The sequence below is a fragment of the Antechinus flavipes genome, chromosome X (genome assembly GCF_016432865.1).
Source record: "Antechinus flavipes isolate AdamAnt ecotype Samford, QLD, Australia chromosome X, AdamAnt_v2, whole genome shotgun sequence".
In the NCBI taxonomy this organism is placed as follows: Eukaryota; Metazoa; Chordata; class Mammalia; order Dasyuromorphia; family Dasyuridae; genus Antechinus; species Antechinus flavipes.
In genome coordinates, this window is record NC_067404.1 from 11,364,386 (window position 1) to 11,508,564 (window position 144,179).

Below are 144,179 nucleotides of genomic sequence, written 5' to 3' on the forward strand. Positions count from 1 at the left end.
GGGGCTTCTGAGTCTCATTTTACTCAGCTGGAGCCTAATGTTCCCTCAGCCAAATAACTGAGGAGGTGGTGGGTACAGAGGAGGGAGGGAGGAGGAGGAGGAGGACTGGAGTGAGAAGTAGTCCACAGTAAATGCAAATAGGATCATAGGCACTTAGAATTTAGAGCTGGGGTGGAACATCTGATACCAATAGTTGGGGCTCATGTAAATCACATAGTGAAAGTTCCTGCCAGCCTGGAGAGTCTCTATATTTGGCTCTTGGAGTTTAATTTCATATTGAAATTTCCTGTACCCAAGTGCAAGACTTTACATTGATCCCTATCGAATTTCATCTTCAGCCTTTGGATCCTGACACTGTCATTCACTGTGTTAGCTTGTCCCTTCCTGTCTTGTGTCCTTGGCAAATTTGATGAGTGTACCATTTGTCTTTATCAAAATCATTAATAAAATTGTGAAATAGCCCAGGGCCAAGCACAGAACCCTAAGATACTTCTATTGGAAACTGCCTGCTACATTGACATTGAACTACTGATGACTCTTGGGCATCCCAGTCATTTCAAATCCATCTGATCATATTATTGCCTAATTTACATCTCTACTCCTCTTCTTGACAAGAATACCATCTGATATGTTATCAAGTCCCTTGCTAAAATCTAGGTGATAACCTATATCTACAGCATTTCCCTTAACCTGTCAGAAAAGGAAATGTGTGCTCTGAAGAGCTAAGACACCAATAGACTTGGGATGGAAAATGCCATCTGCATCCAGAGAGAGAACTATGGAGACTGAATGCAGATCAAAGCATACTATTTTCACCTTTTTGCTGTTTTTTTTCCTCATGTTTTTCCTTTTGGAATTATGTTTTAAATGATTGTACATGAATAACGTATGTCAACTTGCTGTGTTGGGGAGGAGGAAAATAAAAGAGAGAAGGAGAAAACAAAGTCTTACAAAAATGAATGTTGAAAACCATCTTTACATGTATTTGGAAAATAAAAATACTCTTGAAAATATTTAAAAAGAGAGAAAAAATGAATGTTGAAAGCTATCTTTACATGTAAATGGAAAAATAAAATGCTATTAAAAAAAAGGAAATGAGCCCAGGACCTCTTCTTGAAAACACTTGAAAGCACAGGTATAAATGGACTTTTCCTTAAAATGATAAGCAGTATCTATCTAAAACCGTCAGCAAGCATTATCTGTAATGGGGATAACCATTAAGGTGAAGCAAAGATGCCCTTTATCACTACTATTATTCAGTATTGTACTAGAAATGCTAGTTATAGCAATAAGGGAAGAAAAAGAAATTGAAGGAATCAAAATGGGCAATGAGGTAATAAACTCTATTTTTGTAGACAATATGATGGCATACTTGGAAAATCCTAGAAATTCAACTAAAAAGTTCACTGAAATAATTCATAATTTTAGCAAAGTAGCAGGATATAAAATAGACTGACATAAATCATCAGTATTTTTATTTATCACCAGCAAAGATCTGTAAGACAAGATAATAAAAGAGAATTCATTTTACAGACAATACAAAATATGTGGTAGTATACTGCTACCAGGAATTATATGAATATAATTATAAAACATTTTTATATAGTTAAAATCAGATTTAAATAATTGGGAAAATATTACATGTTCATGGGTGGCCTGAGCTGTTATGAATAAAATTGTAATTGTACCTAATCTACTTATTTCATGCTATGCCAATTAAAATATCAAAAATTATTTTACTGAACTAGAAAAATAATAACAAAATTTATTTGGAAGAATGAAAGATCAAAATTATCAAAGGACTCAATTTTAAAAATATAAAGGAAGGAGGTCCAGCAATACTAGATCTTAAAATATACCAAAGGCAAGAATTATCAAAACTATCTGGTATCAATTAAGAAACAGAAAGGTGGATCTGTGGAACAAAGTAGACTTATAATACATAGTAGGAAATAACCATAATAACCTCATGTATGATTAATGCAAAGATCTAAGATTTTAGGATAAGGGACAGCTAGATGGTGCAGACACTTAATACCTACTAGCTGTGTGATCCTTGGCAAGTCACTTAACCCCAAACAAACAATAAGCTTTTTGGATAAGAGCTTACTATTTTGTAAAAAATTGCTGGGAAAACTAGAAAGTAATCTGGCAGAAACCAGGCATAGACCAGTATCTTACACCATTTACTAAGATAAGGTCAAAATGGAAACAAGATCTAGGTATAAAGGGAAATTTCATAAGTAAATTAGAAAAGTATGGAATATATTTCATCAGATTTATGGATAAGAGAAGAGTTTATGAATAAACAAGAAATAAAGATCCTTGTGGAACATAAAATGGATAATTTTGATCATATTAAATTTGAAATGTTTTATACAGATAAAACCAATGTAGAAAAAATTAGAAAGAAAGTAGAAAATTGGGGGGAGATTTGTATAGCCAATTTCTCAAATAAAGGTCATATTTCAAATATATAGCGAATTCAGTTAACTTTATAAGAATTTTAGTCATTCTCCAATTAATGAAAAGCAAAGGATATGAACAGGCAGTCTTTGGAAGAAGAAATCAATTCTATCTGAAAAAAAAATGCTCTAAATCATTATTTATTAGAGAAACGAAAATTAAAATAACTCAGAAATGCTGTTTCACATCTAGCAGATTGGCCAAAATGTTAGAAGGGGAAAATAACAATTCTGGAGAAGACATGGAAAAATTGGGACATTAATGCATTGTTGGTGGAATTTAACCATTCTTGAGATCAATTTGGAAGTATGCCCAAAGAGTTATAAACTGTGTATATACCCTTTATCCCAGCAATACCACAATTAGATCTGTTTCCTAAAGTGATGAGGTAAAAAGGAAAAAAAAACTATGTTCTAAAATATCTACAGCAGTTCTCTTTGTGGTGGCAAAGAACTTGAGAGCAAGGGGATCCCCCATCAATTTGGGGAATGACTGAATAAGTTGTGATTTATGACTATGATGGAATACTACTATACTGTAAGAAATTATGAGCAGGTTGGTTTTAGAAAAAATATACATAGACTTTCATGAAATAATGCAAAATGAAATGAGCAGAACTAAGAGAATATTATATACAGTAACAGCAATATTGTTTGAAGAGTAACTCTGAATGACTAAGCTGTTCTGACTAATATGAACATTCAAATCAGTTATAAAATACTTATGATGGAAAATGCTCTCCAACCCTGAGAAAGAGTTGTTATGTGGAAGTATATATGTATTATGGTGTGTATATATATATATATATATATATATATATATATATATATATATATAGCCATATCAAATATTGGCCTTTTCTAATGCAGAGTTAAGAGAGGAGAGAAAAAGATAACTCAGAATTCAAAGTGTAACAAAAAAAGAAAAACTGAAAAAAGAAAAGTAAATTAGGTCTAGAATGACTTGTTCTAGATGAAGACTGGCTGGCTCTTTGTGATCATGGCTTTCCTCTCTACGTGTTCACCACCTCTCTCTTTAATGATCCATTCTAGAATTTTTCCAGCAATAAATTGGGAAAATATTTTTACATTTAAGGGTTCTGATAAAGGCCTCATTTCTAAAGTATATAGAGAATTTATTCAAATTTATAAGAATCCAAGCCATTCTCCAACTGATAAATGGTCAAAAGTTATGAACAATTTTCAGATGAAGAAATTAAAATCACTCTAATCATATGAAAAGATGCTCTAAATCACTATTGATCAGAGAAATGCAAATTAAGCTGAGACACCACTATACACCTCTGAGATTGGGTAAGATGACAGGAAAAGATAATGATGAGTGTCACTAATACGAATGAACACTAATACATTATTGGTGGAATTGTGAATGAATCCAACCACTCTTTTTTTTTCACTTTCTTTTTCTTTTCTTTTTTTTTCTTTTCTTTTATTTTATAATAACTTTTTATTGACAGAACCCATGCCAGGATAATTTTTTTACAACATTATCCCTTGCACTCGCTTCTGTTCCAATTTTTCCCCTCTCTCCCTCCACCCCCTCCCCTAGATGGCAAGCAGTTCTATATATGTTAAATATGTTGCAGTATATCCTAGATACAATATATGTGTGCAGAACCGAACAGTTCTCTTGTTGCACAGGGAGAATTGGAATCCAACCATTCTTGAGAGCAATTTGGAACTATTCTCAAAAAGCTATCAAACTTTGCATACTCTTTGATCCAGCAGTGTTCCTACTGGGCTTGTATTCTAGAGAGATCTTAAAAGAGGGAAAGGGACCCCCCATTTGCAAAAATATTTGTGGCAACCCTTTTTGTAATAGCAAGAAGCTGGAAATTTAAGTAAGTGGATGCCCATTAATTGGAGAATGGCTGAATAAGTTATGGTATATGAATATTGCGGAATGTTATTGTTCTATAAGAAACGATCAGCATTATATACTTTAACAATGATACTATATGAGGATGTATTCTGACAGAAGTGGATTTCTTCAACAAAGAGAAGATCTAACTCAGTTTCAATTGATCAATGATGGACAGAAGCAGCTACACCCAAAGAAAGAACACTGGGAAATGAATGTAAACTGTTTGCATTTTTGTTTTTCTTCCCAGGTTATTTTTACCCTCTGAATCCAATTCTTCCTGTGCAACAAGAGAACTGTTTGGTTCTGCACACACATATTGTATCTAGGATATACTGTGACATGTATAGGACTGCTTGCCATCTGGGGGAGGGGGTGGAGGGAGGGAGGGAGGGGAAAAGTCGGAACAGAAGTGAGTGCAAGATAATGTTTTAAAGAAATTTTTTTCAAAAAAAAAGTTTATTAAGAAAGAAACGATCAGGAGGATGATTTTAGAGAGGTTTGGAGAGATTTGCATGAACTAATGCTAAGTGAAGTGAGCAGAACCAGGAGATCATTGTACACGGCAACAAGATTATATAATGATCAATTCTGATGGACGTGACTCTTTCCAACAATGAGATGATTCAGATCAGTTCCAATAATCTTGTGATGAAAAGAGCCATCTACCCTCAGATAGAGGACTGTGGGAACTGAGTGTGGACCACCACATAGCATTTTCACTCTTTCTGGTGTTTGTTTGCATTTTATTTTCTTTCTCAGCTTTTTTTCCTTCTTGATTGTATTTTTCCTGTGCAGCAAGATAACTGTATAAATATGTATACATATATGTATACAAAATATACAACATATATTTTAACATATTAACGTGTATTGGATTATCTGCCATCTGGGGAGGAAGTGGGAGAAAGAAGGGAAAATTTTGGAACACAAGGGTAAGTGTTGAAAAATTACACATGCATATGTTTTATAAATAAAAAGCCTTAATTTAAAAAAAGAATTTTTCCAGGAATCAAGGTCAAGCTCACCGACACTGGCCGATGCTTGCATACTCTATTTCCTTTTTTGGGAAGATAGCACGATATTTGTCCTTCAATTTTATGGTACCTCCCGGCTGATTTATGATCTTTCAGATATCTAGTCTGATTAGATTGTTCCTTCAGAATTGAGAAAGTGGTTCCCAGTGACCATTCTAATTCATCAAAATTCTCTCATTATCTCCTCATTTATTTGGGGTATTAACTCCCTGTCAGACACTTCAGTGACAATGTTTTCCTTTCTCCTCCACAGAGGTTCTATCTTCTCTCATCATTTGTCTTTGTCAGTTATCTACTTCATCGATTTTCTTATTATCTCAAACATACACTGAAATTAAAGCAAAACAAAAACCATTTGCATTGCCTTTAGCTTATGCTGCCAATCTCAGCTCACTCTGAAATTCACTCAGCCCTTCTGAAACTTCTTAAAGAACAATGGCAGGCAAACTTCTGGCTTCTGTTACCTGCTTTGCAGGTACATAGCTATACCTGCACATAGTTCTTTAGAATCTAGATGTTATGTTAAATCTTATGTTTCCTGTGCGAGCACACTGGGGTCTTCAGACAAACTCCTGTTTTTCCTTCTCAGGGGAATTATTTTGCTTTAAAATTTCATTCTTGAGCGTTTTCCATCCTTCATGAACACATTTTTTCTGTCAAATGGAATTCTCCCCCCTCCTTTATATTAATAGCAAGTAAACTCATTGATTCAAGCAAACAGCAAACAGAAATTGAAGACACTATGTGGATTAGAATATATCAGAAGTGCATGAGAATGAAGACCTTTAGATGAGAAAGAAATGAGAGCTCCATTCAAACCAAGAGAGAAGTTTTCTCTGTAAATTTTGGCAAGTTTGAAGTTAAGAGCAGACTTCCCCTATATGTCTGCAGCTTCCACAGTTGTTCTTTCTCTCTATTTCTCTCTTGAAATCTCTGTCACTATCTGTGTCTTTGCCAAGAAGCTCTAGAACCACTTAACTGCGTAGACAAGTACGTAGCATCTCCTCAGCCTTCTCTCCAGGCTTCTCTCCGAAGCCACATAAACAGCTACATTCAAACACCTCACGTTTCCTTGGAAACTGATTACATCAAGTTTGTCCATTTTATCTGCTGTGATGTGCATTACATATTTGGCCATGAACTCTTCTCCTATCCATAGATACACAAGGTATTTTCTTCCTTGCTCTAATTTTTTAAAGAGATATTATCTTTAAAAAATGGTATTTTATTTTTTCAAATACATGCAAAGATAGTTTTCAACATTCACCTTTTCAAAGTGTTTTTTTTTTGTGTGTGTGTATGTGTGTTCCAAATTTTTCTCCCTTTTTCCTTCCTTCCCCCAAGAAGGCAAGCAATCTGATATAGGCTAAACATGTGCAATTCTTCTAAACATATTTTCATATTCATCATGCTTTGCAAGAAAAATCAGGTCAAAAAAGGAAAAAAACAAGTAAACAAACCACTTCCTTTCCTCCTTCTTTTCCTCCCTTCTTTCTTCCTTCCCTCTTTCCCTCCTTCCCTCCTTATCCATTCCTGCCTTCCTTTTTCTCCCTCTGTCCACATAGGATATCTAGCATACCTTCAAAAGTTCTTAAAAGCTTGTTTTTCTTCTTTTTTTGGATCTTGGAATCCCCCCCCCCCAAGATATCTTGGGGTTTAGTGGCTAGAATTCTTTCTTAAGGACCACACCTTAAACCCAAACCACCCTGATTCTTATTGTTAAGCCACCTGTAGGTCCCAGACCATGCCCCATTTAGTCAATGGGTCCTGATTGACTCAGGGTCTTTCCCTCCCAGATGTATTTATTTAGATTTTTTGACTAAATGAAAGGGGAGATTTGCCTCCCTTTTTTCCTCCTTTTGATTTTTTGATAGCCTCAATTGCTTTAATCACTGAATGGATACAGCCTCATGTTACTTTAGCTTAAAAGGGCCAAGGTCTCCTACTTCATCCAAGGTCATCTCCAGTCATCCTGAATTATATCTGGCCACTGGACCCAGATGTCTCTGGAGGGGAAAGAGACACAGTGACCTTTCACAGCCCTCCCTCTCCATCTCACTTGCATGTCATGGCATCACCTCCCTGATGTCATGGTCCTCTTTGAGAATGAAGGACAAACAACAACAATTTTGGTAGATGGTATAAAATATTGTTTTAAACCTAATTTCTGCCAGATTGCTTCCCACTTTTCTTAGAAATTTTTGTGGAATAGTGCCAAGTGGGGAGATTTTTCCCTTTCCATGACATCTTTCCTCTCCTTTTTCTGAATCCTTTGAAATATACTTTCCCTCAGTTTTGGGTGTATCTCAGCTTATGTATCCAATTTTTCTTCAACCTCTAAGAGGGAATGGTCACTTCCCCTCAAAGTTCCCTGTGTTTTCATCCTGGGACCAGCTCCTCCAAGGTGATATGAATTGTATCTACCATAGAATTTCCCCTTGGTGGTTTCACCTTTTGAAGGATAAAATTATCACGGAAGACTAACAATCAAATTATCAGAGAACAAGCATTTATTCTAGGATTCACTGTGTGCCAGGTTTGGGGATAAAACTCTAAAAGTGAGAGAGAGCAACTCTCTATGAGGCTCTTACATTTTAGTGGGGGTGGAGATAAGTAGATAGGTGCAAAAGCAAAATATACTGATTGGAGCCATAACAACTGGGGCAATGGAATCAGAAAAGGTCTCACAAAAGAAGTTTACTTAAGCTATGAGACTTGAGGATTCCAGAAGTCAGAGGCGAGGAGGGAGAGTAATGTAGACAATAGACAATCTGTGCAAAGGAAAGGAGACAGTATATGACGTGTTGAATGTAGGGAATTGCAAGCAGACAAGTTTGGTTGAAATCTGGACATGAAAGAAAGCAAAATATAATTATCTTAAGAGTTAGGATGGAACCAGATTGTGAAGGGCTTTAAGTGTCAATTCAAGGAGATTTGTATTTTATTCTAGAGACAAGAGGGAATCACTGACACTTCTTGAACAGGTGACGTGGTCAGACCTGTGCATTACAAATGTCAGTTTGATAGCTCTATGGTGGATATATTAGAAAGGGAAAGACACTGAAAGATGAGACCAATTAGGGGAAAACAGTTAAGTATACTGATGAGAGTCTGAACTAGAATGACTGTGAAGAATGAAAAGGTGATTTATATGAGAAAGGTTGAGGAGAGAGGATTGGCAATAGATTCAATATCGGGATAAGTAAGAGGAAGAATTCAAGGATGACCCCAAACTTGTGAACTTGAGTTCCTGGAAGAATGGTGGTATCACAAACAAAATCTATGCCAGCAAGATTAGAAGGACGAAAGAAGAAAGCTGGGAAACAAATTTTATATCCAGTGTTTCTGATAAAGGTCTAATTTCTAAAATATGTAGAGAACTGAGTCAAATTCGTAAGAATACAAGTCATTCCCTAAATGATAATGGTCAAAAGATATGAACAGACAGTTTTCAGATGAAGAAATTAAATCTAACTATAGACATATGAAAAAATGATCTAAATCTGTATTGAATAGAGCAATACGAATTAAAATAACTCCAAGGTACCATCTCACTCACACCTATAAGATTGACTAAGACGACAGAAAAAAAGAAAATGATAAATGTTGGAGAGGATGTGGGAACATTGGGATACTAGTGCATTGTTGGTGGAGTTGTAGACTGATTCAAACATTCTGGAGAGCAATCTGGAATTAGGCACAAAGGGCTATAAAATTGTGCATATTCTTTGATCCAGCAATACTACTACTAGTTCTGTGTTCCAAGGAGATCATAAAAAAGAGAAAAGGACCCACATGTACCAAAAATGTTTATAGCAGCTTTCTTTGTAGTGGCAAAGAATTGGAAATCAAGGGGATGCCCTTCAATTGGGGACTGGCTGAACAAGTTGTGCAATATGAATGTAATGGAATATTATTTTTCTGTAAGAAATAGATTTCAGAAAAACTTGGAAAGACTTAACATGAACTGATACTGAATGAAATGAGCATAACCAGGAGAGCAATGTACACAATAACAGGAACATTATACAATGATCAACTTTGCTAGACTTCACTCCTTTCAGCAAAACAATGATCTAAGACAATTTCAAAAGACTCAGGATGGAAAATGCTATCCACATTCAGAGAAATAGCTATGGAGTCTGAATGCAGATTGAAGCAGCATTTTCACTTTTTTGGTTGTTTATTCTTTCTTGTGATTTTTCCCTTTTGTTCTGATTTTTCTTTCACGACATGATTAATGTGGAACTATGTTTTTTTCTTTTTAAAATAGCATTTTATTTTTGCAAATACATATATAGTTTTCAAAATTCATTTTTGTAAGACTTTGTGTTCCAAGTTTTCTCCTTCCCTCCCTCCCTTATCTTCCAGCTCCCCAAGATAGCAAGCAATCCTCTTAAATATGGTGCAAATATGATTAATAGAACTGTACGTGTAAAACTATATCAGATTGATTGCTGTCTTGGGAAGGTGTGTGGGGGAAGGAGGGAGGGATAAAAAAAAAAGGAAATCAAAATCTTATAAAGGAAATGTCAAAAACTAATAAAATTTTATTTTAAATGGTGATACACTCAGAAAGAGGCGGTGGTTAGGGAAAAAGTTGCTTTACATACAATAGCTGTATGTCCTAGAGCAACTTGAATAATCAAAGTCCCCCATCACTTTGTCATGCATGTGCATCAGGAGTGCTTTGTATTTCCCTTTAGGATGATAGAATCATTTCTGCTTCTCCTTCCAATAAATAGAAAACGTACAGCATTAGAACTGGAAGGAATTTTAGAACATATGACCACTATGATACATTCTTTCCTCTCAAGTTTTTTTCTTCTTCTCAGGGTTAAACACAGGTAGTTTCTTCAAATCGTTTATTACATGAACTCAAACTCCTGCCCCAATTTTAGTTGTCCACCTCTAGATGTTTTCTGCTGTGCCAGTTTTCTTCCTAAGATATGGATCCCAACACAGAATAAATAAGTCAGAGAACAGCTGGACTCTCACCTCCCTAGCCTGAAAGCTATACCTCTCATGAGAAGATTAAATGAACTAGTATGGTTGCCATTTTGTACCGCTGACTCATCACAAACTTTCAGAACATTTAAATGCCATGATCTTTTTTCAGATGAACTGCTTTCTAATCACGCCTGTCCTTCATCCTGTCCTGTGGCTATCTTGTTGCCTCATGGAATCATTGCTTTCTCTTTAGCCTATTCTCATTTTTAGGGAGTTTAATTCTCAATTGAGGTTTAGCACTATATTATGAGCTATTAATTTTTCTTACCATTCTTCCCCCAACCCCAACCCTCATTTCTTTTAAAGGAACATTTTGTTTAATTTCTTTCAGATATGCTTATAGTTTCTGTGGTCAGTATTCTTTTCTCTGAGACTATTCCTCAATTGTAAAGTCCCTCTCTTCTGAGCTTAGCTATTGGGATTCTCTGAGCGTAGAGTATTGCTTCATTGTGTTTGATATCTTCTTCTGTCTAATATCTGCAGCCTCTGTCTCTGGATTTTGGCTTTGTGGTTGAGTTCTTGCTTATTCCTGTATGTTGTGACTGACAGGTCTGGCCTCCTGCAGGTATTTCTGGCTTTTGACTCAGTCTCCTGCTGCTTGTCTTCATTTTGAGCCTTAGTGATTTCTCTAAATGTCTTCCTGCCCAGGCCTAATCCTGGAGTTGGCTACGTTCCTTTCTGTGGGGATGGCCCTCAATCAGATGTCTCTGATTTTACTGTGATAAGCCTCTCCTGTGAGATCCCAGATGCTGTCTTGGGTCTTTCTGCTGCAACGACTCTAGCGTGGGCTGTCTGGATGCTGCAATGTCTACACACTGATCTGCATTTCTTGCTTTCTGCTTACCCAACCTTGTCTTTGCTCCAAGCTTCCACAGGATTCTTTCCATGCAGTTTTGGACTCCAGAGAGGAGTGAATTTTATTTGTTTTTTTCTTAGAGATTTACTGGAATGGAGGTGAGGGGGAGGAAATACAGACTCCTCTATGTCCTAGGACTCCACTATCTTTTTATAATACCCTATCTTATTCATGTGCAGTTGATTTTTTTGGTCTCAAAGGAAAGACTTTCCATTTATCCCTATCGAATTTCATTCTCTTCTCTTCAGCCCATTGCTTGAGTCTGTTAAGATCTTTTTGGCTGGTGGCTCTGTGAGTTAGCTATCTCTCCCATCTGGGTGTCAGATGCAAATTTGATGAGCACACCATCAGTCTGAATGTTCGTTCCACTGGGAAAGACCAAATATTCTTTAATAGAATGGCTCCAAAGAGCTGCTGTGGCCTACAGCATTCCTTACCTAGTGACCAACCCTCTGGTGAGGATTCTCTCCAGGCTTAGTCAGATTGGTATTTGAACAAGAACCGGGAATGTTTCACCTGGAGAAAAGCAGCCAACTGCCAGTCCCCGGAGCTGTCTTCAGATGTATAAAGTGCTGCCTCTTAGAAAGGGGCTTCCTTTGACCCCGTTTGGCCCCAGAGGCCAGTGTCAGGGGTTCTTGGAGGACCAATTTGGCCAATTTGGGATTAGGCCAGGAAAACTTTCTTAACAACTTTGGGGCACTGCCCCAAGAGGCTCTCCCTCACCAGAAGGATCCAGGCAAGGCTGAACGACTCCTTTTTAGGTACTTTGTGAATAAGATTCCTTTCTAGGTACAGATTAGACAACATGGCCCCTAAGTCCCTTCTAACTCAATGATTTATACTCAATGATTTAATAATTTTCTTATTGACAATCTGTCCCCAAGGCCAATCTCGATGGATTTCCACTTTGGTGGGACACGCCAGGATTTTACAACCACTGGTAACTTCTCTGGGGACCAAACTGCTGCCATGATTCATCAGGGGAGGATTTACATGGAAGAATAATAATTTGTCACGTGTCTGGAGCATGTTTCAATGTACAGACCTCTTTCCAGACAGCCAGGGAAGGCTAATATCACAGGGGTGATTTTGAACTTCCATTTTACAATAAAATTAATAGGTAAAATTAGCAGCAAACCAGACTGCCCCAGGCCTGAAAGTTAGCTCCCCTGATCTCAAAACTGGAGGTGCCTTATGAAGGAAGGCCCAGCATACAGAATCTTCATTTCTAGATCATATATCCTTGGAAATAGTGTCCTCAAAAGGGTCTTCCTCAGCCCCATGGTGAGTTTCCATTTGGAGGGAAGGGAAATGTATCTAAAGAGGCTAGAATAAAGATCCATTAGTCTTGAATGAATCAGTAAATGAATGAAAAAAACACTTATACAATAGTGTATAAACCACACACTGCTAAGTTTTGGTGATATAAACAACAATAATATAGTATCATACATTATAGCAAATTTGAAGATTTGCAACCTATGTTCATTTGATCCTCAACAACCCTAGAAGGTAGGTACTATATTATTATCCCGAGATGAGGTAACTGAGGTGCCTTGTTTAGAGTCACACAACTAACAAGTCTCTGAGGCAGGACTAGAATTCAAGTCTTGCTGACTAGGCTTTTCTATCCACTTTTAGCTGAATATCAAACTAGTTCATGCCCTGAAGGAACTTATATTTTAATAAGAGAAGATAGCACAGAAGGGGAAGAGAACAAAGGGGTAATTTGGTTAGAGAAATCTCTTACTGTTCTCAGCACAATAATGATGGGAAGAAAAGTAGGGGAGAAGAGTGTGGCCGTGGAAACTTGAATGTGGACAGGAAGGTGTTGGCAAGGCTGGGTTGGCCCTAGAAATGGGGTCTGCTTCTCTGGGTTCTGGGGTAGAACCTTCAGTGGGTAAAACCCAACCCAAACCTGGAAATCTCCAAGCATGGCTTGCTTAGCCAGCTAGCTAACCCCATACTCTGCCATGGAGTATCTGGAGCAGGAAGAGAATCTGTAGTCCACTCAGGGAATCATGCTAATTTGTGCCAGCATCTTGGGCATGCCCAGTAGAATGGCTGGCTCTGACACTCTATCCATCCTGCATCAAATCCAAGTCCAATGTGGGAAGACTTCTGCTCAGCAGTCAGAGCTGATCAGCCCAGTGTAAGCAACCAACAACCCTGGCTCTGAAAAAATGGAGAATGAAACAAATGTCTTCCTGAGGAGCAAAACATTTCATGCATTGTTTAGACCTGTCCATTAGTTTGATTTTTAACTGTTTTTCTTTGTTTCAAGAGGGCGGGAGTTATGTTGTTAAAACAAAAAAGGAAATGAATATAAACTGCTTGCATTTTAGTTTTTCTTCCCGGGTTATTTCTACCTTCTGAATCCAATTTTCCCTGTGCAACAAGAGAACTGTTCGGTTCTGCACACATAGATTGTATCTAGGATATACTGTAACCTATTTAACATGTATAGGACTGCTTGCCATCTGAGGGAGGGGATGGAGGAAGGGAGGGGAAAAATCAGAACAGAAGTGAGTGCAAGGGATAATGCTGTAAAAAATTACTCTGGTATGGGTTCTGTCAATAAAAAGTTATTTAAAAAAATTTGCAACACCTGGAAACATGTTGTTTAATCATATTTAATTTAGCTGCATGTAATAAATGCTATCTTAAAAAAAAGCTTAATAGAACTCATGGGAATCTTTCAAAAAAACAACAACAACAACAACAAAAAAGATAGCAGTAAAAACATATTTGTTTTAAAGAGAATATTTAGCATGGGGTGATAGAAAAGTAGACATGAATTGACACTGCAATTCTTTCTCCCCAGTGCTGGATAGTTGTGCTGACTAAACTTACCCCTGAAGATGAGAATGTCTCTTGGAAGAAGTAGAGGGTTTTGTATGTGGAACGTGGATACACTGGCAGACCTGCAAGAGATGTTGACTCTTCTTTCTTATTATTTTTGGCTCTTTGAACGGAGGGGGATATATTCCGAAATTAGGATATGTTGAAACAAAAGATAGCTTTTAAAATCTTGACGTATAGTCACAGACACATCTAGATAATAAGTCTTGCCCCTGCTCTGTCTCGGGGGATGATGTGGCAAGAATATGGAGGGAAATGGGAAATCATTGAGACAAGCATTAGTCTTTTTGCAACTGTATTCTCCAGGGGCTTGACTCATAGTAGGAAAGAAAGAAACAAGCATTTATTAGATACCTACTATGTGCCTGGTACTGGACTAAATAGTTATAAATATTTATCTCGTTTGATTATCACAACAACCATGAGGATTAGATGCTGTTACTATCCCCATTTTCCAATTAAGGGAAAATGAGGAAAACAAGAGATTACATTACCTGACTCGCCCAGGGTCATACGTCAATAAATAGTTGAGGTTGAATTTGAACTCAGGTCCTCCTGACACCAGGATCAATGTATTCACTGCACAACTTTATAAATGGTAGGTGTTTTTTAAATGTTTGTTGACTGAAGGAGAGGGAAAGTCTATTTAAATGTCAACAATTCAGATTTGCAAGGCACTTGATATATAATATCTCATCTGATGAAGTCAAGGTAGAGGAGAAGAAAGGGAGCCCGAGAGTGCTGGGTGTGGGCTCTGACTCTACTTTCCTGTTTTGTAAAATACTCTTCTTAGCTCTGAATCTCTGGAACCTATGGCCAAAATGGCCGGCCCCAGGAAATTCTGACTTCCCTGGGGTCCAGCAAGGGCTCACTGATCACATGCAACTAAGGCCTCTTGGGTCACAGAACTAGATGCCTTTTGAGGTTCGAGCCAAGAATGATGGAAACCTTAGCTGGCATACCATTTGAGAGCTGGTGGGCAGAAACCTGCTGGGAACAGGGATCTACAGAAGCCTCGAGTGCATTGGTGTCAGCTCTTAGAGGTCTCAAGAAGGGAAATGAATCTTGGGCCAGAACATAAAATAACTTGTAGGAGGTGGGGCTGAGGATAGTGGGGAGGGCAGGGAATGGCATCCCAAGAAATGAGAGAAGCTTCAATAAATGGAACTAGGGATGATGAGGGGAGGGGAGGCAGGGCTGATTGCTTTAGGCAAAGCCCTCAAAGGCATTTGCCCCCTTTGCTAGCCAGCTCCTCTGCCGTTTGTAGGACATAACCTATATCACGTTTCTCTGGAGAACTTTGAACTAGAGCACAAGCTGTTTGGGCCAAGCCCACCTGGATCCATCCTTACCTCCTGCCTGTTGTCCTGAAGTTGGTGAGAAATCAGTGCTGGCGGCTGCCAGAGCAGCTGAGAAATAGAAAGCTTGGTTCCTGCAAAGGAAAGGAAATCTGCCTTTGGACTGGTGGCAGCTGGATAGAGGCATTTTTACCCACCCCAGCCCCTTGCTTACCTTCTTCCTCTTAAAGCAAGCTCAGGAGAGGGCAGAACCTGCTGGGATGACCCTGACACCCACCTGCAGCTGAGTTCCCAGACCCCCTAGTGCCCTACGGGAGAACCCCAAGAGTTTCATGAAAGACCAAATGGTGTTTAGCCGGGCTTGCTCCAGAGGGCTGGTTTGATGGCACTGTTTGCTCCTTGGGAGATTCTGGAGGGAATCCGTCTGGGTTGTGGGACTGTCGGCCAAGCAACAGTTGGCAGAAAAGGTGCAGGTGCTGAGTTGGTGCCAGAGACTGGGCAAGTGGGCTGTGGAGGGAGTGGGAGGGGACACAGGGCTCTGGGACTGAATGAGGGAGCTAGGGCTAGGGGTGGCTGAAGCTGGAGAGAAGGCAGCTTCAGCTTGAGGAAAGAGCCCAGATCCAGGAGCCAGGAGATTGGGTTGGATCCTGATTCAGACACTATTTCTTGAGTGACCTGGAGCAGTTTACTTTTGCTCTCACACTGCTTCCTCTTCTATAAAACTAAGGGACTGACCTAAATGGGCTTGAGTCTCTTCTAGCTCCAAAATCCCCTTTAATTTGGAGGGTTTGAAATGATTCTCTTCAAATTATTGAAGATTCCCCAAGAGCTGTTGTTTAGGTGAGTTATGTCTATTGATATCTACCAGATTTGAATTTAAGACACCTTGGTGTTTTATTATGAAAATAGTAATGACACTGAGGACCACCTGAAAGGGCCGAAACTTTGAAGACCACTCTTCCCTGGTGGCTAGGAGCTTTGACTTTTCATGTTCTAAGATTGCTCCCTGTGCTAACATTCTAAGTCCTAAGGCTTCTTCCACCTCTAACATTCTGTTTTCCAAGACCCCTCTGAGTTCTGACTGGTCTCTGTTTTATTTTTTGAGGCAATCGGGATCACAAGACTTGCCCAGTGTCACACAGCTAGTAAATGTCTGACAACAGACTCTGGGTGTCCACTGCTCCACCTAGCTGCCCCTGAAATTCTTTGTTCTAAAATCCCTCCCAGCTCTGATACTCTGTTCTCTAAAGTTTTTTCTAGCTCTGACAGTCTCTGTTCTAAGGCCCTTCCCCACTCAGATGTTCTCAGTTCTAAGGGCCTTCCCCACTCAGATGTTCTCAGTTCTAAGGGCCTTCCCAGCTCAGACGTTCTCAGTTCTAAGGCCCTTCCCAGCTAGGACATTTGCCGATTGTCCAATCGAGCTTTGGCTAGAAAGATAAAGAAGGGACATTCAGAGCTCAGGAGCAGGCCCCGCCCCTCAAGGTCTGCTCAGAGTCTCTGTGGCTATGGGGGAGGAGAGAAGGGTTGATACACTAGAAGTTACTGCAAGGTGGGGATGCCTGGGTGGGCTTGCCCTTCATTTGAATGCAAATGGGGGGGTGAGGCCCAAAGTTGCCTTGTCTTCAGGCCTGTTGGGAATGCACCGTTAGCCTTGCTCCCAGGCCTCTGGAGGCAGAGGCTGCTTGGTCATGTTGGGCAAAGGAGGCACTTGAAGGTTGGCTGACAACCTCCAGAGCTAGGGGGCAGTTTACTATATTTCTGGGTGTTGGGGAGGCTGGTCACAAGGAGGCACCAGGATGGTGTAGGAAGAACCTCTCTATTCCCCAAGCCACCATATACAGACGCTGCCTTGTGAAGAAGGAGGGCAAGATGCACCCGGGATCCCAGAGGGCCACCAACCTGGGCAGCAGTGGCATAGGTACCAGCATGGGAAGCGGTGGGGGCAGCATAGGCGGGGGCAGTGGCCACCTGCCCGGCCAGGCCTTCAGCTCAACCCCTGCCTATTCACACAGCATGAGCTATTCTCCTATGGCCAACCTGGATGGCCATGGCCAGTGGCTTGGATCCTGGGGGTCCGCATATGCTCCCCCAAAGGAAGATTGGGCTCCCTATGGGGAGGGACCCTCCAGCTCTGTGGTGGAATCTTCTTCAGTCCAAACCCTGGCCCAGGTCTTGGCCCTGGCGCCAACCCCAGCCCCATATGGAGCTACCGACTACAGCAACTTGGTCCGTCCTGAGTCCAGCGGGGTCATCCCTCCTGAGAATATGGAATTCACAGAGCCCACCTCCAATCCCCCCAACATAGGAGGTCCCTATGCTTGGATGAGCAAAACACTTCATGTTTCAGGTAAGCACGGGAACTCTCTTCCCCTCCTCTTTCCCCTAGCTGGATGGAATGGGTTTGTTACCTTTTACCCCTAATGTTTTCTGTGTTTTCTCAAACTGCCTACAATGGACAGACTATACCTTTTGGACTGATTTTATTTAGCTAGAGGCTAAAATGATTCCCCAAATCCACTCAGTAAAACTCTCTGAGACATTCCCTTATAGAACTGGAGTTCTTGTCTTTTTTTTATGTTATGGATTTTCTGCTGGCCCCTTCCCCCCACCCCTTAGCACTTTGGTAGACCTCTTCCCAGAATGGTTTGGGTTTTTAAACCATTATTTTTAAAGGGATTCCCCCCCAATTACATGTAAAGATACTTTTCAACATTCATTTCTTTAAGATTTTGTATTCCAAATTTAAATCATCATTTAAGAAAATGCTAAATTTCAGAGATAAGTGAAAACCAAGCTATTATTATTTTCTTATTCAAGTTCACAGACCCCTGGAAATCCCTCCATGGACCCCTGGGGGTCTAAGAATCCCAGATTAGGAACCCCTGATTTGGAAGAATAGACATGTTAATGACCAATGCCTGTAATTCATGGGAATATCAAAGCTGGGAAGGGCCTTAGTACAAAAATATCAGAACTGGGAAATCCCTTTGAACAAAGAATGTTAAATCTGGGAGAACTTTAGGATTATGCTAAACTCCTTTGCTTTAAAAAACAAAAACAAACAAAAAACAACAAAACTCCACCCGAAAAAATGGGGGAGGGGAGGGAGGAAGAAAGATGCTTTTATATCTGACTTTTCCTGGGATCCAGTTCTATGGTTGCCGCTATGGCAGACAACAATCGTTGTTTAAAAGGAATACCTAGGTGTGGATGAGACATCTGTTCTCAAATTCATGGATTTAATATGATTTAGAGTTGGTCTGCTCAAGATATTGTCAGGGAGGAAGAATCAAGTAGTAGGAGAAAGACCTCTTAGAGAAGACCTCTTAAATTTTTCCACTCTTGATCCTTTTTTACCAGTAAAATTTTTGCACGACCCCAGGTGTATAGGTCTATAAAATAGGTATACGATTCAAATATTTATTGATCATAAATCATGAAGAAATTTATTTTAAAACACTTCTTTGATACACATATAATTTTATAATTTATTAATGATGAAAGCAAATTTGCATATGAATGAGATGGATGTGCTTATTTATTTTTGCATAGAAATCTATCTTGGAAGAATATTTGATAATTTTTACTGTAACCCAATTTTTACTACCCCCACATTCAGTTACATAATCCATGTGGGATTGTGACCCACAGTTTAAGAAGTTTTGCTATGGAATTTAGTCTTCCTTTTTTAATGACTATATTTAGCAGTATGGGAAGACCCCATGGGCATCCCTTTACCCATTTTCTAAACAAGGTTACTTTTTGGGAACTATTTGATTTTTGTTATTGGGATTGCTTTCTTTTGTCTTACATCTTTCCTTTCTATCTCTCCCCTCCACTAACCTGAAAGCTATCCTTTGTCCCAAACAGCCTATCCTCTCTCCAAAGCCACAAATATATTTTCTCAGTTTTTATCTGGGCTAAGCTTGTTCAGGATAATTGATAATCCTGAAGCATTGAACCGTTTTAGAAGTCAGAAAAGGGGAATTCTATAGGTCCACTTCCTCCTAGATTTATTGCCTAGATTATCTTGGGAAAGTAACTTCCTATCTCTTTCCTCCTTTAAAATGAAACTTGAAAACGTCAGTTGGAAAAGTTGAGTTCCGTAGTTGCAAGTGCCTCTCGCTTGTGATCCTAAATTCTTGCCTATCTCTGGGTCTTGGTTTTCTCTAAAATCCTCAGATTGTACTAACTCATCTCCCATGTGCCTTTCTTCTCCAGTGTTCTAGGTTTTCTGTTTTAAGGCCCCTCCTAGCTCCAGCAAAATAGGTTTTCTATTCTAAGCTTCTTTCCAGTTTTCTTGTATACTCCTAGAAAGGTTTAGTTTTCTTTCCAGCTCTAACATCCATCATTCTTATGTTCTAAAAGTCCTTCCTGCTATGGCATTCTATGTTTCATTTAACTGACATTCTCTCTTCTTGACATTTTGTGGCTGATAAGAACATATGGGTTCTCATCTCAACCCAATAGAGAGATAAAAGGATTCCAGGATTCTGCAGTGGAAGTAACCCCAAAGGTTCTCTAATCTCATCCCTCATTTTCCAGAGAAAGAAACTGAGTACCATTCAAGGGAAGGGACTTATCCAAAGCCACAGATAGACAGCATAACCAAGATTTGAACTCAGGTGCCCAAATTGAGTTCTCTTGTTACTACTATATCATGCTTCCTCCCATAACACCCTCTTAAAAAAAAACCACATTTTTAAAATGAGTTCGAAACTTAGTGAGACTGAACTATAACTTTTTGACTTGTAGGATCATCTTCATTCATGTGAATATTCCTATTTCTTCAGTACCTATTATGGGTAAAGGACTTGGGAAGAGGGTGTCTTGCAGAGATAATTAAGGCATGAACCTTATTCATAAAGTTTGTAATTTAGCAAGAAGGAGGAAGAAAGGACTCACAAATATATAATAATTAGATGCATCAGTGATGTTATAGTGTAAGCCCTTTCTTTGCCAAGGCAGAGGGTTCACATCCTGCCTTTGATAATTAGCTATAGGCCTCTCTTTGGACCTCAGTTTTCCCCTCTGTTTAATGAAGAAGTTGGCCTTAATGTCTTCTGAGATCGCTCCCAACTCTATATCTAAGTTCCTTTGGCGATCCTTGGACTTTCACATTCTGGGTGGTTTTTATCCATGTAAATCCTCACTAGTGGACCCTCTCAGCAGCCTAGGAGCCTTGCCCAATTTTTTTTTTTAAACCATCTGAGGGCCTCTAATCCGTGCTTCTGTGGAGGCTTTTGTGCTTGATATACAATTGATCCACCTCCAATCCCACTCTTCCTTGGTGATAATCTTCTTGCCATATTTATTGTCCAACTTAAATACTTTAAAAGTTGGGATGTCTCCTGGGTAGAATCAATTTCTACCAATACAGGTTGTTATTCCTTTGTAATTTAAGGGCTAGAGTCTGAAAATTGTTGTGTCCAAGAAATCCTTTGGTCCAGATGTAACTGAGATTCATGTTTTAGTAGGATGGCGTATGGATGAAAGACATTTGGTCCTCCCTGAAAGTCCTCCCAGTGTGACACAGTTCTCCCCAGGGTCTGGTCCACTAGCATAATGTTTGATAAGGCAGCATCATCCATAAATCACAATATGCATTGGCAGACAAAGTTGACACATGAGGAGTTCCTAAAATGCCAGAATCACTTATCTGTATCTTCCTCTTCCCAGAAATTCTAGCATAAGCAACATAGCTGCTCCCACTGGGATACTGAGGCTGGTGGACTGCTTGAGCTTAAAAGTTTAGCGCTGCAGGGGGCCAGCTGTCCATACTAAGTTTCACTAAGTTGACCACCAATAGGGTGAGCCCTTGGGAGGACAAGGTGGGTGGGAAGCTGCCTAAGGGATCTCAGAAAGCAACCAGAGCAGGAACGGGCTTAGAAGTGGTCCCTGAACTTTTGGCCTGGATGAAATAGCCCCAAACAGCCCCCAAACGAAATCAATAAATCGGAGGAAGAAAATGTTCATTGAGGTCCCAGTGAGGAAAGAGTTTATATTGAGTTGACCTGTTTTGATTCTCTGAGATCAAAGGACATTTGGTCATGATAGCATATCCCAATTCTGTGTATATGGGAAGGACACTGATTTTTGAATCAGATCTGTGTTTGAAACCTGGAGTTACTTAGTCACCTAATAGTTCTGTGTCCCCGTAATCAAGTCTCTTCCACTTTTCTAGTCCTCAGTTTCCTCATCCTGAAATCCTGAAAATGACTTCATTTCCCTATTTTCTCCCTTTCCTAGGACATTACTCAACTAATTTCTTCTCTGATTCCTTTGATTTATTTATTTTGGTTTGGGGCTGGGTCTCTTTATCTCAGGCAGAAAGTGCAAACTTACAAGCTTGGTCTTGGAGAACAGTTGAGAAAATGCAGAGGTGAGGGAGTTTGGGTGTGTCACTTTATATATGCTGTTAGACTAGTGTGAGATGGCTGAATTGCTTTTCTTCCCTATTTTTTTTTTAAACCTTTGTTACAAGGAATGGCTCATGGAATATGACAGGATGAAGGGTTTCTATTGGGAAATGATGAACTAAAAGCACAAGATCAATAAAAATAAGATTAAAAATGTAAACCTGAAGATTGGACTTAAATCAGTAAACCCTTTTTTGTAAACCCTTTTGCCTAGGGCGTTATACCAAAAATCCTTAAATTAAGTAACATCATGAGTAAGGATTTTAAATTAAATCACACATTTTCTTATTGAAAGGAATTTGTGGAACAAAATCCACTGGGAACCACTGGATTCTCTTGATCTCTAAGGTTGCTTCACGTTCTGAATCTTATAACCAGGCCATGAGCAACTTTATTTAATAGGTTGCCAAATGGGCACTTAGGTAGAATGCCTCCCTTCTCTCCAGCAGTTCATATCTATAGAAAAGAATTGGTGGATGGACTGCTTATCTAAGCCTTTTTCCTGATTAGAAGGCTTTCCAGTGAAAGCACCTCAGGTTACTCAGAATAGTCAGAGGGGCTTCCAGATAGAAGAAACAAAGAGACTCAGCCAATAGTTTTCAGAGAAATGATTCTAGCTTTTATCACTTTAAATCGAGGAAGAGGATGAAAGTCAGAGACCTAAACCTTAGTAGCACCGAGATGAGAGCCGTAAATGGAACCAGAAAGAGCTGGCTCCTCTCCATTACCTCTGAGGACTAATGGTTTGCTATTCCTTGAGACCTCAGAGAAGGTCACTCTATTTGCAGAAATCAAACCATTGAAAAGGTAAAAGGGGGAAACTGTTCACTGACTCAGGGCCATCCATTACAACAACCGATGTTTCTTCCAGCCTTTCACCCGTACCCTATCCCCATTTTATGGAACAGGGAAATTCAGGTCCTTGACTTCACTTAGAGTAGCCCTAGCAAATAGAGAGCTCATTTCTGCTATCTGAGGAGTGATTTTATTTTTTACCTTTAAGCCCCCCCCTCAAAAAAATTATAGGGCATATAGAATGCTTTCAAAGTTGTAAACTGATTTATTTCCATGTTATCTTGCTTGAACTTCCCAAGAACCCTTGAAGGTAGTTTTACTACTGCTACTGCTAAGTAGGAAAACTGAGGCTGAAATAGGTTAAGCTTCTTGAACTGTGATTTGTATGAAGTCTTGTGACTGAATGTGGGGATCATGAAATTCTGATTTATTATCAGGAAATATTTGACTTCTATATCTATTTTATAGACTTATGTACCCAGGTTCACATAAAAATTTCTTGGGTAAAAAGGATCTCGAGTGGAAAAAAGTTTAAGAAGCCCTCAGTCACACAGATTTTTAGTTGTCTGAGTCAAGATTGGAACTCAGGGTTTCCACCACCTGATCAAGTATGCCAGCCACTTTGCTGCCTCCAGTGCTTCTACATGGGCAGAAATGGGATGGTATCATAGAAGCCGGACGCTCAGACCCATGGAATGGTACAGTTGGAAAGGGCCTCGGAACACAGAATGTCAGCACTAGGTGTGGCCTTAAAACATAAATTGTGGAATGTCAGAGCAAGATGGGCCTTGGATGAACACAGAATGGAAGAGAAGGACCTTAGAGATCACTAAACCCAATCCCTCTCATTTTACAGAAAGGAAAGTTATCCAGTAGTTAAGGAAAGTGTAGAGTAATCAATCAGTTTTGACAACCCATTTTAACAGAACATGCCTTAAATAAGCATCATTTGTTCAGCCTTTTTAGGCAAGGAGTCTTGAGAACTAGATGCCACTGGGTTGGGCTGGATTCTTTAGCAGAATGATAAAAAAAAATCACCTATAGATATCTAGTGCTCCCTAGAAATGGCTAACAGGACATCACTGAGGGGAAAAGGAAGTAATAATCCATCCAGAAACATTTGCTGAGAGATGCTATGGATCCTGCCTCCCATGTGTAATAGGAAGCATATACTGCAGTGGAAGGGGTGGAAGGTAGATGGTCTTCAATCCTTGGGGTTTGACTTAAGGCAGACCACTTCCATTTCCTGGGCCTTAATTTCCTCCTCTGTAAAATGACCAATTTGACATCAGCCATCTCTAATATCTTTCCTAGCTCTGGATTCTGTGACTTGGGTCCAAGTCCTGACTCTGCCACTTACTTGGTTGTGTGACTTTGGACAAGTCCCTTCTACAGGTCTCGGTTTGTTCATCCGAAAAATTAAGGAGATGAACTAGGTCTCTTAGGGCTCTTCCCACCCTTTCATTGGATGAATTGTCTCTCAAGCTATGAGAACTTCCCTCGGCTTCTTAGCATTCCCAGAATCTTCTCAGTAGTGGTACAGGATGGGGGCGGGGGGCAGAGGAAATGGAGGTTCTCCCCACCCTGATCTGTGACATTAAACCAGGTCTACACCAGAGGGACCAGAACAGCTGTTAAAACATATCTGCCTTGGACTCTGAGGCATCGTTCCCAAATTAACTTGGAATAGGCAGCTGAGAGTGGGTTGTCTAGCTCCTTGGCCAAGAACATGGTTCAGATGACAGAGAATGCCAACAGATATCAGCATGGCTGGAGACTGGGTGGTGGGCATGGGTGTTGGAGAGGGGTGGCCAGGGATGGAGCCGGGAGATTGTCCCAATGGCTCTCCATGTCACCTTTAGAATGGGACAGAGGAGGCAGCGGACAGCAGTTCCCCTCCTTTGTCAACATAGTATTGTGGTCTGGTTTTTTTCCCCCCACTTTGTTTTGGGTTCTAAGACCTTATCTGCCAGATTGGGGCAACAGACCTTTTTAACACTTCCCTGGCCTTTGATATGCAGCCTGGCTCTGGCTAGTCCGAAGTCCCTCCTGTCTTGGGGGCTTATATTGCCCAGCCGGAAAGAGTGAGCGTTCTCACTGCCTGCTCTACTCTTTATTATCCTCCAAAGAAGCTGCTGGAGCTTGGAGAGGGATGGGAGGAGCGCTCTAGCTTTCCCTGGGGCTGGAAACTTGGCTATGTTTACTCTTTATTGAGTGGCGGGGGGGGGGGGGGGGGGAAGGGGGGGGGAAGGGAAAGAAAGAGAGCAGGGGAGTGTGGGTGGAAGGAGGGAGTAGAAGGGAGACAGACATTATGTTTCCTGGTGATTTCTGTCCTCCCAGCCTTCTGGGGAATTGGGACCCAGCGTTTTTCTGGTGCCATAACAGGAGGGTATACTGAACTGAAAAGACTTCCAGTGAGGTGACCGGTGTGTCTGTCCTTGAAGAATGGACCAACTGATAGTGCATTCTCTAAGGGGAGGATGGTATCACTCTTTTGCATTCAGTAGACACTTTATAAATGCTTGTTGATTGATCGTCGGTTAAATATTTAGCTGGAATCCCAACTTTGCTCCTTACTTCTAGAGTGAATTACTTTGGGCAAAATCACTTTTGTTCTCAGTCTCAGTTTTGTCTTCTGTGAAATCTGGGGCTTGGACCCTGAAGTCTCTTCTAGCTCTTACGTCTATGATCCCGTGTAGGTGGGAAGCGGAGGGGGGGGGGGGAGGGAATAGCTGTATTGACTATCAATTTCAAAGTATCATCCTTTCCGACTCTCAAGGTTGTGAGCCTGCCAAGCATCAGGATGCCTTAAATGACTGTTTAAACAGCCAACAATGGATTGGGAACCTGCTTAGCACCTACTTTGCCTAAGCAGGGATTTCAATTCTCCAGTAGCAACCTGGGCAGTGGAATGATCTGGAGTCAGGGAAGGGAGTTTGAATTGAAATCCAGCCTTCATCCACTCAGCAGCTGCATAATCTTATGCATTAAATAATAGAAAGATGATGATGATGATGATGATATAGTGATAACTTGGATATGGTGCTTTCCAATTCCCAGCCTTACCTTTGTATGTTTCAGCTCCTTTGAGGCTCACAACAATCTTTTGGTGAAGATGATACAGATACCATGATCATGTCTGGCTCAGAAGCCAAGAGATAAGTTCAAGAAAAGAAATACAATTTAAAGTTTGATTTTTATCTGCAACAACCATTATGATTTTGTAAACTACTTACACATACACTTGAGCATTCTTGTTTCTTTCAGAGTCTGTTCATTGCTCTGACTCTTGTTCAGAGTTTTCCAGTTTTTAGCAAAACACACACACACACACACACACAAACCCTTGAGGCTCTTGGGGAAGTTGTGTCACTTCAACAAAAGAAAATGACAAACCCCAGAACCATCCTCAGAGGACTCCTCTTCCTCTGCTTTCCTGTTCCTAGACATAAAAAGGGCATGGGGACATTTGTTTAGGGCTTGTAAATTCCCCATCCATTGTTTGTGCTCCCCAATGGACAAAGGGTTTGGCTTTCTGGGTTGTTAGGCAGGCCTCCATCTTAACACCTCAATGGAGGTCAGGGACTCACTTGAAAGGGGTCTTTGTCCTTACAGTTTGTCCCCCAAACCAGTTACATCAAAAAGGACCAGAAAGATCTGAAGAATCCCATTAACAAAAAGTTGAAGGGAGGGGCGAGGGGGCAGGAGTCTGACTGCCCTTACTGTTCCCCTTCCTCCACCCACCCCCACCCCCACACTCCTGGGGTCAAGAGATAGGGAAATGGCCTAATTGCCTTTAGAAAAGACTAAAGGAAAGGAGGAAAAGGTATCTGTCCTCAGAGATGCCATTCTGAGGGGAAGGACAATTAGTTCCCTATTGAGAAGCAAAGGAAATGTTTGGCTAGAAGGTGCTACTCACGCCTCCTCTCCATACTCCCCAACCCCCATACACATCCACACAAAGCTGCTTACACCCAGATCCTAGTTAGCCCCAGAGCTTCCTGGGAGCGAGGGGACTTAGGCTAGAGAACCTTGGCCAGCCAAGAGAGAGACAAAGAGAGAGAGTGAGAGAGACAGACACACAGAGACAGAGAGAGACAAGAGACAGGGGGAGAGGGAGAGAGGAGATAGAAAGAGACAGAGACAGACAGACAAAGAGAGGCAGAGAGACACACGGGGGTGGGGAGGAGGCAAAGAGAGAGAAAGGAGAGAGAGAGAGAGACAGAGACACAGAGACACAGATTAAAAGTGTGAGTGAGTTAGGGACCCACCCAATGATCTCAGGGGAAATGCTCTGGAAGAAAGGCATTCGATGCACCCGAGCACTTCTGCTGCACCTTGTGTTCTTAGGAATTTGCCTGGGGCCATTTAGTGGGAGTTAAGAGGTGAAAAAAAAAATTCCTGACTCAAGCAAAACCGGGTCTTTATCCTCTTTATACTGGCTGCCTGACTTTGGACAAGTCATTTTCCTAGTGTGATAGTCATTTTTCTCATCTGTAAAAAGCTTATAATGCTTTCACTCTTTCCTCCTGGACTTGTCAGAACCCTTCAGGGGTCCTCAAACTTTTTAAATAGGGGCCAGTTCACTGTCCCTCAGACTGTGGGAGGGCCGGACTAGAGTCAAAACAAAAACTTGGTTTTGTGGGCCTTTAAATAAAGAAACTTCCTAGCCCTGGGTGAGGGGGACAATTGTCCTCAGCTGGCCCGCGGGCCGTAGTTTGAGGACCCCTGCAAAAATGCTGAGAGTCTTTTAATCACCGGCTCAAGTCAATTGAGAGAGGGTCACAAACCTCCAATATGAAAATATTGAAGAATAAATGTGTCCTAACTAGGGTGATGTGGGCTATTCTAGAGCAGAAGCTCCTTAAATGAAAGAATTATAACTTCGGAGAGGCTGGCCACTTCTGCATTTGAGCCTAACCTAGAAAGTAGACAGTAAGGAAGACTATAAACGATTATAAAAGGAAAGTAAAAATATGCCCTGTTTTTCAAATTGGGGGGAGTTGTCCCACTAGTAATCCCAAAATATCAGTAAAAGATGAAATTCAAATAATTCTCACTCAAGTCCAATGCTAGTTCTTCTACTCAGTCCTGAAGTGACCTAGCTTTCATGAGCCTCAGTTTCCCCATCTGAAGAGTAGAGACTCAAACCTTTCGACAACATGGAAACCCCCTTACCAGCCTTAAGAAACCAAATCACCGCTTCTGTTCCTCGCCCCCCTCCCCATCTCAGTATGTATGCAGCAGAAATCAGTTCTTCCTCTTGCTGGTTTGTATAAGGACCTCATCTAGTGTTGTTGAGGCGAAGTCCTGTTAAAGGGTCTAATGGGCTGTCCTGTACAGGAAGAATGAAGCTTGGTTGACTGGGTCCAAGAGGGCAGAGCAAAGGACAGTTACCTAGTGGGAGGGTTATGTTGAGGTGAACCCTATATTTGGTGGAAGAAGTCTTTCCCATGTTCTGTCACTTAACTGTGTGACCTCGGCCAATCCCAGATCCCCTGTGGGTCCCAGTTTCTATAAAATGGAGATTAGATAGTCAGTTAGATCCCTTCTGGATCCAAACCCATATGCCTCTACACTGTACCTGTGGCATCAAAACGTGAATTGGGAAGAGAGACACGGTTTTAAAAGCCAATTAGCATGGAGAAAATGGCTTGAGTCTTGAGTCAGAAAGATCGGTAGAGTCATTCCTTTGTTGAACAAACATGAATTAAGCACTTAATGTTTGCAGAGCCTGAGCTGGGGAAGAAGTGGAGAGAAGATCCCAGCCCAGGCCCTAGCTGAGCACGTTTTCGATGCAGCTTTGGAAGATGGGAGAGAAGACACAAACACAAACAACAACAAACCAAATGCTTGTCCCATAGTTCCTAACACTAACCCAGTCAAGTAGGCGGTGCAACGTGGAAGCTTGCACGATTTGAAGTCAAGAAAGTGCAAGTTCCAATCTTGCCTTACACACTCATTAGCTGTGTGATTTTGAGCTAGACACTTAACTCCGAGTTTCCATTTCCCCAATTGGAAAACGGGAGTGACAATAACATTTGCCTACTGGGGCTACCGGGTTATCATTATTTTCTAGGCACCGAAGTCCAGAGAGGAAGACACAAAAGCTGGCCTTCAGCTGTAGTCTTTTACAGTGTCTAGCTCTTAAGGTAAAACCATTTTGCAGATAAGGAAATTGAAAAGTTTAGTGACTTGCCTAGGGTCATACAGCTTGTGGGAAATGCTCCTAGTCAACATCAGAGGGAAGATTCAAACTAAACAAGATCTCTCTTGATTCCAAATACACGTCTTTCCCCTCTCTTACATCGCTTATTTTGCAGATGAGGAAACTGAGGTTCAAAAAAATTCAATGGCTTGCCCAAGCTAGTAAGTCACCCAGAACCAAATTGAAACCCCGATCTCTGGTTTCCCAGAACCCCAGTGTGTCTTCTGTGTCACAGGGACTCTGAAATGCCTGTCCTTCAGTTCTTGGGTCTCCCCATAGGGCATTAGAAAAATTCAAGTGAAAGTGCTAAGTGATTTCTGAATGAGAAGGTTCCTACCTAAGGAAAAGCAGAAGGAGCTGTCAAGGCTTTCTGCAGGAAATGGTAATTGAGTTAGGCTTTAAGTTATGACTGAGTGAAAGTTGCTGCAGGCAGGAACGAGCATCTTTGATCTTTCTCCTCAGCACCAAACAAGGTATTTACATTCCGAGTGGGCACTTACTAAATCTGTGGAATTGAGTAGAATTGAATGGGTGAAAGTTCAACAGGTGAAGAAGGTCATCCCAGGCCTTTCCCCGAGCCTGAAGGCAGGAGAGTGGAGGATATATTCTGGGGTTTGATTGGAGGCTCCCAGAGGTCGTGATTCAACCCTACATCGATTGCTTTTCTCTTAAGCAGGGAAGACCAGGACCAAGGAAAAGTACCGAGTGGTTTATTCAGAGCATCAGAGACTGGAGCTGGAGAAGGAATTCCATTGCAACAGATACATCAGCATTCGGAAGAAGACGGAGCTAGCGGTCCAGTTGGGCCTTTCGGAGAGACAGGTACCCCGGAGCATCATGGTATTGCTGGGCATTCGTTTCTCCAGGCTGAAGAGGGGGTGATCCATGTCTTTATGCAGGCTCTCCGACTGGATTATGAGAATCCAACAAGCAAACTCTTTTGAGTTCCCCTAAAACTGCTGGCTTAGATTCATCCCATTCATCCCCAAAGTGCAGTCTTACCAAAAAGCCAACTTTCAAAGTGGAAATAGTAAAAATAAGAAATAGTAGAAATAGTAAAAATGGAATAATGCCAGGATTCTGCTAAAATTTCAGGTCTCTTGCCTAGTTGCGTGGGTTCCGACATCGAGTTGAAATCCCAAGGTACTGAGAGAAATGAATATATTTCTCTCTTGAATTTAGTAATTAATTATTGATACCCTGAGACCCTCATTTTAATATAGTTCGTACCTCCCATTTGGTGTTAACCAATCAGAGTCCATCAGACAGCTCTCAGGAACACCTGAGGACATAGAAATCGTGTCCTTTATATGTCCAAGGACATATTTACTGTGGGCCCATTGCCATGAGGGGGTCTTTAGTTTAAGAGATGGCCAAGTGACCAGCCTTTTATTAATAATAAGCTAGTCTTATTAACAAAATGATTAAATCACCCAGAAATGATGTCTCTCAAACCTTTTGAACTGTCACCGTTAATAGAGTTCAGGTCAAGAGTATTAGCAGAAAGGCAGCTGGCCATGGTGACTGGAGCCCTGAATGTGGAAACAAAGAGACTGCGTTTGAATACTGACTTTACTGTTTCTAGGCTGTGTGACCGTGGATAAGTGTCTTCTCCTCTCTGAACCTCAGTTCTCTGTTCTGTAAAATAAAGGGTTTGGACTAGGCAAAATCCTTTCCAACTTGAAATCCTCTCACTAAGGTTCTTGTAGGCAGCCGATCTGGACAAATGACATTCAGTATTATTCAGTGTATATCCCTCAGGGCAGAAAAGTTGGTCCCTTTAGTTTCCACTAAAGTCTTCATCATGGCTTGAAGCTTATTCCTACTTTCAAAGACTGTGCCCCAGCAGCCTTTGCCCATGGGCCCGAGGATGCATTACGGGGCTGACATTTTGAGGACCAGTCTGGCTGTGTGCAGAGAGTCCAGCCCTCAAGGAATAATCTGGACTTTGGTCACAATAACTCTTTAAACTCCAGTGTAGAGGTAAGGGGCTGAACCATACATGGTCTCTCGGGTTCTATCCAACTCTGCCATTTTCACTCTAGTCTCTAAAATACCCCCCTCCCCAATTCCTTGTCGTCCCAGCCCTGCCATCCCTTGTTCTAAGGCACTTTCCAGTTATGGCAGTGAATAGAGCACCAGCCCTGGAGTTAGGAGGACTTGAATTCAAATCCAGCCTCAGACAATCAGTCACTGGGCTGTGACTCTGGGCCAGTCTCTTGGTTTAAGGCCTCTTCCGGCTGTGATGTTCTCTGTTCTAAAGGTCCTCCCAGCTCTGACATGCCCTCCCTGGGGCCCTTCTAATTCTAAATCCTAGATTCTTTGAAATCATGCCAACGATGGGTGCTTCTATCACAACTGAGTTTTCAAATTAGTTATACATTCACTCAATATGCAATTATCGAGCCCCTATTCTTCTTAATGCAATACAGTAGAGAGAACATTAGACACACCATCAGGAAGGTCTAAGTTCAAATCTTGCTGGAACACAAGATATTTACTCTCTTTGAGCCTCGGTTTCCTCTAATGTAAATAAGGGAGTGGACATCCTTTCTAGCTCTTAAATGTATGATCCTATTACATGCCAGACACTAGGGATAAAAACCTAGAAGTTCATCCTCCATCTTAGGATTATAGAACCGAAGAGTAATTTTTAAAGGTCATTCATTCCAGTCCCCTGCCTTTAATCGGGTGTCCCAAAGGGCCAGTGATCAGAGATCTCCAGTGAACACAATCCTATTAGTGCTTGCCTGTTTCACTGCTCCACCCTGCCTTTGGCTCTCTGGGCATTCTCAAATACCGGCTTAAATCCTGCCCATTTTCTTGCCATTAAGCCCCTTCACTCTAGTCTGCTCGCTATGGTACATCTCATAAAAAGCCCATTAGACTGACAACACCTGAAGAGACTGAGCTTCAAAGATGGAGTCATTTACCTGGAGTGAGATAGCTTTAAATAGCGGTGATAAGAAGCCAGCTGTCCTTGCCTCCAAGTCCACCACTTGCTAACTACTGGGCCAGAGGTCTTCACATGGTTTTGACGATTCGTTTCTATTCAGAAACTTTTTTTTTCTCACTGGGGGAGGGAAAAAACACCCAGCTGCTGCTCTGGGTGTTTCGTCCTCAGGAGGGGCCAACTCCTGTCTAAGAATGGAGAAAGTTGAGGGCCAAGGGGGGTGGGGTAGAGCTTGGGGAATGTTGAGCTCTAATGGGTGAAGAGTGGTGTGAATATTTTGAAGTCAAGTTCCATAGTTGGCAGGGGTGTGTTGGGGGCAGGGATGAGACCTAGTTTCCTACTCTCTCCTTGGTTTATCACATGGTACCATGGTTGCAAATATACTCAGAGGCCACTTGGGCAATAAGGCCTAGTGCAAGTGGTCTCCAAAATGAGGGCCAAGTGTGAACCCAAGTGATATGTCAACTGTCTTTGCAAAGGTAGCCCTGGGGTTTGAGCCCTTCTGGTAACATGTGAGTGACTTTGAGGTAAGATGCACCGCCTTGCTAAGTTCTAGTTTCATCTTCTATAAAATGGGAGGGATTGGCCGCATGTGGATGAAAGGGTGTTTGAGATACTCCCGTGGCTGTTGCCTTATCCACTCTAAATCCAGAACCATTGTATGTTGCAGGTGAAAATCTGGTTTCAGAATCGCCGGGCCAAGGAGCGGAAGCTACTGAAGAAGAAAATCTCAGAGTCCCAGGCCAACGCAAGCAGCACAGCCCACAGTGACTCCAGCTCTGTGAGCCCGGGGGAGCCACCAAAGTTGTACTTTCCCCCACCTCCACCTATGGGGGAATTCCAGCCAATTGATATTCACCAGATCCTGGTCTCAGAATAAGAGGGGGATCTGGGGCAAGTGGCCTAGCTTCTCAGCCAAGGCCTATATGCCAGAACCTGTGATGTTTGCAGGGGGCAGAGGAAGGTTTCATTGTATGATAGTATTCAAAACAAATTGATGGGGTAAGGGAAGAAAGCTGCTAGTATTCACCACCCCCACCCCCACCCCCACCCCCACCTCCCAACCTCCTGCTCAATTGCATGGTGTCAATTACCAAAGGAGTTAATTACCAGCCGGAAGTCAGAGTCATCCTGAGCCTGTTCCTAACAGACATGTGACAGAAATCTATGACAAGGAGGGGGTGAGGGGGATGGGGAGTGGGGTGGGGAAGCTAGAGATGGTGTTCACATGCTTCTCTCATGTCACCCAGTTTTCTCGGGTTATTGTGAAGAGTGTATAGTTTCTTGAGGAATACTCGAGGAAACATTAGCGATCGGTACGTTGGCCAGAGTTTGAGTTTCTAAATTTCATTCCGATGATTAAAGTTCACTAAGGGCTTGTCCAAACTGTCTCAGTGAATTTAATATCAGAGACAAGAGAAGGGTGGATAGGGGTTATTGCCCCACTTACACATGCAAAAACGGAGGGTGTGTATATTTGTGATATGTGTCTATGTTCGTGGGGCGGGGTATGGAGGGAAAGTAAATGACACAAGATCACACAGAAAATGGCAAAAGAAGAGGGTGGGGCACAGCTCAGGAATTGTTTTTGGTCTTCAGGTTCTTCATTCTAGACATCACATTGGGCTCGCACCCTAGAGAACACCTTGAAAACCCTGCTCAAATATTATAGTGAATATTTCGTTGTTTAAAGAAAGAAAAAAGCATAAGAAATAAAAATAAAGACGATCTCTTTGTTCTTCATTTATCCTTGTCCTGTGTCCATTTTCTGGGCATAATTAAACTACCGATCTGCCTCGCCATGAATGGCTAGAACCAGCAAAAGAACTCAAGGAGAATAGGCCATTCTACATCGGGATCAACCCTGCAGAAAAACAGAGCGGGCGGCACAAGCAGAGGAGACCTTCCTTTGGCCATTGTTTCCAAGAAACCAGAGTCACACCCCCTCGGCCTGCATCAGCTCTTGGGGCATCAAGACCATTTCTAACGGTCCTCACTTTGTTACTACTCCCCTTCATAATGTTTCTAGGCTGCAGCTGCAAAGCTGTCTTACAAATGAACCACAAGAATCTTTCGGGCTTGGACCCAGTTTGCTATTGGCATGCCATTGAAGCCCCTTCTTTCTTGTCTGCTCAGCATGGTACATTTTTTTCCCTTAATATTAGTTTATTTTTCCAAATACACATAAAAATAATTTTCAACATTCATTTTTGTAAGCCCTTGTGTTCCCCAATTTTGCCCTCCCTCTTTTACCTCTCCCCTCTCCGAGACAGCAAGTAATCTAACATAAGTTAGATATGTGCAGTCCTTTTAAACATATTTCCATATTTGTCATGTTGTACAAGAAAAATCATACCAAAAGGGAAAAAAAACCATGAGAAGGAAAAAGTGAACAAATAAACAAAAAAAGGTGAAAATACTATGCTTCGATCCACATTCAGTCCCCATAGTTCTCTCTCTGGATGCAGATGGCATTTTCCATCCCAAGTCTATCGGAATTGCCTTAAATCACTACATTGCTGAGAAAAGCTAAGTCCGTCAGAGTTGATCATCACACAATGTTGTTACTCTGTACAATGTTCTCTTGGTTCTGCTTACCTCACTTAGCATCAGTTCATGTAAGTCTTTCCAAGCTTCTGTGAAATCAGTCTGCTCATCATTTCTTACAGGACAATAGTATTACATTACATATGTGTGTGTGTGTGTGTGTGTGTGTGTGTGTGTGTGTGATATATATATATATATATATATATATATATATATATATATATATATATATATATATATATATATAGTATATCTTATAAAAAGACCATTAGACTGACATCTGAGGAAACCGAGGTTTAGGGTAATTGAATGATTTATTTAGGGTGAAAGGTAAGAACCCAGCTGTTCCTGCCTCCAAATTCATTGTTTGTTATCCACTAGGCCAGTGGTTTCCATATAGTTTTGATCACTCATCTCTTTCATAAACTTTTTTCCTGGTGAGGACAGGGGGGAGGTGAAATAGTTGGGGGAAGAGGTACTAGATCCTCTTAGGAGTGAAAAGAAAAGGTTGATTAAGTTGAAAAATAATAATTAATTTCTACATGGCTTTGACTCTTATAAAGCTCTTCCGCCTACTAATCCTAAGTCAGTAGCTGAGACACTGGTATTTCCATTTGACAATTAAACAAGCCCACAGAAAGGAGGTTATCAGCCCTTGATCACGCTGTTCCTGTCAGTCGAGACCTGTACACAAGCATGATGGTTGAGCTCAAAATCTGGGTTCTTTATTATTTCCTTGGAGGTGGACCATTATAGTCCGAAAAAAAGATAGGGATCTAGCTTAAGAGCTGGAAGAAACATTAGAAGAAAACTAGCTAGTCCAAATGCTTCAGTTTATTGATAAAGGAGAGTCCCATGATTATTACTTGGCTGGTCAAATGTCAAGCCATGTAAGAGGCAGAATTAGACCCCAGACTCAGACCCTAGGAATTCTGGGATCACTCTAGAGCACTGTCTCTTCAGGGAGAGAAACGGGCCAAAAACAAAAAAAAATCCTTTGCACTGCAGAGAGTTAGAAGGGTCTTGGGAAGTATCATGAAAATTCTTCAATGAGAATCCGAGTCAAGTGAACATCTGATCTTTGCTAGGAGAACAAAGTATTGTCTATTGAATCACTGGTCACGCACCCAATATTCCCATTTCTGCACCCTCTTTTCAGTTTGATAAGTGAGTATGTTTAGTAGTACAGGGTCAGAGACTTCCAGCTTTCAGGATCCAGGATAATTCCTACATTTGGAAGATGGGCAAAGGAAGGTCCAAAGAAATCCAGTGTTTTCCTAAGACTATTCAGGTGGCTTTCTGTCAAAGGAAAAAATCTTTTTTGGTGCATGTTGCTGAAATATTATTACTACTAAACATACCAGCAAGCCGTTCCTTGCAACAAGGAATTTTGAAAAGATAATTTGAGCAAGTTTATGAAATTGAACTGACGCATCCATAAAAGCTGATGATACTATCCCACACCGATAGTCCCCCACCTCTGCAAAGAGGGTGGACCTCAAAAAAATTTCCATAAAGAATCATGTTCCCATCCCAGAGTCTATTCCTATTTCTCTCCAAACCACCTGGAGCTGCATTTTGCAACCCTCCCAGCCCTGGAAGAAGTCCTTGCAACACACTCAACTGTTCCAACCTGCTAGGACCTCAGGGCCCCTAGACCCTGTGTGGCTGGGAAAATTATTCCTGGGAAGTCACTGGGAATGGGCCTTGGGAGGGGCCCTTGCTTGTGCCCTCCTTTATTTTTCGGGGAAGAAGGGCGGAGAGAAGCCAGAGGGGCTTTTTGTCCCAAAAGTGGGAGCAGTTAAACTCTCTCTCCCGTTGCTAAAGCAAAGCAGAGGGTGGAGCAAGCCACCTGGTAGATGGGGCTGGTCATATAGGCAGGCCTTCCAAGGCTTCACTTACCTTTCCATTTGTGGTTTTTTGGGGCCAGATTACTGGTTTGCTCTGTTGGGATTCATGGACCTGGAGTTCCCAGAAGGGACCTTAGAAATCATCTTGTCCATTTTCTTGAGAGGAAAACTGAGGCCCAGAGAAATTGAGACACAATTAACGAGGAGTGGGATTTGAACTTGGGTCTTCTTGACTTCAAGACTAGAATTCTCACGCATATAAAGCTTGAAGTTTCCAATCCCATGATCTCATTTACTCCTTACAGCAACTCTGGGAGATCACCGGGGCAAGCCCTGAGGGACCTTAGGGGTGATATAGCCCATACTCTCTCATAGAGAAAGAAACTCTGGCGCAGAAAGGATTAACTTCATAAATTTGGGGCTGAAAGAGAACTCAGCACCAATCCCCTTATCTCACTAAAGAGGAAACTGAGGTATGGAGCGATGGAGACACTTGTTCCCATCACACAACCAGTAAGCAGTCATGTACCCAGTCTTTCCCCTGTCCTGTGCTGCCCCCTAGAAGTGACTTGCCCTATGTTACGAGGTCACACAGTAAGTGGGATAGGCAGCTTAAGGAATCAAGCCATAGGGACCTAGATCCATAGATTTAAAAGCTGGAAGAGGCCTGGGAGCTTGCTAGTCCAAGGGGTCATAGGTGAGTGAAGACAAAGATGCACTTTTCCTCATCTAAGTTCACCAACCTCCAGAAACCTGCTTGGGGACCTCAGGTTCTTTATTTCATACATTTAAAAATATTACCCTGAGGAGTTCATAGGCTTCAGCAGCCTGCCAAATGGGTCCATAATACAAGAAAGGTTTGGAACCCCTGCTCTAATCAAACCTCCTCATTTTACAGAGGGGGAAACTGAGGTCCAGAGTGGAGAAGGGACCGATCCAAGATTACATATCTAGAACTAGAAGGAACTTCAAAGGCCAGATGTACAAGGGGAAACTGAGGAAAGGAACTTATCTAAGGTGTGTAGTCCCAAGATTAGAACTTAAGTCTAAATCCCATGATTTAGTTGATCAAACACCTGGGTCATAATTCAGTCTGTATCGGGAAAGCTTAATAAAATAACCAACCTAGCCCTGTTTCAAGGATAACAGTGGATAGAGCACCAGACCTGGAGTCAGGAGAACCTGAATTCCAATTTGGCCTCAGACACTCACCAAAAGTAGGACCCCGGACAAGTCATTTCATCCCGTCTGCCTCAATTTCATCATCTGTGAAATGAGCTAGAGAAGAAAATAGCAAACTGTTGTAGTATTTCTGTTAAGAAAACCTCAAAATGGGATCACAGAGAGTCAGACATTACTGAAATAATTGAACAACAAAGCCTCGTTTATACTATTACTTTCACCTCTCCTCCTCTCCATCTATACCCCCTAAATCTAGTATGCATCGTCTCTTCACCTCCAGTTTTAAGAGTCCTTAGTTTGTTCCAAAACTCAGCTCCTCCATGAAGTCTTCCCTGCTCTCCCCCATGCTAATACTTCCTCCCAATCATTTTGCATCAATGGATGTATGTATATGAGTGCGTATGTACATATGTATAAATGCATGCATATGCTTACACAGATCACATTGTGACCCTTGAAAGAGTATAAACTTCTTGAGGACTGGGAGGGTTTCATTTTTGTCTTTTTCTCTCCAGTGCTTGTTGACTGTTTCTCCTTATCCAAGGTCACTCAAGAGGCAGCGGAGTATAGTACAGAACACAGAGTACCTTTCTGGCAAGGTTGTTGTGGCCATCAAATGAGAGAATATTCCATAAAGCACTTAGCATAGAAGATAGGAGGTGCTTCATAAATGCTTATTCCCTTCCCTTCCCCTCCTCTTCTCTCCCTAGTATAGTGCAATGGCTGAAGAATAACTGAGTATAATAGAGAGGCCCGGGTTTGAATTCTGGCATAAACAATGAAGCTCCGTGGGCCTCAGTTTTCTCCTCTGCACATTGAAGAAGTTGGAGCTGATGGCCTCTGAGGGCCTTCCACATGGAAATCTGTTATCCTCAACAAAGGCCCTGTTGTCAAGGAGCTTACTTATCCCCCAGTTGGAGATTTTGGTTCTCCTCTGGCACTGGGTACACAGGTCTTGCTCTAGAGCAAATAAAAGATGTCTGGGTGATCAAGCAGGAGCTCTTAAGGCCACTACCAGCTTGGGAAACCTGGGAGCAAGTCAGCTCAGTGTTCTGGAATCTGGAATCCTCTCTCTGTATAAAACAAAGGAATCAATCTAGGTGATTCCTAAGCTTCTTTCAAGCTCAGATATTCTCTACCTAATTCATCCTCTGGTGTGAAGGTGACTCTCTAAGTCTGTGCCAACAGAGTACAAAATGGGATGGGTCCTGCCAAATTAGAAAGGCTTTGAATGGCTGCCCAGAAGGGGAAAGTGTTGTCTGAGCCAGTTGAGCTCAAGGCTGAGGCCCATAAGCAATCTAGCTTAAGAAGCCTGTTTACCAAGGGACCAGAGGGCAAAGGGAAGAGAGAAAGAGAGGGGGAAGGGGAGGGGAAGAGACAGAGACAGAGACAGAAACACAGAGACAGAGACAGAGAGACAGAGGAATAGAGAGAGTGACAGAAACACAGAGGGAGACACAGAAAAATAGAGAGACAGAGAAATAGACAGAAATAGAGAGACAGAAACAGAGACAGAAAGAGACAGAGAGAGACAGAGAGACCCGAAAAGAGCATGAGAAGATGATCTTGGGCTGTCATTTGAGGAAAGACGATAGGGAGCTATTCAGGAAAAACTTTATGAGGGACATGGGATTGCTAAAAGTTGGGCCTTAAGGGAAAAATGGATTTGTAAAGGTCGAGACAAAGAAGTAACTCTTTGCAGACTTGAGGCGTGGCCTACACAAGCAGCCCACAAAGAGGTAAGAAAGAGATGGCAGGACAATAGCAGGGCACTTGGCCCTGCTGAGGGGACTTGGTATGGGCCAGAACTCTGAACTTGAAACAAGGATGCTTACAAGGTACTGAGTGGAATTGAGGAGACAATGGTTATCTAGTTTAGCATGGTGATTAATAGTTCTCTAAGTTCAGTATGATTGATTTAATCCTATAACAAATAATGGTTTCCTAGTGATATAATGATTGGTTTATACTCAGTATAGAGCATATAAGCTGGGAGTCTTAGCCAGGATTGACTTGGAGAGCTAGAGATTCAGAGGCAGAGAAGACAAGTGCACAAGAAGCTCTCAGAAGCAAGGGGAGACATTCAATTCGATCTTCGATTTTCCTGGTGGCTGGCCTCCTGCATTCCCCCACTAAGACCAAGGCCAGACTGAAAGGCTCTCCAGAAAGCTGCCCAGCATCAGGCAGAGATAATAAAGGATTTGGACTTTAACCCCTGGCTACTCTTCTGGTGATTACTGAATTGAAATGAAGGCTGCTCCCAGAGACCTCCAAGAAAACCGAAACAAGAGAACATTACGGGGCCATTTTGACATGAACATAAAATACAAAAAGAGAAGTGAAGCAAAACAGGGTTGAAAAGATAGAGTGAAGTCAGATCGTTGTTCAGTTATTTTTTTCAGTAATGTCCAACTCTCCATGACCCCAGTTGGGGTTTCCTCCACAGAGACAATGGAGTATTTTGCCATTTCCTTCTCCCACTCATTTTATAGATGAGGAAACTGAGGTAAACAGGATGAAGTGACTTGCCCAGAGTCACATATTTAGGAAGTGTCAGAGCCTGCATTTGAACTCGGGAAGAAGAGTCTTCCTCACCCCAATCTTAGTGCTCTATATGCTTTGCTACCAGGCCAAGGAATTCATACTTTAACCTGAAGTCAATAGAAAGCTATTGATGATTTCTGAGCAGGAGAGTCTCATGATCAGAACAGCACCTTTATGAAGTGATTTTTGGGTCTCGGTGTGAAATAAGAACTGGAGAGGGGGCAAGAAATTAGGAAACTGTTATGATTCAGGAAAGAGACGATGTATGCCTGGAATTGGACAGCAACTCTGGGCTGATAAAAACTGTGGATGTGAGTGACTGTGAAAGTCAAATGACCGAGACTCGTCCATTAATTTTATAACAAATAGACCCATGTTTCAAGGTGACGCTGTTCATGAAGTAAAATAAAGTCAGGTAAAAGAAAGCAGATGCTGTGATATGCCACCACCACCAACCTGAACTGAATAGCTTCAAGTTAAAGATGAAAAAGATGGTGGCTTAAAAAAGATGGTGGCCCAAGGGTGACCCAAGGGGTTCTCTTTGCCTCGGTCTGTCATTAAGCCCCTTGCTTTTGTTTCACAAGCTTTGTACTGGCCATTGTGAGTCCATGGCAGAAGAAAGGCCTCCAAGCAGCACCAGGTCCTGAGTCTGTGTTCTGTGACACAGTGAATCAAGGCCTAAATCAAGCGTTTCTGAGGTTTCAGCATCCAGTTTGTGTAGCTCGTTTATTCAGTCTCAGGAGGAACTAAGCAAGCCCAGTGATAGAATCCTTACAGCTCATAGAGCTCAATTCTTTTCTTTCTTATCTCAGTCACTTCAAGATTGATCCAGATGTGCACATAGACAAAACCCCAATCCTCATCTCTGTCCTGAGCTATGATCCCCCATCTTCTCTTGGGTGTCTTTTAGGAGGTTCACACTAAACAGGCCTAAAGCTAAGTGCATTCTCTTCCCTACCTTCACCCCAAGCATCCCTTCTTCTGCTAATTCCCTTCTTTCTGTAGAGGGTACACCATATTGCCATTCATCCAAGCCCCAGCCTGGATGCTTCCCTCTCCCTCGATTGTCAGGTCTTGTCAATTTCACCTTCTTAACATTGCTCACATCTCATATTATCCTTTTTTTCTATTCATCTCACAGTCCCCACTGGTGCAGGCCCTCATTGCAGAGCCAACTGCTGCAGACTTCTAATTAGACTCTGCAGTCCCCCTGTCCAATTCATCTTCTAAACTATTGCCAAATTTTTATTACTAAATTACTAAAGTGCTGCTCTGTGGTGAAATCACAAATGAAGACATTTAAAAAAATGATCAGAACTATGCTAGCATAAACCAAGATGCTGAAAAAAAAAGAGATGATTACCTAGCAAAATATAAAATATTCAAAATAACAGAATATGAAAGATACCATAAACTCCCCAAGTTTGGAAAATAAAACTGAGTAAACCAGAGGTGTGTGTTAGGGGGAACAAACCCTTGTCCAGGAGAATCTATTGGTGGATTCTATCAAATGTTAAAGAGTAATTAATACTAAGGTTATGGTTGTTATTCTCAAAAGTTGAGAAAGAAAATGCACTTTTTATCATATAAAATAAAGCTTCTTAAACTGTTGGTTGAGACCCCATATGGGATCACATAACAATGTGGGAATCATGAAATTATTATTTATTATCAGTAAATGTTTGATTTGTATATCTATTTTATATACCTATGCACCCAGGGTCTTGTCAAAATTTCTCCAGCAAAAAGGATTCACTAGTGGAAAAAGTTTAAGTAAGCCCTCACATAAAAAAGATCCCTCTATACTTACACTTTATAGCATTTTAGGGTATGTGACTGTATACTTTGTCAATAACTTTTTATTAATCTATTGATACAATAATATGATTGTGGGTATTTTTAAAATAATTATAACTTTTTATTGACAGAACCCATGCTAGGGTAATTTTTTACAACATTATCCCTTGCACTCACTTCTGTTCCGACTTTTCCCCTCCCACCCTCCACCCCCTCCCCCAGATGGCAAGCAGTCCTATACATGTTAAGTATGTCACAGTTATCCTAGATACAATATATGTGTGCAGAACCGAACAGTTCTCTTGTTGCATAGGAAGAATTAGATTCAGAAGGTAAAAATAATCCAAGAAGAAAAACAAAAATGCAAACAGTTTACATTCATTTCCCAGTGTTCTTTCTTTGGATGTAGCTGCTTCTGTCCATCACTGATCAATTGAAACTGAGTTAGATCTTCTCTTTGTGGAAGAAATCCACTTCCATCAGAATACATCCTCATACAGTATTGTTGTTGGAGTATATAATAATCTCCTGGTTCTACTCATTTCACTCAGCATCAGTTTATGAAAGTCTCTCCAAGCCTCTCTGTATTCATCCTGCTGGTCATTTCTTACAGAACAATAATATTCCATAACATTTATATGCCACAATTTACCCAGCTATTCTCCAAATGATGGGCATCCTTTCATTTTCCAGCTTCTAGCCACTACAAACAGGGCTGCCACAAACATTTTGGCACATACAGGTCCCTTTCCCTTCTTTAGTATTTCTTTGGGGTATAAGCCCAGTAGTAGCACTGCTGGATCAAAGGGTATGCACAGTTTGATAACTTTTTGGGCAGAATTCCAGGTTGCTCTCCAGAATGGTTAGATTCGTTCACAACTCCACCAACAATGCATCAGTGTCCCGGTTTTCCCACATCCCCTCCAACATTCATCATTATTTTTTCCTGTCATCTTAGCCAATCTGACAAGTGTGGAGTGGTATTTCAGAGTTGTCTTAATTTGCATTTCTTTGATCAATAATGATTTGGAACACTCTTTCATATGAGTGGAAATAGTTTCAATTTCATCATCTGAAAATTGTGTGTTCCTATCTTTGATCATTTATCAATTGGAGAAGGCTTGCTTTCTTATAAATTAGAGTCAGTTCTCTATATATTTTGGAAATGAGGCCTTTATCAGAACCTTTAACTGTGAAAATGTTTTCCCAGTTTCTTGTTTCCCTTCTAATCTTGTTTGCATTCAGATTTTGTTTGTACAAAGGCTTCTTAATTTGATATAATCAAAATTATCTATTTTGTGATCAATAATGATCTCTAGTTCTTCTTTGGTCATAAATTCCTTCCTCCTCCACAAGTCTGAGAGGTAAACTATCTTATGTTCCTCTGATTTATTTATGCCTAAATCATGGGCCCATTTTGATTTTATCTTGGTGTACTGTGTAAAGTGTGGGTCCATGACTAATTTCTGCCATACTAATTTCCAGTTTTCCCAGCAGTTTTTGTCAAACAATGAATTCTTATGCCAAAAGTTGGGATCTTTGGGTTTGTCAAACACTAGATTGCTATAGTTATTGACTATTTTGTCCTGTGAACCTAACCTATTCCACTGATCAACTAATCTATTTCTTAGCCAATATCAAATGGTTTTGCTAATCACTGCTTTATAATATAGTTTTAGATGAGGCCACCTTCATTTGATTTTTTTTTCATTAATTCTCTTGAGATTCTCGACCTTTTGTTCTTCCATATGAATTTTGTTGTTATTTTTTCTAGATCATTAAAATATTTTCTTGGGAGTCTGATTGGTATAGCACTAAATAAATAGATTCATTTAGGGAGTATTGTCATCTTTATTATATTCACTTGGCCTATCCAAGAGCACTTAATATTTTTCCAGTTATTTAAATCTGACTTTATTTGTGTGAGAAGTGTTTTATAATTTTGCCCCTATAATTCCTGACTTTCCTTTGGTAGATAGATTCCCAAATATTTTATGCTATTGACAATTATTTTGAATGGAATTTCTCTTTGTATCTCTTGCTATTGGATTTTGTTGGTGATGTATAAAAATGCTGAGGATTTATGTGGATTTATTTTGTATCCTGCAACTTTGCTAAAGTTGCAAATTATTTCTAATAGCTTTTTAGTAGAATCTCTGGGGTTCTCTAGGTATACCATCATATCATCTGCAAAGAGTGATAGTTTGGTTTCCTCATCATCTACTCTAATTCCTTTAATCTCTTTCTCAACTCTTATTGCCGAGGCTAGCATTTTTAATACAATATTGAATAATAACAGTGATAGTGGGTAACCTTGTTTCACTCCTGATCTTATTGGGAAAGGTTCCACTTTCTCCCCATTGCATATGATGCTTACTGACGGTTTTAAATAGATGCTCCTGACTATTTTAAGGAAAAGTCCATTTATTCCTATCCTCTCAAGTATTTTTATTAGGAATGGATGTTGGATTTTATCAAATGCTTTTTATGCATCTATTGAGATGATCATATGGTTTTTGTTAATTTGGTTATTGATATAGTCAATTATGCTAATAATTTTCCTAATATTAAACCAGCCCTGCATTCCTGGTATAAAATCTACTTGGTCATAGTGTATTATCCTGGGGATGATTTTCTGTAACCTTTTTGCTAATATTTTATTTAATATTTTTGCATCAATATTCATTAGGGAGATTGGTCTATAATTTTCTTTCTCTTTCTGTTTCTTTCTGTTTTCAACCTACTTGGTTTAGGTATCAGTACCATGTCTGTGTCATAAAAGGAATTTGATGGTACTCCTTCATTCCCTATTTTTTCAAATAGTTTATATAGCATTGGAGTTAATTGTTCTTTAAATGTTTGGTAGAATTCACATGTAAATCCATGTGGTCCTGGGGATTTTTTCTTAGAGAGTTGATTAATAGCTTGCTCTATTTCTTTTTCTAAAATGGGACCGTTTAACCAATTTACTTCTTCTTCTGTTAATCTGGGGAAGCTATATTTTTGAAGGTATTCTTCCATTTCATTTAAGTTGTCGAATTTATTGGCATAAAGTTGGGCAAAGTAACTCCTAATTATTGCTCTAATTTCCTCTTCATTCCTGGAAAATTCTCCTTTTTCATTTTTAAGACTAACAATTTGATTTTCCTCTTTCCTTTTTTTAATCAGATTTACTAAGGCCTTGCTTGTCATTTTGTTGGTTTTTTCATAAAACCAACTCTTAGTTTTACTAATTAATTCAATAGTTTTTTTACTTTCAATTTTATTGATCTCTCCTTTTATTTTTAGAATTTCAAGTTTCGTGTTTGACTGGGGGGTTTTAATTTGTTCCTTTTCTAGCATTTTTAGTTGCAAGCCCAATTCATTGACCTTCTCTTTTTCTATTTTATGCAAATAGGCCTCTAGAGATATGAAATTTCCTCTTCTTACCACTTTGGCTGCATCCCACACATTTTAGTATGATGTCTCATTATTGTCATTTTCTTGGTTGAAGTTATTAATTATGTCTATGATTTGTTGTTTCACCCAATCATTGTTTAGGATGAAATCATTTAGTTTCGTTTTTTTTTTTTTTTTTTGGTCTATTTTCCCCTGGCTTGAATGTAGTTTTCATTGCATCGTGGTCTAAAAAGGATGCATTTACTATTTCTGCCTTACTGCATTTGAGTTTGAGGTTTTTATGTCCTAATATATGGTCAATTTTTGTATCAGATTCCATGCACTTCTGAGAAGAAAGTGTACTCCTTTCTGCCTCCATTCAGTTTTCTCCAGAGAGCTATCATATCTAACTTTTCTAGTATTCTATTTACCTCTTTGACTTCTTTCTTATTTATTTTGTGGTTTGATTTATCTCATGCTGAGAGTACAAGGGTGAGATCTCCCACTATTATAGTTTTGCTATTTCTTCTTGCAACTCTCTTAATTTCTCTTTTAAGAATTTAGATGTTATATCACGTGGTGCTTATATGTTTAATATTGATATTCCTTCATTATCTATGCTATCCTTCAGCAAGATATAGTTTTCTTCCTTATCCCTTTTAATTAGATCAATTTTTGCTTTTGCTTGATCTGATATCAGGATGGCTACCCCTGCTTTTTTGACTTCACCTGAAGCATAGTAGATTCTGCTCCAACCTTATACCTTTACTCTGTATGTATCTCCCTGCTTCCGGTATGTTTCCTGTAAACAACATATTGTAGGATTCTGGCTTTTAATCCATTCTGCTAACCGCTTCCTCTTTATGGGGGAGTTTACCCCATTCACATTTATGGTTAAAATGACCAATTCTGTATTACTTGCCATCTTGTTAATCCCTGTTTATGCTTTTCTCCCTTTCTTCCCCCTTGCCCCCCTCCCCAGTATTAAACTTGTGACACTACTTGCTTCTCACAGCCCTCCCTTTTTAGTTTCCCTCCCCCCACCTTAGAGTTTCTCCCCCATCTTATTCCTTTTCCTCACAATTTCTGTATTCCCTTCCCCTTGACTTATTCCTTCCCTTTTCACTTTTCCCTCTCAATTTTCAATGAGGAGAAGTTTTACCATAAATCAAATATGTCTAAAATTTTTCTCTTTAAGCCAATTCTGATGGCAGTAAGATACCTACTATATTCATGCCCTTCCATTCTTTCTCTCAGCTATAATAGGTTTCCTTTGACTCTTCATGAGTTGTAGTACCCTCACTTTGCCCTTTTTCTGTTACAATTTCCTTTCCACCTCTAGTCTCTAGAACAAATCATACATGTGTTCTTTATGTATCTTTATAGCAGAAATATAGTTCCCAAGATTTCTTTTTACCTTTTTAGGTTTCTCTTGAGTTCTAGATTTGTAGATCAAACTTTTTGTTGTTCTGTTTTTTTTCATCAAAAATAAGTGAAATTCGCTTATTTCATTAAATGTCCATCTTCTTCCCTGGAAAAAGATGCTCATTTTGGCCGGGTAAGTTATTTTTGGTTGCATACCAAGTTCCTTAGCCTTTCAGAATATCATATTCCAGGCCCTTTGATCCTTTAATGTAGACACTGCTAGGTCTTGAGTAATCCTTATTGGGGTTCCTCTATATTTGAATTGATTTTTTCTAGCCGCTTGCAGTATTTTTTCCTTTATCTGATAGTTCTGGACTTTGGCCACTACATTTCTTGATATTTTGATTTTAGGGTCCCTTTCAATAGGTGATCAATTTCTATTTTACCCTATGTTTCTGTAACTTCTGGTCAGTTCTCTTTGATAATTTCCTGGAAAATAGTGTCCAGGCTTTTTTTTTTCCCCATCATATTTTTCAGGGAGTCCAATAATTCTCAGATTGTCTCTCCTAGATCTATTTTCCAGGTCTATTGTTTTCCTAAGATGGTATTTGACATTTTTTCCATTGTTTCATTTTTTTTTCAGTCTTGCTTGACTGATTCTTGGTGTCTCCTCGAGACATTCAATTGCATTTGTTCGATTCTGATTTTCAATGAAGTATTTTCTTCACTCACTTTTTAATATCTTTTTCTAATTGTCCAATTGAATTTTTAAGTGAGTTGTTTTGTTCTATGGAATTTTTTTTTCCATTTCACCAATTTTATTTTTTAGAGAGCTATTTTTTTTCCAGTTTACTAATTCTGTTTTTCAAGGATTTGATTTCTTTATCCACTCTGTCTTTAAATGAGTGGGATGATTTATCCAGACCCTCTTGCCAAGCTTCCCTTTCTTTTCCCCATTTTTCTTCTAGATCTCTTGTGCGAGCCTTTTTAATTTCTTCTATGAGCGTTTTTTTTTTTTTTTTTTTTTTTGTGTTGAGGACCAGATGATATTCTCCTTTGGGGATTCATCTGGAGACAGTCTGTTTTTAGTCTCCTCAGGGTTTAAAGCAGGGGTCCTCAAACTTTTTAAATAGGGGGCCAGTTCACTGTCCCTCAGACTGTTGGAAGGCCAGACTATAGTAAAAACAAAAACTTTGTTTTGTGGGCCTTTAAATAAAGAAACTTCATAGCCCTGGGTGAGGGGGTTAAACATCCTCAGCTGCCACATCTGGCCCGTGGGCCATAGTTTGAGGACCCCTGGAAAGTCTGCTCTCTATCCACATAGAAGCTATCAGTGGTTAAGGTCTGTTTAAATTTTTTGCTCATTTTGTCAGAGAAGAATCAAAGAAGACAAACTAGAAAAAAAAAAAAACCCAAAACACAAATGCAATCTGTTTTTTTTTTTTTTTTTTTTTTTTTTTTTTTAGCTGGATGGAGTTACAGAGCTTCCTCTACAGACTGCGGGGGGCAGCAGTGAGGCACTAGCAGGACAGCAATGGCTGCGAGGCATCTGCGCTCTGAAATTCTGAGAGCATGCTGAGACACTGTGGGTGGGTGTGGTCAAGTCCCAAGAGACGCTAGCTTTTCGGGGTTATAGTCTTCACCCCCTGTGTTTTTAGCTTCTCTGCTTGTCTACTGGCTTGCTGCCAGGGCAAAATATCCAATATTGTGGTAAAGCTCTCCCCAAAGAGATGGCTGAGATCACACCCCACCCCTCTCTGGTCTGCTCAGCTGTGAGCTGCCTGCCCTCAGCCTGTACCCGATCTAAAACAGTCCCGCCCTTGAGCAAAAACAGACCTTTTCTGGTGAATTTCAAAGATGTCTTCTCTTGGTAATAATTTGTGGGGGTTTTTTTCAGTCAAGCATTAATTCTGAGGCTTGTCATGAAATAAATTTTGAGAGAAAACGCGGAACTTAAGTAGATATGTGCCTCCTCTCTGCCATCTTGGCCGGAAGTCTATTTTTATTTTTTAATATGATTATATTTTTTCCCAAATGTTGAACCATCCACATATCCTTGGCATAAATCCAACTTGGCCATTCTGAACAATTTTTTTTTCTTTTTTTGCTATAGGCTTCTTGCTAAAGCTTACCATTTATTTAACATTTTCCCTATCAATAATCATTAGTGATATTAGTGTGTTATTGCTTCATTTTTCCTTGGTTTGGATATTAGGAATCTATTTGTGTCAAAGAAGAGATTTGAGAGAAGATACAAATATAAGGATTTCAGGGAAGACTTATATGATCTGATGCAGGGTGAAGTTATCAGAACAAGGAAACAATGTGTACAATGACCATAATGAAGTAAAAGAAAACATGTTTGAACAGAGTGGCTCAAGTGATACTCAGGGGTTGCCTGGTATATCAGACACACAGTCACAGAGTCATAAAGGAAATGGTTTCATTTTGTTTTTATATATAGCTCTATTGTTAACATTTTTTTCTTTGTAAAGAGTAAAACACTGTACATGTTATTCAAGTATGTTTGCTTTGATCCAGTGGGACTTAGGCTCCATTGTGCCTCTGTCACATGGTGAGGGTTCAGTTGAAAAATAATAAGTAGAGGGGTAAGCTAGTGGGAAGGGACCCAGCACTGACCTAACTGGGTTGGTTAATTGAGCTCGGAATGCTCTGCCACAGTCAGACACATTTGGGATGGATTATCTAACTACACATCTTGTCTTTCCTCTGAGCTACTTAAATTCTGTTCATGGGGCATGGCACCTTCTCTGATGAGGGCACGCTATGCTGGGTGGTCCTGTGCTGGTGTTTCCCATGTCATACAATCAATTCTAAAGTTCTTAAGAGAGACCTTAAGAGTGTCCTTGTATCACTTTTTCTGACCACCTTGTGAGCACTAAGGAGTTCATACTAACCTTACCCCTTACACAGTTAATGTAGTAACCTAGAGAGAAGCAGAGCTGGAGCATATTAGGTTGTCTACTGTCTGAGAACCATTAAAGCACTTGGAACTTTGGCATTTCTACTCTGAATAGAAGGCTAGAGACACCAGAGGATTTATCCAACTTCTGGTCCTTCCTATTGAATAGGAAGAATCAGGTTGGTGGCTAGCAGTACCACTTCATGATGAAACCTGGATATAACAATTAAGTTTTCCCTTAGAAGAAATGACTATAGAGTTTGAGCCTGAGTGGATGGTGGTGTCATAAGCAGGAAAAAGGGAAGTTAAGTTTCTGATCCAGCCTAGAGTTGCCCAGAGATAAATTGTAGTGGCTGAACTTACTTGCAATCTCTAGTCCCCAAAGATTTCTTGGCAGAGGGCATTGGATCTAACACTTGAAGAAGTCATGCTCTATTTCTATGGAAAGACTATCTATGAATATGAGTGAGTGAGTAAATGAATTAGTGGAACTTTTAACAAGAGTTTACTATGTGAAAAGTGCAGAAGGTACAAATAAAAACACGATCCAGTCCCTACTCTTGTGGAGTTTACATTCTAATGGGGGAAATAGTACATATGGAAGTTTTTTTAAATTTCAAGTCAATTGGAAAGGTCTCATGGTTTTTAGGGTGAATCAACAACTCCCTTAAAATGACATTTCTACTGACAAAATCATATCAGTTGCTGATATTGAACCCTTCAACAATGCCAAGAATTTTGAGGACAAGAACTTTTTATTTTCTGGTTCTTCAGTAACTGTAACTAGAACATGTGCAGAGGCAGTGGCCAGGCTGCATCTTCCTGTGAACTGCTTCCCAGGATGGTGTCTGTTGGTCCTGGGCTGGAAGCTCTGCTGTTCCCAGGGCTCTAGGGCTCAGGATCTGGGGCTGTTATCAATTATGACATCAGAGGCTCATTATTAAGAATTCCAGCAAACCAGGCCACAGATTCATGTTTAGAGAGCGTGGGATCAAGACACTTCTATTGCCTGCCTGTTCCAATCTACCTAGGGTTGAAACTTTTATACTCAATGTATGTATGCAGGGGGAACTTCTCTTGCCTGGCTTCTTGCTTTATTTATTTATTTATTTTGTTTTATTTTATAATAACTTTATATTGACAGAATCCATGCCAGAGTAATTTTTTTACAACATTATCCCTTGCACTCGCTTCTGTTCCGATTTTTCCCCTCCCTCCCTCCACCCCCTCCCCCAGATGGCAAGCAGTCCTATATATGTTAGCTATGTTGCAGTATATCCTAGATACAATATATGTTTGCAGAACCGAACAGTTCTCTTGTTGCACAGGGAGAGTTGGATTCAGAAGGTAAAAATAACCCGGGAAGAAAAACAAAAATGCAAATAGTTCACATTCGTTTCCCAGGGTTCTTTCTTTGGGTGTAGCTGCTTCTGTCCATCATTTATCAACTGAAACTCAGTTAGGTCTCTTTGTCAAAGAAATCCACTTCCATCAGAATACATCCTCATACAATATCGTTGTCGAAGTGTATAACGATCTCCTGGTTCTGCTCCTTTCACTTAGCATCAGTCCATGTAAGTCTCTCCGAGCCTCTCTGTATTCATTCTACTGGTCATTTCTTACAGAAAAATAATATTCCATAACATTCATATACCACAATTTACCCAGCCATTCTCCAATGGATGGGCATCCATTCAATTTCCAGTTTCTGGCCACTACAAACAGGGCTGCCACAAACATTTTGGCACATACAGGTCCCTTTCCCTTCTTTGGGGTATAAGCCCAGTAGTAGCACTGCTGGATCAAAGGGTATGCACAGTTTGATAACTTTTTGGGCATAATTCCAGATTGCTTTCCAGAATGGTTGGATTCGTTCACAACTCCACCAACAATGCATCAGTGTCCCAGTTTTCCCACATCCCCTCCAACATTCAGCATTATTTTTTCCTGTCATCTTAGCCAACCTGACAGGTGTGTAGTGGTATCTCAGAGTTGTCTTAATTTGCATTTCTCTGATCAATAGTGATTTGGAACACTCTTTCATATGAGTGGTAATAGTTTCAATTTCATCATCTGAAACTTGTCTGTTCATATCTTTTGACCATTTATCAATTGGAGAATGGCTTGATTTCTTATAAATTTGAGTCAGTTCTCTATATATTTTGGAAATGAGGCCTTATCAGAACCTTTAAGTGTGAAGATGTTTTCCCAGTTTGTTGCTTCCCTTCTAATCTTGTTTGCATTAGTTTTGTTTGTACAAAGGCTTTTTAATTTGATATAATCAAAATGTTCTATTTTGTGATCAGTAATGGTCTCTAGTTCATCTTTGGTCACAAATTTCTTTCTCCTCCACAAGTCTGAGAGATAAACTATTCTATGTTCCTCTAATTTATTTATAATCTCGTTCTTTATGCCTAGGTCATGGACCCATTTTGATCTTATCTTGGTATATGGTGTTAAGTGTGGGTCCATCTCTTGCTTTATTTTGGCTGTAGACATGATGCCTCTGAGAATCAGAGCTTCTCTCTCCCCAGATCTGACAGGGGGCATTGATAGCAGAACCAAAACTCAAAACAGGCAATATAGCCAGCTTTTAAGGGAGCCATTGTGCATAGGGAAAAGAAGTGAGTGGGAAGGAGTCTGCTGTGTAGCTTTTGATCTTTCTTTTCCTAAATGCACATATTCCTAAATGATGCCTTTTCTTCCTTTTCTCTTTCCTCCCTTTCCTCCCTACAGCTAGCTGATTGGTGATTCGTATTCAAATCCAGCTTTAGACGCTTCCTATATGCATTCCAGTGAATGGGGTCTGAAACTACGGTGCAGTTGAGGCAGCACCAGATTGGAAGTCAGAAGATTGAATGTTGCTTTTGCTTCTTGCCCTTTTTGTTATCCAAAGCAAGTCTCCTGCCTGATCTGGGCTGGGGGAGTCAGACACAAGCATTTTCTTGGCACTAGAAATCATCAAGAAAATGTCTTGGTGAAAGTTCATTAGACTTAGCTTAGGTTTGAATGCTGTGTGACCTTGAGCAAATGACTTGCTATCTCTAGAAAAGTTTCTTTGAAATAACGAAGTGGGACTGGAGGATTTTTGAAACTCCTTCCAGCCCTATATCCTGTGATCTTAAGTGGTCAGAGTCCCTGTGAGGCCCCAGACTTTCATGGGATACCCAGGAACCCACCCCTGCCACACAGATGTGGCAATGAATGTCCTGAAATGCTTTAACATCAGTGAGATTGAAGCAGCTGGAACTCTGGGGATGCACAGGTTGTCTCCCTGAATTCCCCCTTTCCACTCTATGGCCCTCCCTCAAAGTCTGCAGTCTGTACAGTGGCTCCTTTCTGCTCTACCAGCACTGGTCTGAAAATTCTTTGCTTGTCTGCAAAAGGAAATACATCATCCACACTAAAATACCTTAATATGTCAGTGTTGTAATGGCCAGATAGCATCTTGGCCAGAGGCCATGGACTTTCTAGCACATTGTGGACAACCCAGAGCCAATTATTCTTAATATCAGTGAGCATAATAAGAATGCCAGCAACACCACAATTCTATCATCCCTCCCTCCCTTCCTCCTTCCCCTCCTCCTGCCCTCTCCTCCTTTGCCCTCCCCTCCCCTCTTTTCCCCTTTCACTTTCCTCCCTTTCCTCCCTACAGCTAGCTGATTGGTGATTTGAATTTAAATCCAGCTTTAGACACTTCCTATATGTGTGAGCCGGAAAAAGTTCCCTAACCCCTATTTGTCTGTTTCGTCATCCATAAAATGGAGATAATCATAGCACCTCCTTCACAGGGTTGTTAGGAGGATCAAATGAGATCATATTTATAAAGTGCTTTTAGATGCTTAATATACTGTTTTTTCCCTTTCTTTCAATGGACATTTGAGCTGATATTAGTTAGGATGTCCATAGATAAAAATAGGAGGGATAAAGTAGTGTTCCAGGGATGGGAAGCAGTATAACTGGGTAGAAAGTGGGAAATATGTTCAGTTCCGAACTAGGAAACATACATAACTCAATAGTTTCTGTGGACAGTGGGTAAAGGATTGGGGCCCCTCAAATGACAGGAGACTCTAATATTAGATAACTAATCTTGATTATTTCGATTAATAGAAGGGTCCTTGGAGATCATGGAACATCTCCTCCTAATTGCTTCATTTTTTTAAACCAAAAAAGAAATTGAGGCTGAAGAGGTTATGAGATTTTCCCACAATTCATGAGGGAATTCAAACCCAGCTTCTCTGACATCTTGGATTGAGAGTTGGAAGACCAGTCTGGCCATTTACTGCCTGTGTGAATTCGAAGCTTTGAAGCTGTCTAGGTTTCCATTTCCTCATCTATAAGTGAGGGGATTAGCCCAAATGACTTTTGAGGCTCTAAATCTACAATCTTATGACTTTTTTATTTTTTAATCATACCACACTGAAGAGGTAGAAATAGCCTAGAATGGGAGATGGAAATCAGGCTAGAACAGGTTGGTAGAAAGATATAAATAGCCTTTAGGATCATTTAACTCCCCTTATTCAAACTAAGCAATTTTCTTCTTCGTAATGTTGGTTTCTTGAGTGGATCTACCTACTAGGGAAATGGTATGCTTTATACATAACAAGAATGGATGTTTATATGATGTATTAAGTAGTTCTTCACATGCATTATTTTATTTGAGCCCTTAGATGAGGAAATGGAACTCAGGGTCAGGGAATTAGTAAGTATCAGAGGCAGAATATAAATCCAGGTCTTCCTGACTCCCAGTGAAGTACCTTTCCATGGGAGATCATATTGCTTCTCTATGGCCAGCCCCTTCCCCATGTGGAGCTTTGATCGACAGTCAGTTGTGAATGTTCTCTCTGGATGTGAATGATATTTTCCAAATCTATTGGAATCATCTTGAATCACCTCAGCACTCTTTTTTTTTTTGAAAGATTTTGAGTTCTAAAATTTTCTCATTTCCTCTCTTCCCTTCCTCTTCCCCAAGGCAGCAAGCCATCTGATATAGATTGTACACATACAATCATTTTTAACATATTTCCATATTAGTACTGTTGTGAAAAAAGAAACCAGGTTAAAAAAACTACGAAAAACAAAAAAAGTGGAAAGAGTATTGTGGTTATTATTACTATTGTCCCTTTCTCCTTGAAAGGCAACAAACTGGCATTCTGATTTATCAAACCAATCTCTGGTAAGCTTGCTAGTGAGAAGAGGGGAGGGTAGAAAAGGGAGCAAGCATTTATTAAGTGCCTACTATGTGACATACATGGTACAAAACATTTTTTTTAATTTAATAGTTTTAATTTTTTCAAATTGTATGTAAAGGCAATTTTCAGCATTCATTTTTCTCAATAGTACTTTATTTTTCTAAATACATATAAAGATAATTTTCAGCATTCATTTTTGTAAGTCTTTGTGCTCCAATTTTTCTCCTTCCTTCGCTCCCTTACCTCCCCTCTTCCCAAGACAACAAGCAATCAGATATAGGTTAAACATATACAGTCCATTTAAACATATTTCCATATTTGTCATGTTGTGCAAGAAAAATCAGACCAGCAAAATGAGTACAGGATTTGGGCATAAAGAGTGATATCATAAGCAAATTAGAAGAGCAAGATACCTATTAGATCTTTAGAGAAGGGAGGGATTCTCATGACCAAAGAAGAACTACAGAATATTATGAAAGTCAAAATGGACAACTTTGATTACATCAAATTAAAAAAGGTTTTACACAAACAAGACTAAAATCAAAGTGCAAAGCTGGGGGAAATTTTTATAATCAGTATTTCTGATAAAGATCTCATTTTTAAAGAACTGTGTCAAATTTGTAAGAATACAAGTCATTCTCCAATTGATAAATGGTCAAAGGATATGATCAATTTTCAAATGATGAAATTAAAGTCATTCATAATCCTATGAAAAATGCCTTTTCTTTTTCTTCTCTATCTTATGGTTTTTGCCTTTTGTTCTGATTTTTCTCTCTCAACATGATTCATAAAGAAATGTGTATTAATGTACATGTATAACCAGAAAAAATAAAACAATTTAAAATTTTTTTTAAAAGAACAATTAAAGCAGAAGAGACCAGAAAAACAAAAAAGGTGAAAATACTATGCTTTGATCCACATTCAATCTCCATAGTTCTGTCTTTCATCCCAAGTCTATTGGAATAGTCTTGTGTCACCTCAGCATTCATTTATTGAAAGATTTTGAGTTCTAAAATTTTCTCCTTTTTCTCCCTGTCCTCTCCCCTTCCCAAGACAGCAAACAATCTGATAGTTATACATATATAATCATTTTAAATATATTTCCACCTTCATCATGTTGTGAAAAAAGAAACAGAATAAGAGGAAAAATTCCCCCCACCCCCAATGGAAATAGTATGCTTCAATCTGCATTCAGTCTCTTTGGATGTGGATGGCATTTCCCATCATGAGTCTTTTGGAATTGTCTTGAATCGTCGTATTACTGAGAGGAGCTAAGTCTACCATAGTTAATCATTACACAATGTTGTTGTTTCTGTGTACAACGTTCTCCTGGTTCTGCTCACTTCACGCAACATCAGTTCATGTATGTATTTCCAGGTTTTTCTGCTCATCATTTCTTATATGTGCGAAACATTTGACCACTATTATCTCATTTGATATTCACAACAAAACTAGAAAAGTCCTTGTTATATTATCTTATATTAGATTCTGTTATAAGCCCCATTTTGCAGTTGAGACAACGGAGGCAGACAGAAGTTAAGTGACTTCTCTGAGGTTGTACAGCCAGGAAGTGTCTGAGGCTGTATTTGAACTCAGATTTCCCTAATTGCAGCCCCAGAGCTAGTGTGAACTGATCAACATGGAGTTTATCAATCTGCAAAGATGAGGACCAGGCCTTTGACCAGAGTAAGATTACTAAGTTTCAAGTCACTTCCCTACCAATTCCATAGTTCATGAGTAAAACTCCTCTCTTTTTAAATTGTCTTCTGAGGCATTATTGAGCCTTTCCCCATAGAACTGCATTTCACTCTTATGTTTTGAGAGGCCCATGAACTTAGTAGCATCTTGAATTTTGACACTAGTTTGCCAAAGCAGATGACAGCTCCCAGATACCGGAGAAGGAAATGACAAGTTATCCAGTATCTTTGCCAAGAAAACCCCAAATGGGGTCACAAGAGTTGAACATGACTGAAACTACTGAGTAACAGCTCTTAACTCTAAGGATATGGTAGAACCGGCTTAGATCAGCTTATAAGAACTCACTGTTAAAATGTCAGTATGAGCATTTTTATACTTCAGAAATCAGCAAATGTTACTACTAATCAGGGCTTGATTTATTATTTTCTTGATTGCCTCTAGACTTCAGAAAGTTTGATAATGCAGATTTAATTCCTGCTATACATTTTTTGAGAGCCGATTGTTAAAAATATAGCAGTATACCACTGTCCTACTCTAACAGCAGAGCTATCCCCACGCTATCCCCACTCTATCACATTGCCTCTTAGTAACATTCTATTAGACTGTTTGCTCCATGAGTACAGGGACTATCTCCTATTATTTAAATTGAAATTCTGGTGGACTGAACAGTGCCATGCCCAGTGTTATTACCAATGACAAGTTCTTTTCGTATTCTCATTTTCTTTTCCTTGTGTCCTTGAGGATCTTTACCATGTGCCAGGCACCGTGCTGTGGGCTTTTTGGGGAGGTAATTGGGGTTAAGTGACTTACCCAGGATCTCACAGTTAGGAACTGTTAAGTGTCTGAGGCTGATTTTGAACTCAGGTTCTCCTGACTTAAGGGTCAGTACTCTTATCTACTGTGCCATCTATCTGGCCCAGGTACTAAAGGATTTTTGAAATTGTTAACTTCATTTGATTCTCACAATAACTCTGTGAAGTATGTGGTATTTTAGGGCTCAAATCCACTACAGAGAGATAGGAGAGGGCCTGGCTGGTCTTAAAGATACAGATCACAGGATATTGTCCCCTTGGTGCAGTATCTTAAGATCTGAGTTCAAACTCTGCTGAGCTGTGGGACCCTAGGCAAGTCATTGTTCAACCTGTGTTCCTTAGTTTTCTCATCTCTAAAATGGGAATAACATTCCTTATCTCCCAGCACTGTCAAAGAGTCCCAAAAAGATAGCATTTGAAAAGTATTTTTAAGTGTTCTTACAACAATGATTTATTTTTATTCTAGGATGAGAACTGAAACAGTTCCTGACCTCAGGGGGCTTCTGGTATACTCTGATGGGTGACTTTGACTTGCGGTCCCAGTTTTACATTCTGCTTCTGACATTGCTCATATGCCAGTACCTAAGAACCCAAGGAGACTATGCAGCCACCAAGAACAAGAAGTAGGTGGTATTAAAAAAAATTTAATAGTAGTTTATTTATCAAAATAGAAGCAAATATGGTTTTCTTTTTTTTTCTTTTTTTATTATAGCTTTTTATTTACAAGATATATGCATGGGTAATTTTTCAGCATTGACATTTGCCAAACCTTTTGTTCCAATTTTTCCCTTCCTTCCCCCCATCCCCTCCCCCAGATGGCAGGTTGACCAATACATGTTAAATACAATACATGTATACATGTCCATACAGGTATACAAAGATAGTTTTCAACATTCATCTTTGTAAAGCTTTGTGTTTCAAATTTTTCTCCCCCTCCCCCCACTCCCCAGGACAGCAAGCAACCCAATCTAAGTTAAACATGTGCAATTCTCTTAAACCTAACTCCATAGTCATCATGCGGTGCAAGAAAAATCAGATTAAAAGGGGAAAAATGAGAAAAAACAAACAACAACAACAACAAAAACAAAAAGGTGAAAATACTATACTTTGATCCACAGTCAGTCTCCATGATCTTCTCTTTGGATGTAGATGGCTCTCTCTATCCCAGGACTATTGGAATTGCCCCGACTCACCTCATTGTTGAAAAGAGCCACATCCATCACAGTTGATCATCACATAATCTTGTTGTTACTCTTGGTTCTGCTCACTCCACTCAAGCATCAGTTCATGTAAGTTTTTCCAGGCTTTTCTGAAATGAACAGTAGGTGGTAGTATATATATATATATATATATATATATATATATATATATATATATATATATAGAGTAGTATATATATATATATATATATTACTATACTTTATATATATATATATATATATATATATTACTATACTTTATATATATATATATATATATATTATATATATATATATAATATATATATATATATATATAAAGACCAGCTTCCTTGATTAATTCACACCATAGATTATTGTGGAGTTGATTTTGCAGTTGTCATCCCTAATGATTAAAAGCATCTGACATACAATTAAAAGCATACATTTAGAAAGTTTCATTTACATTTCTTTAAATTGAAAAGCTGTATGACCTGAAAAGGCAGTATGGTACAATGCAAAGAATGTTAGGTTTGGACTTGGAGGTTGTTATTCAATTGTTCAGTTATATCTGACTCTTTGTGACTGTCCATGGGATTTTCTTGGCAAAGATATTAGAGTGATGTGCCATTTCCTTCTTTAGTGTGTCCCCATTTTATGGTTGAGAAACTGAGGCAAATAGGGGTTAAATAAGTTACCCAAGGTCACACAGCCAGTAAGTGTCTGAGGTCATATTTGAACTCAGATTTTTCTGACTCTAGGCTTGTGCTCTACTCTCTGCATTGCCACCTAACTAACCCTAGGATTTGGAGTTTTATGACCCTCTGTTTGACTTTGGGAAAGTCACATAACCTCTCTGGACCTCAATTTCCCTAGCTGTAAATTGAGGAGTTTGGCCCAGATGACCTCTAAGGCCTCTTCTAGTTCCAAGTCTACAATATCATTAGTTCTATGATGTATTAAGTTCTTTCTCTTTCTCAGATTCATTTTTTTCTCATTTGCAAGTGGTATAATGGAGCAGGTGTTAGATTTGGAGCAAGAGGATCTTGATTTAACCTTCTACCTATATGATCTATAAGATAAGTTTCTGAGAGGGTTGGATTTGTTGAGCCCTAAAAGTCCCATCAGCTGATGGCTCTGTGGTTCTAAGTCAGGTACTTAGAGGAAGTTCAGCCAGCTCTAAGATTCTGGCCATTACCTCTTAGGAGGTGCGCTGTCAAGTTAGTGGGTCTCTGAGGAAAGCAAGAAGCACAGTGAGAGGGAGGCCAGTGGTATGTCAAGCTGAGATCAGTAGAAGGAATGGGATACAGTTTCAAGGTGAAGATTCTGTAACACTTTTCAAATATAAAAAGATCTATATTTGAAAGTGGGAGTAGGCTTCTTTTATTTTGTCTCCCACGGCAGAACTAGAATTATTGGATACTGCAAAGGCCGAATTCAGTGGGATATAAGGAAAGGGGGAGAGGAGAGAGAATTTCCTTCCTCATCCCAATGAAATAAGAGGGCCTATCAAATAGAGCTGTTCAAATGTAGAGCAGGGTCCATGGTATCTTTCTGCAACAGCTTCACTTTATAAAAACATATCTCTTTTTTAGGTTCAGCAAGTTTAGCTAGGTATACATAAGGTCATGGCAAAGCATTTTGGTATCTTCTGGGGAAGGATACTGTGTGGGACATTATGAAGTTAATCTTGCCAGTATATGAGGTAGATCTTGCCAGTATATGAGAAGTATTTAGTCTTTTTTTTTAAATTTTATTTTATTTTATAATAACTTTATATTGACAGAATCCATGTCAGGGTAATTTTTTTTTTTTTTTTACAACATTATCCCTTGCACTCGCTTCTGTTTCGATTTTTCTCCTCCCTCCCTCCACCCCCTCCCCTAGATAGCAAGCAGTCCTATATATGTTAGATATGTTGCAGTATATCCTAGATACAATATATGTTTGCAGAATCGAACAGTTCTCTTGTTGCACAGGGACAATTGGATTCAGAAGGTAAAAATAACCCAGGAAGAAAAACAAAAATGCAAATAGTTCACATTCGTTTCTCAGTGTTCTTTCTTTGGGTGTAGCTGCTTCTGTCCATCATTTATCCATTGAAACTCAGTTAGGTCTCTTTGTCAAAGAAATCCACTTCCATCAGAATACATCCTCATACAATATCGTTGTCGAAGTGTATAATGATCTCCTGGTTCTGCTCCTTTCACTTAGCATCAGTTCATGTAAGTCTCTCCAGGCCTCTCTGTATTCATCCTGCTGGTCATTTCTTACAGAAAAATAATATTCCATAACATTCATATACCACAATTTACCCAGCCATTCTCCAATGGATGGGCATCCATTCAATGAGAAGTATTTAGTCTTGCATATTTTTTTCTTTTTAAAAAAATCTTACTTAATATTTAATTTTTACCAATTACATATAAAAACAACTTTAACACTTTTTCAAATTTTGAGTTCCAAAATTTTCTCTCATCACATTGAGAAGGCGCGTAATTTGACACAGGAAATACATGTGTAGTTATGCCAAACACATTTCCATATAAGTCATCCTATGAAAGAAAACACAGACAAAAACTCCAAGAAAAATACAGCAAGTAAAGACAAAATATTTTTGCTCTGTATTCAGGTTCTACCAGTTCTTTCTCTGGTGGTAGACAGAACCTTTTACCATAAATTCTACAGAATTGTGTTATATTGCTGAGAATAACTTAGCTAAGTTATTCACATAATTCATTTTTAAAATCCAGCAATTTAATTATAGATTCAGTCAAAATGGTTTGTAACTCTGCACATAAAACTTAAGCAATTGCCTGTTCACCCCCCTGCCACTTAGAAACTTTTAAAAGAGTACTTAATTTTTCCAAATACAGAAAGATAATTTTCAACATTTACCTCTGCAGTACGATATTCTTCTGCTTCTGCTCATTTCATTTGTCTCACACACTTCTTTTGCACTAAGTTTAATTTCATCTGATTTTGCTCTAGGAGTATCAAGTACCACAGTCGTCAATCCCTGCAGGTTTTCTTCATGCTGATCAGAGCTTTTAGTGGGCAGGCCTTTTCAGTTAGATAGGAGCTGTCCCAGTGGTGTTGCCTCCCAGTCCTTTCTTTTTGCTCCTGCAGAGTCTCCTGAAGTCAATTCAATGGTCATAGAAAGACAGACCACTCTTTTTTTCTTCATTTATTCATGTAAATTTTCCCAGGTACATGTAAACATTTTTTAACATTTGTTTTTAAAACTTGGAGTTCCCTATTTCAGATGCCATTCTTGAGGCTTCGTTCAGTCTATCTGTGAAGATCACTCCAGGAAGGAGTTTCCTATGGGAAGCTCACCTTGAATTACCTAGCCAGCCTTACCCATTCCTGGCCCTTTGGAAGATCATGCAGATCGCTGAAGTAGACATTAATTGTGAGCCCCAAATTGACTTTCAGCTCACCCACAGAGTGTCTCTTATTGTCTTACTGGTGCCATATCCCATCCACCCAACAGGTGAACAATGCCCTTCTGTGCTTAGCTCAATTTGGGGGGAAAATGATTAGGACCCCACCCCCTTTCCCTCTGCTGGTTGGTTGTGCTCTATGTCTTCCACAGGGATCGTTTAGATACCAGGATATTTCACTTTGTTGGGTTGCCTAATACCAGATGTTTCCATGGTTCAAAAAAACAAGTCACCTTTGGAACCAAACAAGCTATTTTAGCCCAATGTATATGCATAGAGACAGGAGTGCAGATTTGCCTGTGCATATAGAGCTCTCCAGCTTCTAAATGTGTCTGGTGCCCTTTAGCATCTATGTGATCCTTGTTCCTCTTTCTCAAACAACTTTGGGCTCAGGAAACCCTAGAAGCATCCCTGGGATGCTGGGATAGCAGTGATGGTCTTATCATTCCTAATTTACAGAGATAAGTGATGCTTCTGAGGGATAAGTAGGAGACACTGGAAAAAAGAATAGGATCTGGGTGTTTGAGGGTTCCAATGGCCCTTCTGTTGCTGTCTGTGTGATCTTGGGCCAATCGCTTAATTGATGAGCCCTAGTTTCTCTGGCACTAGAATGAGGGTGTGAGAGGAATGATTTTCAAAGTTCTTTCCACCTTGAAATCTATGGGCTGCTGACTATAAGCCTAGCCTTAACTCCACTACACCATCCTGTCTCTGCATATGTTTTTTGATCTGTATCACCCCATGAAGGGGCTTGCTAGCATAGATATCAGTGCTCCCGCTTTAGAGAGGAGGAAACTGAGTGATTTCCATAATCATCCAGCTGGAAAGAGTCATAACTGGAATTAAAATCCATTTTCTGAATCACAGGATTTAGAGGTATCAAGCCCAGTCCCTTCCTTTTACAGAGGAGGAAACTGAGGTCCACAGGGAAAAGGAAGGGACTTGTCCTATAGATAATGAAAGACAAAAGTCAGTCTCTGGACCGAGGCCCCTGAAATGGATGTTCTTACCAAGATATTCGCCTGCTCCTCCACTCCTTATTAAGAGGCCAGCTGCTGGCCTACTTATTGAAATTGACCTCTGCAGTATCTGTACCCACAGTGTGGACACATGACAATTTCTCCTCATTTTTCCCTCTCCCCCAGCCCAAACCTTCGGAAAATGCTCATGGATCTTAATTTTTCCAAGTCACCCCCCAGCCCGTGATGCCAACCCTCTCTTGACATCCCTGTTCTCTGGGCCTGGGAGAATTTTCAGGATCTCCCTCCCAAACTTGGAGCAGGTATGGTGCATGCAGGACACTGGCCCCGGCCCCAAGCAAGGAATTGGGAGCAACAGGGGAAGTGAAGAGCAGAGAAAGGATGAGTAAATGTGAAAGAGGCAAGGCTAGAGCTGCCAGATCTGCCTTCTCTTTCCCATCTGCACTCCTGGCCTCGGCTTGGCACCATTTTCCAGGACATCCACACAGTCTATGTCCTCAGGATACCCCATGATCACTGAGGAGTTGGGACCGGGGACTGAACGACTGCAACTGAGCAATCCATCAATCAATTGACCTATTGACAAGCATTTTTTTCCTCTCTGCCAGGCCCTGTACTGGGTCCTAGGGGATACAAGGACAAAGAAAAAAAACAATCCCTTCCCTCAAGGAGTTCCTATTGGAATGGGGGAGATGACAAGGACATATATAAATAAACATATGGTGTAACTGGAAGGAGAATAAATACAAATGAATACTAAGTAGGTGAATGCAAGGTAGTTGGGAAGGGAAAGCATGAACAAGGACATCCTGGGAATTTATGAGTGCCAGCCACTGTCCCTGGTGTCACTAGCAAAGAATATTCATTTAAAAATGGGCAGTACGGTACAGGGGAAAGAATGCTGGCTTTGGAGTCAATTTGGTTGGAATCCCACTTCTGCTCTATGCTGTGTGACCTTGGGGGGAAGAGGCAAACCTCAGTTTCTCCCTCCTTAAATCGAGGAGGTTTGAGTACATGATTTTTAGGCGTCTGAATCTCTGACCACCCATATACTCTGAGTTCTCTCCCAGCTCTAACCCTATAGATAGATGATAGACATACGGATAGATAAGAGGGATGATAGGCAGTCGATATAGAATAGATGGAAAGATGAAAGACATATAAGGTAGATAAACATGGATGGATAATGATAGATAATATAGACAGATGAATGATAGTTATATAGACTGATGATATATATGTATATATATAGATATTGATTATATATAGATATAGACAGATGCTATATATGTATATATATAGACATGATATTCATATAGACATTGATTATATAGATATAGATAGAAATGATATGAATGGATATAGATAGATGATATTTATAGACAGATGGATAGATGCTACATAGAGAGACGAGGCGATTTCTAAGAGCTCTCTTCCATCTGAATCCTCTGATGTTTATATGCTGCCTGAGATTTTCAAGGCGCTTTCCCCACAACAAGCCTGTGTGGAAGGTAGTCTGCATGGATCTCTTTTATAGGGGAGGTATTAGAAACTGGGAGAAGGCAGTGATTTATTCGATGTCACATAGTGAGGGTTATATCTGGCTCACAAAACTGGGTCCCTGGACTATACTGCTTGGCTTCCCTGCTTCCATCAGAGCCCCAAACCCAGGCCTTTGGTCCTGAGCAAATCTTGGAGAGGAAAATGCTAAGCCACAAACAGAAACAGATCTTGTCAGTTGTATGGAGCCACCGATCAGAGTATCCCGGTGTGGTAAACATTGGATTTAAATCAAGCCACCTAGGTTCAAGATCTGTTTAATAACCTATTAGCTGTGTGACTTTGGATAAGTCGCTTTACTTATCTTGGACTAAATTTCTTCCATTGTAAAGTGTTAAGACTAGATGATTTCTAAGGTCTATGGATTCTATGACCCAGTGCAACGTAAGCTGTTCCTGGGTAGGGATTAGAGCTGGGAATGGTCAGGGATAAGGCCTATATATAGCCAGCTCCTGATTAGAACAAAGAGCAAATCCCCTGAAGTGGTTCCACATTTGACTTTGTGCTATTTGAAGTTATAATTACATGAAACCTAGACAATGGGTCCAGTCCAATAGAAATAGGCAGTAGGAATTGAAGTAATGCCATCCCATCAGTGAGTGCATTCATTATTTGCACTAAGGTGTGGATGAATTTGGTTTATGTTACTCTATTCCCAGTGCCTCCTCTGCAGTGGCTTATGGGAGAGGGAGAATAGTACCATGGAGTCAAAGGACTGGGGTTCAGATTTCACCAATATTCCTACTAGGAGGATTTTGGAATGTCACTGATATTCTCTGGGTCTGTTCCCTCATATGGAGAATCTGAAGGATTATCTAGAATCTTAGTGTTCTCAGAGTTACCTTTTAACCCTGAATGTGTCTATGAAACTATATTGATGGCTCAGATCCCAGCTTTGTCACTTACTCTCCTCTGGAACTTTGGGTTCATTACACTCCCCAGCCTATTTCTCCCCGAATCAAAGCACTGACCTGGATGATCTTGAACACTATGATAAGTCAGGACTTAAAGGAAAGTCACATCATTCTGGTTTGAGTCCTGCCTCTCAGAATTACTATTTGTGGGGCTCTGTTGAAAGTCATTGGAGTTCTCTGGACCTCGGTTTCCCCATCTGCACAGTGACTCCTCTGAGCTTCTCCCTTTAGCTGCAGAGTGAGAGTTTTGGCTTAGTTGGGTTCTGGGGATCCTCTGATCTGGGCTTCAAGTTTACTGTTACAACCATTGTGCTCTTGGGCAACTTTGTTCCCTTTTTTTGAGCTTCAGTTTCCCCATCTGTGAAATGGGAGTCTTGGGGGTAGTGTTGGAGTTGATGCCCTCCAGAAAGTCCCTCCCCCATCATCCTAGGAGCTGAATTGAATATTAAATCCTTTCTCTTCTCCGGGCCTCAGTTTCTCCGGCTGTAAAATGGAAGTGTTGGGAGTGGTGTCGGATTAGATGTCCTCTGAAAATGAATTCTAAATCCCTTCCCCTCTCTGGGTCTCAATTCCTCCGGGGGCGGGGGCGGACGCGGGACCCTTCTTCCAGCCACGGCGGTAGGTGGTTTGAACCTCTTCCCCCCGGACACGCAAGGGAAAAGTTGAGGTGGGGGAGGGGCGGCGGCCGGGCGGGCACGAGCACGAACCGCTAGCAGGTACTTTGTCTCTGCCCCTCCCTCTACAGCCCTAAACTCCCGGGCAGCGCAGGCGTACAACGGAACGGCTCCTCTGCGCCCCTTCTCTCCAACCCCCCCCCCCACGTGCTGCCCCCGCCCCCGGCGGAGCGCGCAGGCGCGCTTCTGCCGGCCCTTTGGCCGGGGCCCCAAGGCCGCGTCCCTTCAGTCCAAGCTCCGGGACCCGGTGGTGCGGACGCTCCGTTTCTGTTTTTCCGTTCGGTCCCCGCCCCCCACCCCACTCCCACCCCCACCCCTCCCGCCCGCTTGTTCTCTGGGTTTCGAACTGCTTCTCTCTTTCTTCCTCACTCCAGAGGGGCGGCTGCAGCTGCTTCTGCGGCGGCGGCGGCAGCGGCGCGAGCCCCGGTCACGTGATGAGCATCCTGCTGCCCAACATGGCGGAGTTCGACACCATCTCCGAGCTGGAGGAGGAGGACGACGACGACGCGGCCGCCGTGTCTTCGGGCCTCGACGACGACTTCGACGATGACTTGGATGATGACGAGGACGAGAGGAACGAGAGGAACGAGGACAGCAACGACCTGGAGCTGCAGCAGCCGTTGCCGCCGGGCCGGGCGATAAGCGAGGAGTACCTGCGGCGGTTGGCGCCGGACCCGGTGACTGTGCGCGGCACGGGTCACATCACGGTGTAAGCCGGGAGTGGAGGCTGCGGAGGTTAAGGGCTCTGACAGTTCGGGATGCTGCAGTCCTAGGGGGTGGAGAGGACCGAGAAGGGATGGGGGGTAGGGATTGGGTCAGTGAGGTCCAGGATATTCCCTCAATTGAGGGGAAGCTGACGGGACGGAGTACTGCAGTCCGAGGACGGGGTGGGGGTGGCGGCGGGACGGAGAGAACCTAGAAGGGATGGGGGGAATTGAAGCAAGGGGGTCCCGGAACCCTGACAGGGAATCCCCTTCAATTGAGGAGAAGCTGACAGGACGAGGGAGGGGACTGTATGGGGACTCCAAGGGGAGTATGACAGTCAAGAGGACCAGCATGCAGGGTGAGGGGCAGCTTGACTGGACTAAAAGGGTCCAAAAGAGTGGTAAACTAACCCTGATAAGAGTGAGGTTGGTGTTTGGAGGGGATGGTAAGTTGAGAGGACTGAGAGTGTGAGTAAGTAAACCAGGGGGGTCTAAAAGAAGGGCCTTTTCCCTATGAAAGGGAATCAAGTTGGGGGCTAGAGCTGAGAAATTGGAGAGCCAAGATACAGGACTTGAAGTAATTGAAGGTATTAAAGTTGGGGCTAAGGATCGAGGGAGTTTAAAATTGAAAAGACCTGGGGTTCTAAACAAGGGGGCTGCTTACTCAGGAAGCCAGGTTGGGGGGATGGAGCTCAGAGAAGTGGGGGACTAAGTTGGAATCTGAAAAAAAAGGTTGGGAAGCCAAGTTTGTAGGGAGACTCCAAGAATTGATTAGAAGTCAAATTGAAAAGGGAGCGAAGGATTGGGGAAGTCTAAAAAAAGGAGTTGCTTCCTTTGAAAGGAAAGGAAAATTGGGAAGGGGAGCCAAATTTGGGGGTGTTGAGAATTGCAGAGAATCAAGTTAGGGGAGTTAAGAGAAAGGAGGGTGGTCTCAAAGGGAACTGCTTCTTTTGAAAGGGATCTAGGGTGGGGGTGGAGCTGAGAGAATGGAGGGGAGCCAAGGTGGAGGGGACCGAGGGAATAGGGAATAGAACAGACTCAAACGGAGGGGATGGGGACTGAGGGAGTCTTAAAAAAGGGGGGGAGCTGTTACAAGAGTAAAGTTCAAAGAACTGCAGGGAATTGGGAGCTTGAGAGAACTGGAGGGACAGTGCAGAGGGAGCTGCAGACAGAGGGGCACTGAGGACTGAAGACAGCCAAGTTTGGGGAGGGCTTAAAGAACAGCAGTCCCTGAAAAAGGACTAAGGGGAATTGGTTTGGGGAGTGAGCTTGAGAGAACTCAGGGCAGCCCCTTTTGGCAGGGTTAAACTCCAGACCGGTGGCACCTGGGAAGAGAGATGGGATGTGATCAAGCTGAAAGCCTTGAGGGGAGCCAGGTGGGAGGAGACTGCAACCCCAAAAGATGGTCCAATGGTGGAGGGAGGTGGGGCTGCGTTGGGGTAGCCAAGCAGGCTGGGAGAATATTGGGGGGACATAAGTGAAGGGGAGGGAGAGGTTGAGAACTCAGTGGGAGAGAGTGTAGATGAAGGCAGAGTGATGCTTGAAGCCAAGTCCTCTGACTCCCAGAGGCAGCGCTTTGTCCATTGAACCAAGCACACTGGCCCTTTGGTGGTGCTGCCCATTTCACATAAGGCAAACAGCCTCTAAACTGCAGAATGGATTTGAGAGGGCATCCCTCCTCCTAGGATTGCCGATGGTAGCTGAAATCACTTAGGTAAACCCCGTTATAAAAGAATTTGATGCATAATTGATGGATCTGTGAAGAAAATGACCCTCTCCCTGCCTCAGCCTTTTCCACTGTGATGTTCCTTTACATTAGAGGTCAGGTGTATATGTTTTATAAGCATCGGCTTCACCTAGACTTCAAGAACACATGTCAATGTAGATAAATGAGGAAATTACTCCTCTGGGAGCAAGAAAAACTTACCCAAACTTAAACGAGGTAGTTTGTTCTTTGCTAAAACTCTTGAGTCATCCCTGGAAAATTAAACAGTCCACCAAGCAAAGGATTAAACAAATCCTCCCAGCATAGTGGCTGCAGAGAGGTTTTTCCAGGGGTCACGAGAGCTTTTGAAAGCTACTTGTTCACTGTTGTGTTTCTGGACTGTAGGTACTTGGAACTTTACATACCACATCATGTTTTCATGATATATTCTCTCTTTTACTACATTTTCAGGAACAAATCAACTTTTTTTTTCCTGTCAAGTTATCATGTCTCTATTTTCTGTGATACACTCAGAGCTGTTGACTTCATATACTTACCCTTCTCCATTAACAACTTTTTATGGTCCGGCTTGTCCTGTATTTTGTTCTCTTTCAATGAAAGATTTAAGAACAAAGCTGGTGGAATTGGGTGGGGATAGGAGAGAGAGTTTATTGTTTTATTCTTGGGCAATTGAAGAAACAATTTGAATTGCCAATTTTTGGGTCCAGGAATGTTGCATAGCAGCAAGTCATAGGAAACCAGTAAATGTAGAGAATGAGCTTACTGTGTCATTTTATTTTCATTCATTTTTTTAAAACCACCAGTGAAAGGATTTATTCTGAAAACTGATTCTATTTCCTTTGGAATCTACCAATTGCCTTCATGTAGACAAATGCCCAGGACTGAGAAAACCCTAGAATCTTAGCTTCAGAGCCAAAAGGGCCTTGAAGGTCATCTAGTTCTGTCATTTTTGAGCTGAGGAAACCGAGGCCCAAAGGGCCATGTAATGACTTGCCCGGGATCCTAGTGGGAGTCAGTGGCAGATCAGGCATTGCCAGCTAGCTCTCCTGGTTCCAAATCTAGAGTGATTTCCACTTTGCTCTGCTGACATTGGCAAAGGCTGTTCTCTGCTCACCAGCACTTCTTCTTTTGGTAAATTCAGACAGTAAGGAGTGAGGAGGCAGAGTTTGTTTCCTGGACCTTGTCTTGACCCCACACATGGCTAACCAGTCAACCTTTCCATTTCTCTGTCATTGAAAGGGAATAGAACTATTTTTTTCCCCCTCAAATTTGGATTCTTCTTCAGCGATAGGTGCAAGGTTCCTTGTGGCTCCCCAGTCCTGTCACGCTAAAGGGCAGTGGGGGAGGTGATGAGCTCACTGCCTTATAGGATGAAGGCCAAGGTCTGAAACTCAAGAGCTTGGGCATTTTGGAGAATTATTTAGTATCTTGTCTCAGCTGGGCTGGATCTTGGATTGAAAATTTTGATCAACACATTAAATGATTAGAATGCAGTTTCAGTAATTGTGAGGAATGGGATAGCATTCTTCTGAGTTTTCCTCATGCCATAGTTTTAGGAAATGTTTAATCTCATGTTGATGTCTTCAAATAAACTGTTTAAGGGTGTGTGTGTGTGTGTGTGTGTGTGTGTGTGTGTGCGCGCACGCGTGCTCATGTGCAGGCCATTCAGACAGATTTCTTTTTGATTGTCAAGATTTGTGTCTTTTCCAATGTCTGTATTTTTTTTTTAATCCCCAAAAGGACTTTGTTTCTTTTTACAGTTTTAAATTTGAATTAAAATCCCCAAGTAGGACCTTTTTTAGAAAGCTGTGTTGACACGGTAAGAAAAGTTATTTTTTTGAATATTTTATGACAACTAAAGCACTAAAGAGAGAAGGACAGTTCCTGCCCTGTAAACATGGACTCTCCTTTATCCCCAGGCCATAGCTAGTATTGTATGTCCCGTTCATATTTTTCTTAACTTTTGGGTTTGGGTAGCATTTGTGGATGGCACATTGGTTCTAAAGATGCTGTCACTGATTGCAGCTCCAGCAGCACCCTGCATGGTGTCGTGATATAGGAGGGCAGAATCCAGAATTCAGAATTGAGAAGCTATCAAACACCTCTGTGACCTTGGGCAAGTTAGTTCCTGGGCCTCATGTGCCCCGCTCATCTGTAAAATGGGGTGGGGTGATTGGATTAGGTCCATGGAGGCCCAAAGAACCAGGTTCCAATTCTGGCTGTTAACTCCCCACGGCTTCCCTTCCCTGGCACTAAAGGCTTAGTGGGCCCAAAGGATCTCCAAGGCCCCTTGGTGCTCCAAACTCCTATGCTCCAGTTTGGGTTTCCTCCTTTTTTTTTTTTTTTTTTTAAAGAACGATATGGAAAACAGTCCAAATGTTGGGCAAGAATAAAAACAGAAACATTTAATGACACAATTGTCTTTGAATTAACAAGCCAGTGACCAAATGAGATAGTCTCTCCATTTGGCATTCTAGTTCCTGAGTGGGATGTTTCTAGAGTGGAGGAACAGAAAAAGCTGCCAACAATGAGAAGCTTCTGGGTCTCACTGACAGAAGCAACACTTGTTTTTGTGCTCCTTCCTTACAGGAATTGCACCAAAAACATGTTGTTTCCTTAATGCTTATTGCAATTTCCGGTATTTTAAGGCTTAATTTGGATTTTGCTAACTGGGATCATCCACATAAAGGTTGTTATTGCTAATCACAGCTTTTTGTAGCGCTTTGAGGTTTAGAAAAGTCTCATAAAAGACCCTCAACTGCCTGGTAGAAAGAAAATCCCATGTCTCAGATTTGAAAAGGATCCCAGAGCCCTGGGAGCTGGCCGGCCCCAGGCTTCTGCAGCTTGGTTTTGGGCCCAAAGCCTGCCTCTGTTGAGGGAGGAAGGCCACCTCTCTGTACTCCCTTAAGTAATTTAACTTTCTGAGTTTCCTCTACCAGTTGAGAAGGTTGTGCTTAATACCTTCCGGGGTCTCTGCCAGTTTGAGATGGTGGATTGATCTCCTCAGGCAGTCTTTGCTTAAGAATCTTTAGTGAGAGGGAGCCCATTGCCTCAGAAGCTTCTCTTTAAATCAACTTTTCCCTCCCCCGCATTTTTCCTAGTTCTGTCTTCTGGAGCCGAGCAGATCAAATCTCTCCTTCCACATGCCAGCTCTTCACATACTTGGGGATAGCTCTCATACTCTTCCCTGTATCTTTTCTTCTGCCTCAACTCCTCCCCACGTTTCTCATACAGCCTGATCTTGAGGCCTTTTACCATCTATTTTGGCCTCTCTTGGACACCCCAGCTTATCATTTACACTTCTCCCAGGTATTGTTTTGGCCAGTGACACGCTCTTCTACCCCCGAAGCAGCCTGGAAGATTGCTTTTGCTATCTTGGTGGCCGTATCACATTGTGGACTTACTGGAGCCTGTGGGCCATTGAGGATCCCAGACTGTTTTCAGATGAACTTTTAATTCCCATTCTCCCTAGTGGCAGTTGGTGCATAGCAAAATGCTTCATTTTACACGGAAATATTTAGGTAATATTGCTTGGGTCACATAGCTGAGGTCACCAGGGGTCAGAGATGGGAAGTGACTTGCCCAGGACCACACAGCAAAGCCCTTGGGTGCCTAGGATCCCCTCCTGGACCCCAGGTGCTCAGTGTAGTGCTGAATTCAGTATATCTGCCTACTTTGTATAAAGGATTTCCTAAGCAAACGAATGGAGTTTTAGACAATTATTTTGGGGGAAACGTCTAACATTTCTTAAGAAGAAACTTGACAGATTTTGACTGACTTTGCCTCCACATAATCCCCAATGGTTGGGCTTTTGCTGTAATGATGATAACAGCCAGATAGTCTTAGAAAGAAAAAGCAATTCAAAGTTTGAAGGAGTTGTTACAGACCCGTTTATCATCATTAATTAAGAGTGAATATTTATTGATGATCTTCTATGGGGAAGTCTAGATTAGCCTCCAAACAAAGTGCTTTGCCTGTTACGGTGCCTCTCCTAAGCATTCGTAAAGCCTGTGAGCAAACTCAGCTTAGGTTTTTGTTGGACGCTTGCTGGGTGTCAAGGACTGTGCTCGAGTAGAAAGCAAACGACATAGAAATACTGAAATCTTGTCTTCACCTAACTCCCTGAAATCTGCCTTGTCCAAATCTGGTCATTTACTAACATTTATTGAGTATTGCACCATCCCCTCCTACTCAGCATGGCCCGGGCCAGATTCCTCATGTTCCTGCCCTCTGCCCGCAACCCTTCCAGATGAGTTCACGGTGCCATCATTCTAGTAGGTTCCCAGGCCCCAAACCTTGGAGCCATTGGCATTATTGCCTCACAATCCGTTCCTATTTGAATTTGGTTCCCAAGTCCATAATCCAGTAGAACGGACTCCAATCTAATACCCCACCTTGAGAGATGGTGTCTCAGGCTATTCACTTTCTGCCCACACTCACTTCTCTCACAGTCCAGCTCCCTGGGATTGCCTGTGCTCCCCCTAATGGCCCCTGGTTATCCTACCCGCCTCTGGTTCCTTTCTTCATTAATCTGCTCTCACCGGGGCTGGCAGAATTAACAAAATAACCCCGTGATTGTGTTTAAGAGCTTGTTCTAACTGCCCGTTAACTTGGGCAGAGCAGCTGTGAGCCTGCTTCCCAGCTATCCAGGCCCTTCATGATACCAGCCCCGCTCCGCCATCAGGTCTGATTCCTGGCTCCCCCTTAGCACTTACCTTCTATTTCATTGAGGCCCATCCTACTGTCTTGCCCACATACCATGCTCTTTTCTGCCTCTCTGCTTTTTGCTCATGCTGTTCCTCCTGCCTAGAGTGCCCGTCCTCCTCTCTGCCTATCCATATCCACTTCAAGGCCCAGCTCAAGTCCTACCTCCTCATGAAGCCTAATCTGCCTACTCTGGAGTCAGAAGACCTGGGTTCGAATTGTGGCTCTGCTCCTTACTCCCTGTGTGGCCTTGGGTAAGTTCTTTAGCCTGTCTGGGCCTTGGTTTGCTCCTCTTCAGGATGAGAGTGTTAGGCTAGCCGGCCTCTTTCCACTCTAGCTCTGGTGACCATTTGACCGGGCTGTGGCTGTTCCAGATTCCACATGCTAGAGCTCAGCAGGGTTCCCGAGCTCCAGATCTAGGCAGTCAGCGCCACCCATGCTGTGGCCCCTGTGGCTCCCATGGTCCCCAGACTTGTTCATTGCTTATTTCCTGATGGCATTCTTGTCTCTCAGCTATTTTGAGGCTTAGTGAAAGCAGGTGGCCCTGGTGGGCTCCTCTGGGCCCAGTGGCTGATAGTTTGGTTCTCAAATTGCATAGAGAAACAAAAAAAAATCTGTTCTTCTTTGGGAATAGACAATCTAGGTTGAGGGGTCTTAACTTCTGGGGTCTTTAACAAAGCCAGGATTGGGGTGGAGAGGGAGAGTAACTGCGTTTCAATAAAGCTGACTTCCTTTAGAATCCTCTCGATTTTATTGGATGCATTGAAAAAGCATGATTCTGAGAAGGGGCTTGGACACGGACTTTCTCAGACTGCCCAGGGGATCCAGGACACAAAAAGGTTAAGAACCTCTGCTGGGCAGTTGAAAGGCTAAGGTTCAAACTCACGAGTACGAGATAGCGTAGAAGGAAGTGCGATCAGACCAAGTGGGGCTTGCTTGGCAAGTGTGGAAGTTGTAGCAGCAGACCTCTTGGAAGGGGCCACTCGAGCTGGCCTTGCAACCTGGGGCTTCACTTAAGTAGATGCAGGAGCAGGAGTGAGGGAATGGGATAATTTAAGGAAAAAACCGTTATTTCCCCCAGTGGTTATGAGTATGTTAGGGCACCTTATGAAAACAGAGAATCTGTAAGGTCTACAGCCCTGATTTCTTGTGAACTACTTTAGCTCCGCAGCATCGCCGAACTCCAATTACATTCATAGTCAGCACTGTCTAGTGCTGCTGTGAATAAATAGATCCCGTCCAGGATCTCTCACAGTGCTGAACACATAATTGGCATTCAATTAATGCTCATTGGCCGGTTGAGTCACCGTGCCAAGTTCTTGTATCACAAGCAGCTTATGCACAGGAAATAACAGGATCAGCACCTCCAGAAATGGAGCGAAGGCCATACTTCACCCAGTCTTATTAAGCTGGCAGCTGTGTGGGAGGGGATCTCTAAACTCTAGGAGAACCAGACAAAAGTGCTCATTGAGATTCCGGGGAAAGGTGCTTTGCTTGCTAGCAGGGAGATCAGGAAGGCTTCCTGGAGGAGGTAGCCTTTGAGCTAAGCTTTAGAGGATAGTTTGGAATTCAGCAGAGGAAAAGTGAGAGAGCCTCATGTTTCATGAGTAGTGAACCAAGTCACAGAAGTGGGAGGTGGGAGGGCCCCAGGATATGTTTTCAAGGGCTGAGAGGAGCATGTGAAGGAAACTAGTTTAGCAGCTGGATCACACCACGTTACGGAGGCTTCGAATGCCAGGCAAGAGCCCTTGAACTTTGGGAAATAGGCAGTTGGCCACTGGGGATTTTTGAGCATAGCAGAGATGGGGGTCATCGGTGTTCTGCTTCATAATAAAGCTATTGTGAATCTGTATTGTGGTATTGATTTCTTCACAGACTGTGATGGGAGCTCTTTGTCTTGTTGATCTTTGTATCTTTCAAAGAGCCTAGCACGCTGCCTTGCTCATAGTAGGTGCTCCATAAATGTTTGTTGAATCAAAATACTCTTAAGTTGCTTTTTTGCATCTCTAATTTTTCATCTTTAAAACATGGATGTTACCTCAGATGGATCGTATTATATATACTGTCCATATTGAAAGAGCATAGCATTTCCACGATGAATAGAACCTGAGATATCATGATGACTCTGTGTAGAACGTCGCACCTTCCTCAGAGGCTTCTTGATGAATCCAGGCAGGGAGGGGGTCCTGGTTTCTCACAGATTCTGCTGATACAGTATGAGCAATGGTAGCTCCCGTGGTGCTGCACATGTCCAGAGCACACGTCTGGCAAGAGGAGTAGGCTCCATTCTGAGAGAAATCTAGTGAAACAGCTCCTATTTGTAGAACCCTTGTCAATTGGGAGAGAATTTGGATTTATCCGAGTGCTGTGGGAGAGGTGATCCTTACATTAGGAGCAGTGTAGTAAGTAGAAGACATGGGGAAACCCTGAGTCTACTCCCTCTCCCCCTCTTAACCAAAAGTCACAACTGACCAGGGCCTTTTCCACACACTGAATAAATTGGGTAAAATGGAGCCTTTCCACATAGTGAGTGTTGTGGAACTATCAAATACTTTCATCCCGTGCTTGTGAGGACAACATTTTAATTTGAAGGCAGGGCAAATAAAAGCAAGTCCAGAAACTCCATGTTCCTGGTGAGACTTGATGAAGTTGGCTGAAAGCATGTTGGTGATAGGTTTTTTGTTTAGGCCTAGGCACCACCTTTTAGGAAAAACATTAAAAAGTTGGAACACATTTGGAGGGGGGCATTTAGTGCCCCCAGGGATCATTTATTTGAAGGCACTGGGGACAGTTACCCTGGAGAAGAGAAGGGGAGGGAGGGATGATTGCTCATTTCAAGAATTTGAAGGGCCCTCACCTGCAAGTGGGGTTTACCTTGTACTTGGTCCAAGAGAACAGAATGATAAGCAGCAGGGACAAGTTGCAGGAAGAACTGCTACTGAAAGAAGAAAATTTCTAGCAACTAGAACTGTCCAGAAGTGAGGGAGGGGGGACTGCCTGAAAAGGCAATGAGCTTCCCTCATTGAACAGTGCTTGAGTAGTGGCCTTGATGCCCATTTGTCACAGGTATTGTAATTCTGAGTCTTAAGTAAAAGCAGGTTGGACTTTTAAAGGACCGCTTTGATTATGAATCTGTTGATGGGATTAAAAGAAAGGGCTTTTCATTTGGTTACTCTTCTCCCGGCTTTGTAGTCTTTTAGCTCCGTATGGAGTAATGTTTATTTGCAAATTATCTTTTAGCATTACTTTATGCTTTCATAGATTGATGCCATTAATACTTTTTTACAGTGAATTGGAATCATAAAAACATAAAATAGGAACATGGAAATTTAGTTAAGTGAGGTCTTCAAATAGAATAAAGAATGATTACTGAATTGGCCTCAATTTTGCATTTCTGCACTGATCGTGGGAGCAAGGTATGTTTCGAGAAGGTGGCTATTTTGTAAGGTTCCTGAGAATTGAGGAATGTTGGATCTGCAGGGCCCCGCCATCTACAGTTGGGTGAAACAGTTGCCTCTATGTCTATGGGGAAGAGGAAATGGTCTTAAAGAACAGAACTTATTTCCCCATTATACTATTGCAACACTAGTGTAGACTGGTTCCAAGGAGTTGAGTGTGACCATGTGGGACTTCAGTAGAAGTTCTCAGCCTGTGGCTGACCTGTCTCTATTGGCTACCAATTCTCTAGGGAGAGTAAACATCCTTCATGAACAAACAGGAATTGGTGACATTTCTTTTATTCCAGTTGTTTTTTTTTTTTTTTAATAATTTGGGCTTAGCTGTTTTCAAAATGACTAGATGAGGGAAAACTGTACTTTCAATTTCTTTATTTCACATACATTTTCTTTCTATTATACATGAGTCTCTTGACATGGATAATATTTTTGAGAACCGCTGGCTTTAGATTCAAGATGCTCTAAGATTGTTTTGGACAAGTAAAATGGAGTAATAACATATTGTCTTGGTACATAGGCCTCGAACTCTCTAGTCTGCCTAGTGATGTTGGGATCCATTGGAGAGATCAGCAACCTTTGCTGCCCCGTTTGTGATGAGGCAGTTTTCCCCAGGACTTATGAGCAGGTCTATCTGAGGCTGTTTGTTAAACCTGGCAAAGTGATTCTTTAAGCTTTGGCCCGGAAGGCCAGTTGTGTTCAACAATGTTTTGGTAGCTGATAGTCCCTGATGAAGACCATTAACATAAATATGACAGCCCTGGCTGTTAATTCAATAATCATTACTGGATAGTAACTATACTTTTAGTTGCTTAAGGATTAGTGGTCCTTTTGTGGAATCATAGAACTGTAATATCTGATGAAGAGTTGAAATGGTTCTCCAGGCAAATTTCTTCTGGTCCTTTAAAGTCCAACTTAAATAGGGCCTTTTCTGGGAAGCCTTTCCTAATCACAACTGTCCGTAATGGCTTTGCCCTTTGAGCCTTACTTAACACTTTGTTTTAGAATTCTCAATTTCACTTATTATGTAATGTGGATTATAGCTCTCTGAGTGTGACCTTTCCCATTAGAACAGAAATCTGTGAGGTCAGAGTGTTAGCTAACCCTCAGATTTCCTCTTCCTTAAAGTAACACAGGTCTGAGTTATTCTCTTGCTCAGGAAATTTCAGGTGTTTCCTCTTGCTTCCGAGATCCAAGACAAACTCATCTCTCTAGCATTTAAAGCCCCTCCTATTCTGGTTCTTGGCTACCCTTCCAGCCTCAGCACATATCAGTCTCCCTCACCTACCTGAGGGTCCACCCAAATTGGCCTTGTTTGTTGTTCTCCACACGATGCTTCTGTACCTCTGCACTGCTCTGCTGGGCCTAAAATGCTTTCTGGTCTCCCTGGCTGAGAATCCTCTATTGACTCAGATGCCGCTGCATAGCATACCTTTCCTGAGGACATTATCCCCAAAGGACATTATCCAGATTTCATTAATTGAATTTGTTGATGTTGTTTTCCTGTAAGCACATGCTCCTTAAAACCAGGGTGCTCCACATATTGTATCTAGGATATACTATAACATATTTAACATGTATAAGACTGCCTGCCATCTAGGGGAGGGGGTGGAGGGAAGGAAGGGAAAAGTCGGAACAGAAGTGAGTGCGAGGGATAATGTTGTAAAAAATTACCCATGCATATGTTGTCAATAAAAAGTTATAATTTAAAAAAAAAACCAGGGTGCTCAGACTGTATTGTTCCCTCCCACTGGCCTAAACTTTCCATTTCTGCATTTGGGGTTTCCCCTTCTCATTTACATTGATCTGATCTCATTCACAGGACTTAGATAATGGATTTTTTTAATAGCCAGAGAACTGAAAATGAGCCATAGAGTCCCATCTGATATGGAGAAAGATCAGAGAAGGGAGCAGCTTCACAGCCCTGAGACTTTAGCAGTTAGCAACCTCAGCCCTCTCTACTCGTCCAGAGATGTCTGACTCCCTTTGACTTGTTTTTCTCTCTATCCTGCTTTAGCACCCCATCTCTCCAAAGTCAGTCTTGGCTCTTTCTTCATTCTACCATGTTCTGGCTGCTGCCTTTCCCCATCAGAAACCTTTTCTGTCCCTGCTACATTGCAATAAAGGCCTCCCAGAACTAACTAAAGAGTTGACTTCTCTCTAAGCCAAATGGACGGGACTTGGATGGAATGGCCAAGGCTGGGCTTGGTCAGCTCCACGATTTGGTGAGAATGGATGAGGATTCTGACACAGTTTTGAGAGCACCAAAGACTGAACTTTGGATAAGACCCACAATTAGGTCTGGGAGGAGGCAGAGAAAAAGAAAAAAAGTCAGAAATCCAAGCAAAAACCCAAAAGGTGCCAAAGAAGGGGTGCTATCATAGAACCTAGTTTTAAGGGGAGGTTGTCATTGTGCCTTTGGTAGAAAAGGTCCTTGAAATTGTCAATAAAGGAAGTCACTGGTGATGCGCTTGGGTAATTTTAATGAAATGATGAAAATACAGGGAGGAAAGTTGCCACTAACTGTGGCAACTTCTTCGAGAAGTTTGTCAGTAAAAGGCAAGAGAGAATTAAAATGGTAGCACAAAGGGGTGCCAGAAATAAGAGAAAGTTCTTATCAAGAAGGGAAATGAACTATGCTTATTTGAAAACTGGAAGAAATTGAAACTCCTGGAGAGAATAGAATGAGTGTGGACAAATCTTAAAGAGTTAAGGACTGGGAGAGTAAGCTTGTGTGGAACGTGGTCTTTGGAGAGAGAATTTTTCAGGCTCTCTAAGACAATGAAGAAAAAGGAACATCTGGACAAGCCTCCCCAACTTTGGGAGTGAATTTCAGACATGACCCCTCATCGGTGGGAAATCCAAATAAGCAACTTAAGAAATCATTTTGCAAAAGGAACCTAGTATGATGATCATACTAGGTTCCTTTTGCAAAATGATACATATATATATAATGCATTAAAACTTAAAATTTCAACAAGCCTTTGTTTGGCATTCACAATGTGCTAAACATTGTGCTAGGGTCTTCTGCCTTCGGGGAGGTACATTCTCCTGGAAGATGCATCATGTTTATAGAGAAGTATAGGGAGAAGGAAAAAAGGCTGGCTGGGCCTGTCATTTCAGTGGCATAGGCTATGCTGTAATTCAAGACTATTTTAAACCATGGAGATTATACTCTCTTAGAGAGCTAGTGAGAGATCTGAGAAGTGGTTTACCTTGGGTCTCACAGTCAGTTAGAGGCAGGACTGGAACTTGTGTTTTCCTGGCTTGAAGATTGCAATGTTCCTTTCCTGTATATTGGAAAGAATATATGTCCTAAGTGCTGGCTTTTGGAAGAGGACACGAATTACTGTGGAGATTGCATTGCAGTGATGGAATACAGGCTGTGAAAAGGCACTGGGATGTACAGGGAGCTCTAAACAATGTAATGAAGTGGGGAGGTGATGGGTAATCAACCTAAAAAGGCTGGCTGGAGCCACATCGTGCCAGGCTCGAAATGCCCAAATATCTCCACTGCAAAGCAATGACGACATCCTTGTTTGATAATGGTTTGTGAGGTTCCCCTCTAACCTGTTAACAAAAAATTTATGAGGTTTAGAAATAGATCACAAGGAATACATAGGAAGGAATGATACATAGAGGAGTATCTATCTATTATTTAGAAAGATGAACAAAACCTCATTTCCATTGGGAGTTGGTGTTTATAGCCAGTGCAGAGCACTCACTAACCATTCCAGTGATGCTGTTTTTCATTCTTTAGCTGTAAATTATTTGCCTCCAGAGAGAAGTTGTTTGTTAATCAAAGTCCAGGCAGTGTTGGGTTTTGTAGCATACTGAATTCTTGAGTATTGTCTGAAAGCAATTTGAGCTCATGAAGACCAAGGAGTTTAGTTTCATGTAAAATGAGGATGAGGGACTAAATAGTCCCCAAGGTTCCTTCTGAGCTCTAAAATGCACGAACCCATTTTACTAACATCTTACCTTTGGATATGTTTAGTACGTAAGAAGAATTTAAAATATACCATTGCTTCAAATAAGTAATGTCAGCCTTCTCAAAATGGAGCTCAGGGCTAATTCTGAGATCGAGTCACATAAAAAAGCTTCTTTGTGGAAAAGTAAATTAATCGCAGCCTTCTTGATTAATGCATTAAAGTATTTGCATCCTAACTTAATTGAAGGGCCTGCTCTTATTCTGTGAAATAAAGTCTAAAAATGCCTCAAAGCAAGCTCCAGACTTTGGATTGTTTGACCCATATACCATGGGCCACAAGGGCCACCTTGGACTAGTCACTTAGCTCTGGGAGCGACTTCCTGTTTCTCTGAAATGAAGAGAATGCTTGGCCTAACTACCTTGAAGGGCGATTGTGCTGAAAGTGCTTTGTAAACCTGAAAATACTATAGTGATGTGAGAACTGTGAACCTCCTCAGATACCAGCTGTGTGACTCCAGACAAGTCACCTCACCTCTGCCTGTCTCAAAAGGGGACTGTGATGATCTACTGAGATGTCCGTAAAGCCCTCTCCAAACCTTAAAAGTACTGTACAAGGGCTAGCTATGATCATTTTGGATTCTCAGCAGTAGTAATGTGTGTCTTACCCTCCAGTAGACTGTACATTTTACAATCCTTGGGAACATGGGCTGGTTTCTTGACATTGTACAGCGTCTAAAACTGTGGAACTTTTTTCTGTCACACACAAAAAATTAGGTCCTGTTTATAGTAATTTTGGTTGTGATTTTTAAATGCAGTTTTTGTTTAGATTTCAAGTACAACTTCAAATTTTGTTCATCGCCTACACAACATTTTCACAGGACTAACAATTTTATATTTTTAGTTGTTGTTTTTAGCTAATCAGAACTGTTCATTGAACTCAGCTAAACTGTAGCTACAAATGATTACCGGTTGTATTTTGCCTTTGCTCCGAGTCTAGCGGCAGCAACCTGCAGGAGGTCCTGGCCCACTCCAGTCCTGTGGTGGTACTTGCCCCCAGGATTGTTCTTAGCTTTGCCATTGTGGACGTTTTTCAGTGGAAGCATTCCTTACATTTATCATTGATCGTACTGTATTTTCCAAGAAGTAAAGATGTGACCCTAAGAAATGGCTCTTTGGTGGCGTGTTCCATCTCATCACTTTATGGGTTTTGACAACCTCATGGGCAGCTTCTTGGACATTTTCTATTTTGTAGTTTTCCCAAAAGTTCTTTGGTCCCTTTTTGACCTGATTTTTCTGCAACTCTTTCAGCTATTCACAATGTTCAGCTTCTGTCACTTTGCCCATTTGGATAAATACAAAATGTTCCTTCTGTGATTTGGAAATCGATTTTTCAGATTAAAAAAAACAATTTGTCACTTCATTACCTTGACATCATTTTTCATGAAATGAGGTTGCGGTGGTGAGAAAGTTTGGCTGGACAGACACCTGTTTGACTGGTTTCACATCTTTTTCTTTGGAGGCCGGAATGCTTTCTTCTGCCTTTGCTGCTGCTCTATTTACAAATATTATGTTTATTATGCTAGTTGACTTCAGTTGCAATTTTTGGAAGACCTATCCCTCAGATCCCAACCAAGCCTTTGTCTCATTGTTTTTAATGCTTACGTTTTGGATTGCATTTGGGAACCCTCTAACAGGGGAGAGAGCCTATTCTTTTAGTGTAGAAACCCGAATTTTGGATGTGTTCAGGTGATGAGTGGGTCGGCTTTGAGTCATTAAAGGAAGGCTATTTGGACTTCATCTAGCAAGCCCAAACTACATTCAGGGCCTGTGGTAATGGATGCTGTACAATGTCAAGAAACCAGCCCATGTTTCCAAGGACTGTAAACTTTACAGTCTACTGGAGGGTAAGACTACTGAGAATCCAAAATGATCATAGCTAGCCCTTGTACAGTACTTTTAAGGTTTGCAGAGGGCTTTACAGACCTCTCAGTAGATCATCACAGCCACTTTTTGAGACAGGCAGAGATGAAGGGACTTGTCCAGAGGCACACAGCTAGTATCTGAGGGAGAATTTGCACTCGTCTCCCTGATTGCTGGCCTACCTCTCTGCTCTGGCACCTAGAATAGTCCATAAATACATAAGGGAGATAGGTGCAAACAAGGTTCTATGTGAGGCCCAAGGGTGGTGGTGGGGAGCACATTGTTACTCCCTTGGGGGCTGGGGCAATCAGGAAAAGCTTCTTGGAGGAGGTGGTATTTGAATTGTACTTTAAGGGATGGGAAAGACTTCAGGAAGCACAGAGGCAAGAAGGTTTTGTTGTTGGAAATGGAATCTGATTTTTTTTCTTCCTTAGAATTACTAATTTAATGGGGATTAGGTTCTAGACCATAATAGTGTCCTGATGCCCATTTAAAAAATAGAAGTGACCACAGAACCTTATTTAATCTACTATAAATAAGACTACTATACTATCTAAAGCATCTAAGCATAATTAAAGGGAAGCAATACTGTTGTATTTATTCAACAAGTATTTTTCTATTATTCTTTTTTATAATTAATTTTCCCCATTTACATGTAAAAATAATTTTTAACATTTGTTTTTATCAAGTATTGATTGGATGTCTCACATGTCCATAAGATCCTGTGGGAGATATTGTGGTGGTCACAGGAAATAGAAACATACACCTATCCTTGAATTTACAATTTAGTACAATGTGTTATTGGTTGGAATTCAGTCGTTTGTGCTGTAGAATTTGGTCCAGTTGGGTAGAATATAATAATTTTCCATGCAGAGTTCTTAACTTCTTCATGATTCTGGGCTTTTCATTACTGTAGAACATCAGAACACGAAAGTGCAGCCTTGGGGTCAGGGAATTCATAAGATTTTCTTTGGGAAAATTTGACAAGCTTTTGGAGAAGAAGTGGTTGGGATACTTGCCTTTAGAATGGTGTATCTAGGCTGGTGAAAGACACTCCTGTATTTGTGGCATAAACTGGGTGGTTCTGTGCTACCTTCCCCTCCAGATCCCCCAAATGACTGACTGTCAGTCTGTGAACTGAAGGTGTTGAAGGAAAAGTATTTTATTCTGATGTTTTGAAGTTGTTAGATAGATATCACCATTTCTTTCACTCACTCATACAAAGCAGACTTTAGTTAGAATCTGACTTTGTTCCTTGTTGTCATGCTAATGTGCTTAATTAGGATTAACATTCCAGGACTGGAGTTCATAATGTATAATTTTTAAAACTGCCCAGATTAATTTTTTGAATTATATATGATCTTAATTAATTTACAAAATTGTAGTCAATGGATATATTCAGAAAATAGAAACCAAGGCTTTTGTGTATTAAAGGTATTGTGTTTTAAACACAAGACCAGCCTAATAAAGAAACATGATTTTAAAAGTAAAGTTAAATAAGTTGAATAGAATATATCTTTTTTTTTCTCTTTATTTTCAAGGTTTGGCTTGAGCAACAAGTTTGATACTGAATTTCCCTCAGTTCTAACAGGGAAGGTAAGTAACAGTTTGTACTGAATCGTTGTGAACAAAGCACAACCGGGAGAGCAATATACACAATGACTAAAATAATTTAAATGAAAACAGCATTAAAAGGCAGTTTGAACCTTTAATTGTAATAATCTGTCACAGTTTCAAGAAACAGACAATGAAATTGACCGCCCACCATATTCTGGATGTGGAATGTGGCATTGTTGGACCTTTGGGTTGTGCTGAAATGGTTTTCTTTGTTTATTTACAAGGGGGAGTTCAATTAAGTATGTGATTATGGGTAGGGTGTGTGTGTGTGTGTGGGGGGTGTATATGTAGAGTTGGGGGTGAGAGTGTGGGGGGAGGATGGGAGATTGAGTATGGGGGGGAGTGGATGTGTCTATGTAAGAGAGAGAGAATATATGAAAGGAAAAAAATATTTAAAGGAGAAATAAGTTATGATATAAAATTTAAAAGTATTAACAAAACATTTTAATGTCAAGGACAATCAAACTAAAGCGAAAAGATAAGATGGCCATTTCAGAAGCATCTTGGCTCACTGCTTATAAACTCAGACTTAAATATATTGAACAAACACATTGACCAGTTATTGGGCCTAAATCTTGTCCCTGTCCCCAGCCATGATTTTTTTTATTCATAGAACTTTATCATGTGACCAGATTCTACCACCATCCTGTCCTTTCCCTCACACAGATCTATATTCTGAACTGGTTTGCTTCTTTGTGTAGTGCTAGATCTATGCAATAGTTGTGCTGGACCTGTAAGGAAAAGAAATGTGTCTTTTGAATCCTGCCTTGGATCTGTACCAGCCATGTGACCATGGGCAAGTCCCTTAATTTAGCTGAACCTCAGTTTCCTCATCTGTCAGATGGAAGTGATAGAGGCACCTACGTCATTTATAAGGTTGTTGGAAGATTCCAATGACATGATGTCTAGAAAGTGCTTCGCAGACCTTTAGATCACCATCTAAATGTCAGTTATTTTTGCACTTATGTAGTAGAAAGAGCATTGGACTGTTGGGATTCAGAAAAATTACTCTCAAATCCTAGTGCTAATACTGTGAAGGCAAGGAACAATTTATCTGAGCTTCAGTTTTCTCCTCTGTTAAATGCTTGTTGAATCCAGTGGGGATCACTAGTCTGCTTCCATGATTGAGAGGAACTCTTGCAGGGTTGCATGTGTGCATAAAGTTCTGTGTAAACCTGAAAGGTATACAGAAACATTGGCCTTGTACTGTTCTTTCTTTCTCCTGAAAGTTTTTTTTAATAGATTATATTTATACTATACATTAATGTGAATTAAAACATGATTTTAAGAGTGTTGCAATAGTTCCTCAGAGATAATTGTAGCCAGTCTGATATATAGAGAAGGCAAGATTGGAGCCACTGCTTTATGGCATGCCTTTCCCTTTTCATTTTCAGTTCCTTCTGACTTAGTAGTACATGGAGCTTCCAGTGTGCCAGACTGCATTCTGGGGAATGTTTGGAGCCCACAGGAGAGCCACTGATCTATAACCTCAGGGCTGTGTGTGAGTGTGTGCGTGTTTATGTATGTCCTTAGGGAAGGGGGGAAAACATACGAGTCATGGAATCATCAGTATCTCCTTCAGAGTATAAATCAGGTGGCTGAAAGTACAAAGACTTTTTGGATTTAAAAGCCTAAAGATTTTGTCTTTTTTCGTTATATTCTGTCTTATATTTGCACTCGAGTAGTTATAGCTATTTGTAACTGTGATTCTGCTGTTTTAAAGTGTTTGTCATCCTGGCTCATTCGTAATAAATTCTTAGCATGGGATCCAGTTTGTCTACTGATAATAGTGGCTTCTTCTTCCTATGATATCATGCTGTACTATCCAGATCCAGATCCCTGTCTCATCTCCACTCCTAAACCCAAATTGTTTTTTTCAAAGACGGTTCAATCTGAGAGCCTAAATTCATCAAATTCAGAGCTTGCAAGGAGCCTTAGAGGTCATTGAGTCCATCTTCTTCATCTTACAGCTGGGCAAACAACTGCCTTGAGAGATAGTGACCTCTTTATGGGCATATACGTAGGAAGCAAGAGAACAAGAATTTAAACCTCAGCCCCCAACATAGTTTCAACAGTCTGCTTCTTGAGAATCTAGCCAAGTAGACTCAGGAAGAGTGTTTTGAGGTGAATTTATTTATTTTACTCTTTCATTTTTCACTTAAAACAAAAAGACACATTTAGATTAGCAAAGTTTTCTCTTTTGTTATATCTTTGTAGGAATCTTGCATCATTTTGGCATCTGCTTGGGACACACATGATTGGAGGAGAGCCTGGCTTTCAGGTAGCTTTGTTGTGCTGAACGAAGACTTTTCTTAGAGCCAGCAAACAATAAACACCATGGGAACTCCATCTTTTAATCAATTGTGTAATGGTAAAGATTGTTTGCTGTGTATTATGCTTAGCAGAAACCCGCCTGATTCTTTCCAGTTTCCTCATCAAAGGTGCATTTAAATGTGGAGATTATTCTTATGAAAATTTTATGTGGATTGGAAATAGGTACTTGGGTCAGCAATCAGTAATGTTTTCTTAGTTGCCTTTAAAGAATACGTGAGATTTTTTTCTATGCATTTGGCTTCTTTTCTGCCTTCAAATATTTTGAGAATGGATTTCTCCATACCCTCACAGTTGGGTTATCCTCAGCACTGAACTCCTGTGTACACTTTTATTTTCATTTCATTCATTCAGCAAGCATTTATTAAGCACTTATTGTGGGCCAGACGGGGAATTCAAAAACAAAAAATGAGTCCGGACCTTCAAGGAACTCATATTCTTCTGCAGGGATAACAGATCTTCACAGATTTCTGTCTGTAGCTTTCTCTATTGAGAGAGAGAAATTTCCATGGGAAAAGGCTACATCTGAAACATTTTGGTATGTTCTTATTGTCATTTTCTTTGATAAAATTATTTATTGTTTCTATAATTTGTTCTTTGCCTCTTTCATTCTTAAGGATTATATTATTTAGCCTCCATTTAAGTCTGCATCATTTCTCCAGATTCCCCTTGTTCATTTTAATTTTTTTTCACTTTGGCCTGTAAAGGATGTCTAAAGTTTTTTCTTCATTTGCTTATGAGTGAGTTATATCTTAGCACATGGTCAGGTTTTATAAAGGTGCCATGCGTAGCTCAGAAATCATTATATTAATTCTTTTGACTCCCATTTAGTAATCTAGCATATTTAATTTTTCAAAACTTAATTTAGATCCTTGTCTTCTTATTCATTAGATTTTTCTAGATTTGAAAAGGGACTCATTGAAATCCCCAACAATTTTTGTTTTGTTGTCTGTTTCTTCTAATTAAATTGACTTTTCCTAGGAGAATTTAAATGCTCTGCCATTTGGTGCATGTATAGTTAGTATTGCAGTTGTTTCATAATCTATGATGCCTTTAAGTGAATTGTAACTTCTTTCCTGTTTATCTCTGTTTATCTTTGACTATATCTGTTTTCATTGTAGCCTTGTCTACTTTTGTGAATTCAGTAGTGATACTATAGATTCTATACCAACCCCTCATTTTTACTCTTTGTGACTGTGTTGTAAGTGTATTTCTTTTAAGTAACATGCTTTCACTTTCTTTTTTGTTTTGTGGGCTAGTTTGTTGCATTCATATTCATTGATTCTATTGTAGGTTTGTTTTACCCTCCCTGTTATATTCCTTTTTCTCTTTGTCCCTCAGTCCTTTCTTTATAAGGAAAAAGAAAGTGGGGAAAGAGAGTAAAATCAATACCAGTAATCTGAACTGTTTAATCTCAGTCTTTTCTCCCTTCACTCAGCCTAGACCCAGTAACCTGGGTCTTGTCCACATTTTTCTAGCTCCAAAATTTTAAACCCAGCTTGATGATGAAGTCTTTTAAAATTTATAAAGCACTTTGTATTTTGTCTCATTGGAGTCTTACAAAATCCTGTAATGTAAGTGCTTTAGGTATTCATTATTTCCATTTTACAGGTGAAAAACCAGAGACTTAAAGAATGGAAGAGATTTGCTCAAGCTCACATAGCTAATTAGGTGTTAGTGGTGGAATTCAACTCCAAATCTTCTTGATTCTAAGCATAGTGCTCTTTTCACCTTGCCAAGCAGTGGATCACTATTTGTTTGCTTTTAGGTGAGACTGGATGCTAGCCACACACAGAAGATAACCTTGCTTTTCCTTCCCTTGAACATCTTCCTACCATCTAATTCCTGCTCCCCCAAGCTGGAATGGAAACCCATCCCCTTTTTTGTTCTCTTCTCAGGAGATTCTAAGTGGATGGAAACCTAGCTGTTTGTATCATTTTATACCCTGCAAGATACTTCTGTACCTAACTATTGGGTTTTCCCTGTCCTCTAAGATAAGATGGATGCTCAGAGATTGACTTTTTAGTTTAGTATTTTTTATAATAGCTTTATTTTTTAAAATACATGAAAAATAGTATTAAACATTCATTCTTTTTTTTTAGAATGCCACTTGTGATTTTATTTTATTTATTTTTTCTATTTTTTAATTTTATTATAGCTTTTTATTTACAAAACATATGCATGGGTAATTTTTCAACACTGACCCTTGCAAAACTTTCTGTTCCAAATTTTCCCCTCCTTCCCCCCAATCAACATTCACTCTTGCAAAAACCTTGCATTCCATATTTTTCTCCCTCCTCTCCCTAAACAGCAAGTAATCCAGTATAGGTTAAACAAGTCCAATTCTTCTAAACATATTTTCACATTTATCGTGCTGCACAAGGAAAATCAGATCAAAAAAGAAACAAAAAATGAGAGAAAAAATAAGCAAGCAAACGACAACAACAAAAAAGATGAAAATATTATGTTGTGATTCACATTCAGTCCACACAGTCTTCTCTCTGAATGTGGAGGGCTCTCTCCATCAAAAGTCTATTGGAATTGGCCTGAATTACTTCATTGCTGAAAATAGCTATGTCCATCAGAGTTGATCATGACATAATCTTGTTGCTGTGTACAATGTTCTTTTGGCTCTACTTCAGTTCATGTAAGTCTCTCCAGGCCTCTCTGAAATCATCTTGTTGGTCATTTCTTATAGGACAATATTCCATGACATTCATATACCATAATTTACCCAACCATTGTCCAATTGATGGGCATCCACTCAGGTTCCAGTTTCTAGCCACTACAAAAAGGGCTGCCACAAACATTTTTGCACTTGTGAGTGCCATTTCCTCCTTTAAGTCTCTTTGGCATATAAGCCCACTAGAAACACTGCTGGATCAAAGGGTATGCACAGTTTGCTAGCCCTTTGAGCAAATTATTCTCCAGAATGGTTGGATCAGTTCGCAACTCCACCAACAATGTATTGGTGTCCCAGGTTTCCCACATCCCCTCCAACATTCATCATTATCTTTTCCTGTCATCTTAGCCAATCTGTGAGATGTGTAGTGGTACCTCAGAGTTGTCTTAGTTTGCATTTCTCTAACCAATAGTGATTTAGAGCATTTTTTTTTCATATGGCTAGAAATGGCTTTAATTTCTTCATCTGAAAATTGCCTGTTTATATCCTTCGGCCATTTATCAATTGGAGAACGGCTTGTATTCTTATCAATTTGTGTCAATTCTCTATGTATTTTAGAAATGGAGATCTTTATCAGAATCCTTGGATATAAATTTTTTCCCCCAGTTTTCTGGTTCCCTTCTAATCTTGACTGCAGTGATTTTGTATAAAACCTTTTTAGTTTAATGTAATCAAAATTATCCCTTTTACATTTCATAATGTTCCTTAGTTCTTTGGCCATTAATTCCTTTCTTCTCCACAGATCTGAGAGGTAGACTATCCCTTGTTCTCCTAATTTGCATATAGTAAGGGTGACCTTTACATTTAAATCGTGAACCCATTTCAGTCTTATTTTGGTATAGTGTGTTAAGTTTGGTCAATGCCTAGTTTCTGCCATGCTATTTCCAATTTCCCCAGCAATTTTTATCAAATAGTGAGTTCTTATCTCAGAAGCTGGAGTTTTGGGATTTATCAAACACTAGATTTTATTTAGTATTTCTTTTCCCCCCTGATACTTTCATTTTATTGAGATTGAAGGCAATTATTTTTGAGAAATATCTGATTTAAGCCACATCATAAAACACTCTGTTGACACTTTTGGACTAAAGTTGAGATAACTTTTTAGTTTTAAATGATCAAATTTAAGAACTATTTTTCTTGGTAGGGAGGACTAGATTTGTGATTTCATCTCTGTAATGGATTCCCTGTAAAGAAATTTCCCCTACCAATGCAGACCACTACCTGTTAGCTATTCTGTACAGTTCTAGAGCTCAGGGATGGGGGCAGGTAGTTCTAAGAATTTAAGTTACTACCCCAAATTCACAGAGTCAATATATAGTTTAGTATTTCTTAAAGTGAATCTTAGAAAAATGAAGTGATTGCTCATAGTCACCCAGCTAAGATGAGAATGTAGAGATTTTTGACTCCTCCTCTGCCCAGCACTCTCTTTGTAACACTATCACTTTTCACAGAGAGACTTTTTTTGGTACTTGAAATATTAAATATTCTCTCAACATTTTCTTCTTCAAATCCATTTTCTCTTGAAGACTGTCAATTTATTTTGTCTTACACAAACTGAAAACCCATGATGCTATTTTAAGTCTGGGTTCCTAAAACCTGTGCTGATAGAGTCCAGATTTCATGGCATTCTGACAAGGGAGAACGCTAGGAAGCCTAGAGAGTAAACTGTTTGTTGGCTGAGGGCCAGCAAAAGGTTGGAGATGCCCAGCTTGCAGAGGCTGGCTATCAGACGATGGTCCCCTACTGGTGAGGGAGATGGGTTGGGGAGGTTCATGAAGACCAGAGTTGAAGGAATGGCAGGAGTATCCATATCACTGAAAGCACGACCGTATTTAAGTAAGTATAACTCAAGTAAGTAGAGTGTTTTCTAATCAACATAATAGTACTTAAAAATAAAAATTCTGCCAAGATCCATTTTAACCTATTTTGATTTTGACTATACTAGCTAATTAGTCCCTAGAAAGTTAAAATCACTGTAATCTGGCTCCAATTTTATATAAAATTAGACAATTACAGGTCTCCAACTAGTCTAACACTTGTATAAATTAAATTTTATGTATGTGTGTATAACTGAACAATTGTAGATACTTTGTGTTTCTATCAGAACATTTGTATTTCCAGGAACCTTATTTTTTAATGGAAATTTAAGCTAAATGTTGTTGAAAATCCATAGGATGTCTCTCTTTTGAAATAATTTTATGTTCCCTGTAAAGCTTCAAGCTTTTACCTGTTGATTGGGCGGTGTACCAAATTATAGAAAAAAGCAATTAAGTAAATTGATGTAAACTGGTTAGAAAAGTGATTATTTTTTATACTTAATAGCCTCGATGGCCCCACAACTGCAAATGATGATGCTGGGGTCTGTGGAAATTATGTCTCTTACATTCTTTTTATTTATTATATTATAAATGTAATCTTGATGCTTAAGGATGGAAATGTGGTAAGTGGTGTTACAGTGTTTGGATGGCTAGTAACTTCCTTTGATACCAAAATTGCTTTTCTTGATTGTATTTTTGTGACTTATCTTGTCCAAAGGTATCATTTCACCACTTGTTCGTTTCATGGCTACGCATGGGCTTTTTGTGCCCTAAACTTAGAAAGCTGGACAAGTTGATGCTGAAGGGGAATTGTTTCTAAAGTCCCGAATAAGGATTTTACCTTTAGGTGCTTGGCTTTCAGCACAGTACTCCCATAAATCTGAGCTTACATTTTCCACACAAATCTAATGAAGCCTGTTGTACCTACAACATTTGAATTGTTTCTATTCTTGTCATTGGTGAGACCCCAGAGGTTCTTTTCAAGAAAGGAAAAGGATAAAATGTGATCAGAGAAATGTGAAGTCTAGGAATTTAAAACTATCTTATGGTTTGGAGGATGTACCTTTTAGATCAAGTTTAACTCACTCATTTTACAGAAGAGGAAACTGAGGCCCCCCAGAGGGCAGCTAAGTAGTCCATTTGTCCAACCTTTAAGCCTGGTTCTCTGCATACTGGATTAAGTGTCCTTTACCACTCAAAGCAGCTGCTTCTCACATGGCATATTAACAACATATTTATGAATTTAATTCTTGGCAAATGCTTAGCACTTACTTGGCATGTCAAAGATTTTTTGGGGAGGAGAGAATGTTTCCCAGAAGCACCTTATTTTTGAACAACACTAATAATAATTCTAGCCAGCATGTAAGTAACATGTTTTACATGTTTTACAATCTTGTGAGGTAGGCAAGGCAACTGATCTACATCTTAGAGATGAGAGGATTGATGACTATTTTTTTAGGTACTATAAACTTCATTAATCTAATATGTATCAGTGATATCTGCATTCTGGCCTTCAAAGATGTTCCCCTTTTGGCTTGAAAGAGGTAACATGACTCAGGAGGTTGTTGGACTTCATCTTCAAGGATTTTTCCAACGTGGATTATGTGATCCTGTGACTGGCTTGTTCAGTTATGGAGTGAAGCTTGGAGCTCAATCTTGTTCTCGGGCTCAATTTTCTTTCCTCTTTGTCAAGCTATATTTAGGTCCCTGAATATTGAGAGACCACCAAATTGATTTTTTTTCAGTTATTACTGAATATTAATTATTACTCCTGTTGCTTTGGCAGTGTCTGGGAAATTGAATTAGAATCAATGAATGATTCTTATTTGTGAGGACAAATTGTTAGAAAACAGGCATGTGCCCATTTCCTAAGCTCTCAAGGGGGTTGTTTAATATTATTATTTACTATAAATACCACTAAGAGCTACTTTTTTCTACTGGCTTGTTTTTCATTCCTCTATTATTGGAAGAGTTGACTAACTTCTGTGGAAATGGCCTTAGATCCTTTTACTTTTTAACATTATCTAAGCATCTTGTCTATAATAATTTGGGTGGTGAAAGAGAGCACTGCACACATTTGGTTTGCATGTGATTAAAATAATAGTGATGAGTCTTGGTGACACATTTTGATTTGGGAGCCTGTCATCTGTAAATCATTGAAGAGCTCTGCTTCTCCTGCAGGTGGCCCCAGAAGAATTCAAGACTAGTGTTGGCCGTGTGAACAGCTGCTTACAAAAGAACCTCCCAGTCAGCGTCAAGTGGCTGCTTTGTGGCTGCCTGTGTTGCTGCTGCACCCTGGGGTGCAGCCTGTGGCCTGTGGTTTGTCTTAACAAAAGAGTGAGTACAACATGTTAAAGCACAGGGGCTACCTTTGGGTTACGTTTTGCCCTTCATGATAAGCCCAAAGGGAATAAGCAAAATAGTCATTCCTTTGTGGTTTCCCTAAAGCACTCAATCTGAGACTGAGGATGGATTCTGTGAGTTATTAGTCTCTGAGGAGGGTGTGTGTGTGTGTGTGTGTGTGTGTGTGTGTGTGTGTGTGTGTGTGTGTTTTCAAATGTAGGATGAAGATTATTCAAAACAAAGTCAATAAAAATTTTCAGGTTTCTCTTATGTGTTGGGCATCGGGGATCCAAAGACAAATGAACTAGTTTCTGCCTTCAGGGAGATTCCAGTCTACTAGGGCATGTCATATATTCACAGAAACGTAATTATAAGGATCCCAAGGGGAAGAGAACACTATCATATGGGAGCCATTGGGCAAGGCCTTCCTTAGGAAGTAGTGCCTGAGTTGATCCTTGAGGTAGAGGCAAGGAGTGAATGCACTCCAGAAATGAAGGATAATGTGTGCCATGGTGGAAGAATGGACTGTGACCTGAGGCTGTGAAAGAGGAATAATAGGAAAGTAGTCATTCAAGGTATGTTGGAGTCAGATGGTAGAAGGTTTGAAATGTTAAATTAAAGAGTTGTTAATCCTAATAACAACCAAAGAAGTTTAGACTTCTAAGAGTCCTTAGAGATCAAATACTCCTATCCCCATCCCTTTTTCCAGATGAAAAAATGGAGTCCCAGAGGGCAGATGACTTGGCCATAATCATACAGATGGTAAATTGTTAAGGGGCAGGTCAATTCTCCGAGAACCTCCACAGCTGTGGATCATAACATCTGAAGGAGATGCAGGGCAGCTTTTGCTGACACAGGTGTTGCCGACTGGGAATGAGATAAATTGGAGGCAGAGAGAAGAAGAGGGAGGTCAGACAACGCCACGGCCTCTCAGTCAGAGAAGTCAGAGAACAGCAACTGCCTCTCAGTCTCCCTGTATCATCCCCTCACAAGAGAAGATCCATTCTGCAGGTCTGGGTTGGATCTCCAGCAGCCACTGTCAGGTGGCTCCCGTGTATTCCAACAATAAATGGCTAGAAATTGTAGTCGAATTCCTTGATTGATTTCTGGTTTGCTGAATTCAGTCCATTCTGACTTCTGAAAGTTGGGAAATATGTACCCTTCCCAGGTCTGCGATTCCTCTGGTGCTCTGCATGATGGTTCCTAGATCCCTGAAAATGGTTTTAGGGCAGCAAGGTGCTGCAGTGGATAGAGTGCTGGGCCCAGAATCAAGAAAAACTCTTTGTGAGTTCTAGTCTGCCCTCAAATACATAGTAGCTGTGTGACCCTGTTTGCCTCCGTTTCCTTATCTGTAAAATAAGCTGGAGAAGGAAATGCCAAATCCCTGCAGTATCTTTGCCAATAAAGTCCCATACAGATTCAAGAAAAGTCAGGCATAACTAAAATGACTGAGCAGAGACAGAGATCAGCCATGTTACATCCTCTGGTTCTTTCAGTACTCAGGGCCGCACTCCCGTTGCTGACGGGAATATAAGGGAAATGTTTGTTTCTTCTTTTGTGATGTGTCTTGGCCTTCACTTCTTGACTGGTCATTGTTTTCCTGTTCTTTCCAATCCAAGAATCATTCTTGCCAGAGAAAACAGTGTTCACATAAGAATGGAGCAGCTCCTGACTTTAGTTAGTCCTTGCCCTGCTCAGAGGCCACTGTCTTCCATAGACAGTAGGGGATGTCATCAGCATAGGGAGGCAGCTTGGCCCTTTCTCTGCCATTTAGAGTCTTAGAGCATTGCCTAGTGCCCTGTGAACTCACTTAACCAGTGTGTGTCCAAAGAGGGACTTGTACCGAGACGTTCATTATCTTGAGGCCAGCTAGGCCATGCCTCCTTGTACCATCATGTGTTCCCTCATGATTTGCCAGGAGCAGATAGTGAGAAACATTTGTTTTACAAAACCTTGGAGGCTCACTCATGTTCTGGCTGCTCACTTCAGGAAGAGAGATCTCCCTCTGATGGTCACCAGGCACCTGGCTTCATTCTTTCTCCCCTGGTCTTTTGTGGGTGAGCTTTCCTTGAAGGACAAGCAGCTGCTTCCTCCAGATTCTTCCTTCATTTGCCGGTCTCCCGGTGTACTGTACACCTCCTTCCCGCCTTATCTGTGTCATACTCTTACCCTCCAGCCTTTGGTCCCAGGGCATAGTTCCTCTCTGCCTCTTCAGAGACCGTTTGTTTTCACTTTGTAGCTCTTTAGTTTCTTAAAAGAATATTTCATTGTTCCTGAGATGAGGACGCTCATCACAATTCCTAAGCTGTGGTGTAAGAACAAGGTACTGATTCTCTGGGGTTTACTGTAAGCTTTGTACTCTGTGCTTTGTACCCATAACAGTCTAAGTTAAACCTGCTTGGGCCTTCTCTCTTCACATAATGTCATAATGCTTGAATTTAAGTCCTTAGTGATTTAAAATAGAAAGGATCTACTGCTTCTGCTCATTAACATGTGTACGTTTTTGTGTGTTGTCACTAAGATTGTATTAAGGACACAACACCCTTTAATATGTGGCTCCTGCTCAAAGTCTCCAATTAGCTTTCTTGACCAGCAGCAAGTCTCAGTGGGCTCTTTGCAAAAATCTCCAATCCAAGGCAGGAGGACTCAGTAGAAAGGGCACAGGTTTGGGAGTCTGAGAATCCTGGCTTCCCCATGGCCTGCATGGCTGACATTCTAAGTCAAGTGGTCTCTCTGAACCTTAGGGTCCTTATCTGTCCTATGTGGAGCAGGGACTGCATGGTCTCTAATGCAGGGTCTTTCAAGCTCTCAGCCAATTAGCCTGGAATTATTGCCTGAACTCAGAAATTTTAGATTATTTAAAATAATTGTGATGACAGATCTATTTCTAGACCTTATCACATATTGTCTGTTTTTAACTTGTCTTCATTGATCATGAGTAAAGGAGAGGGAGGGATAAAAGAAGGAAGTGAAAATAATTATTTCACACAGAGTGAAATAAAGGGAGAGGGAGGAAGAGGAGAGAGAGAGAAGGGAAAGTGAGAATGGAGAGAATGAAACAGGGAGAGGGGACACAGAGACAAAAAATGCAGATGGAGGAAATTGACCCTTAAAGTATAGACAGGCTGATCTCCCTCTGGTTATGTCTGCATTTTTAAAGTTTAAAAAGAAAGAAGAAAAACCCAAGCTATACAGAAACAAAACATTTTACTGAATGGATAACCATGGAGTCCCCACCTGAATTTCAGTCTTTGAAATAAGAAAAAATAGTTCTGCCTGGTGTTAAAGGCAGTCATGCCATGGTGTGGCTCTCCAATCACACCTTAGCATGTTTTCTGGGGAGAGAGAGTCAAAGAGAAGCTAGTGCCATTAACCTTTTGTACTGAGGACAAGCGGCCTAATGCAACGATAGAGAGATATAGCCTAGGGATTCAGTCACCAAGTACTTAATGAGCACCGACTGTGCTGGCTAAGAAGGAAACAGTTTTTCTTATGTTTATGTTCATGTGTGTGTGTGTCAGTATGTGTATGTATGTATGTGTGTGTATATTCATGTATATGTATGTAATTGATATCAGTATCCATATAGCTTAAGTGTAAAGTTAATAAATGCATGTGTAACTCCACACATATGCAGCTATGAACAGAGACTTATGAATCCAAGGCAGTTTGGGAGGGAGGACATTGAAAAATTGGAAGATTCCAGAACGACCAGACAGAAGATGGCACCTAAGCAACAAGTAAGGATTGGAGGGAGTACGTGGAGAAAGAAGGCCAGACTGGGGGTAGGGCCAGGAGGTTGAGAGGGGGAAAAATGATCAGGGAGGCCAATTCCTCTCCCACAGGTTTTTTCATTCTCCCTGCTCTTGGCAGCTGCCTGCCTTCTAATGAAGCTGACCATCTGTGCTGGTGGAGGGAATTTCCACATCCAAGTTCTCTTACAAGTTGTAAACCAAAACCACAGCCAATGTCTGTCATCCTAGTTTCCTTAGACAGCCTTTCTCAGCCGTTTCCCCCATTCCTGGGGTAGCTCCATGAGATTCCTCTTCATTATTAGTCTCAATATCCCCCAGCTTGGAGCATAGTGCCCTGCACATAAAAACTGGCTGTTCGGCACCTGAAGGAAGGATAGAATAATCATCTATCCCTTTGCTGGGCCCCAAACTATAATTAGCATTTGTATAGCATACCAAGAGCCAGATACTTTTCACGTAACCCCGCCTGGCATGGTCTTGTCATTGAGTCATTTCAGTTACGTTCGACTCTTTGTTACTCCATTTGAGGTTTTCTTGGCAAAGATACTGGAGTGATTTACTATTTCCTTTTCCAGCTCATTTTACAGAGGAAGAAACTGAGGCATACAGGGTGAAGTGACTTGTGCAGGATCACAGAGGTCCCAAAGGTCAGATTTGAACTCAGAAAAATCAGTCTTCCTAATTCCAGGTCTAGCCCTCTATCCACTGTGTCACCTAGCTGCCCCTCAGACAGGTCACCAAATTGCTAAGTTTCAGGGTTGTCATTGATAACCAGGCCTTCTGCCTTTTGGGATTGTTCCATGTCACCATTAACTATGAATCTCACATGTGCTGATTGCCAGCGAGATTGCCTTTGGGAGATTCCAGTACCCACGCACAGTTAGCACAGACCTGCCTTTGTCACTTGGAACCCTCTCACCGGTTTAGGTTGGAAAAGATGGCCATGGGCAGACTGAATCCTTCTCTGCCCAGTGCCTGGCTGGAGTTGGTGTTCCTCTGACAGAGGAAGTGAGCCAGGGTATTTGGAGCTTCAGAGAAAGGAATTTGGAGGGTTAGGACTTCATATACTCTGGACATTTGGATGTCAGAACCAGCTCACGTATGCCGTCAGAAACCTTGGGACATGGGTTAGAAGTCACTTTACTGCCCAGATTCTCTTTTTATTCATCTGTGACTTTGTAAATGAATTAGAAAATTATTTCTTTCAAGATTTCAGGGTCTGTTAACATATTCATTTAACTAGTATTTATTAAGCACCTGCCCTGTGCCAAACTTAGATAGCCCCTCGTTTTCAAAAAACTTCCATTCTCCTAGACACATATAAATCAGTATAAAGCTGATACCAAGTCATATTAGTGGACAAATGACTCACCACTGAGGGCTCAAGAAAGGCCTGAAGGAAATGATGCTGTGGCTGAGCTAGAAAGTGGCTTGTGAGGGGCTCTTAAGGAAGGGATGGCACACAGTAGAGACTGGTGTGGCTGGGGCTGAGTACTACTGGAATGCAATTGATAGGAAATTAGGAAAAAAATTATTGGCAGTGAAAGTGGAAAGGGCAGTTTGGAGTTTATGCTGGAGACAGCAAGACATTTCTCTAGCTTCTTGAGTAGGGGAATGACACAGTCAAACATCTGCTTCAGATGTAGCACTTTGGGAGCTAGGTGGAAGGCAGATTGGAGAGGGGAAGGTGTTAGTAGAGGGAGACTAATGAAGAAAATACTGCAGCAGTCCAGATGAGAAGGAAGGAAGGAAGACCTGAACAGGGATGACTGTGATATGAATGGGTGTAGATAATATTGTGAAAGTCAAATGACTAAGATGATAACTGATTGGCTGAGGTGAGACTATGAGATGAGTTGAGGAGTCAAGGACGATTCTTAGATTACACACCTGGGCTGTGTACAATACCTTGGGCTGGAAGAAGGGTGGTACCCTAGATAAATAGGGAAGTCTGTACACATTGAGTTTGAGATGCCTTACGGGACATCCATTTGTAACTCACTGATGGTTGGTAATAGGAGACTGGAGTTCAGGTCAGAAACTAGGACTAAATATATAGATTTTGGGAATCATCTACAGTAGGCATAATTATTGAACCCTCAGGGACTCTGTGAAATCATCAAGAGACGGGATGTAGAGGAAGAAAAGAGAGCCTAGAAGAGAGTCTTGAGGAATGTCTGCAGTTAGTGGGCAGGAGGAAGAGGATGGCATTACAGCAAAGGAGACTAACTAAGAAGGGATGACCGGTAAAGGAGGAGACATGAGAAAAGGGACACTGGAAACCACCTCCCTTTGAAAACAAAGAGAGTATTCCCGTGGAAGGGATAGTCTATGATGTGGAATGCTGCTGAGAGGCCCTGAAGGATGAAGACTAAGAAAAGACCATCAGGTTTAGCAATGAAAATATCCTTGGAGAGAACGGTTGGATGATGAGGTCAGAAGCCAGAATGTAGGCAATTTAAGGGAGTAAAAGAAGAAGTGTGATGTTTGTTCTCGAGGAGAGGCAAACTTGAGAGGATGAGAGGTTCAAGTGAAGGGTTGGGATGACCTGAGTATGTCTGTAGGCAATGGAAGGGAGCCATGAGTGTAGGGAATGATGTCAGGGTCTTTGGAGACACTAAGCCTGTTTAGTACAGAGGGCATTCTTTGTCAAGTACAGGTTGAACTAGATGGCCCCAGAGGCTCCTTCCCAACTTGGAGCTTCCATGACACTTTTTTTAATTGTAGTACTTGCCAAATCTCCATTTTCCTATTTAGAAATTAAGTGAATACTCCATCCCTCACAAACCATGCCTTCCATCATTCCTGTCTTTCTCACTATTAGTTTCCCCATGGCTGTGTTTTACCCACTCCTTTCCACAGCGATCGTTTGGCATCACAGCCTTGGCCCCATGCTCCCTCTCAGGAAAAAGCCCTTCTGGAGGGAAGTTGTTTAGTGCGTCACACTAGGTACCCATTAGGGATGCGGTCATGTTCACAGATGCACAGATAATCATCTCGGATCTGTTCTTTTGTAAAGGCTTGTTTGTCAAGTTTGTTAACACTTGGTTAAGTTTTTATGATTGCCTCCAGAACTAAGTGAGTACATTTGAGTTCTTGATTGACTCATTTGGATACATTTCTTTTTGAGAAGGAAGCACAAAGTTCTTTTCTGTAAATATTCTCTTCCTGAAACTTGACCCAGTGGCACCAAATACTTTAGCCTGTGTAAGAGTTGTCATTTTTTCTGTTTAGAAATTATGGAAGGGAGAAGGGATGACGGAATGAAAGGAGTAATGGGTTCTTATAGATAGGTAGAAAACATTAAATAATACAACTTTCTAGTTAAGTTAAAATGTATGTAAACCATATTCTAACTATTGGCTCTTTTTTCCTCCCTCTCCCTCCTCCCATAGACAAGAAGATCAATTCAGAAGTTATTAGAATGGGAAAATAACAGATTATACCACAAGGTAAGAAATGTTGAATGGGATTTTTAGCCAAAGCATCATGTTCCTATAAACCCTGACTATTTCTACTCTAAGCTTTTGGTAAATAGAAATTTGTTTGTATAGGACTTATAATTTAATTGCACTGACTTTGCCTTATGTTTTGCAAAATCATCACTTCTGTTGATAGTTACTTGTAAATAGCAGTCATTTCTGCTTTGACCAGAAACCCTGAGGGTCTTCCCCTTCCAAATCCATTCATTCATTTAGATTTTTTTTGGACTAGGTGAAAGAGGATATTCTTCGCCTCAATTGTTACCTAGCCTTAACCACTGAATGGGTGCGGCCTCAGTCAAACCGAGACCTATTGAAGACCTTAGTTTGAAAAAGTCCAAGGTCTTCCATTTCATCCGGGGCCATCTCTAGTAGTTCTTATCTATATCTGGGTCACTGGACCCAGATGGCTCTGGAGGGGAAAGTGAGGCAGGTGACTTGCACCACCTTCTCTCACTGAAATCTATTTCACTTGCGTGTCATGGCATCACCTCCTTGATGTTATCATCTTCTTCAAGAACAAAGGACAGACAACAACAATCCACATGCCCTTTTGCATAGTGAAAAATATGGTGTCCTGTGGTTTCCAGAATGTAAACCCGTTCTTACTGTATTGCCAAGCATTCTGTATAGAATTTCAGAGCTTTAAGTGCAAAGAGCAGTTAAGACATAATACCTATTCTCATGAAGCTTAGAGTCTAGTAGAGGAATAAAACCTCTACTAGAGGTATTAAAATGGCCAAGTGCATTAGAGAAGTACAAAAGTAAGTGTTGTGGGACAGTTGAGGGTGGTCGTTATCTACATGAGAGAATTAGGGAAGTTTCCTCTCTTCCCCCCAAGTGTCTTACTCTAGATCTGTCCATCCTTCCACTGTCTTCTCTGGGATGCCTGCCTTAATAAATTTGCTTTCATCTTAAACCTTTTTCTTTCTCACTCCTTCTATCTTATGGTACTCACAAATACCTAGCTTTTTTCTGATGATGTTTGATCGCTGGCCACCCTTTACAGTATTTAACATGCCCCTCCCCTTCTCCCTCAGACTCTGTGATGAAACCCACGGTTATGGGTTCTTGCTTCTCTTGACACCTACCACTCTCCACAAGTACAGTTTGGCGTGTTTACCTCTTTTGATGTTCATGACATTCAAATTTCTTTTCCAGTCCAAGTCCTTGTGACCATTATCTGTCAACCCCTAGGACTTTCATCTTCCTGCTTCAATAAGTTTAGTTGCCTGCTCTTTGGTCTTCTCAAACTCCTACCCTTATACTGAATACTCAGTGTATGGATTATGGTAAACTCAGACATCTCTATTTTCCTGTTCCTCAGTCAGCTCAATTCCCATTGTCTGTTCTTCGTAGCTTCCTCATCTCCACTTAGGGTGGTATTGCCATCACTCCCAAGTATTTTGCTTCTGTGTTCATAAACTCAGAAGTTCCCTTCTTTGACTGTGATCTCTTGTCATTGCATCTTTTAGCCTCTGTTCTTTGTCCTCACCATGACCTCCCATCATTCCTCCCCTCAGTCTTTCCTGGGTCATCATCCCAGAACTGGTTATATACTCTTCTCTCTTTCCTCTCTTGACTTGGTAAATTCAGTTCCACTTTACAATATCCTCTACACTTGAATTTCTTTCTTCCTTGTCCTGTTGCTGGTCATGTCTACCCAAACCCCAAAATTGGATTATTCCTAACATCTACCTCCTTCATTTCTATTTATACGCTTGCTAGTAGAGCTGGAGAATATTGCAAATCTATGCTGACTGTGTCCATTACATATTTTTTAAAAATATTATGATAATAGTATTTCATGATAATTGGTTTCCTTTGTAATTTAAATACATCATTCTGTAAATAGATCCCTAGATTTCACCAGATAGGATCTGTGACATAAAAATGGTGATGCAGAGCTGCTAAGTGTTTAAGATTGGTTTTGAACTCAGGTTTTCCTGACTCCAGGCCCAGCTTTCTGTCCACATCTATATTTAGCCCTATTCTCTTCCCTGAGCTCTGCTCGAGTCACCAGTTGCTACCCCACATAGCCAGTCTGTTTTCAATCTTGTTCCTAGAGTCACAGCTTTTTTTCTTTTCACTCATAAAGTGATCATTGGGGCATGCTCTCATCACCTTATACTAGTTGATTGCAGTAGCCTCACTCTCTTCCTGCCTCAGATTTCTTCCATTCCATTTCATCTTACCCTCAACTTTTCCAAATTGTTTCCCCCATTAGAATGTCATCAGCCTCATCTGGAGTATTTCAGTAATCCTCATAATTGCATTTCCTAATTCAGGTTTCTTTCCATTCTGCTTCACTGAGCTGCCAAAGTGATTTTCTATAAAGTCTGGACTAGCTCCTGGAGGCCTCAGGATCAGCCAGATTCAGGATAAGTAAAAGTCCTTGGTCTTTAGGGGGAGAAGGGAAAGAAGCAGGCAAACTGCCAGGAGTTTAGCCAAAGATCTCTTCTCGATTCTGGAGTCCAGTATCTCCGCCTTTCTTCTTCTTGTCCTGTTGCCAAGTGACTCTGGCTTGTCTCACCCCACCCTCTAATCCTTGCCTATGATTCTCTTAAGATCAAACATTGAGTAAGCACCAGTGGTGAGAAGAGCCATTTTTCCAAACATATGCTAATAGTCATTGTCTCATATCGAATAGGTAATTAGCCTTAAGTGCTTGGTTGTCAGATTCAAGTACACCTTTTCATAGTTTCAGCCCTTTACATCTCCCGCTTTCTTTTGTTTTAGAATACAGGTGTCATGCCATCCCTGACTTCTCAGGGAGGTGAAAATCCCAAAAAGGAGGTGATCATGCCCCCCGCCCCCCGCCCCGACTTCTCAGGAAGAGAGATGAAAAGCACCAAAGGGAAGTGGGGAGTCAAGCCAGATATTGTTAATGGGTTTCTGGACTGAAGGGTCTTACTAGAAACAGATATGCACAAACCCATCAGCAGGGGAGGTATTACACAAGCATATAGCAATAAAGCACCGGCTAGCAGTGATGCCTCTCCCTACAGCCCGTGCGGGCTCAGTGTGGTGTAACAAACATGAATTATACATGCAAGTAGAGATATAACAAACAATATGAATCAACATGGTGTTGTAAAAGATTTCCAGACATCTTAGAAGGGGAGGGTATGTAAAAAACAATCACACATATGCCTCCTTCAGCAGCCAAGAGATAGTCCAAAACCGTATTGTCCATTACTTCACATGCCAGGGAATCCAGTGATCCCTGGAAGTTTTTGAAGTCCAGCAACAGTCTTATTATGTGTTAGGGAATGATTCTTGCAGATTTTGACGTCTTGCAACAGTCTCATCATGTCTCTCAGGGAATCCAATGATTCCTGAGGGTTTTCAAGTCTTATAACAATCTTATCATGTCTCGGGGATTCCAATGATTCCTGAAGGTTTTGAAGTCCTGCATCAGCCTCATTAACAATTTTTGATGTCCATGAGTCAAACGCCATAACTGCCATGCTCTTTCAGTGGTGGACACAGTCAGCAACGGAACCACCTGATGTTTCTTGGGTCGTCTCCTTCATTTCAAGGTTCTGCTCCGTCTCTCTCTGATGGACAAGGCGAATACGGCTCATTGGCACCCATCTGATTCCTTCTCCACCTGTAGAGATACAACCAAACCTTCTCCCCCAAGTAGTTATCCTATCTGGTCCCTTCCATTCACCATTTTCTGCATCTTTCCACATCACCTGGTGATTATCTAAAGGTAGTGGAGATGCTCGCACTGGACACTGCCCTTCTGGTGGGTTATAAAATCTGTTTGTCAGAGCCAGTGCATCTTTGTCAAAAATCAAGAAGTTATTTGTATAAAGAGCTAAATTTAGAAGTTCTCTAGGGTTACCTGTGGCTCCCCCTTTCTTTTGTTTTTGGAGGAGTGTATTGATGTCTCTGTTTCTCCTCTCTACTATTGCCTGTCCTTGAGGATGAAAGTGTATGCCAGCGATGTGTAAAATCTTATACTGTGCACAAAAGTGTGCGAAATGTTCGGAAGTATATGCAGGTCCATTATCTGTTTTTATTTCTTGTGGCACACCCATAATGGCGAAGGTTTGTATAAGGAATTCATTGACCACTCGGGCTGTCTTATTTTGCTGCTAGTATTGCAAAAGTAAATCCTGAAAAAGTGTCTACTACAACAGGGATAAAAGAAAGATGACCAAAAGATTTATAATGGGTCACATCCATTTGCCAGATTTCATTGGGTCTCAAACCACGAGGGTTCTTCCCTGGAGGCAGTGTAAGAGCGTGGAAGGAAGGCAAGCTGTACAGGCTTTTACTATGCTCCTAGCTTCCTCTTTTGTTATCCCAAATTGCAAATGTAAAGCTCGAGCAGCCTGATGATATTTAGAATGAGATTCTTGGGCTGCCTGAAATGAAAGAGTATTGGCCAACATGGCTAGAAGGCTATCTGCCGTTGAATTACCATCAAAAATAGGCCCTCAGTATGAGGAGTGTGAGTATATATAAGAGTATGAGGAGGACAGTAGAGGAAGGTAAGAAAAGGTAAGTCCATTATGAGAGTGGACATGCAAGATATATATATTAGAGGTTACAAATTTTATTTGGGCTGTGGCAATTCTTTTACCACACCTACTGAATAGGCCGAATCAGATATTATATTTATATCTCCTGGATAATAAGTAAGAGCTAGAATGAATGCATACAATTCATTCTGCTGAGTGGATTGAAAAGGAGTTCTGACTACTCTCTTTATAGTTAAGTCCTGAGAGTATACAGCACAAATATTATGTTTGGATGCATCTGTAAAGAGAGTTGGTCCTTTAAGAGGAACTTTAGAAACCTTTTCTTCAAGAATCCATCGCCAATTATGTAATAGCCGGATTATCTTTAATGGAGACCCATGTGTAAAATTTGGAGCCATGGCCAGTAAAATTTACCACTCTTGGGATGGTTTCACAGCATACGTTAATTTGTGCATTAGTATAAAAGGGTATATCTTGTCAGGTCTTATCCCAGATAATTGTACTGCTCTATTAATGGCCTTTAATAAAATTCTAGCCACAAGCACTGGCTAAGCAGTAAGGCTTTGTTCTGGTTGTGCCGGGAGGTTCACCCACTCTATCACACTGTCTCCTTGAGAAAGGACTGCTGTGGGTGCCTCTTGTGTCGCAAAAACTGATATTTCCAAGGGTTTTTGAGTGACTTTCAATCACATTGGATAAAGCCAGTTGAGCTTCTCTCAAAGCCTTTTCAGCTTCTTTTTAAAGCTGGCATGGTGAGTTTAAAGCTGTGTCTCCCCTTAAAATGTCATATAATGGTTGTAATTGATAGGTAGTCAAGCCTAACACTGGATGCATCCATTGGATATCTCCTATAAATTTCTGAAAGTCATTTAAAGTGTTTAGCTTCTCTGTTCTTAAGGACAGTTTTTGTACTGTAAGCACCTTAGGATATACTTCATATCCTAAATATTGAAAGGAAGTGTGTCTTTGGATTTTTTCTGGAGCTATGTACAATTTGTAGTATCTTAGTGTTTCCATGGTCTTTTGCAGACATGCTTCTAACATTTGTTCCTCAGGTGCACACCCCAATATATCATCCATGTAAATGTAATAACATTACTTTTGGAAATGCTTTTCTTATTGGAGTAAGAGCAGCAGCAACATACATTTGACACATAGTAGGGCAGTTTTTCATTCTCTGTGGCAAAATTGTCCATTCATATCTTTTATAAGGCTCAGCTAAGTTAATGCTGGGCACTGAAAAGGCAAATCTTTTCATATCCTCCTTATCCAGAGGGATAGAATAGAAACAATCCTTAATGTCTATAATTCAGAGAGGCTATTCTCTAGGCTAGTGGTCCTCAAACTTTTGTTCTCAGTATCTTCATGTTGTTAAAAAACTATCGAGGATCTCTTCAAAGAGTTTTTGTTCACATGGGTTATATTTGTAGCTATTTACTATATTAGAAATACAAAATGATTTTGAATTTGTTGACCCCCTGAAAGGGTTTCAGAGACCGCAACAATTCTTTGGACTACACTTTGAGGACCACTGCTTCTAGGCAATTGAATAGGAGCTGGATGTCCAGGCTGAAGAGTTCCCATAGTTTCCATCTGTTCATTTACTTTTCTTAAATCAGTCAACATCCTTCATTTTCCAGATTTCTTTCTTACAACAAATACTGGGGAATTCCAAGGACTTAGAGAAGGCTGTAAGTGTCCTTGTTCAAGTTGCTCCTGTACTATATCTAATAAGGCCCAAATTTTATTGCTACCTAAGGGCCACTGTTCTATCCACACTGGTGTATCAGTTTTCCATTGCATAGGAACTGGTGAAAGTGTTGGCAGGCCTTCAACAGCATCCCTGCCTAAAAAGCCAAGGTACTCATTTGTAATCCTAATTGTTGTAAAATGTCTCTTCTCCACAGATTGATGAGAATTTTTTCAACTATAAAAAAGAGTAAAAACTCCTGTTTTGCCTTCAAAAGTCCATCTCAAAGGGGCAGCACTAACGTCAGCTGCTATTGATCCTCCTATGCCAGACATGTAGGTGTCCGCCTTAATCTTTGGCCAGTGACTGGGCCAGTTGGCACCTCTAATGACTGTATGATCTGCACTTGTGTCTACCAATTCTTCTAGTGGTAAGCTATTTATATAGATAGTGAGCATAGGTCAGTCAGCTGTCACAGCTGCTGTCCAGTATATTCTTGGATTTGTTGCTTGGAATCAGAATCTGGACCACTATCACCAGATTGCTTATTAGGAGTCTGTATTAGTAAACCTGATGCTACTACTTCTCCTGGTAGATAAGTCACACATTGTCTACCTGTATTAGTGACTGGGGTATTATCTACACATCCCCCAGTTTCCCACATCATTGTATGGATGGGCACTGTTTTGTAAGTACTTTCAGGAGGTGAAATGGTCAAGCCTACTGTGCCTGGAGGCAAGGGATCCATAGGCTGGAGAGGAACAGATTTCATCTCTCCAGGGGGTATTTCAGTAGTCCCAGCTGCATACAACTCTTTTCTGCCCAATTGTAATCCCTTTCTCCCATCAGGTTGCTTCCTGGCTGATTGGTCATGTCTGGGTACTGAATGTCTAAAGACTCTCTGGGTGTGGCATCAGCTGCCATCATGCCCCAAGTAATTTTTGTTTTTGTCCCTGGGGTTAAACCCCCCCATCCCATTTCCCTGAATCAGTCTACATTCTGATGCCCAATGGAAGCCTCTGTTGCATTTTGGACATGGGGTATTGGATTGTTCTCCCACCCTGTTTTCTCACTCTGTCTCTATGCCAACAGATGCCCTACTTTACCATATTGAAAGCATTGACAAGTCTCTCTGGAAGTCCCTTGCCAAAAGGGACCCTGTCTTCCCATGTTGGGATCTTGGGAAGTCTGCATCATAGCCTGGCTATAAAAGGTATTTGTGCCCACTGGCATAACATCTTATGATCTCCTCTAAAGGAGCATCCTTGTGTAGTCCTAATATAATTCTTTTACAAACCTTATTAGCATTTTCTTTAGCAAGTTGCCTTATCATAATTTCTGTTGTTGCATTTTCACCAATAGTTCGTATGACACATGTCTGCAGACATCCCAGGAAACCAGCAAAGGGTTCATTTGGCCCTTGTGCTATTTTTGTAAAGGCTTCTCCTCTGTCCTGTTTACCTGGGATAAAGCCCCATGCTTTGATAGCAGCAGAAGCAATTTGTTCATATGCTGCTATGGGGTAATTAATCTGTGCTGAAGTGTCTGCATAAGAACCTACACCTGTTAGTTGGTCATAGGTGATTGGAGCATTAACTGCACTATGACTATTTTGTTTGGCTTATATCCTACAGAGCTCACTATATTCAGAAAGCCACAAGTTTTGTCCAGATTCTAAGCATGTCCTTGCTATAGATTTCCAGTCACTAGGGGTTAAGACTTCATAAGCCAAATTCTGTAATAACATCTTAACATAAAATGATGTAGCCCCATATGTAGTACAAGCCTTTTTCAGGTCTTTGAGGATTTCTAGACCAAAAGGAGCATATCTTCTCCTTTCTTGACCTGAAGAGTTAAGCTGTTCAATCACTGGATACATTTCTATTCTCAATCAGCTATATTTTGCCCTTCCTCTTTGGCTTTAAGTAGGGCCTTTTGCAATCTAGTCATATGAGGAGGTGATTGCCAAGGTGGGGAGGGAGGTGGTGATATCACTGCCCCTCCCACTACTCCTGCTCCCTCCATCCTGGAAGGTGAAGTTGATGGGAGTGGGGGTGGTCAAGGACCTGCTTTGGTGTAGGTGGAGTTAAAGCTGGGCTGTGAGAGTGAGAATCACCATGCCCTTCAAGTTCACTTAACTCCTCTTGCCCTCTGGCAATATTTCCATTAATCTCTCCTTTCTCTTCCTCTTTCTCCTCACACTTCCTGATCTGGCTGTTCTTAAAACTTTTCTTTTTTCTATAACTTGTGGGATTCTTTAAGGCAATTGTATTAAGTTGTATATATAGAATGTTTCCTTAGAAATTGAATCAGGACCATTATCATTGTAATATTCACATAGTTGATCTCCTACTAGCTTCCAATTATCTGCCTCTATTTCTTCTTCCTTGAAGAACCAAGGAGACATGCATTCTAATGTATCCAAGAGTCCATCAATCTGCTCCCAAGTTATAATCAAACCCTGTCTCTTTATTAGTATGAGTATGCTTCCTGTAGATCTCCCTTGGGTTGGGGGTGGGGAAAACCTTTTCCTATTATCTGCCCTATTTCAACTAGAAAATGAGAGTTACTAGTTTAGCTCTTAAAGTAAATTCCCTATTTGTCTATTAAAATACTCACCCTATTTCCTGGTCACCGGGACTTCTTCAGTGAAAATAGGGTCCTTCCTTAGTCCACGTTGGGGCCCAAAATGTTAAGTCCGAACTAGCTCCCTGGAGGCCTCAGGATCAGCCGGATTCAGGATAAGTAAAAGTCCTTGGTCTTTAGGGGGAGAAGGGAAAGAAGCAGGCAAACTGCCAGGACTTTAACCAAAGATCTCTTCTCGGTTCTGGAGTCCAGAATCTCCACCTTTCTTCTTCTCGTCCTGCCGCCAAGTGACTCTGGCTTGTCTCACCTCACCCTCTAATCCTTGCCTATGATTATCTTAAGACCAAACATTGAGTAAGCACCAGTGGTGAGAAGAGCCATTTTTCCAAACATATGCTAATAGTCATTATTTCATATCGAATAGGTAATTAGCCTTAAGTGCTTGGTTGTCAGATTCAAGTACACCTTTTCATAGTTTCAGCCCTTTACAATTTTCTTAAAATGTAGATTTCATCATGTGAACCCTTCCCCCCCTAGATTCTAATGGCTCTCTCTTACCTCCATTTGATATGCAAAACCCTTCACAACCTAGCTCCTTGCTACCTTGCCAGTTTTCTTATCCTTTACTCTCCTCTATGTACTGTACAGTCCAGCTACATTGGCCTTCTTGCTGTCCTCAAACACGGTGTTCTATCTCTTCTGTTTGTGTCTTTATTCTGGCTGCCCTCACACTCAGAATGGTCTCCTCCTTACTTCTGTCTCTCTGAGCCTAACTTTGCAGTCAACATTTCCCACTCTTCCTCACTATTAGTTTCTTCCCTTTTATCTTGTATGCACATGATTGTTTGCATGTGGCTTCCTCCATTGGTCCAAGAGCTCTTGGGGCCGGGGTCGGTGACTTTTTGCCTTTTTTAAACCTAAGTGCTTGACCCAGTGCCTGGAACATAGTAAACACTTAACAGTGCTCCTTTTGACTAGAAGGGAGGTCATTTGAGTTTCATTGGAATGGATGGGGAGGAATTCAGTGGTTTGTGGATGTTTTGGTTACTGGAGACAAGAGCAAGCATAGCTGTATGGACAGGAGAGCATGGGATACATCTGTGGGATGGCCAGTAGCTCATTGTAGCATGAGGGAAGAGTATGAGGAGGACAGTAGAGGAAGGTAAGAAAAGAAAGGTAGAAGGCCATATCATGGAGGATTCGGTAAGCTGGGTAGAGAGGAGTCTTCATTTTACTTAGGAAGGACTAAGGAGCTCCTGAAGATTGTTGAGCAGAGAGGTGGCCAAATCTCTGTAAAAGGAAACTGATACCACCTTTAACCAACTTTATCTTTACAGCTTGGTCTGCACTGGAAGTTGAGTAAAAGGAAATGTGAAAGTAATAATATGGTGGAATATGTAAGTATGTATGAAAATATGCCTCTTCCCATTTTTTGGAGGGTATCCATTCTAAAATGTTCAGTTCAGCAGAGATTATTGTTTGACTTTGACTTTGGTCTGCTTGCTGTAAACATTATGGATTATGGATAACATAATTATCCTGAAAGCTACAACCAGTTGTTCTCTCTACTGGTCCAAACAATAGCACACCAGTTTAATCCTCTTGTGAAACATTCATTAGCCATAGCAACAAAGTCAATGTGATGGCAACAGCTGCTGTTGCATGACACAGAATTTGGGAATGGCATCTTGGGAAAACATGCCATTTCACAGTGAAAAATACCAATCAGACTTGGAGGCTTTGTGGAGGGGGCCCTGTCTTCTGGCCATCTAGCTTTGATTAAAAGGAAAACAGATTGGAAATTGTGGTTTTGACTTGAAGATGGTCTTAAGTGTTCTTAATTCATAAAGCACTGATCCATCTTCACATATGGTCAGCCTGAGAAGCTCCAGTGTCAGTTACATAGAGATGGAATAACCATTTCACTGCCTTTTGACTACTATGTTTCTTATGTCTAGAACAGCAAATTGCTTTCTTTCATCAGTGGATGTCTTAATAAAAATTTGTTTTTTATGAGAACTTTTCAGTTGAATTATGAAAAGGTGTGGTGAAGAAACAAAGGATCACTAGCCACGAAGTCTGAAGTCCCTGGGTTTTGATGCTCGTCATGCAATTGCTAGCTCATGTTACCTTGAACGTTTTACATGTGTGGGCCCCACCAGTTCCCTCTTCTGTAAAATTTGGATGTTGGGTTGGAAGGAATTCTGAACCTTTTTTCTGTTGTGGACCCCTTCTCAGAATCCAGGTTTTACATGCATAAAATAAAATACATGGAATTACAAAGCAAATTGATTCTTTGGACTGCAATATTCAAAATATTAGGGGAAAAAGCTCAATTACCTCAGATGAAAAATCCCCGTGCTACCTGGTTTCTGAAGTTCCTTCCAGCTCTTAAGAATTCTGTAATCTCTCCCTCTCCCTCTTTCTCCCTTGATTCAGTGTAGGATGATTTCACCAGGGATCGTGGTATAACCAACTCTCTAGTCCAGTATCTTGGGCTTTGTTATTGCCTTGTCACACTTCCTGTTCAGATTTGGGGTCAGTCCATTTGAATCTTTATTTAAGAAAAGACCCATATTCAATAAACCAGTCTTCCCTGTAGAAGAAAGGTTTTTTCCCCTCGTTGGAATAGAACTCCCTCCCTCATTTTTAGTATTGACAGAATTACCAAGTGTTAGTGTTGTGAGGGGCCTGAGAAACCATCTAGTCCACCCAACCCCCTCATTTTACAGGTGAGAAAACTGTGATCAGGAGAGAGAGGAGGAGGAGAGGGATGATTTGATTCTGCACCCTTGCCCACTGGGCCACATTTAACTTAAGGTGGTGATCATTGATTTTACTCTTCAGAGTCAAACTCATTTAGGAGAGACTTTCAAATAGACTTGGGTTTGCATTGTATTTATAACTGAGTCCAGAGTATGCTCCCACAACAAGTGAGGAGAGATGTCAATGTTTACATGGAAATCATTTTGTCACTCTGTTCTTTTTTTTTTGGTTGTTTTGCAGGTTATCCTAATAGAATTCCTACCAAAGTATCCCATATTCCGACCTGACTAAAGCATCATAATCTGATCATTTTCACATTATCTGTCATTTTCTACCCTTAGTGCCTTGTTAGACGATTTTGGAAAGGAGATGGTCTATTTTGTTGTGTTCAGAATGTTATAATGCTAGCTAGAATAGTCTCCTTACTCAGTTATTTTTGTTGGTTTAAAAAGAAAGCAATTTGCACATTTTCCCCCTTGTTAAAGGAGATTTGTGTTTGCACTCAGAGTTTTTAACATGAACAATAGTTTTCACTTTAACATTAATGCTGATTTAAAACAAACAAAGCTTATTTTGATCATGCTACCTTTTAATTTGTATACCCCTTGTCTCTTTCTCAGTATGTTTCATTTGTCAAGGACGTTCTTTCAAAGCTCTATGTTCCTGTAAACCCTTACAGATAAGCTTTTGGAAACTAGAACTCATTTTACTCGACCCTGCTTGCAAAGGGCATGCAATCAATAGCACTGGTTTGGTCCTGCACTTTGCAAAATGTCACCTATGTTAGTGAGCTGGCTACTTAAACCCTAACTTAGGACTTGTAAATATTGCCTCCTTGCTTAATCTAAACTGTGATATGCCATGGTTTCCAGAATGTCAAACTGCTTTTACTGCATTGCCAATGAGTCTGCATAGATTTGTAAATTATGAATGACATTTGTAAGCATCCTCTTGATTGTACAACCTCTACATGCCAGCTTATGGACAGATGTTAACAAATTGTCTTGGGATTGTTCAGGTGGCATTCTAAATCGTCAGTTGTAATAAGTAGACTTAAAATGCATAACTGTACTGATGGTCTGCACTGTTTCTGAAAAAAAATTGGGAAAGATTGGGCTACATAGTTACACACACACACACACACACACACACACGTGCGCGCGCGCGCATGCTGCTACACACAGAACATATATATGTCCCTGTACCATCCAGGACATTTTGCAGCCCCTTCTAGCTTGCTTTTCTTTCTTTCCACACAAATTTCCCATCTCCAATGACATCAGAATTGTCCCTACCCTCTCCACAAGGTGCCTCATAACAGTATCTGGGGAAGTTGGGTAGGCACCATTGGGAACCATTGACCACTCCACTCTGGACTTTGGGTGCTAGATTAGACAGCAGCTGAATCAGAACTGATTGAGGGTCCCACATCTTGTATAAAGGTATTTTTTTTCAAACTTACCCAAACTAGAAATGAGAAAATTATTTCTGGCATATATTTAGCTCAAGCTTTTTGTAGCTTCTACATTTATCATGTAAGAGTACTCAGTTGGGCTGTACTTATGTCATGGTTGAATGTAAGAGGAAGGAACCCTCTTCCCCAATTCCCCTGAAGTTTAAAAATTAAATATTGGGAGGCTCAGATCAGGTTCATAGGCATGCTAGGGAAACACACAGTGAGAAAGCAAGACCATCTAGGATGAGCAGCATTATTTGATTCCGGGTGTTCATAATAGTGGCCAGAAGAGCCCTTTAAAGACCATAAAAGGCCAAGATTTTTGCCTCCACCTGATGTTATATTATAAATGTTTCATTCAGGTATCTTCCTGCCTTTACTTTCAGCTTCATTCTCTTCCCTTCCAAAAGAAGCAAAAAGCAAACAAAAAAATGAATATATTTATGTGTGCCTGCTAATAATGACATGTCTGCCTATTGCAAAATCAGATTCATTCACCGCCCATGTTTCAGTTCCCTATGGAAGTTAGGAAAACTCCCATCATCCAAATGCTGCTTTTTTAGACTGTGACATTTGAATCCCCCAAATCGGTTTCCAGCCTAATGTTTGGTTCTCATTAATATATTAATAGCTTTTGAGTGTTAACCTCACAAATCTCATTTTCCTTGAGGAATTGAAATTTTGGCAGTCACCTTGGCTACCATTATTATTACCCGTTCATCTCCACCCCCCTAGGTTTTTTCTGAAAGATGGCAGCAAGTTTGGAATTGTTTTCACGAAACACATATGTGTAGATAACCAGGAACAGAAGTTCCCCAGAGTGAGGGAAGACCGCTGCACAGAAGGCTGAATGTGGGATACAGAGTCTTGTACTAGCACTTAAAGAGTTCATTGTACAAAAAGACTTTGATACTTTATAAAAGTATTTCTAATGCTGCTGTCCATTGTATTACAATTGACTCATGAGCTTATCTCATTTTCTTAAGTTATCCACACATTAGCCACTCAGTGTTCTTTCTCTCACTTGTGTGTTTGCCTATATTTTTAAATGAATTTTCTTTTGAGGAGTCAGACAGAAAGTTAGGTATAGTTGAGCATTTGGGAGATTTTCTTTTCTTTTCAATGACATTGTCATGACGGCTTATAGATTGATGATGTCACAGAGTGCTGTGGCTGCTCGTTGCTTCCCCAGAGTGAATGAGAACTCAGCTCTCATTGATTCTCCCAGGATCTGTCCTTTGGGTTTGTCACATGTTTTGTAAAAGGTGGGGCTGAATTGAGGATTGCATATATTTGTCCTTCCCCCGGTTCATCTGTCCTACCTTCTCTTCTTGCCTTCCTGTCACATTTCCCTTTTTTCCAAGCCCCTCTCTCCTTTCTCCCTTGGACACCCTTTCCCCGCTTTGAAATAGTCAAGGCTGTTTCCCTACACTATGAGATTCTTATCTTTATGGACACTTGATGGATGGTGGATAGCCTTGTCCCTCCCTCCCCCTCCTCTCCAGCCCTGGGTGGCCAGTTTGGTACACTAGGTTATGTTTCAGTTTGGATATTCATTCCATGGTTATAATTCTCCTGGCCAGGTGGTCTTGCCTTCTTCTCCCATTCTCTCCTCCCTGTGTTCGATTATGACTGCAATCATAAGGGTTCATTAGTGGAGTTATTAAAGTTGGAAAACTTTCCCTATCTCCCTTGAATAAAGATGTTAGGCTAAGTTGGGGGCAGAGGGAAAAGCAAAACAAATTGTTTGATAAGACTACAAATGACTAAAAATATCACCCTTTTCAAATAACTATAAATCATCTGACCAGGTTATTGTTTTCTTGTTTAAAGTTTGTTCTTTGGGAGGTTTTTTGAGGGGAAAATTCAGTCATGTGGTGAATACTAGTATCAGAAAATATTGGCAGTTCACTAATACCCTCCACTCAAGGAAGTTTCATTTCCATGTTGCCCCATAAACCAGTTTTCATGCTAATTTTTAAGCATGGAAAAATAACATTTCCACTTTTCTTTTGGAAGAAAGAGAAGACTTGGGAAATTGAGCCTTGTATGAGTGACTCCTGACAAATCACTTTTGGACACATCACCCCACTTCAAGCAATAACTCCTGCTGTTGTGATCAGCACTTTTGCCATTTCTACTGAGCCATGTTTGAAAATGTTTTTTAAGCTCAGAGCGGGATTTTTTTCCCTTAATGAAAAAGGCTGTAACATTTGTAAGTTTGTGAAAATAGTTTTTAATTTTTTTCCAGTTCTTAACAGTTTTATTTTGTTTATAAGTAAAAAAGCCACTTTAAAAAATAGCCCTACTTGAGCTTAAAATGATAAAAAGCTGTTGTCTTAAGACTTTACTGCATTAACCTGCTTGGGTGGGGTCAGGGAGGCAGAACTTCACCTCAGCTGGTTAATTGGAGCACTTTGACCTGTGGGACTATTTTTAAATTCATTTAAGTTTCAGATGCAAAACTCCCCTGAAGGGAGGCCTCAGATGGCCTTTTGGCCTTTATCAATGACTGTGCACAGCTTGGCTGGATTGTCAGGCTTCATCTCCACAGAGAAGGGAGCAACTGTTGGTATCTGTGCTCTGCTAATGAAAGGGAAGGTAATTTTTGTGTTTTTCTCCCTAGTTTTCTGCTCCTGACTGAGCATGCATTTCCTATTTTGTTGGTTCCAGTTCCCCAGACGTGGGAAATTCTGGAGTAGAACATTTTATGCTGAATTCTTACCCTAGAGGAAAAACAGTGAGAGCCACCACCCCAGTCCTCCCTAATTCTGCCACTTATAGCTTTAGTTCTCAATGCCTCACACTTAGTAGACACTGTAGATAGATAGATAGTAGATAGATATTTGACGATGACTTGAGTATATAGTGGCTGCTGCATATTTAGTTCCCGAGGAGACTGAAGTTTGTCTCCGTCTCCTTAGTTCCTTCCCCCTTAACCCGGGCCCCTCCTTAGTGATAAGCACTAATAGAACTTCTAGAGGAGCCTCATCACCAGGGAGGGGCTAAGACCCTGGGGAACCCAGACTTTTTGAGTCTGTGGGATCTGAATGCACAGCTGTTACTTACTGTCCAGGCAAGAATACCAACTATGAGGACAGAGGCAGATGGTGGTGGGAGGGAAGTCCCACTTTGACATTTTATAGGGTAAGAATTTCACATCTGAACACCTGGCTTACTTTTTCAAAGAGCCACATCCTGTAGATCTATGGGAAGGGATGGATGCTCTGAAGACACGGGAAGTCAAGTGATTAAATATCCAAATGCAAGTCGTTTCTAGCGGAAGTCAGGACTCTGCTGAGTTATCTTGGACTAGTGACTTCATTCCTTTGTACCTCATGTCCTTGTAGGATAACAAATCCAGACCTACCTCACAGGGGAATTGAGGCTCATTTCATACCTTAGTGTTCTCGGTGAGTGCTGGCAGACATTCTGAACATGACTGGTGTGTGTATTTCAGAAGGGATCCCCTTAGATCTAGCCTTGATTTATTAGCTGAACCACACGGCATGAACACCACAGCTTGGCTTAGAGCAGCCCTGAGCTGTTGCTTTCTACCTGTTATACAACCCTCGTGGATTGGGAGTTTGCCCTGCAGATTATACTTCACAAACTCTTTACACATATATATTATCCTTTCCCTTCTTATTAGACTTGCTTTGGTGACAGAACCACCCTTTGATTTTAAACACATGGGATTCTCTTACCCTTTCTGCAGGTTGTAAGTGTTGGCTCAGATGACAAACTCTTGGTCTGGGTTGTTTTTATTTTTTATTTTTTTGCCACACTGGGGATGTATTGTCGCTTTAGATTAGCATTTGCTTCTGCTTGAGACAGAAATATTTAAACTACTTCATTTTGTGTATATACAAAGTATTGTAGATGTTGAGAATATTACACTGTTATACTCCAGCATGGGACTTTGAATTCCCAAATATTTTAAACTAAGGCCAGTTCGGCTTGGGAATTTAATATAAACAACTTAAAGCAATAATGTCTCAAGTAGTATTTGTGTTCTCATCCTTTTTAATTTTTTCAAAATTATTTTAAACTCGATTTTATTTCGTCTCCCAAATAATAGTGTTTTAAAATAGATGAAGCTTTTAAACTAATTATCAATATTTTAAATGAAATGTAATCTCCAAACTCACTTGGCACCCCTAGTTATTTACCAAACAGAGGCATCAGAGGATTCCAAGGTGTTTTCTGGAACGATGACGAACGGCAAGGCCAAAAAGCCAGAGAGGAGCCATTTCACAAGACACTTTGTTGAACTGCCTATCCTTTCTCTTTTGTGGCAGAGGATACTCGTTCGAACAGTTTTACCAGCAGAGAATGATAATCATTTCTATACAAACCAAGAATTCTCCTGGATCTTCGAATGTTATATAACCTGTCAAATTATATTTTTCCCTCCTGTAGAATGTAGTAATCTTCTCCTCCCCAGAAGAATTCTTCTTATATAATTGTGCCAAAACTGAAGAAACCTGCTTTTATGAAACTTTCAGTGCTGCTTTTGTCTTTATTCATTTGTCAGATGTAAAATTGATTATCTCAGGATTGCAAAATTAAAGTCAAATGCAAAACAATGATAGTCATTTTAAGTCCTGTTTTGTTGGGGCGTCTTTCCTTCCCTTCGGTGCTAATCCTTACAAAGTACAGACACGATGCTCTCTTCTCCAGCTTTAATTTGGCATGTCATCAATTCCCTATGAGTCTGATGGATTCATGCCTGCTATTTACTCTTAGTTATACTTTGGGTTGTGGATATGCTTTGTAAGAAGTCATCCAAGAAAGTGATGATTTCAGATGACTTTGCTCTTGACCCAGAATATTGCCTCTTCACTGTGGAATTGAAAGACAAGTAACCAGGTGCAACTAGACCTAGTTGAACATAAAACTCCAATGCTTTGTTCCAAGGTGGGGGGGGGGAGATTTGCCCTTTTAGAGAGCCTAGTACTCTATGGTGAGTTTATGAAGTTAAGGATTAATATCATCAACTTGACTTACTTGTCAAACTGATTAAATATATAAAAACAATATCAGGCAAATCACCATCTGGATTTCTTTAACCCATTAATAATAAGGAAGGCACAGCAAACAGAATGAAGTTCGTGTTTCCCATCAATTATTTCATATAAAGGATTCTCTTCCCAATATTCTGTGTTCTAAAGTCCCTTCTAGCATTGACATTCCATGTCCCTAAGACCCTTCTAGCTTCTATGGCTTCCATCTCTAGCATTTTATTTACAGATGACTAGAACATCATGCAAGAAGACTAGAACTCTAAGAAGAGAAGAAGGAAGTTGAAGAGGGGCCCTCCCAAAGTGTCCAAGGTAAAGGAATCACCACTTCTGTTGACAATGAAATCTTAGTCCACTGGCCTAAGATGTACACAGTGGGGCTAATGTAACCCACAGCTTGCTTAATGCTAAGCCATTAATGGGCTTTATTTCTTTGAGTGCTGTGGCTGGAGAGCTTGTGAAATAGAGCATTTAATCACATTTATATTTTGGGGGAAATACGCCTACTCTCTGCACACTTTGCACAATGTATTGTGCACATTTTCCTCTAAACTGAGCCCTACATTTAGATCTAGTAAACACTTCATAATATGCAGGCTGTCTGCATTCCATCTCTGTCCTCTCCTACTAGGTGTCTCTGTCACAGTTATTTCAATCACCATTTTAGCTGTGTGTCGAGAGACAAAAAGGGCGATTTGTTTTTCGATCGAACCCCCGCCGAGCCAGCCCTGAAAGCTAACTGTTAATATTGGCTCAGGGCTCTAAGAATCACAAGGGCCTTTGATCTGTTCCAGACACTGAGTCACAACTGGGGCGGGGAAGGATGAAGAATGCATTTGAGTACAAGATATTAGAATGCTTCACCAATGGCTGATTTGGCTCCTCAGAGCAGTGGCTTCCTGTGAGTTGTTACAGCACCAAAAAGGAAGAACAGAGTGGAGATCTGAACATGAAAAATAGCTGGTGCAATCATGTGAGCTCCTGGGATCTGACTAATCAGCATGTTCCTCAAAGACCACTCTCTTTTCCCCCTCCCTAGACCAGCCATTTCAGTTTTAGATAATGTATGCTCAGAGACTTAAAACAGAGACAAGTTTCACAATGAACTTGACCCATGCTTGGACAATGTTTTGTTCTAGTTAGATCACTCCTGATTTATAAAGGCATGGTTGATTTTTTCAACAAACATCTTAGGATTTAGAGTTGGAAGGTACTTTAAAAGTCACCTAAGCTAACATCCTCAATTTACAGACGAGGAAACAGAGTTAGAGTATGATCTGGGGTCACAACAAATACCTTGGCTACACACATTAATTGAAGTGTTAAGTTGCTTTCTGTGTCCTAGGCCTACAACAGAATTTTTTCCTATTCAACCACTTGTGCCCTACTCCATGTGATTGAAAAATGGAAGAACAACACAGTTCCCACCTCCCGTCTCCACTGCCCATCCTTTAACACCAGTGCCACCTCTCTCTTTGCTAGTTCCTTGCCTGTAGTTTCTGTGATCCTTTCCAGCTGAATGCACGGTACTTTCTGCTACCCATTGATGAAATTAGCCGACTATATTGAATGGTGGTTGTTTTTCTAAGCTCCTTAAAGGCAGAGATCATGTATTATGATGAGAAGCAAAGAATATTCATGTTAGAATTCAAGAACTTCTAGCTACTAAGTGATGGATCTGGTAGAATTTGAATTGAGGTCTCTGGATTTTAAATGGAATGTTTTCTTATCACTCAATAAAAATTACTCTTCCCAAAGTAACTGGGCGTCTTCTAATTACCAAAGCCAACAACCTTTTCTTCAGTTGTCATCCTTCACCTCTTGACTCCCCTGTGGCATTTGGTACTGTTGACTGGTCTCTCCTGGACACACACTGCTAGTTTTTAGTTTCCCTTGCTAGATCATCTCCCATACTGTAGTGCCCCCCCCCAACTTCTTTCCTAGACTCTTTTTTTCTCCCTTTACTCTCTTCATAACTTAATGAACTCCCATAGATTCAGTTACCATTTCTGTGTAAACAACTTGCAGATTTGTATATCCATTCTTACATCACGAATTGCCTTTTGGTTGTTGAGTTTGATTTTTTTGTTGTTGTTTTTGCTGCTTTTTTGGTGAGGCAGTTGAGGTTAAGTGACTTGCCCAGGGTCACACAGCTAGGCAGTGTTAAATGTCTGAGGCTAGGTTGGAACTGAGATGTTCCTGAATTCAAGGCCAGTTATTTATCTGGGTCTATCTGGCTGCCAGTTGCCTTTTGGATATTTCAAACCGGATCTCCCAAATCAGCTCCAAATTCAGTATGTCCTAAATAAAACTCTATTTCCCCCCTCAAACTCTTTCTAGTCACCCAGGTTTAAAAGCTTGTTGTAGAGTCAGCCTTGATTCCAAATTGACCTTTCCCCCTCCCATATCTAATTATTTTTCAAATTTCGTTGGCTTTTAACTCCATTCTATCTCTACTCTCTGTCCCTTTTCTTTCCATGATAGTTAGAAGTCTAATTCTAAACCTTATCACCTTTTGCCTGGACTATTGCAACATTTTCATCAGTTTCCTTGTCCCCAATTTCTTTTCTATGTTGTCCATCTTCCAAACAGTTGCCAAAGTGATATTCCTAAAGCAAAGGCATGGTTAAGCAGCTTGGATGGCTCCCAGTTGCTTCTGATCAAATACCAGCTCCTTAGACATATAAAGACAACCTGATTCCAGCCTACCTTTCAAGGCTTATTACCGAATTCTACTGTCCAGCCAAATCGATCTGTTTGCTCTTTGTCACATGCAATATTCCATCTCTCATCTCTAACTTCACAGTCTGTCTTTCAGATGTGGAGATGTTTTTTCCCTACCTTTCACTTGGATTATTGCAGTAGCCTTCTGGTTGGCTTCCTTGCCCCACACTTGTCCCCATTCCAATCCATTCTCCCTCTCGCCATTGAATTGATTTTCCTAAAGCATAGTTTTGAACTTGCCGCCCTTCTTCCCATTCTATGAATTTCAATGTTTCCTTTTTACCTCCCAAATCCAATATGAAATCCTGTTTGGCATTCATTGGCCTTCAGAATCTCACCCTTTCTCCCTTTTCCACTTTTTTTTTTATACTTTCCCCCCTCTACTCTGCAGTCTGGTGTCAGTAGCCTCCTGACTGTTGCTCAGAATTGGCCATTTCCTGATTCTGGGCATTTTCTCTAGCTGCCCCTCATGTCCCTCTGCCTCCTGACTTCCTTGACTTTCTTCATGCCCTATCTAAAATCCCAGCTTCTATAGGAAATCGAACCCAGTCCCTCTTAATTCTAGTGCCCTGTCTTGTGTCTGCTTCTGTAATCCCATTTGGGGTTTCTCTGGCAGAGATACTGAATCATTCATCATTTCCTTTTCCAGCTTGTTTTACAGATGAGGAAACTGAGCCAAGTTAAGTGATTTACTCAGAAACGTCTTCCTGACTCCAGGCCTGATGCTTTATTCACTGTAATACTACCTAGCTGCCTCTTCTCCTTATTGATTATCTCTGATTTATCCTGTCTATATTTTGATGGATCTAGTGGGATTTGAATCATCTCCCCTATCATATGAGTTCCCTATAAGAAAAAAGACTTTTGCTTTTCTTTGTAACCCCAACACTTAGCATGGTGCCTGGAACATGTGCATTAATATGATTCCTTCTGCTTCTTAGAATCTCCAGTTTCCTTCAAAACTTAGCTCAAGCCCTTTCTCTTACATAAGACCTTTCTTGCTTCCTCATTGCATTGTAGATTTTGAGTTGGAAAAAATTCTGGAGGTCATCTTGTCCAACCCCTTCAAGATTATACAAGTAGTAAAGCATCAGAGGCAGAATTTGAACCCATGTTCTCCAACTCCAATAGAGTGTAAACTCCTTGAGGGTAGGGATTTTTGTTTTTTTGTCTATTCCCAGCATGAGTGCCTTACACATAGTAGGTGCTTAATATACCGTGCCACCATCCTTCCTTCTTTCTTACACTGCTCAGGGACTCATCTTTTAAAGGGTTGCTTTGTAGGAATGGGGAGGGGGGATACAACTCAGTCTCAGAAGGCAGAAGTTAGATGCCAGTGCCACAAACTAAATTCAAAGAAATCTGTCTATCTGGTCAGGGAACCCTTCAAGTTGTCCTTCCCTGTTCAGAATAGGATCTGAAGCTGCATTCTACAGCGCCTAGCTCTTGGCTACATTGTTCCAGGTGAGTGGAGCTTATGCCACTTCAGGCACTGGGATCTGAAGGTTCCAGGCTATTGGGAGGGAGGAATTACCTCCTGAAGCACTGGGTCTAATGACCATATTTCAGGAGCTGGAGCCAAGCTGATGCTGCAGGAAATAGAGGCATCCCTGGACAGCAGTGCTCATCATATAAAGGGAGAAACATACAAACTGCTCTCTGGATTTCATTTGGTAGTAAAAGGTCCTTGTCGTTCCCCCTCCCCCCCATGTGACCTTGAGTGAGTCTCTTCTCCCTGAGAGAGTTATACTTTGGCCTTGAAAGCTTTCTATGATTCTGTGAGCAACATCAAAGGATTTTTAGGCTTACAGGCAGAATAAACCTTGTTCGTCTATTCCATTCCCCCCTTAAACCCAGAGAAGCACAAGGTCACACACATACTATAAGATTCAGACTCAAGCCTTCCAATTATGAATCCAGTGCTCTTTCCAATAAGCCACTTTGGACTGGAGGTCCAAAGGAGATGCCCAAGCAAGTGGTTCAGTGAGCTCTCTGTTGTGGTAACTGAATAACCAAACCAAAAAACGGTCCCTGCCTACAGGAAGCTTACAGTCTACTGAGGGATACAGCCTTTGAACAGAAAAGGAAATGCAAGATTATTTGGGGAAAAGAACTGTAGCAATTAGAAGGTTCAGAAAAGGCCTCCTCTAGGAGGCATCTGAGCTTAGCTTCAGCTTTCTAAGACGTGAAGAAGGAGCACATCTTACTTTCCTGGTTTGTGGGACAGTTTGGGCATAGACACAGCATGAAATGTAGCTGAAACGGGGAGTGTTCCACTGAGTGGGAACCGACCTACAGGGACCTTTAGATTCTCATCTAACAAGTCTGCATTTTCTCCAAGGACAAATGGGAGCTACCAAGGATTCAGGAACAGAGGGCTAGCATGGACAGACATCCACCTTTAGAAAAGGTACCTTCATAGTGAAGTGGAAAATAGATTGGAGAAGGGACATGTTTGACATAGGGAAACTAAGTTATTTCAACAATCTAGACAAGAGGCAATGAAGGCCTGAAGAAGGGTGATTGGATGTAAGGGAACATATTGGACTGGAAAAGGGAGAAACAGGAGGATTTGGAAATAGATTGGATATGTGAGTTGAGTGAGTGGGGAGCCAAGGATGACCCTGAGGTTAGGAGCTTGGTAGACCGGGAAGACCATAATGGAGAGTTCAAAAGAAGGGAAGGATAAGGACTTCTGTTTGGTTCACACAAACCTCTAACCAGTTGTCACAAAAGGTGCATGTTGTCAACTGGGTGGGGCAGTGGATAGAGCACCAGGCCTGAATTCATGAAGACTTATCTTCTTGAGTTCTAATCTGACTTCAGATACTTACTAGCCTGGTGATCCTGGGCAAGTCACTTCACCCTTTTTGCCTCAATTTCCTCATCTGTAAAATGAACCGGAAAAGGAAATGGTAAACCACTCTAGTATCTTTGCCAAGAAAATTCCAAAATGGGGGTTTTCATGAAAAGTCACATATGATTGAAATGACTGAAAACTACACCATCTTTATTTTGAATTTTGGATGTTGATTGTTTCAATTTAAGTCTAAGACTTTACATTGATCTCTGAAAACCCATGTTCAGCCATTCTGGAGTTTTTTCTTCTTTCATTCAGTATCTGACAAAGAAGTGACTCTTCTTGTCAAGTCCAAATCCTCTTTATAGACCTGGGATGGGAAATGCCATCTGCATTCAGAGAGAGAAGTATGGAGACTGAATGTGGATTGAAACAGAGTATTTTCACCTTCGTTTGATGTTTATTTTTTCTTTCTCATGATTTTTTCCCTTTTGGTCTGATTTTTCTTCCACAACACGACAAATAAGGAAATATTGCACATTTTTAACCTATATCAGATTGCTTGCTGTCTTGGGGTGGGAGGAGGTAAGGGACAGAGAAAAAATAATTTGGAGCACAAAGTTTTACAAGAATGAATGTTGAAAACTCTATGTGTATTTAGAGAAATAAAATACTATTGAGAAAAAAAAGACCAAACCCTCTACTTGTGCCACTGAGTCCATCCCATCTTAGCTCCTTCAGGAACTTGTTTCTTCAAGTTCCTCCCCTGCCACACCCCCATCTCTTTCTCTCATCTCTCCCTAAATCTCTTTGCTTTCGAAAAAAGTTCCAGGAAGATTATAATTATATAAAAGAATTCTGTGCTACCTTCTTTAAAAGAAATGTACCCAAATGAGTCAATCATGAACCCAGTTGCATTCACTTAATTCTTGAGGCCAAGACTTGACAAGTTTTTTACAAAAGAACAAATCCAGGAGGATTATTTGTGCATCTGTGAACATGACTGCTCCTTAATGGGCACCTAGTGTGCCACACTAAACAGCTTCCCTCCAGAAAGGCTTTTTCCTGAGAGGGAGCATGGGGCCAAGGCTGTGATGCCAAACGATAGCTATGGAAAGGAGTTGGTAAAACACAGCCATGGGGAAATTAATAGTGAGAAAGACAGGAATGATGGAAGGTATGGTTTGTTGAGGGATAAGGGAATTCATCTAATTTCCATATAGCAAAATAGAGAGATTTTGGCAAGAATGCTAGAAAAATAACTATCACGGAAGCTCAGAGTTGGAAAGGGGCCTCAGGTTCCATCTAATTCTACCTGTATCTGCCAAAGTATCCCCTCTGCACTAAATATGCCTCAAAAGCTCTTGAGAGTCTATGATTAAAAGAGATTTTTAAAATAATGAATATTGCAACCTCCCCCGCCAAAAAACCTGAAGAAAATTAAAAACCCAACAATAACAAAAACAAATAACAAGAGAGAGTGAAAGATAGAAGGACCCAGTGTGCTATGGTCTGTGGGGATCACAAAGACTTGGCCACAATTGAACAACCAGACAACAACTTCTTTCCTTTTTGAACCATAAATATATTTTGAGTATGCAAAACATAAGTTGCAAGATAGTTGGGGTTTTTCATAAAAATAATAATCATAGCTAGCATTTCTATTGCACATTAATATTTGCAAAGGGCTTTAACTTATATTCTCTCATATTATCTTCATAACAACCCCTGGAAGTAGGTGCTATTATTATTCCCACTTTACAGATAAGGAAACGTAGATCAAGATTAAATGATGTAAGTCACACAGTACAGACTCAGCACTAGACACTGTGCTACCTAGATTTTGTCTTCCAGCAACATCTGGATGCTTTGTCTGCTTCTTGGCCAGATTCTCTTTGAATTGTTAGGGTGAATGATGCAGTCAGTACTTTTTGCACACGTAGCATTTATAATGAATTTCTTTGTGTAGAGGAAGCATAATGTAGTGGAAAGATTATGGACCTTAGAGTCATCAAAATCTAGGTTTAACTCCCTTATTAGTAGCAAACCTTGGCAAATGACTTCCTTTCCTTGGGCCTTGGCAAAATGAAAGGGCTTGGACTTCATGGTCCCTGAGGTCCCTTCCAGTTCTAAATCTAAGATGCTATATGTGACTTTGGGCCTCAGTTTCTTCTTCTGTAAAATGATGGCCTTTGGAATCCTTTACAGCTCTATGATCCTGTCTTCTTCTTTTAAAAACAACAGAAATATTTACCATCATATATGCAAAAGAGATGTAATTAACAAGATCATTATGAGGTGCTGTGACTGAACCTTCTTCACAGTCGCCATCAAGGCTCTTTGAGGTTTCTGAGGTGACTGGGCCAGAGTGAGTGGGGCAGGCTGTAGTCAGGGAAGGGAGTGAGAACACAGAGACTGAACACATAATTTTGTTCTTATTGGTAACATACTTTGATTACAATATATCTCTCCATCTCTTGGCATTATATTCCCAAGGCCATAGTATTTTTATGTGTATTGAATGTCTTTGGAAGTATGATGAAGCCCTGTGGATCCCTTCTCAGAGTCATATTTTTAAGGAAACCAGTTGAAATTGTTATCCAGTATTTTAAAAAACAAGTCCATGGACCCTCATGTTGACAATTTCCAGTGGATTAAGTTTCTCATGTCATGCAGTCAACTCAGAAACCAATAGTTGCTGCCTTTCTGCCTTCCTTATTAGGGATTTGCCTAGAGGGGAATTTTGTGTGTTTATTTTAAGGAATTATTATGATACAATAGCTGAATGAACTGGAAAGCCAGGGAGGATGATGGGGATAAGAATAAATGGGAGCTAGTAGAAAGAGGGCTTGAATTAGAGGGAGGTGACCTGTTTTTTGAGTCCAATTTCTGCCACTGGCTGGCTTGGGGACATTGATTAAACTACTTCTCTCTCAATATCAGTTTCTTTGTCTGCAAAGTAGAGACAGGGCTGTTGTGAGGCAAGAGATGAGAGGAATGGATCTTGGGACAAAGGTAAGACAAATACACATTTGAAGGCCATGTTACACATGTAGCATAATGGTTTAGGGCAGGGGTCCTCAAACTCTTTAAATAGGGGGCCAGTTCACTATCCCTCAGACTGTTGGAGGGCCAGACTATAGTAAAAACAAAAACTTTGTTTTGTGGGCCTTTAAATAAACTTCAGAGCCCTGGGTGAGGAGGATAAACTTCAGCTGCCAAATCTGGCCCATGGGTTGTAGTTTGAGGACCCCTGCTTTAAGCCATTGAAATTGGACTTGAGACTTGGGTTTGAATCTTGATCTGATATTTTAAGGTGCAGGTATCAAATAAATGGCCCACTAATACATAGATAACATTAATAGGTGGTTTTCTTAAATCATTTATGTGAGATAATTTGCCCCATCCTTCCTTTCCCTTCCCCCTATTCCTAGTACATACCTCTTTCTTACCCTTCCATTCTTCTTTTCAGATCATAATAGATTCACAACCATGTCTTCTAGGTAGATTCTCTCTAACTGCCCTAGTGTTAACAGTTCTTAGGACTTAAAAGTATCATCAGCCCATATAGAAATATAAACTCTTTAGTACTGTCTAGTCCCTTATGATTTCTCATGTTCACCTTTTTATGATTTTCTCTTTCTTTTTTTTTTTTAAGACTCTTGAGTCTTGTGTCAGATTTTCTATTCATCTCTAGTCTTTTCACCAGAATTCTTTTTTGATCAAATCAATCAATGCCTTATCTATCTTTTTGTTTTTTCTCATAAAATCACCTCTTAAGTTTATTTATTAGCTCATTTTTTACCTTTAATCTTAATGTCACCTTTGATTTTCATGATTTTCAATTTTGTGTTCAATTGGGCATTTTTACTTTATACTTTTTTGAGTTTTTTAGTTGTAGCCCTAATTCATCGATCTGCTCTTTTTTCATTTTGTTAGTGTAAGAATTTAGAGAAATAAAATTTCCCCTAAATACTGTTTTAGCTGTATCTCATAAATTTTGGTATGTGGTCTCATTGTTGTCATTCTCTTTAATAAAATTATTGATTGTTTCTATGATTTGTTTTTTGGCCCACTTATACCTTGGGATTAGATTATTTGGCTTCCAATAAATTTTTAATCCATCTTTCCACTGATCATTTTGGATATAATTTTATTGCACCATAATTTGAAAATAATACATTTAATATTTATGCATTTTATATTTTATTTTGAGATTTTCATGCCTTATTATATGGTTTACTTTTGTGTAGGTGTCATGTGCTGTTGAGAAAAATAGATATATTCCTTTTTGTTCCCATTCAGTTTTCTCCCAAGGCCTATTATATTTAACTTTTCTTACATTCTGTTTACCTCTTTAGTTTTTTTCTTCTTTATTTTTTTGGTTGGATTTATCAAGTTCTGAGAGGGGGCTATTGAGGTTCCCCACTAGTATAGTTTTGCTGTCTATTTCTTCATGTAATTCATTTAACTTCTTCATTAAGAATTTGGATGCTATACCACTTGGTACATATATATTTAATATTGCTTCAATAGTTTCCTTCCTTATTTCATTTAATTAGGTCTGTTTTTGCTTTTGCTTTATTTGAGACCAGGATTGCTACCCCTGCTTTTTTTTTTTTAAACTTCAGCTGAAATGTAATAGATTTTGCTCCAGTCCCTTACCTTTACTTATCTTGTCTTTCTGTTTCAGGTGTGTTTCTTGTAAACAATATATTATAGGATTCAGGTTTTTTTGATCCTCCCTGTTGTCCACTTTTGTTTTATGGGAGAGTTCCTCCCAATCATATTCACAATTGTGATTACTACCTGTGTGTTTCTCTCTATCCAGTTCTTCCTCCTGTTTGTCCTTTCACCCTTTTCCTCCTCACCAGTGTTTTCCTTCTGTGTATTACAGCTATACCTTATCTTCTCTCCCTTCTATCCGTCCCTATCCTTCCCTACCCTCCCCTTTACTTAATCTCCTCTCTTCCTATTTCCATGTAGGGTACAATAGATTTCTATATTCAATTGATTGTGTATATTATTTCCTCTTTGAGACACTATGGATGAGAGTAAGCTTCAAGTGATGCTCATGGCCTATCCTCTCTTCTTTTCATCCACTGTAATAGTTCTTTTGTGCCTCTTCATGTGAAATGGTTTATCCCATTCCACCTCTCCCTCCTTCTATACCCAGTGTACTCCCCTTTCTCATCACTTGGTTTTTTATTCCTTCAAATTCACCTTATGCCCATATCTTCTATCTATGTATATTTCTTATAGCTGTATTATTAATGATACAATTATTAAAAATTACAAGTATTATTTTCCAGTATGTGGATGTGAACAGTTTAGTTCTATTGAATCTCATGTTGACTCTTTTTTTGTAATTCTCTTGTATCACTTTCATTTCTTTTCCCAATCTTTCTCCTACCTCTTTTATATGATTTTAAGCTCCTTTTTGAGCTCTTCCACGAGTTGTTTCTGAGCTTAAGACTGCTTCCTGTTTTTCTTTGAGCTTTTGCCCATAGGTGTTTTGACATTGTTGTCCTCTTCTGAGATTGTGTCTTGGTCTTCCCAGTCACCACATTAGCTTTCTGTGGTCAGATTCTTTTTTTTTTTTAATTGTTTTTTGCTTCTCTCTCTCTCTCTCTCTCTCTCTCTCTCTCTCTCTCTCTCTCTCTCTCTCTCTCTCTCTCTCTCCTTCCCTCCCTTCATCCTCCCCTCCCTCCCCTCTCCTCTCCTATCTCTTCCATGGGTGGAAGGAATACCGTCTTAGACTTCTTATGCCCTAGTTGTTTGTCTGATGTTACCTTGAGGCCCATGGGGGACACTCATGTCTTATACTGGCTGAAAGAGTGGGGTGAAGGATGACTGGTGCTATTGGAGGCTTTAGAGCTCTGGTAACTTAACTGGTGCTGAGCTGGTGTCCTAGTGCTGGTATCTAGAATGTGGTAAGCTAACAGATAAGGTGTTTCTTTGTTTCCCCAGCTACTGAGGCACATGGAAGTCTGGCTGCTGGAGGATGCCGAATTTCCAAGGGCTGTGCCAGAGCATGTAGTGATTTCCTGGAGCTGAAGTCTGTAGACTCCTCTGTTTTTGTCAAGGTACATGGGGGTCCTGGTGTGGTGTTTGCCTGCTCTGCCACCCTATGGCTTATGATCTCCTGCTGATTTGCTGAGGTGTGATTTGCTGCTGGCTCTTTGAGGAATTTGCTGTGTTGGACCACTCTACCCTTACCTGAGTGAGAGGTGCCTGTCATGTGGATCTTTCAAGTTTCCTGGATAAAGAATTCTTTCATCTTGTTTCCTTGCCAGTTCTGCCACTGCAGGATCTGTATTGGGATGCTATTTTATGCTTATCTGGAGGTGAACATCGGAGGGTTATAGTGATTCACTGTTTACTCCTCCATCTTGGCTCCCAGAAGTAGAATTATAGTTGCTAAATCTTGTGTGATCTTGATTATGGCTCCTTGTCTTTGACTTTTTTTTTTGTTTGTTTGTTTCTGTCTGCATTTGATATTTTCATCCTTGACCTGGGAGTTCTGGATATTGGCTATTCTATTCCTGGCAGTTTTCATTTTGGATTTCTTTCAGGAGGTGTAGGAGGCCTACTTCTTGACTTTAGATTTTGTCTGGGCTTAGCCCACCTCTGGTGTGGAATGACTAATCTGAGCATCTGTTTCTCTTTCTCCTACTTTCACAACTTGGTCTGGGGGCCTGTAAGTTTTCAGTTCTTTCAAATTGTTGTAATACAGGGGGAGAGGTCTGGTCACTGCCCTCCTGGTCTGTGCTCTGTATTTTATACAGGTAGAACCCTTGCTCCCCCAGGACTTCAAATTCTCCTCTCCTTTTTGGAACCCTGAATAGGGTAATGGAAGACAGTTGCTAGATGGCACCTGTTCCTTTTCCCAGTGCTGGTACAAGAGTCCTTTGAGATCAAGTGTTCAGTCTCCTTACCCTCCCTGGGCACTGGGTTTCACTTCGTCATTGCTACTACTACCATAGCCTAATGCTTGTTCTATTGTGCATGCATTCTTGGCTATCCCCCATCCTACTGTCTGCAAATTTCTTTTCTATCTTCCTAAGCTTCCATGGGCTGGAAACGTGACTCATTGTGACTTTTTCTTGGCTTTGTCAATCAGAATTAGGTTTGGCTTGTTTTCTAGGTCATTGTGGGAAAGCTCTCACTCTGCCATCTTGATTCCACCATCTTGACTCCACCATAGTTTTCTAAGTCAATATGTGGTACACAGGGTTTTTTATATACAGACTGTGCCCAGGGTCACACAGCTAGGAAGTGTTAAGTTGTTAAGTGTTTGAGGTCAGATTTGAACTCGGGTCCTCCTGACTTCAGGGCTAGTGCTCTTATCTACTGCACCACCTAGCTGCCCTGACAGTACATTCTTAATGACAAGAAGACTTTCTGGAACAGAGTTGAGAAAGTCCAATTCACTTGAGCTGTTTCAGGAATGATTCCCACTTCTGCGAGAATCCCAAATTCTTCAATGTCTCATTGAGCATAAAGCAGCTAACATTTTCCCATTACATCTAGAAAGTGAATTTGAATGAATAGTCAGAAAATAGCCAATTTGGACCAATTTTCCTCATAAGCCATCGTTTTCTTAATATTTTCCTTGACTCAAACCATCTTTTTGATGTACACTACAATAGATCTAGGGCAACTTTATCCTTCTGTTATTCTAGCTGGAATACACTTTTGCCCTGAATGCACATATTGGACTTGATCTTTGTCTTGGTCAGTACAGAAAGCACCATTCCAAATGGCTTTCTCAATATCTTTATTTCCAAAGACTCAAAGTCATTCTCTTTTCAGGCTTTCCAAGTATATTTCTAAAACTTTGAAAAGTCCCTATTGTTTTAGATTGAAAAGGCACAAGTTTCATTTTTCGCATTAAAAACTATAACATTGCAAATTTCTGTGTTTTTGCAACTTTGAAGAATAATCAGTAAGCAGAGTAGATTTAGACAGGATTCAATGCATTTTCTAAGAAATCTTTTGCTCATTGAGCACAAATCAACACTTTTAAGCTTGAACAAAAATCTTCAAGTAAAGTAGGTTTTGACTGGATTCAATGTATTTTCTAAGAAATCTTCATTAATAGGCCAACTTTAATATAATTTCATGTTCTTGATTTTTTCTTTAATTTTAGGCTGGTCCCAATATTGCTTCTTCCAAGCTATTTTTCTTTGATCTAAAAGGCACTCAGTGCAGTGAGAAAAAAATTTTTGGAGCAGAGTCTAGAAAGACCAATTCACTTTGATCTATTTCATGAATGGTTCCCATTTTGGCAAGAATTCCAGATTCTTTAAAGTTTTCTTGAGCACAAGTATATTCTAGACCAACCAGTATTACATGTCTTTATGTTCTAGATCATTTAGAGCATGGCTTTCTGTTCTAGACCAGCCAGAAAAAAATCGTGCTGTTGTGTTCTAGATTGCCCTGGATTACATGTCTTTCTGTCCTAGATCAGTCATAAAACATGTTCTGTTCTAGATCACTCAAAAACCTATCTGTGTTCAAGATTGCCTAGGAGTGCATGTCTTTCTGCTCTAGATCACACAGAAAACATGCCTCTGTGTTGTACATCAGCCTAGATAACATACTTTCTGTTCTAGACCACCTGATCACATGGCTTTCTATTCTGGATCAGCCTGGATTACATGCCTTGTGTTCTAGATCAACCAGAAAAATGTGTCTTCTGTTCAAGACATCTTTGCATTTACATGTCTCTGTGGTCTAGATCACCCAGATCTGTTCCCTTGCTGTTCTAGATCAGGCAGAAAAACATGGCTTTGTGTTCTAGACCACCCCAGCTTACATGACTTTATGTTCTAGATCAGTCACCAGAATGTCTTTATGTTCTAGATCAGCCAGTAATGTATTGTCTTTAAGTTCTTGATCACCCAGAAGACATGTCTTTGTGTTCTAGAGGGGCTCAGATCATGCAGCGTTCTGTTCTAGATCACACAGGAAACACACCGTTGTGTTCTAGATCATGCAGGTTATGCTCCTTTCTCTTCTAGATCACCCCGGATTATGTGTCTTGGTGTTCCAGATTACCTCAGATTGCATGTCTTTCTGTTCTAGATCGCCCCCAGATTACCTGGCTTTCTGTTTTGGCTCAGTCAGAAAACATGTCTTTGTGGTCTAGATCACCCAGGAATGCTAGTGATTCTATTCTAGATCACCCACAAACATGCTTCTGTGTTCTAGATTACCCTGGATTACATGTCTTTCTGTTTTAGATTACCCTGGTTATGTGGTGTTCTCTTCTAGATCAGCCCAGATTACATGTCTTTGTGTTCTAGATCACCCCAGAAAACATATTTTTGTGTTTTACATAGATCACCCTGATTAAACTCAAGAATAAAACCCAGCAAAAGATCTAGAAAAGATTGAAGCCCGGGAAAGAATATAGAAAAGAGTTTTTCCTAGAGAGAGTATCCATAAAAGAATACCAGAAAAGATTCTAGAAATATAATTGAACATCCAGCAAAAAATCTAGAAAAGAATGAGGAAAAAAAATTAACTTAGAAAAGAGTCTTTTTCTGGATTGAGGATCCCGAAAAGAATCTAAAAAGGAGGGAGGATGCAGGAGGAAGGATCCAGAAAAGAATCTAGAAAAGAGTAAGACTAGAAAAAGGGTAAGAATAATAATAGAATAAGATATTCAATGCATACCATAACACTTTCAACTTGGAATAAAAGTCAACAAGCAGAGTAGATTCAGTGCCTTTCCAACTGTTGCTTTTGATGGCCTGTTTCAATAATCTTTTTTTTTTTTTTAGTCTTTGAACACTTTTGTTCTAGATCACCCCAAAAAATTGTCTTTGTGTTCTAGATAGATTATTAAGATTAGGCTCTAGAATAGAATCCAGGAAAGGATCTAGAAAAGAGTGAAGCCTTAGAAAAGAGTTTTTCTAGACAGCGCATCCACAAAAAATGCTAGAAAATAATCTAGAAAAATAATTGAGGATCCAGCAAGGAATCTAGAAAAGAATGAGGATAAAAAAATCTAGAAAAAGTGTTATCTGGATTGAGGATCCAGAAAATAATCTAGAAAAGGGTAAGAATAATATTAGAATAGGATATTAAATGCATACCATAACGTTTTTAACCTGGAAAAAAATAAACAAGCAGAATAGATTTAGAAACAATTTAATGCCTTTCCAACTGTTACTTTCCATGGCCTGTTTCAATAATCTTTTTTTAGTCTTCAAACGTCTTTGTTCTAGATCAAATGAGAAAACATGTCTTGTGTTATAGATAGATCACCCAGATTGGGCTCTGGAATAGAATCCAGGCAAGGATCTAGAAAAGATTGAGGCTTTAGAAGAGAATCTAGAAAAGCATTTTTCTAGAGAACTGGTACATAAAATCTACCAGAAAAGAATCTAGAAAAATAATTGAGGATTCAGCAAAGAATCTAGAAAATAATGAGGAGCAAAAAAAAATCTAGAAAAAGGGTTGTCTGGATTGAGGATCCAGAAAAGAATCTAAAAAAAAGGGAGGATCTAGAAGGAAGGATCTAGAAAAGAATCTAGAAAGGAGTAAGAATAGAAAAAGGGTAAAAAATAATAATAGAATAAAATATTCAATGACTATCATAACACTTTTTAACTGGAATAAAAATCAACAAGCAGAGTAGATTTAGAAAGGATTCAATGCCTTCCTAACTGTTGCATTCCATAGCCCGTTTCAATAATCTTTTTTTTAGTCTCTGAACACCTTAGTTCTACATCACCCCAGAAAACATATCTTTGTGTTCTAGATAGATTATCCAGATTAGTCTCTAGAATAGAATCCAGGAAAGGATCTAGTAAAAATTGAGTCCCTAGAAAAGGATCTAGACAAAAGTTTTTCTAGAGAGAGTATCCATAAAAGAATACCAGAAAAGAATCTAGCAAAATAATTGAGGATCCAGCAAGGAATCTAGAAAAGAATGAGAATAAAAAAAAGAATTTTTAAAAAAGTGTTGTTTGGATTGAGGATCCAGAAAAGAACTTAAAAAGGAGGGAGGATCCAGGAGGAAGTATCCAGAAAAGAATCTAGAAAAGAGTAAGAATAGAAAAAGGGTAAGAATAATAATAGAATAAGATATTCAGTGAATATCATAACACTTTCAACCTGGAACAAAAATCAACAAGCAGAGTAGATTTAGAAAAGATTCAATGCCTTTCTAACTGTTGCTTTCCATGGCCTGTTTCAATAATTTTTTTTTTAATCTTTGAACATCTTTGTTCTAGATCACCCCAGAAAAAATATTTTTATGTTTTAGATAGATCACCCTGATTAAACTCAAAAACAGAATCCAGAAAAGAATCTAGAAAAGATTGAGGCCCAGAAAATAATATAAAAAAGAGTTTTTCTAGAGAGAGTGTCCATAAAAAATACCAGAAAAGAATCTAGCAAAATAATTGAGGATCCAGCAAGGAATCTAGAAAAGAAGGAAGAACAACAACAACAAAAAAATAATTTAGAAAAAAGTATTGTCTGGATTGAGAATCTAGAAAAGAATCTAAAAAGGGTAAGAATAGAAAAAGTGTAAGAATAATAATAGAATAAAATATTCAATGAATATGTATTTATGTGTATTTTGTAGTTACCAAAAAAAAAAGCACTAAGTGGCCAACTTACTCAGAAGAGTTTGTAAATCACACTTTCCCCTCACATGAGGCTGTATGCAAACAAGACAAAAGCATATGAAATCTGTGTTACAGATACTTTTGTTTTTTAATCCATGAGGAATAACTACATTAAAAGTTTTTTCATTTGATGTACCTGAAATTTTTATGAATTAGATATAAAATATATCTTTCTATTTTAAAGGAATTTATGAAGTGCATTTTAAATTTCCTTATAAAAGATTTGTTTCATGCATGTTTGAAAACTTAAGAGTAGTATAATAGAAATTCTATTAATAAAAGTGCTAAAAAATATTCTAACTTTTTCCATGTTCAGCAAGCTTTCTAGAAAATAGCTTTCTATGTCCAAAAATTGAAATTCCCATATAGCAGATACATGTTAATACAAAATATTGACATATATACAAATGCAATTTAATAAAAATAGTTTTACATAAACAAAAAGTAAGGACATTTCTACAATTGCATATTGTATAGTAGAAGAAATTCTTACTGGCTTCAAGAAAATTTTTCCTGTCCAAGAAATTTGAAATGATACCCTAATAAAAATGCAAATTATGCTTCCAATATTCTTTTACCTTACTGTGATGTGTATGTGTGTATATATATCTTTTAGGAAAGTACACTTTGGCTTTCTTCAAAGGAAAAATCAAAGTCACTTGGAATACATCAAGAGATTGACCATTTAAGTTCCATTCACTCACCTGATTTTCTTATTTCCTCTTGGTCGTTCTGATTGGACAGACATGTGACTTGTGCTGCTGAAACAAAATGTACTGCTAGTCCTTGATACAACTGATGCATCATTTACATCACTGTCTGAAGATTTAGTGGAAATATTGTCTGCTCCTCGATGAAGATCTCTCCCTGAGGATTACTGTTAACACAGATCAACAAACACATAGAAGTTATGAGCACAAACACAAAACAATCTCTTCTTTTTTTTCTTTCAGGATATAAATTTTTCACAGGAACACCACTGTTTAGAAAAACTCACGGTACTATTTCTAACACAAAAGTGAAAAACAATTACCCCAAAAGAACAGTTCAATTTATTTATTTATTTATTTTTTATGTTTTATAAATAAAAAGCTTTAATAAAAATTATGATTTTATAGATGAGGAAGCCAAGGCTCAAGATAGTTAAGCAAGTTAATTACTCAGTCACATAATAAATTCATGGCAAAGTCAAGACTTGAACCCATGATGCATGATATCTTTTCAATACTTATTCTGTGATATGATCATAACACTTTTAAATCATTTATTCAATGAAATATCAAAGTGGAGTTCCTCCAATATATTATATTTTCTTTTAATAAAAACATTTTATCTTCATAAATCATTTAATAATAAATCTTTCTACGATGACTTTTTCATGACATAGAGGTAACTTTGGATTCTGACATTCCACCAGAAGACAAAAGATAGAAAATTCTACCAATATTATTGATTTATCATGTCTGAGGAACAGCACTAAGTTTAAAGAGCCTTGTTAATATATTGGTCCCAAGGATAATGAATTTGTTTGCAAAAGCAACTCTTTTTTAAAAAATTTTTTAAAATAACTTTTTATTGATAGAACCCATGCCAGGGTAATTTTTTACAGCATTATCCCTTGCATTCACTTCTGTTCTGATTTTTCCCCTCCCTCCCTCCACCCCCTCCCCCAGATGGCAAGCAGTCCTTTACATGTTGAATAGGTTACAGTATATCCAAGATACAATATATGTGTGCAGAACCGAACAGTTTTCTTGTTCCACAGGGAGAATTGAATTCAGAAGGTAGAAATAACCTGGGAAGAAAAACAAAAATGCAAGCAGTTTATATTCATTTCCCAGTAGAACAGTTCAATTTATACAAAATTATTTGTTTATACAGATGGCATTAAAGCATTTTTTAGAATATTTTAATGTTGGTCATTAAGGCTTTTATATTAGATGAGTTGTATTGGGGGAAGGGAGGAGAAGACAAGGAAAAGTGTGAAAGATTGAAGAGAGAGAGGAAAACAGTGAAAGAAATATAAGGATTTTGTTTAACAATAAAAAATGGAGATTTTGATTTTCAAATGAAAAATAATTATTATAAAATGTCCAATTGTATTTACAAAAGCTAAAGTACTATTGATTTCTTTGACAATTTGCTTTCCACTGTGATGTTTCTGTGAAAACAGTGATGCCTAGAAGCCAAATTATCACATCACCATCTTAAAAATCTCAAGAGACATCTCTAAACAATATCAAAGAATTTCAGATAATTTTAAGCTTACTAGAAGAGCTCAATATAATTTATAATGAAATTTCAATGATCAAATTGATATTTGTTTACAGTAGTAAAGCCGCTGTTTTCTAAAGTAGTCAGGAAATAGTTTTTTGATTAATTTAATATTCTAGTGAATATATGGGGAAATATATATATCAGCTACTAAACAGCACACTCTGTTAATCACTTTACAAATATTATATCATTTAATCTTTACAACAACCCTTTGAGGGGTTATTATACTCATTTTACAGATGAGGAAATTGAAGCAAACAGAGGTTAAATGACTTGCCCAGGAGTCAAACTGAAGAGTTTATATTTAATTGTGGAGACAACAGAGACAAACTAGAATTTATTGAATAGGGGAGCCATATGGTAAGATCTGTGTTTAAGAAAAATTATGAGGAAGCACTTAATAAAACTTCTGAATTTAAATGTAATTTAGATTACATTTTGCATGCAATATGAAATCAGTCAAATGAAGTTTGAAGCTATATGTTGAGAGGATCAACTGAAGCAGAGGGTGTAAACAGAAACAATATCAAATATAATAGATTATTTATAGTATCCATACAATAAATTATTTTTTAAAAAATTAATTGACTGAGACATAAATGGAAAAATAATTATATAAATGGAGCAAAGCAAAATGTGGTCAGAGAAAAGGATGAGGTCTCAGTTTGTGGTTGCTTTAATGTTATAAATATGTAATATTATTCTTTTAGGAAACAATAGAACTAATTTCAGAATACATATTGGGTCATTTTCTCAGTTAGCCAGACACAGTGTCAAATAAAAGGTACATCAGATGCTTACAGTGTTTAACATTCAATTTACCAGTGTTTCTGGAAAGCGGCTCTAATGAGTGTTAATTAAATTAGTTCTGATTTTCCCCCCAGACATTTATTAAGCCTTTGCTATGTGCCAGATATTATGATAGGCACTAGAGATATAAAGGCCCGAAACAGTTTTTGTCCACAAGAACCTTATATCAGAATGAGGAAGACAATGTTTCAATAAAAAGATGTGTTTAAATAAATAGATACATGTGAATTATATGTAGACGAGTTGGAAAGAAATCTTAAAGACAAAGAGTGGAAGGAGTGAGGAGGATCAGAAAAGGCTTTCTGAAAAAAGATGGTGTTGGAACTGAGTCTTAAAGAGAGCCAGGGAATTTAATAAGAACAGGTTAAGAGGGAGAAGGAGCATTAAAAGCATGGTGCACAACTAGAGCAAAGGCAATGGAGATGGAGAGCAATTGTGCATATACTAATATAACTGGCTTGTAGAGTACACAAAAAGAAAATTTTAAAAAGACAACTGGAAAGGTATTATTTTATATATTCAAGATAATTAAGATATTGTATAATCAAGATAAATAAGATATTAAGACACAGTTGAATTAAATGCAACCTATAAAAATAGACCTAGTCATAGACAATATCTTAAACTTTATTTTCTAAAATTGTTAAATTGATATACTGAGATTAATTTGTATTATCTAATTAAATACAAACTATAAAATACTATACAGTATTTTATGCAATAACTATGGAATACGCATATTCCTAAATTTGTGTTTAAAGCAAGCATAAATACTGAATTGTATTTTGCCATTGAATTCCTTTGTATGTCTTGGAAATACAATTTTAAGGAAACATTTTCTTCATAGTTACAAGTAAATAAATATTGGAGTATTATAAGTAGCTTCTTACTCTTACTTCTATAATGCTAAAATGACATTATGACCAATAGCCTTGCCCAATTATTTGATCTTCATCTTCAATGAAGCATGTGGAAATCAAAGCTTTTTGAACTAAAAAAAGAACTAGCTATAATCAGTAACAACCCAATGTAATTAGTGCAAAACTGGCTCATCCTCTATTCTTGCTATTCTTCTATATGGTGATCTTACATTGCTCAATCACTTCTATTAATTTTCCTATATCTTTACTGCTATTCTGGATTTTTTTACCTTCCTGTAAAAATATCATTCAGTCAGTCAACAAATATTCATTAATGGTCTCTTGTGTAACAGGTACTAAGCACTGACTCACAGATTGATAAGAAAGCTAGCATACAGATGATTATATACACATAAGATACATTCAGGATTAATTGGAGATAATCAACAAAGAGAAGGCATAAGAATCAGGAAAGATTTCTGGTAAAAAATGAGATTTTAGCAAGGACTTGAAGGAAGCTAAGAGACAGAGATGTGGAAAGAGAATGTTCCAGGTCTGGGGGACAGCTAGTTAAAAAGCAAAGATTTAGGAGATGGTGTATTTCGTTCTCAGAACAGTAAGGTCAATGTAACTGGATAGCAGAATAAGTGGTGGGATGGAGGCATAAGAAGATTGGAAAATGTAAGAAGAGGCCAGGATATGAAAGGCTTTAAAAGCCAAAAAAGGAGGATTTTATATTTGTATATATTATGTAGGAAGTCACTGAATTTTACAGATTAGAAAGTGATTTTATTAGATTACCTGTGTGATAGTTGAGTGGAAAATGAAAGAAGTACAGAGGTATTGGTGGCAGAAAAAGCAACTAGAAGGCAGCAGTTTAGGTGTGTAAGATGATGAGAGTTTGCACCCCCTCCCTTAGTCATCAAACAATCCAATATATGTTAAACATGTGCAATTCTCCTATACATATTTCCACAATTATCATGCTGCACAAGAAAAATCAGATTAAAAAGAAAACAAATGAGAAAGAAAACAGAAAGCAAGCAAACAACAAAAAATGTAAAAATACTATGTAGTGATCCACATTCAGTCCCCACAGTCCTCTCTCTGGATGCAGATGGTTTTCTCTATATTGAAATTGGCCTGAAATCACCTCAAAAAAAAAGCCATGTCCATCAGAATTGATCATTGCATAATCTTGCTGTTGCTGCGTATAATATTCTCTTGGTTCTACTCACTTCACTTTGCATCAATTCATGTAAATCTCTCCAGGCCTCTCTGAAATCATCCTGCTGGTAATTTCTTATTGAACAATAATATTCCATAACATCCATATACCTTAACTTTTCAGCCATTCTCCAACTGATAGGGATCCATTCAATTTCCAGTTTCCTGTCACTAGAAAAAGGGCTGCTACAAACATTTTTGCACATGTGGGTCCTTTTCCCCTTTTTTATGATCTCTTTGGAATACAGGCCCAGTAGAGACACTGCTGGATCAAAGAATATGCACAGTTTGATAGCCCTTTGCGCATACTTCCATATTGCTCTCCAGAATGATTGGATAAGTTCATAACTCCACCAACAATGTATTAGTGGGCCAGTTTTCCCACACCCCTTCCAACATTTATCCTTATCTTTTCCTATCATCTTAAGAAAGCCGAGAGGTGTGTAGTGGTACCTCAGAATTGTTTTAATTTGCATTTCTCTGAACAATAGTGATTTAGAGCATTTTTTTCATATGACCAGAAATCCAAATCTCTTTTAAAAATTGTTTTTGCTCAATTAGCAAAAATATATTTTTCACTTCCTGCTCCCCAGTCCTTAAAAAAAAGGAAAAAACCTCATAGTCAAAGAGCTTTATAAATTGTAAACTATTTGTATACATATGTATGTGCTTTTTTCTCTCCCTCCCATTCCTTTAAAAAAGAAACTAAACAAACTCATAAGTCAAGCAAGATTCTCAATAGTGATAAACAAATTACACATGCATATATATATATATTTCTTATTTTGCATAATAGCCTATTATTTCTTTGTCAAGAGGGATGAACACTCTATTGAATAATATCCTAAAAGCTCTCAAAGTTATATGTCTTTACTGTGACATTAATGTATAAATTGTTCTGGTTCTGCTTATTTAATTCTGCATCAGTTTATAAAAGTCTTCAAAACTGTTCATTCTTATAATATTGATATGATAGTATAAATTGTTCTTTTGGTCCTGTTTACTTCATTCAGTATGGATTCATATGTTTTTCCATGCCTCTTTGAAATGAAATATCTTCATTTCTTACAGTATTCCATTATATTTATATGTAGCTATTCCTCAACTGGTGGTCATAACTTTACTGCGAGTATTTTTTTTTTTTGCCAAAAAGAGTTATAATTTTTTACATATAGTAACCTTTCCTCTTTTGCATATAGCCATAGTAGTGGTATTTATGGATCAAAGGAGATGTACTGCTCAGTAACTTTTTTTTTTGTAAAATTCCAAATTGTTTTTTGGAATGCATCTATGCATTTATTGAGCCTATCAACAGTGTGTATCAATGTGCCTGTTATCCCACAGTCTCTCCAACATATATCATTTTACATTTTTGTCATCTTTGCCAATGTGATAGATATAATATGGAATCTCAGGTTTGCTTTAAATAGCATTTCTCTCCATAGTTATTTGGAACATTTTTTTCCTCTAGAGAATGTTGGGTTTTTTTTCCTTGAGAATGACTTGTTCGTGACAGTTTTCAGATGAAGAAATTAAAGCCATTTGTAATCATATAAAAATGCTCAAAAATCACTATTGATTAGAGAAATGCAAATTAACACAACTCTGAGGTACTACTTCATCCCTTTCAGACTGGCCAAGAGGACAAGAAAAGATAATGAATAAATGTTGGAGTAGATGTGGGAAAACTGGAACACTAATGCATTGTTGGTGGAATTGTGAAATGACCCAACCATTCTGGAAAGCAGTTTGGAACTATGCCCCAAAAACTATTAAACTGTGCATATTCTTAGATTCGGCAGTGTCTGTACTGGATCTCTATCCCAAAGAGATCATCAAAGAGGGAAAAAGAGCCATGTGGGCTAAAATATTTGTAGCAGCCCTTTTTGTAGTGGCAAGGAACTAGAAATTGAGTCAGATTTCCTATCAGTTGGGGAATGGCTGAATAAGCTATGGTATATTAATGTAATGGAATATTATTGTTCTATAAGAAATGACAAACAGGCTGATTTCAGAAAAGTCTGGAAACACATACATGAACTGAAGTGAACAGAATGAAGAGAATGCTGTACAGAGTTAACAATATTATGTGATGATCATTTGTGATAGACTTGGCTCTTTTCAACAATGCAGTGATTCAAGGCAATCCTCTAGACTTGTGATGGAAAGTGCCATCTATATCCAGAGAGAGATGGAGACTGTATGTTGATCAAAGCAGAGTATTTTTTTTTTTTTACCACTTGTTGCTGTTTATTTGCTTGGCTTTTTTTCCCTTGTGTTTTTTTCTCCTTTGATCTGATTTTTCTTGCACAACATGACAAATATGGAAATATGCTTAGAAGAATTTCATATGTTTAATCTACATCAGATTGTTTGCTGTCTTGGGGAGGTGGGAGGTGGGAGAGGGAAGGAGAAAAATCTGGAATGCAAAGTTTTGCAAAGATGAATGTTGAAAACTATCTTGGCTTATATCTGGAAAAATAAAATAGAATTGGAAAAAATAAAATATTTTAAATAATGGAGGGGATTGCTTATTCACATGTACTTGATCAATTGGGGACTATTTCTTTTTCTTGTAAATTTGAATTCATTCTCTATTTAACTGGAGAATGAGATCTTTATCAGAAAAACTTAAAGCAAAGATATTTCCCACTTAACTGTGTCCCTTTTAATCTTAGCTTTATTGGATTTCTGTGTAAAAACTTTAAAATTCTCTATAATACAAATTATTTTTGTTATGGATATTTCCATGCCCCCTCAAGTTAGCATCCTGTATTATCCCCTTTCCAGAGCGTAAGGCAAATGCTATGCCATGACTGTGTATTCATTGCTTCTACTTTACAATTTAGTCCACTCTAATTCATCCTAAATTAAGCTATAAAAGTGATCTTTCTTAAATCTCTGGTCTAACAATATCACTGTCCTATATATTAAACTCTAATGCTTTCCCTTTACCTCTACCACAAAATATGAAATTCTCTGACTTTTAAAGACTTTTGCAACCTTGCCTCCTTCCTACCTTCTAAGTCTCTTTGTCTCTTTACATTGTACTTTCTTCTGAGTATTCTGATTCAAAGACATAAGACTTTCTCCTTCATGCATCATAATTTACTTTGCTGCTCTGTGCCTTTTCAATGGCTGTCAACCATTTTGGAAAGTTCTGTCTCCTCATCTCCACCTTTCCTGCTTTGCTTCAAGAGTCAGCTCAAATCTCACCTTTCTACCAACTAACTATTAGTATCTTCCAACAAAAATTACCTCTCATCTTGTCTCCATTTTTCTAGTATGTACGTAGTTGTTTCCTTTTGTCTCCAGGAAGAGAATGTAAGCTACTCAAGGGCAAGAACTATGTTTTCCTCCCTTTCTTTTTATTCCCAGCATTTGGCACAGTGCCTGACATATATTAGAAGCCAAATAAATACTTATTGATTAAAATACATTTCTAAAATGGAACTCATTACATTTACCTTCAAATTAATCCTCCTCATTTCTTCTATGTGCAAAATGTCTGCTACATTTTAGGCA

At 40.0% G+C, this 144,179-nt stretch overlaps 2 protein-coding genes across 7 annotated transcripts; both read left to right on the top strand.

The window, feature by feature from the left end:
• Window positions 1-17,279: 17,279 nt before the first annotated feature.
• CDX4 (caudal type homeobox 4) lies at window positions 17,280-32,665 on the top strand. Its single transcript, XM_051968640.1, has 3 exons — window positions 17,280-17,757; window positions 29,509-29,654; window positions 32,456-32,665. The coding sequence occupies exons 1-3, from the start codon at window positions 17,280-17,282 to the stop codon at window positions 32,663-32,665; spliced, it is 834 nt and encodes a 277-aa protein (XP_051824600.1).
• Window positions 32,666-66,014: 33,349 nt separating this feature from the next.
• On the top strand, window positions 66,015-120,065 carry CHIC1 (cysteine rich hydrophobic domain 1). Of its 6 annotated transcripts, XM_051969288.1 has the most exons (7): window positions 66,170-66,534; window positions 83,804-83,858; window positions 92,892-93,047; window positions 100,204-100,260; window positions 110,400-110,459; window positions 118,538-118,620; window positions 119,103-120,065. In XM_051969288.1, the coding sequence occupies exons 1-6, from the start codon at window positions 66,260-66,262 to the stop codon at window positions 118,592-118,594; spliced, it is 660 nt and encodes a 219-aa protein (XP_051825248.1). In that variant the 5' UTR covers window positions 66,170-66,259; the 3' UTR covers window positions 118,595-118,620; window positions 119,103-120,065. The 6 variants fall into 6 exon arrangements, with proteins under 6 accessions (XP_051825246.1, XP_051825248.1, XP_051825250.1 ...); XM_051969286.1 differs by lacking the exons at window positions 118,538-118,620; window positions 119,103-120,065 and adding an exon at window positions 66,015-66,075 and having other exon boundaries at window positions 66,200-66,534; window positions 110,400-117,873; XM_051969290.1 differs by lacking the exons at window positions 118,538-118,620; window positions 119,103-120,065 and adding an exon at window positions 111,090-117,873.
• Window positions 120,066-144,179: the final 24,114 nt, after the last annotated feature.

Coding starts and splice junctions, on each gene's coding strand:
- CHIC1 (XM_051969286.1), top strand. CDS start 66,260: ATGAGCATCCTGCTGCCCAACATGGCGGAGTTCGACACCATCTCCGAG. Junction 66,535..83,803: donor GGCACGGGTCACATCACGGT/GTAAGCCGGGAG, acceptor TTTATTTTCAAG/GTTTGGCTTGAGCAACAAGT. Junction 93,048..100,203: donor TGGTTTGTCTTAACAAAAGA/GTGAGTACAACA, acceptor CTCCTCCCATAG/ACAAGAAGATCAATTCAGAA.
- CDX4 (XM_051968640.1), top strand. CDS start 17,280: ATGCACCCGGGATCCCAGAGGGCCACCAACCTGGGCAGCAGTGGCATA. Junction 17,758..29,508: donor CAAAACACTTCATGTTTCAG/GTAAGCACGGGA, acceptor TCTCTTAAGCAG/GGAAGACCAGGACCAAGGAA. Junction 29,655..32,455: donor TGGGCCTTTCGGAGAGACAG/GTACCCCGGAGC, acceptor TGTATGTTGCAG/GTGAAAATCTGGTTTCAGAA.